At 42.6% G+C, this 118,257-nt stretch overlaps 7 protein-coding genes across 10 annotated transcripts; 3 read left to right on the top strand and 4 right to left on the bottom strand.

Moving 5' to 3' along the window:
* Nucleotides 1-991: 991 nt before the first annotated feature.
* On the bottom strand, nucleotides 992-3,396 carry dnajc22 (DnaJ (Hsp40) homolog, subfamily C, member 22). 2 transcript variants are annotated; one of them, XM_083975071.1, is made up of 4 exons: nucleotides 3,291-3,396; nucleotides 1,972-2,581; nucleotides 1,590-1,882; nucleotides 992-1,482 (listed from the first exon to the last, which is right to left on the bottom strand). In XM_083975071.1, exons 2-4 carry the CDS (start codon nucleotides 2,519-2,521, stop codon nucleotides 1,306-1,308), a joined length of 1,020 nt encoding a protein of 339 aa, XP_083831197.1. In that variant the 5' UTR covers nucleotides 2,522-2,581; nucleotides 3,291-3,396; the 3' UTR covers nucleotides 992-1,305. The 2 variants fall into 2 exon arrangements, with proteins under 2 accessions (XP_083831197.1, XP_083831196.1); XM_083975070.1 differs by having other exon boundaries at nucleotides 1,972-2,478; nucleotides 3,291-3,361.
* Nucleotides 3,397-4,579: 1,183 nt separating this feature from the next.
* lmbr1l (limb development membrane protein 1-like) lies at nucleotides 4,580-19,308 on the top strand. Its single transcript, XM_083976193.1, has 17 exons — nucleotides 4,580-4,782; nucleotides 9,885-9,969; nucleotides 11,685-11,718; nucleotides 12,060-12,199; nucleotides 12,661-12,764; nucleotides 12,865-12,988; nucleotides 13,079-13,147; nucleotides 13,235-13,299; nucleotides 14,198-14,270; nucleotides 14,383-14,469; nucleotides 14,592-14,668; nucleotides 14,771-14,848; nucleotides 14,941-15,014; nucleotides 15,416-15,506; nucleotides 15,623-15,689; nucleotides 16,438-16,599; nucleotides 17,165-19,308. Exons 1-17 carry the CDS (start codon nucleotides 4,720-4,722, stop codon nucleotides 17,248-17,250), a joined length of 1,479 nt encoding a protein of 492 aa, XP_083832319.1. The 5' UTR covers nucleotides 4,580-4,719; the 3' UTR covers nucleotides 17,251-19,308.
* A 3,830-nt stretch (nucleotides 19,309-23,138) lies between these two features.
* Nucleotides 23,139-28,375, top strand: dhh (desert hedgehog signaling molecule). The gene is made up of 3 exons (XM_083976194.1): nucleotides 23,139-24,251; nucleotides 26,961-27,222; nucleotides 27,364-28,375. The coding sequence occupies exons 1-3, from the start codon at nucleotides 23,943-23,945 to the stop codon at nucleotides 28,176-28,178; spliced, it is 1,386 nt and encodes a 461-aa protein (XP_083832320.1). The 5' UTR covers nucleotides 23,139-23,942; the 3' UTR covers nucleotides 28,179-28,375.
* A 3,770-nt stretch (nucleotides 28,376-32,145) lies between these two features.
* Nucleotides 32,146-63,080, top strand: kmt2d (lysine (K)-specific methyltransferase 2D). 3 transcript variants are annotated; one of them, XM_083975097.1, is made up of 55 exons: nucleotides 32,146-32,918; nucleotides 35,321-35,403; nucleotides 35,705-35,813; nucleotides 35,904-36,106; nucleotides 36,240-36,349; nucleotides 36,444-36,606; nucleotides 36,921-37,092; nucleotides 37,211-37,325; nucleotides 37,471-37,649; nucleotides 37,763-38,043; nucleotides 38,149-38,265; nucleotides 38,393-39,168; nucleotides 39,292-39,414; nucleotides 39,511-39,624; nucleotides 39,729-39,833; nucleotides 39,929-40,110; nucleotides 40,360-40,524; nucleotides 40,730-40,839; nucleotides 40,980-41,024; nucleotides 41,133-41,315; nucleotides 41,415-41,597; nucleotides 41,702-41,824; nucleotides 42,016-42,137; nucleotides 42,237-42,372; nucleotides 42,483-42,569; nucleotides 42,660-42,737; nucleotides 42,856-43,014; nucleotides 43,160-43,229; nucleotides 43,425-43,663; nucleotides 43,796-43,869; nucleotides 44,174-44,224; nucleotides 44,352-45,986; nucleotides 46,075-46,245; nucleotides 46,341-46,483; nucleotides 46,808-48,609; nucleotides 48,700-48,823; nucleotides 49,842-49,929; nucleotides 50,028-50,094; nucleotides 50,207-50,439; nucleotides 50,562-53,528; nucleotides 53,638-53,787; nucleotides 53,882-54,046; nucleotides 54,180-54,327; nucleotides 54,427-54,508; nucleotides 54,605-54,777; nucleotides 54,896-55,020; nucleotides 55,116-55,251; nucleotides 55,534-55,655; nucleotides 55,772-57,152; nucleotides 57,276-57,412; nucleotides 57,666-57,796; nucleotides 58,160-58,445; nucleotides 58,633-58,706; nucleotides 58,812-58,920; nucleotides 60,118-63,080. In XM_083975097.1, exons 2-55 carry the CDS (start codon nucleotides 35,355-35,357, stop codon nucleotides 60,208-60,210), a joined length of 15,165 nt encoding a protein of 5,054 aa, XP_083831223.1. In that variant the 5' UTR covers nucleotides 32,146-32,918; nucleotides 35,321-35,354; the 3' UTR covers nucleotides 60,211-63,080. The 3 variants fall into 3 exon arrangements, with proteins under 3 accessions (XP_083831223.1, XP_083831222.1, XP_083831224.1); XM_083975096.1 differs by having other exon boundaries at nucleotides 57,666-57,871; XM_083975098.1 differs by lacking the exon at nucleotides 32,146-32,918 and having other exon boundaries at nucleotides 35,325-35,403; nucleotides 40,983-41,024.
* Nucleotides 63,081-63,715: 635 nt separating this feature from the next.
* acvr1ba (activin A receptor type 1Ba) lies at nucleotides 63,716-78,588 on the bottom strand. Its single transcript, XM_083974756.1, has 9 exons — nucleotides 78,373-78,588; nucleotides 69,683-69,919; nucleotides 69,313-69,573; nucleotides 68,796-69,026; nucleotides 68,385-68,552; nucleotides 68,064-68,220; nucleotides 67,033-67,157; nucleotides 66,791-66,921; nucleotides 63,716-66,305 (listed from the first exon to the last, which is right to left on the bottom strand). The coding sequence occupies exons 1-9, from the start codon at nucleotides 78,434-78,436 to the stop codon at nucleotides 66,180-66,182; spliced, it is 1,500 nt and encodes a 499-aa protein (XP_083830882.1). The 5' UTR covers nucleotides 78,437-78,588; the 3' UTR covers nucleotides 63,716-66,179.
* Nucleotides 78,589-82,238: 3,650 nt separating this feature from the next.
* acvrl1 (activin A receptor like type 1) lies at nucleotides 82,239-92,161 on the bottom strand. The gene is made up of 10 exons (XM_083976358.1): nucleotides 91,588-92,161; nucleotides 87,432-87,501; nucleotides 86,301-86,537; nucleotides 85,696-85,904; nucleotides 85,516-85,615; nucleotides 85,285-85,431; nucleotides 84,891-85,166; nucleotides 84,559-84,756; nucleotides 83,525-83,655; nucleotides 82,239-82,884 (listed from the first exon to the last, which is right to left on the bottom strand). Exons 2-10 carry the CDS (start codon nucleotides 87,499-87,501, stop codon nucleotides 82,738-82,740), a joined length of 1,515 nt encoding a protein of 504 aa, XP_083832484.1. The 5' UTR covers nucleotides 91,588-92,161; the 3' UTR covers nucleotides 82,239-82,737.
* A 4,760-nt stretch (nucleotides 92,162-96,921) lies between these two features.
* Nucleotides 96,922-99,161, bottom strand: ankrd33aa (ankyrin repeat domain 33Aa; the record flags this gene model as incomplete). Its single annotated transcript, XM_083974610.1, has 4 exons — nucleotides 96,922-97,730; nucleotides 98,406-98,546; nucleotides 98,631-98,760; nucleotides 98,904-99,161. The coding sequence occupies 4 exons, from the start codon at nucleotides 99,159-99,161 to the stop codon at nucleotides 96,922-96,924; spliced, it is 1,338 nt and encodes a 445-aa protein (XP_083830736.1).
* Nucleotides 99,162-118,257: the final 19,096 nt, after the last annotated feature.

Genomic DNA, 118,257 nt, shown 5'->3' with positions numbered 1-118,257 from the left:
TGACAATCCTCTCCGCCCGACATGGGCGACTGTGCAGTAAAACATGGACATTTTCCGAATAACTACCATGCTTCCCCATACATCCGAGGGCTACTTGTTTAAGCTGCTCGGTGCATTTGGTCCGTTTTTGACAGCGGTCACATCATGAAGGGGCGAGACGGCGGCGAGACACAGCGGCAAAAATGTGTTGCAGGAGTTGTCACTGTCCAAATTGTCCGCATGAACGCAGCTGTCATCCAACATCGAGCACGTCAAACTGGCCTGGGCTGTACAATGTTTCTCTATGAGCCGTTGCTATGGCACCCGACCACACGACAAATGGCATTCACCCTACCAACTACTCAAAAACATGCCGTACTTCGAGATTAAAACCGATGGATGGGCTTACCGAGTGCCGCGGTGGAGTCCACAAGCCTCTTCCTTACCTGGCGACCGATCGGTGTTTTCCTTTTTAATTGTCTGGATAGCTGTTTGTTTTCCCAGGCGACGACAGCATCTCCGGGATTTTTTTCTTTACCTGGGAATCCAACTTCCGGGCCCATGCTGGGATACAGAGCTCTTGATTAAGTGATTGTCGAATGCATCGATGCGTGCCATCTCTGGCTGCAGGTGGCGAAAATGTGGTGAAATTCATGCCATCACAATAAAAGGAGCAACGGAAGACTTCAGACTCCTGCGTTACATTGAATATCTGTTTGGAAAAGTGCTCGTCTACAAGCTGCACGGTAAATTGGCTAGATAATAGTAAAAAAAAATATTTGGAAATTCAGAGACTTTTATTAATATTATTATTATTATGATTATTATTTGTATTATTATTATTATATAAGACTCTTCCGGAAATGCTAGTGGGTAATGAAGAGGGTGGGTTATTTCATAATTTGTCTTTCTGTTTGGTATCTGTCAGTATGCCTTTAATACATAATCATTACACTGTTAACCTCTTGGTTTTATTTTCCTTCATGGTGTGAAATAAAAAGATAGACTAATGTCCATGGCAGTGGCAGCTCAGCTTTTAATAGCAAACAAGCAGACGTAAAAACACAAGTAAAATTGTTGGGATTAATAGTTTATGGTGCTATTACACCCGTTGTACCACAAGGTGGCAGCAAACTCTGCTACCAATCTGACAGCTGTTAAAATGCTGTTTGACAAATGAGAGTATGGATGTATTTAACATGTAGGTAATGTCAGTACTCTGCCAGTCCCAAGTTGATTTATGTTCCATAAACAATGGAAAATGTTGACTGGAAAACAATACAAGTCTCTCATCCCTTTGCCTAGATTTCAGGCCTGTCAGCGCAGTTATTTGAATCGATCAGGTCTGTGCCGCCGCAGTAGGACCTCATAGGCGTCTTGGATCTTTATAAACATTGCCTCGGCATCCTTCCCGGGGTTGTGGTCTGGATGCCATGTCTTGGCCAGTTCCCTATAGCTTCGAGTTATGTCTTCAATCGAGGCCTCTGTTTCCAATGACAATACCTGCGATATAAGTAAATGCACAGGTTATAAACTATGCTTATTCCATAGCAGACTGATGACTGACTGACACCTCAAACTGTTCAATCATAACTAATGTGAATGCTTACCTTCAGCGCCTCTTTCTCTCTCTCACTGTACTCTCTGAGCAGAATTTCCAGCACTTTCCTCCAAGTCTCTTCATAGTACCCGCCCCCAGTGAGAGCACATAAGATTCGATATGGCATTAGAAGAATGTACTCCAACACATTTCTGAGCCAAGGTACAAACCAAAACATATCCAGAAGTGCTGCTACGCAGTCAGACAGGTAGTACAGTGTGGCTGTGGTGTTGTGGAAAATACAGTAACCCAGTGGAGCAGAGAAGGCCAACCAAGCTAGACCGAGCTTGTAAAGCCGTGGAGCTGGTCAAAGGGACAAGACAAGCAATGTTATTAATGTGGCGTAAAAAGGAAACATGGCAATATTATTGTCTTATTTATGAGATCATCACCTAGTTGCTGTTTGCTCTGAGGTATCCGTGGTTTGAACCTGCGGTGCTGTGCAGCAGTGACACTCGCAGCCAGGCTAATAGGAAGAAGTGACAAAGTGCTGCCATAGAATATTGGGGATGTTATGAGACAAGTAGTCATGGTTTTCTGGAGGTCAGAGGTCTGCTGTCCAACATTGGACACCAGATGTACCCCTGCGCCCACACATAAAGGCAGAACGATCAAGTAGAAGAAACTGAGGGAGTTCAGTCCTATCAGGGCCACGGTGCCAAAGTAGATCCCAACACATACCTGACCAGCAAATCTGACAGGGCTTGCAGGTGGAAGGACTGTGGTGGTGGGGGGTCTTTTTCTCTCATTCTCTGCATCCTGATTGGCCTCACCAACGTAAGCAGGGATACGTATGGCCTCTCTGGCCCAGCCGAACCCAAACCCTCCCAGGGTTAGCATCCATAGGAGAGCATGGCTGTCTCTTCCTAAATATAAGTGATGAAGGCCCCATGGTCCACCTATTACCCACAGGGCATAGGTTACCATTACACGTTTTACCATTTTATGGCCACAGTAGATTAGTCAATGTTTAGGTGAGTATTAGTCATCCTTGATGAGTACCTGCAATGGAGTAACACAAGACCTAAATGTTATAGTCAACTTTAAAGTACCGGTATACAGTAAATCCACAATTTTTCTGTATGTGAGCCAATGTTTCTAGATTATTGTGTCTGGTTAAAATTATGTAATACACGGTTTATATAATCAGTATCAGTTGTATGTTTCGTTAATGATCAATTGTATGTTCTTATTTAAACGAATAGAGACCATATACCCTTATCTTATTTGTTATGCTGAACTGATATACTGCAAATTTTAATACACCTTTGATCACGTCACACAATTTTCTCAGTATCTTTCTGATTTAGTACAAGGCTGTGTTACGGTTGCTCTATAATCTGTGTGCTACTGGTATCTTGGCCGGGACACTCGGGGGGATTTTTAATCTCTGTGATCCACTTCCCTGGTTAAATAATATATTATATAAGAGGGATTTATCTTAGCTCATGATGCACATTGTTTTTTTGTTTTTTGTTTTTAATCCAGACAACATACACTGATGAACTATAACATTAAAGCAGAGAACTGGGTTTAATGTTGTGGCTAACCAGTATATTACATGTTAGACCTGACTGAGGCGTTAGGCCCCAGCCTTCCTCTGTACCAATCCACACTTAACAAAGCTATATCAGCCTGACCTTTCAAGTATTTACTTGTTTATACATTTAAGACATGTTTGGTTTTGTTTAATAAAGACTAGATTACTTACCGAGCCCATATTTCAAATCCTTATCCCAACAAATCCTTTCCAGTGCTTTCCGTAGTTGAAGTTGCTGCATATTGTTGCAACAGTTGGACTTTGGATCATGATACTGAAATTAGGCTGTGGCTATAACACATGATGTGTCTCTAAACATCTAGGCCCATTGGCCGTCTCAACTGATAAGATGAGGAAAAGGACTGCAGATGGTGTATTTAACACTATGTGACATATGTGATGCAAATGACATGCAAATGAAGTGTAATAAATCAATTAATTCCAAGCCTGTTCCTGGAGAAAAAGTCATGAAAACCAGTGGTGGAAGATATAGTCTAGGTTCTTTATGTTGGAATAGTAAAAGCAGCAATGACCTCAGGAAATGTCTATAACAAATCAGTTATACCCACTGATGTGAGAATTTTAAATGAGGTCATGTAGACTCAGGGCTTTCTTTCTTCTGTCTCATAGTGGGAGTATGATAATGTAAGGTGTGGGCTTATGTATTATGAGTTGTTTTTTTATTGCATTGTATTTTATCCTTATGAGTTTCTTTTTCTTTTCTTTTTTAGAATTAGTGTCGAGGGCATCATTTTAGAAGTATTCAGTGTGCTCTAATGGATGTATGGTACGTTATATATTTTTCCAGAGAAACCAGCGGCAAATTTCAACATTGTGGGCCATTCATTTTTTTCTGCTCTGTTCTAATATAGAAAATGAATGAATGAATGAATGAATTAATGAATTAATTAATGTTCTAATCTACACAGTAGTGTATAAATATATCTTTGTTTGTGTCAAATCTCTGCTCAGAAAAAGATGACGATTGAAGATTTTAGTTGAAGTAACCTAAAAGTAGTAATTATTATACAGGCTTAAACATCACTAAGCTGAAGCTTTTGGTATGACTCTCACAGTCCTCTGACTTTAACTTCATTGAAAACCTGTATAGATTTTAAACCTGTCATGTACACAAGACAGAACAAAAAATATCTCAAGGCATGAATTAATCTGCGTAATCAAGAAGAGAAAAATTATAATTGGTGATCTGCCACAGTGTCTGACTGATATTAATACTAGTGACAATAACACTGACATCTAATATGGCTTTAATTGGCTTCAAATGAGTGTCAGTAGGTTCACAATGTTGGATATTAGATAACTATAAATTGAAGTGATGATGACTGACAGCAGCTACCTGTAGCTCTTCCTCCTGCTGCTGTAGCCCCGCCCCTGACGACCCCTCCTTGTTTGGTTTTTATCAGAGCAGAGAGTAGCAGCACCAGGCTAACACACTCAGCTCAGTTTGAATGCAGCGAGGGGCTAAGCCGCCGCGTACCCGCTGCACTTTTAACAAAGATGCCCCGTCTTTTGACTTTTTAAAAACTATCTCTACCCGCAGCGCTTTGAGCCTGAGAGGATACTGTAATGGTTTCGGAGGATGGAAACGGACGACGTGTCGGTTAGAGAGCAACTTTTCCACAACCGTGTCCGGGAGACCATAGTAAGTAAAGCACCACCGGTCGGTTAGCCTTATTTGCATCACAATGAGGGGTCGCCACAAACAATAGGACGGTAGCCACTTAATCAACACAAGAAAAAGCCACAATGTTTGCTCTTTTAAGTGTCTCACTGTTTCGCATGACTTATATAGTGATTGCACGACTGTGAAAGCCGTGAGTCGTGAAGGTCTCTCATGTCAGCACTGAACTACAGTAGCCTATCTGTTACAATAACTTTAACGTGAGTTTTTCTCGTAACGTCAACGTTTGAAATCAGTTAATGAATTACTGGACGGATGCAACTGGTCATTACAGACAGACAGACAGCGGTGTGGCACGGCGACATCCTGCTCAGCATCTGGAGCTCCTCACTTGTGTTAGCAGCGACGACTTAAGATCGCCTCCAAATCCCCCTCTGACCATTTGCTTCACATTATTCTCTTTCCTCAATATTCCCGGTTTAATACTGCATTTTACATTTGTTGCTGACCCCACTCTCTCAATGAGTTGACTCTGCGTTTTTATGCAACATCAGCCACACACTGTTGAACTTCAGACTTGCCAGAGAGAGATCAGTTGAGTTACAGCAAGACACACGAATACTGACCTTTAACCTTTTTAAAGTACAATCAGATCTCACAGGCAGTTCATTACCAGAGTTTGGAGATATTTCAGGCACACAGTGTATCATAAAAACAACAATCTTGCCACTTCATGTTTGGAATCAGTGGTTGACTCATCAATTTTTGGAAACGGATCAGAAAAAGTCTGAACCTAGATTTTTTTTGGTACTGCAAATGTGTATGAGCAAAACCCATACTGCTGTAGCCTATTGCTGCTATAGCTGTCCTTTATTATATATACCGTATTAAACATAAATGATATCATACAATACAGATATTGTATTGGCCATGTCATGGGACTTAGTTATTAGTGATGGTAGAATACATGTTTCATATTATGGCAATTTAAAATGACCTCTATGGAAAAGGTTTTTCGCAAATAATCAAATGCAATTTAAGATGTTTTTGAAACTGACTCAACTCTTAAGTTGAGATGTTTAAAGTTATTGGTTACTACTCAGTCTTTTCACATGAGGTATTTTGGGTAGAACCATAATGCCCTCTGGACAGTACAAAGTTTTTTTTCACAGTCTTCAGGAAGTCACATGAAAGAAAGCTGTTTTTTTTTAAGTTTAGAATTGACAACAAATGAATGTCCCATATTTTTTTCTAATGCCCTTGTTTTGACATTGTCCCTTTCACCTAAAGACCTAATGCTATTAGTCAACACCCCCTTCTTAAGCCACTGGCTCGCCTCAAGTCTGCAGCTTACCTCCTCTTCACAGTGCTGCTGTAGGCTGGTCAGCTGCCTCTGCATCTCTGCTTATTAATGGCTTGAAGCAAAGCTTATCATTGATCATCTAATTTTAAAATGATCAATATTTGGCAGTGGTGCTACCACAAATTATTAATGTACCAGAGCATCTCTAGTTGATGAAGGCTCGCTACATTGCAAGACCAGATATAGCCTACTGTAGATTAATATAAAGCAACAGTTATGTTTGTGCAGATGGTGCAAATAGACTAGACGCTAAAATTAAGCCTCTTGCACAATCATGGACAGGTTCCAAGATACGCCTAAAACATGTCTATAAATCAGGTGTATTAAAAATAAATTCTGTCACAATTGTGTACTGAATAACATTGAACGTCTCTGACCCACCCATCTTTAGAAACAAATCAATGATCTAAGCCCACAGCACACTTATAACTTTTTCAAACCCCTTCAGTGACTTCACATTTCACTATGCTGCAACCATTTGCTAGCATAAAAAATCAATCTGCACTCACAAAATTACAAAGTGAAGAGAGAATCTTAGAGATTTTGGCAATGGTAAAATTGAAAAGGCACATTGACGCAAGTATTCAGACCCTGTACTATGGCACTTGAAACAGCTCAAGTGCCTACTGTTTATTTTGATCATCTTTGTGATGTCGCTACCCCTTGATTGGACACACCTGTGGGAAATTAAGCTAATTGCACTTGTTTTGAAAAGGCACAAACGTGTATGTACGGTACACACATAAGGTCTCAAAGATGTCAATGTCAGAGCAAAAATCAAGCTATGAGGTTAAAGAAAATGTCTGAGATCTGGTTACAAAAAATCTGCTGCACTAAAGATTCCCAAGAACAACCATGGCCTCCACCAGAGAAAGTGGGAAAACTCTCTCTCTAGTAGTTGCTCGGCCAAACTGAATAATCTGAATTGGACGGTCTGAGCACTTTATGAATGCACTGTGTAAGCTGAGCATCTAGACACATAAAGTCATTTTAAAGCAGAAAGGCGTATAGGTGTATTTAGTAATGAGTTGACGTTCTTAAAACATGTGTTTCCTGCAACTCAGCCATTCTTTCCAAATCATAAAAAGATCAAACTGATATTGTTATTGTTTCCTTGTTTGAAGGAATAAATACCAAGGAATCATGTAGCGCAAAATTGACACATTGGCACACTGGTGTCCACCATTTGTTCTTGAGATGGATGATTAAGCACATTACCCATTTAATCAATCATAAAATTTGATTGCAGTCAGATGTCTGTCTTTTCTTGAGCACTGTATAAATTCTTAGATAAGAGGTGAACGTAACCAATATAGATAAAAAGAAAATTGCCTGCGCAAAATGATATAGAGCCAAAAGTGCACACCCCTAGGCCCGCACCCAGAGCCTGGAGGGATCAAGAAGGATCAATGTTTAGCAGAATAAAAGGTCACAGTCATATCGTTCTGGAGAGAACTGGGACACTCAACATTTCCTAATATTAAGATACTAAGCCACCATAAAAGAGTGCTATGTCATTTGTAAAAGATTTAAACATTTTAAAAGTGCACTACACATGTATTTTAGAGGATTTATATTCTGTAGGATTTTTCAAAGCATGTTGTCACGATGACATTTATTTTCTACTCTCAGAGAATCAATTATCTAACAGGAATCGGACTTGTTGCTGCCCCTGCTATTTTACATTACTAAGCTCTCAAACATTGGATGACACACAGTAGTGAATTGATGAAAACAACATACTGTAGCTGCCCACCTTGTTTTGGATTAAAATGGCATTGCCAAAGTTATTTCTGTCTGCTGAATAAATATTGAATAGATTCTACCCAATCTATCCTCTGTGCTTGTGTACCACTGCCAACCTCCTGTATGCTCCTGAATTTTTACAGGAACAACAAGGTTAGGCAAAATGTGAAAACGTTTAGGCAGCTTTGTTTTTTTTTGTTTTTTTTTGCTTGAAGCAGCACAAAAACTTTCAGGTTACACTGTGAATTTTAAAATGCTCAAAGTGAACTTGGAGCTCCAGGACTTTGTGCTCAACACAAAGATGTCAATCTGGATGCTGAACTCCTTACACTCATGCCAGTGGTCTGCTGTGTGCTGCCAATTCTTGACACCACCAATCAGCACGTGTCCCCACAAACGTGGCGGACTTAAAGGGTGTTATTTAGCCCCTCCACATACTTCCCACCCAATACCCATCCTTTGTTTCCTGCTTTTCCCTTTTTTTTTGGATTAGCTATAGCAAGCTCCTTGCCAAAGTATGCAGCATTATTGAACAATTTTGCACACTGAGCTGATTAGTTGTTACGCACAGTCCATTGTTTGCATGATGCAGAGTATTCTACCAAAGAACATTTAACAGTTAAGAGTGTTGTTGATTCAAATGTGTGGCCATTTTGGAGACTAGTTTGAATTTGCCACTCATCATATGACCATAAGTTTGACCTCTCCAAAACACTATGCAGGACTTGCTGTAACATTTGCTGCAAGACATACCTAAACACACACACACACTTTCTGCAGGTTTTGTGTACCCCATGTCCATACTCCAACCCTATTTGTACTATTTATTATGAATTTGGCTGAAGTTGGATTGGTATGAATTCTATTACAGCCCTCAAAGAATTAATCTTGATTACATGGTCCTTTTAGTTTTCTACCAGCACCACCAACAGGGAAAACCTAACATTTGTTCAAAGCTTTGGTTTATGACAGGATGCTTTGAAGTAGAAGCAGAAATCCCCCTTGCATACACTATGGATAGTCCAGTTGGGGAAAAATCCTAGAATAGTGAACATGTCTCTAATTTTCATTGATGAAACGAGCATGAAATAACCACACCAGCCCATCGGGCAGCACATGTAACTGTAGACCTTCAGTCTTGTTGAGTGAGAGCTGTCACACCTTAACACTCAGATTGTTATTTTTAATTAATTTCCCCTTGGCGCAGGAACCTTCACAGGGAATTTCTTTGTACTACCGCTTAGGTTTTGCATACTACACTCTTAAGTATTAATTGTATTCTGTCCTGGACATTTTTGCATTCTACAGGAAAGTGTTTGGGATGTTTCTGTTAAACTCATGTCTGAAAATTCAATTTGTTTGCTGTCACAAGACCTTTTTTTTTTCTTCTTCCAGACAGTTGAGACGTACTTATTAACTATGTGTTTAAGTGTGTGCTTGAGCACTGACTGGGTGTTTCAGAACATACAATCTATGAAGTTAATCAGAAAGATGCAGCCAGAAGCTGAGAGCTGTGCCAGACAGCAGATTGCTCAGTGAACATAGGTTTAACCTAAATTTGATGGTAGATTTAGTATAATGTATGTCAGACAGTATGGGGGCTCTCTGACTTTGGTATAAACCCTTCTTTTACTCCACTTAATCCTTCTTAGTTTCATCACTGTCACCCATTTAGCTCTCTTTTGGGGAATATGGTGGTAATCTTCAGACTCCATCTGTCTGGCTTGGCAATGGCTGAATTGGGAATGTTTGCATTTGTAGCAATACATAGCCTGTTTTGTTCATGCATTGCTGTTTTTGTCGACACAAAACATTGTCTTTGTGTTTTGGTACATTTGCCACCTATTCACCCCCACTTCTAAGACTTATCAAAATTGGGAAAAAAAAGGGTCAGAGCTTGTCAGCAACATGACAGTTTTTATTTTTATTTTTTTGCAAAGCTGTATTTTTCTTGTGTTACTGCTAGCTTAAAAACAAAACTAAACTCATGTGACATCTTTTGTTTTTTCTTCAGATCTGTGTGCTCCTGTTTACATGCCTTTACATTGTCTCCTACCTCATACTTACCCACTTCAGGAAGACTGCAGAGTTTGTCACAGGTGAGTTTTAAAGTCACTTGAATTTTAATAAGCGTCAGGCTTACAGGGAACTGCCGGGAGGGGAATTGAAGGTGTTGACAAGAACACTGATTACATTAGTGTTTTGGAATTTCTTTCCACAGAGTATGTGGGACACAGGTGTTCAGAAACTACACACTGTGTTGTGAATAATAGTCTCTCATTTGTCGTTTGTGGAAGCAATAGGATCTTTTTTTCTAGATTTTCTATAAGATGATTTCTCAAGTTAAATTTGCACACAAGCAATACAATTGCCTTTTCACAAACCTAAAATGAATTGGGTTTGTGAAAAAGGAAAGAAGACAACACCGTTTTCTTGATAGTTTCTAAAAAAAAATGTATCTGCAGATTTAAATATTAGCTATTTTCCATGTTTGATGTAAAGTACAGCACAAATTTACACAGTACCAGGACTGCACATTTTAACCCAAGTCTCTGGACCTGATCTGAAGCAGCCCAGAGGTGAAGTGTGCGTGTTACGTAACATGCAACCACCTCTTCGGGCGGTGTCCTTGTGGATCTGGATGGTGGAGGGGCGGCGAAGAATGTTGCTACAAGATAAACAGTGTTGTAAAAGAGCTCTTTTCAACAAACATGTACTATACAAACATCTGCTAAATTTGACTCTGCACAGAAAACACAGAATGTATTTTTTGGTCAACCCTGCATTGACACTTAACAACATCACAAATGTACAACTTACAAACAATCTTTTGCAAATGTGAAACATACCTCATGCAATTGGAACTGTGTTATTAAAAATTATGTTAAACGTTCGGCAGTGACTGGGCTGACGGTTACATAATAAATCCAATAACTTGCCACTATTGGAAGCAGATGTAGGATGTTTAACTAGCCAGGTCTCTGTTTTGCTGTGGCGGGGCTCGAATTGAACCTAGGAAATGGCTAGCTCATTTTCTCTTGTTGTTTTGAAGATCTGCTGTAGATATTGTTTTTGTATCAGCAGCAACACAACAGTTGTGCCTCAAGCTAAATGACAATTGTGCAATTCCACTTCACCGAGTTGTTTTTGACATCAAGGAGCCATCAACTGGTTTCTGTTCCTCAGGCCTTACCTCGTTAAACAGCTGTGCCAACAATATCACTGGAAGAAGTTATAGTATCGTTCAGGGTTTGGTGCATAATTTAAGTACAGAAATTGTCGCAGTATCGTTGGAGAAATCTTTGTGTTGCATACACACCAAATGACAACAATACACTTGTGGCTTTTTCTAAGGGTTTTGGGCATAAAGTAAGCTCCTCTGTGTATGTACTTCAGTTTTAACTTGGGAGGGTGGGCTCTGCTCGGACAGAATGTTCCTAACATGTTGTTCCCCCTCACTCCTACTCTGAGGCCACTGAGATGTTTGCTTTTTTTTCATCCTCATATGGATCTGGTCTGTTACAGCTTTCCCCTACATACCCATATACTGTGTATGCAGTACACAGATACTGTGTAAACAGGTTTTACTCTTTTTTCATGTTAACACAGACTGTTAGCTGTCAATCAACATTTCAACACCTCTTAACTGATTGCACTTGGATGGATTATTGTTTAAAGCTGTCCTCAGTTATTCAGCTGTCTGAGCTAACTTAATCTTGTTTAAACATAAATGTGAAAACCAGATTGATGTTTTTAATTAGCAAGTCAGTTTTGTAATAGATGTAATCCTATTTATTTCTCTGCTCTATTACAGATGACATTGAGGATGCAACAGTCAACAAAATTGCGTAAGTGAAAACCTGTAATGATTAACTGACCCACAGCAATCTGTTCTCACTCACTTTGATTAGTGTCAGCATCAGTGACTGAACTGATACCTTAGTCAACGTGACATGCAGTGTCCTGAGGCCATTTGGTTGTGGATTTATTGCCCTGTCTTGTGTGTTATTGTGGTTGTTGGTCTGGACCGGGGCACTTAGTCGTCACTGTGGCCTTTGTCCCTACACGCTGTCACAGTATTACCTTATCCCAGGACACCCTAGTCTTTTGTTCCGGTGGTGACGCTAGCCTGAGGCTAAACACAAACACACGTGTCTTTACTGATGGCCTGTCTTTTTTCTTCTTCCAGGCTGTGGTTGTGTACATTCACCTTGTCTGTTGCAGTGTGTGCTGTCCTCCTTCTCCCCATCTCCATTTTGTCCAATGAGGTGCTGCTCACCTTCCCACGGAGCTACTACATGCAGTGGCTCAATGGATCTCTTATTCACGGTACTGTCCTATTGTAACACCAAAACAACAGCTGATAACTGCAGAGGTTGTTCTTCATGATCATTGGCAATAAGCTCCAAATCAATACTTCGCAGGCCCATGTCCAAACAGAAGCAGATAATTATCATGGATAGAAGGGCTGTGACCTTACTGGGTGCTGCGATTGGAAAAAGTGGTCCAACTAGTTCAGTTGAGCAACTCCAATCAAATGACAATATCTTTATTTATCGTTATAGTGGCATTTAAGCCAGAGGTGTACCAGGCATGCACTGTTACTGGATATAATCTAATATATGAGAAATGCTCTGATGGTCGTCTTTCACATTATTTTATGTCATTAAAATTGCACAACTATGCCAGTTGGTGGTGAACTGCTAAAATGCTTCACTGCAGTTTTAACCATAACAAGTGTTTTGTACCAAAAAATAATATTAGGAAAATCTCTCCTCCTCTCTTCTCAGGTTTGTGGAACCTAGTTTTCCTTTTCTCCAATTTGTCCCTGGTCTTCCTCATGCCCTTTGCCTACTTCTTCACGGAGTCTGAGGGATTTGCAGGGTCCAAAAAGGTACAAATTTTGACACATAAACCAATTACAAAACAGTTAACTGGAAATTCACAATGCGTACATATCAACCTGTTGATAACAGAGTGTCTGTTCTGTGTAGGGGGTGATGGCACGGGTGTATGAAGCAGTTGTGCTGCTGTTGCTGCTGGCTCTGCTTGTACTGGGCATTGTGTGGGTGGCATCAGCCCTCCTCCATGACAACATAGCCAGGAAAAGCCTTTATGGTGAGTCACCCGCATCATACCTGAAGATCCCCCAGTGACCGTGGAATTTATTTAATATAGCTGTTTATACTGTCCATCTCTCACTTTTAGACTTGTGGGAATATTACCTTCCTTACCTGTACTCTGGGATCTCGCTGTTTGGAGTGTTGCTGCTTTTGTGTAAGTATATGTTTATCATAGTTACTTGAAACTGTACATTATGACACTCTGATGTCACCTTTAATATGTGTGTATTTCTCTCCTCAGTGTGCACTCCCTTTGGGCTGTCCAGGATGTTCAGTGTGACCGGCAGCCTTCTAGTTAAACCACGGGTGAGTGACTGACCTTATATCTGGAACAAAAATATGAGACCAAATGTCAGTAGTTATGCTAGCATCTCTGTGAGCCTGCAATAAAAGCTAAGATATCTTATACTGTGCTCTAAAAAGTTATACTACAGACAGTGGTTTTAAAGTTTTCTAAGCAGGTTTTAAATATAAATTGTGTTATACTCACAGAAGACAATATGCATACCAAATTGATGTGCACTATGCCTCCTCAGGGCATGAGCTATTCACAGCTAGAAAATTTTAAAGGAATTGTGGCTTAGGAAGTTATCATAAAGATAATTGAATGTTAGGAAAAACATTTTGATGACTCTTTGTGAAGTTTAAATAACCATACATTCCCAAAGTTTGATTGACTACCATTTATACTGTCAGCAAGTTATGCAACGTGTGACACTGGACGCATTTTCAACGTACTTGACTATTTTGCTGCCACAATTAGTGGTAGAGGCCAAGTGGCACTTTACATACTTTGGATGTTGGCTATTAGTTTTGCAAGTAGTCAAACCATAGTATTAGACAATTATGATAACTGAGCAGATGACGTTCAGGATAAGGGATCCCCAGGGTTACAACAGTACATCCTGTACTGTGTCATTGCAATCAGTCCAGTAATTGTTGAGACATCTCACTTAAAACCACCATTTCAATCCCATGGTGGTGCAAGAGAAAAGTCAGTGGTCACATTGATGTGTGCAGCATTTCATCTTCATCAATCTAGTAGCTTCTAACATATCTCAGCCTGGGTCGATGTGGTAGCCTGACGGACAGAAAGCCTCTACCTTAAAATATGACGGATTAAAAGGTGTTTTGTGTCTCTATATTGTAGTTTCTTAATTGAACTATTCAATTTATTTTGTCCTATTCATTGCATCATCTTTAGCTGCTGGAGGATGTAGAAGACACACTGAGCTGCACTGCATTTGAAGAAGACTCTCTTTCCAGGAAAATGAACTGTAAGAAGGACAACGTGAACACACTCCTCTGTCATTTTCAAATAGTTCACTTAAAAGCTGGCTCAGTGATGTTTCATCTCAATTACCGGTATCTGTTGTTGTCTGATTGAAGGTGACAGAACGTCGTGCTGGGTAAGGCTGAACATGGAGGCAATGAAAAAAGAGTACCAAACGGTCCGTAGCAAGCGAATCGCTCTGGGTAAGACCGACCAAACAGACTGCTCTCTGCTGCTCACACTGATTGCACTGTGTAGGCTGTATTGCTGTACACTTATTTGTTGTTGTTTTTTTTTGTCTTTTTTCCATTTTGTTTTCTCACAGAGATGCGTAGGAAAGCATCCCCTTGGCAGCGCAACCTGGGTTATCCACTGGCCATGCTTGTGCTCCTTGCACTGACGGTACACACTTATTTATCAATAGAATTGCTACATTCTGTTATAGCACTCATTTATTTCATTACCTCCAATGATTGTTTTCACTATAACATTGCTGCTCCTCAGGTGATGTGTGTGCTGATGGTCTGTTTTAATGTGCTGGAGTTACTTCTGGATGAGACGGCGATGCCCAGAGGAATGGAGGTGAGGATTTTGCAAGAACAAAATTGTGACCATTTCATGTTGCAGCAGCTAGTATGTGCAGATCTGTGATGGTTGTTGTTGTTATGTTTTAGGACCCTCACTTAGGAATGGCCTCCTTCTCTATGTTCGGCTCACTGGGTGCTGCAGTTCAAGTAGTCCTTATCCTGTATCCTTTCAACATACGAGTGTGTTAACTAGTCATGTCCATTTGGCTGTGACTCGGCCACCAATGCACTGTTTGACCAGTGTGTGTAATGTTGACTCATCCTGTTAAGTTTATTAAAAGTACATCATTGATGTACTGTCTGGATGTTAAAGCAGAAGTAAGCGATCCGGTCGTTTTGGCTAACTTCTTGTCAGCAGATGCAGTCGGCATGAAGTGCCGGTGTGCAGCCAAGGGATGCGCATGAATGTGGTGACGTAGGGACGAGGACCAATAGATCCATGACGAGGGCGGGGACTGCTAACTCCATCGGCTGACAAGAAGTTAGCCAAAACGACCGGATCGCTTACTTCTGCTTTAAGTATTACTTCTCTTCCCAGTATCTTCCTTAAATTGATTGTCAGCTACCTGATGGTCTCCTCAGTAGTAGGTTTCTATAGTTCCCCCCTCTTCACCAGCCTCCTGCCTCGTGCACAGGACACTAACCTCACACAGGTATTTCACAGTTAACCTTAAAGTGTATGTAATCTCACAGTGAGATATATCAAAAAATGATTAAAGTATGGCGTTTACACCTTTAAAAGTAACCCCTGAATTCTTTTTTTTCCCAGATAATTGCAAACTGTGTTTCGCTGCTCATCCTGAGCTCCGCTTTGCCAGTATTTTCACGCACACTTGGTAAGGACATGACAAAAATTAAACGAATGATAAATAAATGAAAAATACAACATTTCTAAGACCTAAATATGCATACATTTTGAGTTTGCTGTTCATGTAAAGTGTACACTGAGTAAGCTACACAGAGCTGCACAACATCAGACCAAATAGTGGATGTAGGTTAGACAGTTAAAAGATCATACAAAACATGAACACAAGACTTTTTGTAGAAATGGTCAACTCTGTCTTATGTTGTGTAAAACTCTTGCATATATTTTGGATTTTAAGGGTAAATAACTGCTATGTATTATGAAATAGGGTTAAGGGATCTAGTGTGTGTGTGTGTGTGTGTATATATATATATACACACACACACACATGGAGTGAATCAATAATTTTACTTGCAGTTTCAATATAATATATATAATATAATATATATATATATATATATATATATTATATTATATTATATATATATATATATATATATATATATATATATATATATATATATATATATATATATATATATATATATATATATATATATATATAATATTATATATTATATATATTATATTGAAACTGCAAGTAAAATTATTGATTCACTACATATTATATATATACCTGAATCAATAATTTTACTTGCAGTTTCAAAACCACCCACAAGAGGGCAGGTATAGGCCATGAGCTCTGAATCTGCAGGCGAAGCTCTACTTGACCAAGTGGTTCACATGTGGAATATTTTCTCTGGCCTCCATTGTTGTAGGGATCACCCGCTTTGATCTACTGGGAGACTATGGTCGGTATAACTGGCTCGGGAACTTCTACATTGTCTTCTTATACAACATGCTGTTTGCTGGACTCACCTCTGCCTCCCTGATCAAGACAGTCACGTGGGCAGTACAGAGAGAGCTCATCCGTGCCTTTGGTCAGTATACTCTAATTTTGAATTCATAAAACAAGATGACAAGTTCTTGATATCCATAATTTTCTCTGTCAGTGAGATTGTGTTAGGCTGAAATTTGCTGCACTTGGATAGCTGTGTCACAGATTTTCCCACCTTTGGACGCATTTCCCAATGGGCTGGTCTCTCTTCCTCAGATAGAAAGAATACAATTCTTTCAGGAAAGTGTAAAGGGACAAGAGGAGAGTCGGGTCCCCTTGGGGACCTTCAGGCACACCGCCCCAGACCCCTCACGGCACACACGCCCTCTAACCCTCCACCCAACACAAACAAGTGTGCAGAGCATGGACACGCCAAGTGTGCGCACACATGCGCTCACAACCCCTTCCTCACAGTACAGATAGCATCTCTGCACAGTGGCAGCTTTCTTCCACTTTCCCATTGCCTCCCAACTTACTTTTGTTCTGTGATTAATAGACTTTCATTTCACCTAAATCGCTATTTTTCTTTGCTTTGCGAGTTTTGCGCTCCACCTTATGATTGTGAGTGACGTTATGGTCCTTTTGTTGTTCCCTCTGTGTTTTTGCAGGTCTCCACAGGCTGCCTTTAACCGTGTCACGCTCCACCATCCCCTTCAGACTCCTCTTGACCAGTGGACTCTCTAAAATCCAGTGAATTCTCCTCCTTAACACTGCCTCTCCTAACTTTAAGAAACTGAGCCACTTCAAGTGTGCACCTACTGGATTATATGCACTTCCAGCTCAGTCTCCTTGCCACTTGGTTCATGGGTGAGGTCACCAAGTGTGAAGAGACTGGGGAAGGTGACGAGCATGTCCGCTTCTGTCCAGTGGGAGCTCTCCTTAAAGCTGCATTAAATGACCAGTTTATCAGGGTCCAGATTTGTGCAGTGGCTGACAAGCACAGGTACAAGTAGTTGTGTGGTTGTGGTCATGACTGGAACAAGGTGAAAAAGGATTACAGTCATACTGGAGGTCGTGCTGTAGTGGACAGTAACAGAGCAACCCCCGCTGAAAACCTGATGCCTTACGAAAAGAGGATTCATTAAGTAGCCGTTGCTCTGTTGACACATGTGAAACTCAGCAGAGTTGTTTTGAAATATTACATTGTCGTTGTGACATAATTTCCTCTTCCTGCTTCAGGTCGATCGAGTGCTCTCTCTTTCTCGCTGCTTCCCCACGCTTTCCTCTCCTGGGTTGTACCACTATTTTAAGATTGGGAATCTTACTTCCACTTGTTTAGTGGCCCGGTCTGCAACAGTGTTATGTTAGTAAATGAGAGGAAGTTGTTATTGGGCACAAATGGGACACGGAGTACCTTGTCTATCAGTTAATCCACAGGTTACACAGGGAATATATGAGACAGTAGTGGTCTCAGGGTTTTAATTTCTTGAAGGTGACAGTAAGCTTACTGAGTCTGAGGACTAGTCTACGATTTACAGAAATACACAAAAAAAAAGCTTTACTTTTACTCTTATGCAAGACCTTCAAATGCCATTTGACACTCACTGGGAGAAACTTCTGCCTTAGACCAATCAAACTGTGAATTGTTCAGAATTTGTGGGGAAGTGCAATATTTTATAAGTAAAAAGCACACTTTACCTTTACCAAAAGTAATTTCAAAATTTTCTGCATGCTCTTTTCCATAGTCTTTTTCATCTCATTCTGTGTGTTGGACTTTGAGAGGAAGCTTAGAATACTCGGAATATGTTCAAATAACAAATGTGATCCATGCAGTCGTTTATGGTGTCAGTTTTTATAAGTTTATGACCTAGATCCAGTTGTGTTTATCAGCTGTATCTCTTCATCGTCAGTGTGTTGGTGATCCAGTGTCACCGTTTGCCATTGCTGCTGTATCAGCAGGTAAAAAGCTGTTGGTTTGACCAGCAGGGGACAGTGTATCTCAAACCCAACATCAACCTCTGTTGTGAGGTTCCCTCTTTTTCTGGTTAGCTATGTTATGTATTATGTATGGAGCTCTCTGAGGTTTACTCATTTTTTTTCTGTGAATTTTCTTTTGGGTTTTGGGAACAAAGTTTATAATGTGCTGTTTTTTATTTTATTATTTATGGGCATTTTTGGATCCATACTTCACGTGTTGAGTCATTACCCTTGGGGTTTTTAACAGGCATTAAAAAAGTTGAATGTGATACAGTTAAGACAAGAAATTAAATTTCTCAAGGATTAAAAAAATGTTTACTGTTTACTTTCGAAAAGCTCTGATGGTTTAGATGTTCTTAAAGCTGAATTTTTAACCATCTGTGATGATTGAGCAAAAAGCAATAAAAAATGTCTGTATTTTTAACTTCTTTGTGTCCTCTTGGATCCACAACAAGGGAACTTTTACTGTAAACTGTGTCTTTGTTTCATTTTATGAAATGTAACTACATCATGAGTGATCTGACATGGTCTGTGGTGGGTGTGTGGAACTGGTGAGGATGTCTGTCTTCTACATCCCTCCACCCTTTTGTTGCACTTCTTTTAATCAGCAGAAGAAGAAAGCCTGTCTGTCAGTGGTGTCCAGCCGCGACGCCACTACAGCCGTTGCCCACGCTTTCCCGACTCTGATGCAAACGCCAGATTAAAAAACCCCAACAAATCAAGAGGAGAAGAGACGTTCAGTCACACTCCTTCACCTCACCACCCACCCACCTCCTTTCTTCCATCCCTTTTCCTTGCCTATTGTTCATTTCCTCATCTCATTTTTCTGAAGTCAGTACAAGAAAACCCCAGCTCTGATTAATTTCTCCCTCTTGATTTTTGTTTGCATTTCTTGTTTTGTTTTGTTGGATGTTTTAATTGAGCTTATTTGGTTTAGGGGTTTGTTTTGCAGTGCGTTTCCTTTGCTAAAAGGAAATGAACTCAAATGTCGCCGTAACATCACTTGCACATCTGGAGGCTGGTTACACTCTGAGGAAGTGACACATAAGCCACATGTAAGGTGTGTTTATGTGTGAGAGAGTTTTGTGCATTATCAGTCTTCATGTGTGAGAGAGGTTTGTGCATTATCAGTCTATCTTGAAAGAAAAGAGTTTGTTCACTGCCAGAAGTTTGAACAAACCCAGACTGATGCTGTCAGTTGCAGGGTTAAAAAGTGGTGATTCAGAGAGTAAAAAACAACTCAAATCAAATTTTCAGTTGTCACTTGCAGTTCTCCTTGGGATTACTGAGAAACAGAATACATAAGCATTGCCGAGGGATCCTTTATGAATATAAACCCTTCCTTTAATAAAATATAAAGACTTCTGTGCCATTTCGCTATCTCCTATCGCCCACTCCCTGAACTGAAATTCTCCTTGACTTTAAAGAAACAATGCCACAACTGTGCTACTGAAAATTCTTCTGGACACCACACTGTGTTACACTTTGAGGATAATATTGCTGTTTGTGACGGTGATATGCTCAGCTTTTTTGGCCTATTAGAGCGTCTCCAACAAACCAAGTGTAATAATTTTTCTCTACGAAGGCGTACAAACCATGGAGCAGTCTAACACATCAGCCTTAATGTTGGATTTTGTTGGGGAAACATTGATATAGCACCTCTCCCTGCAGCAAAATATTAAGGGTTGATAGTGCAATCAAAGTGTCCCAGCAGTCCCACTGGGTAACACACTCTATTGGACTGATTGTCAGGCGTATCGGGGACAAGGCAGGAGACGGGCAGCTTGTAATGGGATGAGATAGGCTATCTTTATTGTCAAAAGATAAGAATGAAGGGGGGAAAAAGACACAGATTAGCTTTCCTGACAGTCGGCTGTTTGAAGTTCATGCCAAAGTGCATTAGGGGCTGTTATTCCCTCGTTTTGTATGCTTACAAATACAGAACCACTCACAGGAAAAGGCGAGACTTGCTCGCTAATCAACTGATAATGGGTCATACTGTCGGTTTGCCATAGCTGCCCGCCATCCTGCCTGCACACTCACGGCACACTTGCCTCACACTGTTGACTGGCACAGGAATTAATTGGCTGCATGGGTCTGGCCCGAATGGTGCGATGTGGATTTTTAAGGGAGAAAACCTGTAATGTCATCATTTAATTTAATTACCGGATTCAAGTAGAGAGCTTTTTAAGAATACAGTGTGTGATCTATACAATGTAAATGATATTTTTTCACAAAACAAGGTATAGCATCGTGTCTGACCTCTGACCTGCTTGTCTGGGGCCAGGAAGTTCCACCCTTCTCGGCCTATTGTCCACTTCAATGCAGCATCGCCTCGACTTCAGCTCAGTGGTGCTCCTTTTTAAAAGACCATATTGAGGCTGAGTAAACCAACATAAACCTGGACTCAACATTTTTTTATGTGCGCTCTTCACATCACTTTTTGTAACAGACCTGAGATCCAACACACAACACCGCAGGGCACTGGGCGTAGTTGAAGCATGGCGCGTAACTTACAACACAGAGTTAAAATACATAGGCCAAGAATCATCCAGTGTGTGCAGCCACATCAGAATGCACCACCCTGCTTCTTCCTGCACTGATAACACGGTGAGAGACAGTGGAATGGGCGGTGCAGCGGTGGGCAAAGTGTGTGTGTGTGTGTGTGTGTGCTTGGGAGAGGGGAGGGAGGTGGTTAGGTGTCAGTTCCTTGACTTTCCTTTTCCCCCTCAACCCCTCTAATGGCCTCCATCTGAGGAAGTGGATCCTGCAGAGTGTCTATTCAGCTCCAACAGACAAGACAAACACTTGAGATGTCAAAGCCAGCATTGTTTCAGAACCTAATTTCTATTCTATGATAAATGTATCGTTAAAAAAAAAAGAGCTTGCGATCCTAATTCATTTTTGGCTGCACTTGTAATATGACCAGTACTTGCCAATTATGAGGTAGTTTTTAGTGTCTGTTTTTCACTAACAGCTCCACAGACAAAAGAAAACCTGACTTGCAGGTACATACTGTATTTGACCACCAGGTAGAAGCACGGGTGTCAATTTGGAAAGAATAAAGCAGGGTAGTGTAACCCAGGCAGGAAAGATCTCATTTTCTTTGCTGTGGCTTTGCAGGAAACCAAACCATTCATCCAGCCATGTACTCCCATCCTGAAATGGGGGAGTAAAATGCTAAGAGCCAGAAGGAGGCAGGGGGATAGGGGCACCAAAATAAAAACTAATAATAATGACTTTATTTCCATCTCCAACCCGCAGATGTTTGCTTCCTTCCTTTCCCTTTCATGTCAGATGGAAATCTCTTTTCTTGTACGGCTTTGAAAAGAAACACTGGTGTGGGTAATTGTAGATATGAAAGTGTTTGTTGCTTTTCTTTGATTGAGTCATTCCTTACATTTGACATGAAGGCTGAAATCTCTCATCTGTGTAGCCTGGGCCAGACATGATCCTTCTTCCATGTTTATCATGAGGACAGGAAGATGCAGCTTCGCCTTGCCACCCCTCCCTACAACATCCTGGGATCTTCTGGAAACTTCCCTAACAAGGCATGCCTTTCCATGGTCACTGTGGAGCTCAGTGACCTGTTCCCTGTGCCTTTATGTAAAAGAAAGATTTTGAAGAGCTGTTACGATAAGACACGCTATGAGAAATTCAAAGGTTAAGAGTTTGGCAAAGATTTTTTTTTCCTGTGTGACATCAAAAGTGATTAAGTCTGGGAGCATCTTCACGACAAACCATCAAAAACAATGCGGCACTGAGCAGCACTGTTCCGAGTGGGCTAAATACTTCTTTGAAACAATGTCACTGTGAAGGAACTGGCCATGATGCATCGAGTCCTGAAGTGTTCCAGGAAGCTAGAGATAGGATGGTGACACACTACGACCTTTAATCTCCCATTAATTTAAGCTTCCTTATGTGATTACACATGTCAGGCCAGTGAGACACAATGATTCCTTTCTTCTCCGCTCCCTCTTTGGCATTATCTGACACATTTTATGACTCTCCCAGCTATTGTTCTGAAATGGATAAAAATAATATGTTGCTGTGGCCTGGCGGGTGTTCCCAGTGAAGAGGTCTTGGGTGCACTGAGTTCAGGGGGGGTCGGGCTGGCTCCCCAAACACAGGAAGGTAGCACTGTAAGTCACAGTCAGGGGGTGTCAAGGCTGGACACTTGGGCTACCTCTTAAGACCCTCACCTTCAACTCTGTCTATTAATAAATTACACACACACACAGAGACACAAACACAATCATCTGCAGTTGACCTGTCCACTTTTGTGGGTGGGATGACTAAACATGTTGGTTCAGAGATATCCAACTGTCATCAGAGTTTGTTTTTTTATTTATGTTTTATGTTTTGTATGTCAGTGTGCGCGCTAAATATAACTCATAAAGTTGATATCTGAATTATTTAGAAGACACACTTTTAAATGAAGCTGATTTGACTTTTTTATTTAGCCTTAGATTTTTATTTTATTTTATTTTATTTTGTATGCATGGGGTGGTGGGGTGGGGGGGGGGGTGGTGAGAGGGGGGGGTCATTGTGTTAACATAAGTAGGCTAATCATATGTCCTTTGTAAGGTTGAATTGGAGGCGTGTGCTGTCGCAATGGGAGCGCACAGAGGAAGGGAGGGCAATCTTGTCCGGACGCTAATAAGACCCAATGGCTGGTGCAAGGTGGCCAGGAGCGCTGAAAGGCGGCAGAAGACGGTGGACGAAAGAGAGAAGAGGGAGAAGGAGAAGAGGAAGAAGAAGGAAGGGGAAAAACAACAACACTGATACTGAACAAGCCGCGTTTCTGGATGGACAAAGAGGATGAGAGCGCCACAGGAGCGTGCATAGGAATTGCAGGGAGCCGTCGGGGTTTAGGCGTGCGTCACTGTGAGTGTCTCGGCAGGGGAACTGCGTGAAGAGGAAAGCGGTAAGTGAGCAGAAACCCCACACACAAAAAAGAGAAAACAATAGAAAAACACCTGCGCCGAGACAGGTACCTGCGAAGGACGCGTGAAGATGACTTTCAGTTCACCAGAGACTTAGAGGCAGCTGATAGGCTACTTGCTGAAGCCTTTGGACAGAAACCTCAGAGAGCTGTTAATTTTTCCCTGTGAATAACTTGGTGCCAAACTTAAGAAGCGTCAGATTCAAGCCAATCAGAGCAGAGATTGAGCTTTTGTAGCTTTTGGGTCAGGTCAATCATTCAAAACAGTCAACTTGGAGTCAGAACAATCTATCTCTGTACTTTTAAGCCCTTTTTCTGATCACAGACTGACTATAAAGTAAAAGACGAACCAACATATCCCAACATTCAGTGAGTTTTTGTGATGAAAAAAGTAGCACTGATAACTCCATGATTTGGAATGGACCGAGATCTGATCCTCATTCACATGCTATCACACACCTGGACCTGGGCTATCGCTGTAGGCACTGTGAGCGACTAACCCCTGGGAGCCCCAACCCTCCCCAATGAAGCAGTCCTGGTGGGCCCGCCTGGCACAGCCCGGCCTGCTTGCTGCCTGGACGTGTATATGGCTGGTGCAGGGATGCGGACCGGGCCCCGGGTATGGCATCCGCCCCAGGCCCAGGAAACTTACAGCCATGCACTACAAGCAGTTTTTCCCCAACTTCTCAGAGAACAACCTCGGGGCCAGCGGGAAAGCAGAGGGCAAGATCACACGCAACTCTGAGCGCTTCAACGAACTCGTCTGCAACTACAACCCAGACATTGTCTTCAAAGATGAGGAGAACACCAACGCAGACCGCTTCATGACCAAGGTGAGACTGGTACTGCTTGTTGATAAGGTTCAGTTGTCTGGATGTTGTTGGATGGGACGATTCATGGGACCACCGTTGTCCTTTAACCCCAGAGATACCTGGTAACAGTTGTATAGGAAGTTCAGGAGCTGCAGATTGGTTTGAAGATGCTCTCACTGTCTCTCATCTTCTCTAGATGATCAACTAACCACATGTACCTGAAGGGACAGACACCAGTTTACTCTGAAAGCACAGCATTGCACCTTCAAAACAAAAGCTCTAACTTTGTTCATTGTTTGCTGTACTCTTCACAGCCTGCCCTTGCCCAACTCTTAACACACAAACAACACAAGAGTGTGTATGTTTTAACCAAACTCCCCCTCCCTTTTCTTGTGATAAGAAGATCAGGATGTAATTCAACACTACCCCTTAAGAGACCGAGTTCTCCTTCAGGAACACTTCCTTTCAATCTTTAACCAAAGTCTTTGTTATTGGAAATAAAACTATTCCCATGGCAAGTTCTCAGTGAGACTCCCAGAAGAAATACCCCGTGTATTTCTTCTGGGAGTTGTCTTCTTGAACTTGAATTTTATATTATTTACCTGCGATAAGAACTTTTTAAAATCATGCCTAGAAAAGACAATTGGTGGTCAAGAGGATTTTAAGATCAAGGCAGAGTGATGAACAACTTTTGGGCTCCATGACACTTGGCTGCCGCTCTGTTTTGGATGCTGCGGCTTTCTGTGATTGTTTTAGGATATGAATCTTCCCAAGTGATTCTTTTTTTTGTGTGTGTGATGGAAATCTCTGGTTGTATATGTGTGCCCTTCTGATGCCCAATGGGAGCGTGTGTATGTGTGCATGTGCCCCTCTTCTGCCCAGATGTGAAAGACGCTCTTTGTGCGTCATTTGGAGACACGGAGGGGTCGCCTATACAAAATTCCCGCCTGCTGAAGTAATGGCACCGTTGGAAAAGCGACTATTGTAGTTCTGACAATGAAACGCCTCTCTTCAATGGCATTGCGAGGAAAATGTACCCAGTTTGTTTTCTGTCTCTCTCGCTTTCTCACTCTTGGTGTCACATTCCCAAGTCCATGCCCATACATTCTTCCCCTCTGCCCTCTTGTCTTAAGTCGCAACCTCAACTCTCCGTTGCACTGCTCTCTTCTCACCCAACTGTTTTCCCTCTCTCCATCTCTCCCTCTCTCGCACTCCCATCACTTCTTCTCCCAGCCCTCCTTCTTTCAAAATTCAGCTGCAGGGTCAGCTTAATTCAGACAATAATAGGCCACAAAATCTGCAGCATCACAGGTCACAAGTGAATTCAGGAGATGGTGATGATGAGTGTCTCACTTCAGATGCTGACGTCATCATTTTTCCAGCCTGCTATTTTGCGACAATGCTGACACAGTCTGTGATATTACGGCCCACGGGAGTGTTAAGAGTCACTGTGCACATTTCTGATCAAATGTCTCAGGGGTGAAACAGAGAAACTCAAGCCTCGGAACAATCTGGAAAAAGGCAGAGAATGGCCTTGATTATTCTGTCACCCTGTTGAAAAGGCCAAGGAATGTGCCAAACTGGCTACAGTAGCTTTGTTCTTGTACCCTGATTGTTTGAGCAAGGTTGAGATGGACTTTAGCAGAGCAGAGGAGGAATTGTGCGACAATGCCAGCAAACAAACAATCCTAACCTGGGAGCCAGAGACAGTGCTTGAAGTACTGGGATCATTTTCTTTGGCTTGCACCAAAGCCTGCCTGTACACCGAGGTACAGAATAGAGTCACATACTACATACCTCTCGGCTTCTAGCCACCATTCCACCTGTTAATAAATGATTACAAGTGTCTGTCACCTAGCTTGAGTTTTGTTGAGACATGCCTCTCTGTTCATTGCACATGGTGCAGACAGAGTAACTAATAATATAATTGTTGCCTCTAGACCTTGAAATTATTTTTTCCTTATTCGTTCTTAATATTTCAAATCATATAAACTGCAAATAGTAACACTCCCTATACAGTATTTCTAGCACTGAGTATGGGCCTGCAACTCGCAACGGGCCACAACAATACAGTTAAAAGGCAAAACAATAGACAAAAGTCGGAATTACAATTAAAAAGGACAGTTGGAAATACACATTCATCCAAAGAATTGTACATCCTTATACATTTATTCATGACACTGAGACTGGGATTCAGTATTACTGACTCTAATTTCAGTATTGAATCTTCTTAATTGATATCTCTAAAATACCCTACTGATCTTGCTTCCAACTTAAAAAAAAAAAAAAGGAAAACAAAGTCAAGAATAAAAAGCTCAATTATTGAACAACTTTTCAGGTAAACTATATATTTAGTATTAAGGTTAATTGCTGAGTGGACATGCGCGTTTGCTTTTGATATTGAAAAAATAATCTGTTTGACTCTAATATAACGAACCGGTGTATTTTACCTATCAGGAACCAGTTATTAGATTTTAACTGCAAACACAAATGTTGTTTTCTTTAGAATAATGTTTTTCTACAGTCACACTGAATTTTTGAGTGTGAAATGAGATGGAAAATCAGATAGCAATTTGTTAGACTTTTCTAATGTTTTTTAACATAAATATAGCATCAACAGACATTTTAATGAAGATTGCTGAATATTTTAACTATGATTTAATATGTGTACAGGTTACTTTTTTTGTGCTGTTCCAAACTGAATACCTTCCTCTGTCACATTCGTTACAGAGATGCAAGGACTGTTTGAACAGGTTGGCTATCGCTGTGATGAACCAGTGGCCAGGGGTACACTTGCGTGTGACAGAGGCCTGGGATGAAGACGGCCACCACCCTCCTGGCTCTCTGCACTATGAAGGCCGGGCCGTGGATATAACCACTGATGACAGGGAAATGAAGAAGTATGGTCTCCTGGCCCAGCTGGCTGTGGAGGCTGGCTTCGACTGGGTCCACTACGAGTCCAAATATCATATCCACTGCTCAGTAAAAGCTGGTAAGTTTAAAGAGAGGGCTTTCATAGAAGGTCATGCTGTTAACTGTGTCAAATGTCATGGTGTATCAGTACATTTAAGACAAAAAAAGGAACATAATCTGCATTTAGTCATCTTGGCCTTTTCTGCTGACCTTCTTGCAGATCACTCTGTTGCAGTGGAAAAAGGTGGATGTTTCCCAGGCTGGGCCTGGGTGACTGTAGCTGGAGGGGGGCAGAAGAGCCTGTCATCACTGGCTCCTGGGGACAGAGTCATGGCCCTGTCTGGAACAGGCCAAGTCGTTTTTAGCCAAGTCATCTTGTTTCTGCACCGGGACCAAGAAAGCTGGTCTACTTTTCTGTCTCTGGAGACAGAGGACGGCCATAGATTGGCCCTCACCGCGCATCACTTGGTCTTTTTAGCCTCCGACTGCAAACTTGACAGCAGCGAGTACCAGGCTCAGTTTGCTAGCAGAGCCCAACCAGGATACTGTGTTCTCATCCACACGGCAGAGGGTCATGTACGTCCATCTCGAATCATCTCAGTCTCCACAGAGGAGAGTATGGGTGTGTACGCGCCCTTGACAGACGCTGGAACTTTGTTTGTTGATGGAGTGCTTGCATCCAGCTACGCACTGGTGGAAAACCAGAGACTTGCACACTGGGCATTTGGACCTCTGCGATTTCTCTACTCATTCAACCAGCTACTGTGGGGGGACGAAACAAAAGAGCAGACCACTGGTGAAACGGCTTGCACTAATACTCCATCCCAACATAGCACTTTGACCTCAAAGTATAAAGCAGGTCTATATGAGAACCACGGTCTTCTGTACAAACGAGACAATCTGAGTGAACCTCTGACGACGGAAATCAAAGAGAAGCACTCCTTGCAAAGACAGACATCAGATGTGCACTGGTATGCCAGATTACTGTACAGTTTTGGGTGCATCTTTTTAGACTCCAACTCCTTTCATCCTTAAAAGCCCAAACTATAGACCTAATAGATGTACTGCTGCTCTGATACATTTACACTAACGCTTCCTGTTCTTGTCTTCAATAAATTAAAAGCACTGGAATGACTTGTTTGTTTTTTCACCTTGCTGCTTCTTTGTATTATACTCTATCATAATGATATGCTAATACATCTATTCAGACACAAACTGTCTGGGCAGGTTGATGTAAAAATGGTAATATCAAAATGACTGTATCATGTCTATTTGTACATCAAGTTATTTCTCTTAATAATTTCAATTTTATATGTAAAACAAAATATCTATATATATAAAAATATATTATTCTATTGGGATAGTAATGCATTTTCCCATGACAATAGAATCTTTATTTTTGTACTTTCTGAATCATAATATATAAATGTTTCATTTTATTATAATTCCACTACATGTACTGTATGTCCTCACATGTTTCCATGTCATAAAACAAATTAAAATGTCATGTTATTAAGCATTCTGTTCCTTTTTCAGATCTGGAGTACATTTTGTTTCTCAAGATGATTTATCTCTTGCTCATTTTGGAATAAAAAAAACATAAAAGTTCATTTCCAGGACTTGTAGTTAAGTGTTACGTCTGCTACACTGTTAGCTCTCTCTGGGAGTCCAGTGGAAGTGACTCTGGTTAATAAAAAGCCCAGACATACTTAATATTCCCCACACTGTGCCACCACCTTGACTTATCACAGCCACACACTTAAACACACAGCTACTTCAAGGGCATTATCAGATATCTTACTGAGTTTTACAAGAGAGAGTTTCATTAGTATCTACGGACCAGTTCGGGTCACAAACACTGTATCTGCTAGTGGTGTAGGCTAATAATGTCTACAATTTTCTAATTTGTTACAGCCCAGGCTCCATACTTGAATCAGTTTATACCATATAATTTGACATGTAATTTATCAGTTGCTTGTAAACAGCTACTTTTATAAAGTTTTATGCAAAAGAATGTTTTCAAGATTCATAATAAGGCAGGGTGCAGGGTAATGCACAAGAAGTCCACGGTTATACACCCCCTAGTGGAGGAAGTCATATAAACTCTGTCAATTATCCATGCCATTTTCTAAATTTCTCTATACACATAATTACCACTCAAAGTTATAAACTGAAATCTTGCATGACTTAATTCACAATACTTTAAATAATTTGTAATTTGTCAATGAATCCATTTTACGGCGGTGACAATGCAGCAAATATTTGAATACAGCAGGCTGCACTCTTATCAAAATCATGGACAGAAAACACACTCCAGATAGACTAAATCACTGCCTATTTACATTTTAATTTATTTAACAGTAAGAAATGGCACATTGCATTTTCTTCTTCCGGTTTATGTTCTGTTGTAAACATCTGTGAAGGTATTCCAGGGGATTATCCTTTGAGATGCACGAGGCAGATGGGAAAGCACCCATTCTACCGACTGGCCAATGGGAGAGGCCTGGTGTCCTAATACCACCCTCGATCTACATGCATTGGCCAATCAGTCTCTGTCCTCCAACCAGTCTCAGCCTCCCAAAATCTAATCCAATCTTGCTAAAGCTGAATGGGGAGTTAACTAATCCTGTCAGAGGGACCAGTAATAATCTGTTTTCAAAATGAAAACCTGCACACCCCATATCCAGGCACGGAGCAACTCACACGTTACCTTGATGTAGAATTTTGCTATACAGCCCAGTATCACCAGGCTTGCACAACAATGAGAAAACTCTTCATTTTTAATACTGAATGAGATGCTCTCAAGTGGAAAGTTGCACCATTTTCCATGGCCTTGGAATGAAAAAAAAAACCAAACAACTAATAATTACTACACATATTACTACGCATATGAATTACCATAAGAATTTGGTCATATTCTATTTGGAAATCTTCAGTTGTCTTCTCATAGGGCTAACTTTTCAATAATTCACCTCTGCAATCAATTATTTATTGTCTATAATCTAGTGAACAACTATATGACCTAATGTATTATGACACCAGTTTTATTATTTTAATGCTAATAACCAAATGGTATTGCTAAATCAAAAAAATCGAACATAGCTTTCAAACATCTGGTCACAGATTTCTGTCAATTACTTTAGTTTAGTGACTTGTAATAATTATAAGAAGAAACTAAAACTTAAAACAAGATTCCATATTATTTGTGGTTTCAGTTTTAAATGTTATCACAACCACAACATTCATAATTTCAGGTCTAGACAATTACAGTTTTTAATTGCATGGAGCATTCAACCCTGCTCATCTGAGCCTGGGGTGCCCATTGTAGGCTATACAGATGCTTCTTCACATCTAGGCTACATTAATAGAAACAAACAGACATTTCAGAGCAGTAGATGATTGCTCATTTCCAAAAGAGCAGACAATATATTCCTCACAATATGTTAAGTATTTGTGAGAAATCACTCTCATTGTATTCACCTTTGAGATATTTAGCAGATGCTTGTTACTTAAAAGAGTTGAATTATAGCCTAAGTAAGCTACTTACCTAATACAGTTCAGTGTTTTTCTCTGGGCATAACAGGAGATGTACAGAAGCTGATGTGGATTAAACCTGTGACCTTCTCACAATGAGACAGACTGTCACCCAACCTAATTTTCTCTAAGTTCATAGGATCATTCCATTGACAGCCAAGCTTTACAGTGTGTAGTGCCTCGGGCCTTGGGTTCAGTGTGGCCCATGAGAGGGTGGAGTGGGAAGGCTGTTCTCTTGATTTACGAACTATAGCCTACATGTGCACGGATTTGCAAAAACGCCTTGTGCAGCTTTATATTCTAAAGCTTTTCATATTCATTCCTTTTAAAAAGTACCACACTTTATGAATAAATAAATAAAATATCTGAAACATGCATTTCTGTGAAGACTTTCTGTCCTTACCGCCATTACAACTGAGTCGTTGTGTTCACTATTGTGGTGTCACAATATTACAATTCTCAGAGCAGCTCTCTTGAACCCATCCTCCCTGGGTCATCTATATGCCACTCTGACTTTCCCACAATGATAAGGAAACCATATGAATGCCAACAACCCATCCCCACATATGCAGGATGTCCCTTATGTTTACCCACAGTTACATTGTGACTGCTTCTTACCCTTGGATGAGGATTTGAGCTTCCATTACAGGAACAAATGATGAATAATTAAGACAATGGAACATATCATTCACATGTTATCCAATGATTAATTGTAGGGGTCTCAAAGTGTAGCCTGCTTGTCTGCTGGATATGGCAGCAGGTGCTCTCAAGACAATATTATTGTTTAAGTCTGTCTCCATGTCGCGGTATAGATTTTTTTTTTTTTTTTTTTACAAGTAGGGCATTATGAATTATAAATAACACAAAACGACGTGGCCACAGATGTAGCTAGAAACATTTCAGAATGAACAACATTACGTGGATTTGTTTAATTTCGCTCATCATTGGTAAACCTGCTGCTCGAGGTTTTATTTCAGATTATGGACGACGATTAGCCTACGCTTCGTCCTCAATCATCCCCAGCCAAATGGGCGATGTATAGTAGTGGAGGAACAGAGACTGAATAACGAATTAGCAACCGTGATTTGCAACCAGACCCGTATTTGTTATGTTAATTACGAAATGAATGTGCACCACGACGAGATGTGAACCAATTCTTAACTCAACTACTTCACCTACATCACCGCTGATCACAGTAATCAAAAACATTTCTCACGATGCATTCATCTGCAGATATGCCATCGCTGCTTCGGTCTAACAATCATTACAATCTAATGAAAAATGGCTTCCCTGGATCCGAAAATCTAATGACCTAATATCTAATATCCACCATATTCCAGTGGCCCTCGCCCCCCCTGATTAAAATCTTGTGCTATGTGCTAAATGATCAACCTCGCACCACCAAACTACTGATGGCGGAACTCGAGCTGTTAGCACACTTCACCTGTACCTTGTTAATAATAAAACAGCATTGTTGCCCGTTCGTTTGCATGAATTAATTTTTTGACGTAGTTATTATTAGCTAGCACAGCTAGCACCGGCTAGTCACTTGGCGGCGGAACAACCGTGTGCGGACGGACGCAACGCAGTTCAGCGAAGTGAAGAGATGATGCTAGTGACCCAAACAAGGGTACCTATGCAAAGTTGAGCTGCAAAATTTTAGGTAACTTAGATGAGTGCCTGCAGTCGGCTGAAACTTAAAGAAAAAACACACTTCCCGGCGTGTCAACAAAGTTTAGGGGCTGTGGTTTCCGCCTATAGGTCTGTTTTGTGTAAAACTTGCAGCAGTTTATTAACGACCTCGCTAAGCTAACTGCTGTTAGCCTGTTAGCCTTCGAGCTACATCCACAGGCAGGGAACCAGGCTGACGGTTAGTGTTTGGATTCACTGCGCGGCGCTGGGGGACCTTTTTCGGGACTGGTTGAGGAAGACTTGTCTCGGTGCTTAGCTTGTTCCCCCGGCAGTGTTGTACGACCACTCGACACACAGCTCAAGTTGCTGGTTGGCTAGCTAACCATAGCATTATTATCCATCACAGTTGAAGAGCTAGCTGGTTAGCACCACCACCGCACAGCCTTTGCCTTCCGCCGACGACGTGCACTTCCCCCACTCTCCCTCCAGCCGGCTAGCCGCAGCAGCGTTAGTCCGGTACACAAAATGAAGCGACCATCAGCATTTTGGGAAGCTGTGTGGCTGTTTGGATTTTGCTGATGTATGAGGAGACGATACAGTTTTTGTGAGGTGAGCTCTTTTTTAATTATGTCCTCTTTTAACTTATTGCAACAGACATACCTAAAGACACACCAACCCTGACCTTAGACCGGGTAATGTTAGCCCTGCTATCGGAGTCGTTTAGCTGGTAGCCAAGACCAGATGGGACTGTCTACTTGCTGGAGAACTAGCTATGGCACCTGGATGCTAACTTCAGGTTGAGATATGTTTTACGTTGGTTGTGTACAAGTTACGGTCCACCGAGTAGCCGGTTGACATGTTAAAAAGTACATGTTTCTGCGCACAATATTGAATGTATTCCCCCCAGTTTTTACCTCTTCGGGACACTTTGCTGCTACGTCACCGTTGGCAGTTGTTAGCTTTTCCGTATCAGTGTGTCGCCAGTAACATGGACAAGGCTACTTACTGGACAAAATCAACCCTTTGAAGTCGGTGGTGTTTACATTGAGAAATAGTGCTTAGCGCTGCAATTATTCAACTGTAAAAATAAATAAAAATACAGTATCTTTTATTGTATCATTGCCGACAAATTATGGCGACTGTAAACTAACCTTACAACATAACAACACGATCACAATGAAAGTAAAAAATTGTAAACGTGAACACTTTTAAGGTTAACTTGGCTAGCCGGGGTGCTCAGACGTTAACTTAGCCATCATGCCATCACTTTGCTCTGCACATTGCCAACTTCATTTTAGATACAGAGCCCATTTCTAAAGACTATTGATTGTGATATAACGACATTTAGTTTTTATTTGTAGGACTCTGATTTGACGTTAGTTTGGTGTCGAGACGAGAGTCCGTCTCCAGTGTTTATGACGGGGATTTAACGTTAATAACGCCACATACATTTAGTCAATTTCAATTACATTAAGCTATTAACAACCTTTAATACCAAATGCTCGACGCAGTTGTATGTAGCATTGTACTGTGTTGTTGGTGAAGTGTGAGTACATTTTTCATTTTATTTTGGGTGTTTGTTTGGCTGTAACGTTTAATCTCCTAACTGGACAGCCATGGGAATAATAATAGTGTGTATGTGCGTGTGTGTACATAGAGACTGTGGCACTAGCTCAGTGTTATGCATTAGGCTACATGTTGATGTTAGATTGTGAAGTTTACTCCTTTTTTAAATAGTGACAATAGGACAGCACACACATCTACGGATTGCAACCTGCTTCCAGCTGCATTAGTGACAATGAATTTAGCATGTTTCGAAATGTGTATGTGGTAATCTTTGCTCAAAGGATGATTTTCATAGTATGATGGCACAATTCCTGTTGTGTAACTGATGAAACACTGCGAGATCCTTCGCCGGCTCCCCATGTCTAAACCTATCTAATTTATAGTCACAGACATTAGATCGGGGCAGAGACCATCGCATCCTCTCTCGATTGTCTGATGTTTTCTAACATCTGGAGATTCACAATCGTGTGATTAAATGCCGGCGAGTCTGCTGTGTACAAGTGAAGAATACATAGGAAATCCGAGCTGATCGGCGCCTTTTAAAGTATGTTTATTATGATTGCGCTTAAAAAACGAACATAATTGTTGAATTCTCATTAGTAGCTGTGTGTAAAAAAAAAAGAAGGAAATGAAATAACGTGAGTCTTTACATTCCTGCATTGTTTAGTTTTACAGTATTTTTGTTTACGGTGTGAATCTCATGGCGGAACTATGAAGCGAGCGACAATGGTTCTGCACGAAAAGAGCCCCGCTGCAACAGGAAGCTCTACATACGGAAGTTGTGTTTTCTTTGTGTATCCCGATTTATGGTTGTTTTATTTAGTAAAACACCATTTTAGTTGTAACATTTTGCGTTTTTTTTCTCTCGGAGCAATTCCACCGATTTGGATTATGCATTGCTGGGTAAATGTTATCTCAATTGCTAAAGCGGTTTCCGATTGAGCAGTGTACTGTAACAGTGGTGCTATTTTCATGAGTTTGCGAGCAAGCTCGTTGGCTGTAGTGCTAACGTTAGTCAGATTAACAGGAGGAAATCGTCAAAAGTGAGGCTACAACAGCCATATTTAATTGTTGATTATCGGTAGTTCTTTTTAGTTGGTGAGGAAGGCTCATGTGTAGCAAAGCGTGGCATAAAAAGATTGATTTTATTGAATCCGGTTTGATAATGGTAAACACATGTTGGCTAATGAATACAATTGTAAACTTATTTTGGTGAGTGGGCAATTGCATGCAACATAGCTGTTATCCCTTTTCTTTTTCATACATACACATTGATATATTGTTTTTCACCCATTATCACATCTGTTCTCTCAATTACTGACCTCATGTTGATTTACCAGATGAAATGCCTACAGATTGTTTGCCTGCAGTGTAAAACTTTATGAAACTATTCCTCTTTGTGCTAATCGTCAGAAATTGATGCCATTTATGTTTGGACATTTCAGATCTCTGTCAAGGAGGTCAAAATCGATACGGGGGATGGACGAGCAGAAATCAAACTGCGAAGAGAATGACTCTGAACCCACAGGTACTGTGTTCTTCCCATGTCCCAACCTGTACACTCCTCTCAGTGAAGATAACTATCACTGCAGTTGAAAAATACATGTTCTAAAACAAAAGGATTTTTCATTCCCCACAATAGAGGTTTGTATACAATAAGCAAAGATGACTATGGAGCACAATGAATTTGAATAGATTATTTCCCCATTGCATAATATTAAATGTGGGTTTCACAAGATATGTTTACTCATACTATTTCAAGCATTGTTTGCTTTAAAGTTAGAATTTCTTTCCCTTTCTATGAAGTGGTTTTTTTCTTTCTTTTCTAGCTGATGACAATGCCCCTTCAAAGGAGCCTGTCTCCTCTGAGGAGTCCAAAGCCCTCTCTGGTGCTGAGGATATGTCTGCTGCTACTGCAGCCTCTTCCAGCACACCTGTGTAAGTATCTCATTCACACCATATGGGTCCAGTGTTTATCCAAAGGTAGCACATTGTTGGTGACACCAAAAACTAAATTTTACTGCGCAGAGAGAACGTTCGAGCCTGTGTGCTTTGTAACTGTGTGGAGCGGAGCCTACACGGACAGCGGGAACTGAGACACTTCGGGCCATCTTCTGAGCGGCCGATCCTCAAGCCATCAGCTTCCCCACTGCCACAACCCGGGAACGATGACCTGTCTTCCATTGGATTTGCTGACTCCCCCTGCCTGGCGACACTTTTTGATGACTCAGGTTGAATTCAAAGCATTGTACAATTATACAATACAAATATTATCGTTTACTAATTAATCAAACAGTAGACATCTGATGTGGAATTGAAGTTTGATTCAGATATTTAACATATGTTGGGCTATATATTGAACAGGGGGCTGTTGGGTCCATCACTGGTGTGCCGTGTGGTCAGAGGGAGTGAAACGGATGGAGAATGAGGAGCTTGAGAATGTGGATAAGGCCGTTATCTCAGGGACACAGCGGGTAAGTGGCTGTCCATAGACTGGATTAGATGGCATCGGGTTAGAATATAATGATTTCACCAAGTCTTACTTTTTTTGCCCATGGTCTGTTTCAGCTTTGCGAATACTGCAAAAGGCTAGGTGCAACCATCCGATGCCATGCTGAGGGCTGCTCGCGGTTCTACCACTTCCCCTGCTCAGCAGCCAGTGGATCCTTCCAGTCCATGAAGCAGCTGGTTCTCCTCTGTCCGGATCATATAGACAAGGCTGAGGAATTGGGTAATGGAGCCAGCCACGGATTTCAAAACATGATATCTCTAACTGGGCCATGCTCACAATAGAAAGCTTGCACATATCACAAGGATGATATTTGGATACACAGCACTAAAATCCAAAGCAGTAATGCCTTCTCAAAATTCTCATTAAGACAGAGTGTGCTGCATACTGGTATCGGCTTATCAACTGTGAAGATTGATAAGCTTGTTACACCTTGAAACAAGAAAACATGAAACATAAAACTTGCTAATATAAGCATGTAGCAATTTTAAATACAATTTTTTTTTTAAATATTTTCTTTTCTTTTTTTTTTACAGCAGGTGAAGAGGCTTGGTGTGCAGTGTGTGACTCTGCTGGTGAGCTAATGGACTTGCTGTTTTGTACGGGTTGTGGCCAACATTACCATGCAGCTTGTCTTGAGATTGGTGCCACGCCAATCCAGCGAGCAGGGTGGCAGTGCCCCGAGTGTAAAGTGTGCCAGACTTGCAGGTGAGTTCACCTTTTGTGATTCAGACTGCACTCTGAACAAGAGATGCAGTTGTTGTGCTTGTCATTTTGCATGTTATTTACATTGTTTTGACAATATCTTGATTCTTCAATTCATTAGACAACCAGGAGAAGACTCCAAAATGTTGGTATGCGATGCCTGTGATAAGGGCTACCACACCTTTTGTCTCCAGCCAGCCATGGATTCTCTTCCCTCTGACCCATGGAAATGCAGAGTAAGCTACTTTTGTCATCACCTTTGCACAAACAGAATCTGTGACAAAATAGTTACTCACTTCTGAGAATAAATACTTCAGGCCTTTCTCGTGCATCTTTCATCATTTGGTCAACATTTACAATCCTTTGTCTTTATTTTGCCAGAGGTGTCGTGTATGCACCGAGTGTGGTGTCCGTGGACTGGTGCTGCCAGGTTCTGCCCAGTGGTTTGACAATTACGCCGTGTGTGAGGGCTGCCAGCGTCAACGCAGCTCTGTGTGTGGAGTGTGCAGCAAAGCTGCCAACCCACCTGTTGCTCTGCAGTGCTGCAGCATGTGCCACAGGTTAGTTTGATGCACAAGCATTAATAGTGTTTTTTTTTTAGAAGTAGCTGTCATGTGTGTATTTTGCTTTAACTCACTTACAATATTTCATCTTGATGAACTATTTGTCTAAGGTGGGTGCACAGTGAGTGTGCTTCACCGGCGGAGCTTCCAGAAGCCAAGTGCATTTGCCTGCTTTGCAAGGAGGGGGATCACCAGCCTGTCACTCAACCGCAGACAACAGAGGTAGAAACCAGAGAGCAGTCTGAGGAGACTGAAGGACATGTGGGTTTGGTGGAGATGACAATCCAAACGGATGCGGACATGGTGACAGAGGAGCAGGAGAAAGGCGTATCAGAGGTGACACCAGGACAGACTGAAGCCTCGACTAACAAAGAGACGCCCATGGAGCTGGGTAAGGCACAATTAAAAACAATGCTTGGAGACTTATAAGGAGTGATTTTTATTGGACTTGTAAAATGATGTGTCTTCAATTTATGTTTACCACTTGTGGCTTCAGGAGTGGAGGTTGCAGTTGTAGAGACGGCAGATGTTGAGGAGAGAACCAAGGAAGAGTCTGAGAAACCAACAAAAGGGTTAACATCTGAGACAGCCGCAGCTCCACTTGAGTCTACAGGTAAACTCAGTGTTTGAAAATGAATACAAAGCTTTGCTTTGTCGTTGGTACGGTGATTTGCTGTAACTAATGATAGGTTTATAAATGATAACACTTATAAACTTCAATTCCTTAATCTCAAATGCAGAATGTACAACAACAGAACAGGAGTCCTCTTGTCTTTCTGCCGAAGAAGAGAGAGCAGATGATGCAGTCAACCAGGTGACCGAAGACGCCCCCTCCCAGGATACCACAGCAGAGACACAGTCCAACGACCCCAAGAAAGAGCTAACACCATGTTCACAGCAGGACCCGGAAAATATGGAGGTGGAGGGGCAGGAGGCCCCAGCGTCAGTGGAACAAGAACTATCATCAGAATCAAAGCGTGGCTCTGATGCTTCTCTCGCAGAACCATCGAGTAAGGATCCGCTGAAGTTACCTGCTTCTCCTGGGGACAAAATGGAGCATTCACCCGTGGTTGATCAGCAAAAAAGGAGTCCATGCCCAGACTCCGAGTTTCCTTCTCTCCTTTCTTTATCAGTACAAAGACGAGAGGCCCTCTCTGCTGTGGACATGGACGGGAGGTTACTACCTCACTCTGAGGAGGAGGAGGAGGAAGAGGAATATGATGAGCAAATGAAAGAAGGACACGACGACGACATAAAACAGGAACTGCATGAGAGGGAGGTTAAGCCAGACTTGCTGCTAGATGAGACGTCTAATATGAGCCATGGAGACGAGAGCAGCAGTGGGTTTCTGGGGTCTCCAGGAGAACCCGATGCTCAGCTCTCCATGGAGCTTGGCCGCTCGCATGCAGATAACCTGCTCACTGAGACTGATGATTCGCTTCCTTTTGAGCCTCTCAGAACCGACAGGGAGAAAGCAAAACGCAGAGGGTCCCCAGGCCGCTCAAGGGTCAAACAGGTGAGGTCATCAAGTACAAGGTCCATTTTATTGAGTCCACTTAAACAGCTAACATTTAACCTTATGTTTCTGTTTTCACGATGTTACAATATAACTTGATGTTTACATGTTTTTTTTTCTTAGGGGCGAAGCAATAGTTTCCCTGGCAAGCGCAGACCTCGTGGTGGTGGTAGTGCTGGTGGTGGGAGAGGGCGTGGCGGGAGGTCACGCCTTAAAGCCATGGCCTCCTGTATTGATGCTTTCTTGGTGAGTTGTGCTTTATACACCATTCAGATGTTCTTTCACATTCTCACACTTTTGTCACTGAGTCATCACACACATTTTTTATCTCTTTGCCCTCAGTTAAGCATGACCGCAGACACTGGACCAAATAAGGATGAAGATGATGAGGAAGATGACACCATGCAGAACACTGTGGTTCTTTTCTCAAACACTGATAAATTTGTCCTGCTCCAGGTATAGACTTTCCTGTAGTTTGATGGTGTCATTGGAATTTTTCTGCCAAGAATCAAAAGTGATAATAGTTGTACTTACTCTTCTTACTCTCTCTCCTGCTTTAGGATATGTGTGTTGTGTGTGGCAGTTTTGGAAAAGGTATGGAGGGGCAGTTGTTGGCTTGTGCCCAGTGCGCCCAATGTTACCATCCTTACTGTGTGAACAGCAAAGTAAGTACAATTTAAACCTGTTTTTGTTTGTTTCAACAACATATTTTGTTAAATACAAATAGGTTAACCCAAGGTAAACCTTGTGTCTTCTCTAGATCACCAAGACGATGCTGCGCAAGGGCTGGCGCTGCTTGGAATGTATTGTATGTGAGATTTGTGGAAAAGCTTCGGACCCTTCCCGCCTGCTGCTGTGCGATGACTGTGATGTCAGCTATCACACCTATTGCTTGGACCCACCCTTGCACACTGTACCCAAGGGTGGTTGGAAGTGCAAATGGTAAAAAAAAAACTCAAACTCCTGGACCACAATGTCTCGTTCAGCCTTGTAGCTTTGAATGGGGTCAAATGGAAATTACTACATGTACATTTGCATATTATGTAAAACACTCAAGCTTTGGCCTTGCAATAGCAACTCAGAGGCCCATCCCTTTGTCTTTTTTGTTTCACCACTCACACTGGCATCTTTATTTGTATTTAAAGCTTACCTATTGGTTATATAACTGAGTGCTCCTCTACTGCTTTGCAGGTGTGTATGCTGTGTGCAGTGTGGTTCCAACTCACCAGGCTTCCACTGTGAGTGGCAGAACAACTACACCCACTGTGGCCCATGTGCCAGCCTCGTCTCATGTCCGGTATGCAGAGAGAACTTCATGGAGGAGGAGCTGTTGCTGCAGTGTCAGTACTGTGACCGGTGGGTACTGCTCATTAGAACTACACACGCACACACACAGACACCGAAACGGAGGTATTCATGAGACCACAGCTAATGAAGACAAGCGGGGAATGGATTATTCATGTACTTTTCATATCATGAATTATTCCATAACATCTTTGATTTGCGGTGTGATTGGTGATGAAAAGTATGCGTATCAATGTATTTCTGTGTGCCTGTGCAGATGGGTCCATGCTGTCTGTGAGAGTCTGTACACAGAGGATGAGGTGGAACAAGCTTCTGATGAGGGCTTTGCCTGCACATCCTGCACCCCATATGTTCCGAAACCCGTGGGTGAGTTTCGAAAATGACACCATGTTGAAAGTGAAGAAATTAAAATTGTGGTCTCAAAAATATTTGCAGCATATTCCTGTCTTTACTGATGACATGGTTTTTTTTTGTGTTTTCCATCTGCCTTTTGCCTTTGGTCACAGTAGTAGAGTCAGCCATCATGGCTTCAATAAAGATCAAAGAGCCAGGTCAGTGAATGCTGCTTATTCATGTTAATTATCACAAGCACATTCTGCACAGTTGACTTTTGTGTGTTTTATTGTGAGTCATTCAGATGAGCAATTTTCCTTTTGCAGAACCCCAGTTCTACTGGTTGGAGGGTGTGTGGCTGACGGAATCGGGTATGTCTCTGCTTCGCACCATCTCCATGTCTCCCCTGCACAAGAGAAGGCAACGTCGCTCCCGTCTTGGCACGCTGTGTTGTGATGGAGGCCCCGATGGATCTGGAGAGGTTGAAGGAGAGGGGGAAGATGGAAAAGGTTGGCACGCTGTCAGCTTATCTGTTGGTGTATGAACAATTTTGATGTTTTTGTTTTGTTCCTTTTTTAATGGGATGCTATTTTATCTTGTACACCAAGGGGAGCCCATGGAATGTGATTCCAAGATGGATAACCCTGGGAGCCCCGACAGAGACGGTGGTGCTGAGAGGGAAGCAGGTGCTGAGGGAGGCACTGATGGCATGGCTGACTGCGACGGTCTCAAAGGGGGCGCGGACGAGACAGAAGACAGCAAAAAAAGAAAGCGGAAACCTTATAGGCCTGGTGAGCAACGTCGACTTAATAAGTCAAAATAAATTGTAACTTCCATGTGGATGCCTGATCATACACAAAACATTTATAAATATTTAAATTATAAATTCTACCAGGAATTGGAGGCTTCATGGTGCGACAAAGGAAGTGTCACACGCGGATGAAGAAAGAATTTTTTGCCCAGCTGGCTGGAGAGACTATGTTGGATGGACATCCAATAGAAAGAACCATTGAGGACGGTTAGTGACAACAACGGACTGTTGAATTTCATTTCAACCAACTACTTAACCTTGTTTTTTATTGGTCAAGAATGCAAGGGTCATTAACCAAAAAAGGGTTGCTCCTTGCTTAACTTTTGCTTCAAAGCAATGCTGTATGTTCTGCCAAGATGTGAAAGTAATGCTTGTCTTTTGTGATTATGTATGCATAGGACCCCATCCTGACACGGATAACATAATGGATCCTAAACCAGTGGAGGGTGAAGAACAGGCCAAGAAACGTCGAGGCCGAAAAAAGAGTAAACTTGAGGACATGTTTCCAGCTTATCTCCAGGTTAACAATCTCTCTGTGCCCTATACTTTAAACAAATTTGAAGCTTTGTGTACTCAGTTATGTAATATTCACATTTTAAATGTTTGTATTTCACTGCAGGAGGCTTTCTTTGGGAAGACACTAATAGACTTGGGTAAGAAAGCTGTAATGATACCCCCAGGGCAGAGGCCAGGTGCATGTCCTGTCCGACCTTCATTACCAGCACCATCAGGGGTCAGAACTACTGCCCCAGAAAGTAAGAATGCTAACTTGACCCGTGACACAAGAAACTCTGCAAATTATTTGTAATGGTGGGTGTGGCAAAGGTCAGCACAGAGTATGAGACCTTTGTGCTTCTCTCCATAGTTGAGGCCAAGGATCGTGCGGTGGAAGATAATTTTCCTGTCAAGCAAGAGGGGAGTGAGGCCCCCCAAGCTCAGGGAGAATGTGCAGGTAAGTGTCTCTTTGGACTCTGAGGCTACTGGTTTATTTGTTAAGGTCATGAGGCAATTCCAACTTGATTCTAAAAATGAACACTTGTAGGAGTTTCTGCACCGTCGTCGTCGCTAAAGGACCAGACATCAACTGATCCTCATGACTCGGATGCAGAAAAAAGTGAAGGTAATCCCCTGAGAAGATATTATGGTATAGATATAATTTAAAAAAACAACTAACTTTGGGAAATATTCAATACCTTATGTGACATCCTGTCCTACATGTTCCTGTGCTTGTGTGACAGGTCTTCCTCAAGGGGTGGAAAGTCAGGACTCTGAGCAGTTCTTCAGAAAGGTTCTGGGAGTGTCAGATGGCTCCTCTTTAGGAGGCATGAAGCCCATCTTAGAGGGCAATAAGGGAGAACTCAATCGTAGCGCTCTGCCACAGAGAGCTCTCCTCTCAGGTGTGTACAAAGGGTAGCTGTAGATGATCATGTCACTCAAACCTTTTTGAAGTTCGAAACCATATCTTTTGTACAATTCAGAACTAACGACACAAATAAGGTTTAAGTGAGGCTTGGCTTGAGATTCATTGCAGATCTCTTGCAGGGTCCCTGCCCTCAGCTGGAATGATGGATGCCTTTCCTGGCCTCTCTCAGTCGCCGTTCTTTGACATGCGGTAGGACTTGACTGAATCGCCTAGTCCATTTTATTTTACAGCAGTCGGTTTTTAATTTAGCAGCGACTAGTGCAGTAGATGAATGTGTGAAAGATGCATATTTCTATTTCTTTCCATTTTGGAATAGACTTCTGTTCTTTTGTTGACACATCCAAGCCCTTCTAATAAAACATTACGCTCTTGTGTGGTGTACAGGGACAGAGGAGGGCTGTTCAGTCCAGATGGGGGTGAGGAGAGTCCCTGGGCCACTCCCTCTACCCCAGCAACCCCCTCCTCCCCACCAACCCCCACTGAGGCAGAGGGTGATGGGCTGTCTTACAACCAGCGCAGTCTTCAGCGCTGGGAGAAGGACGAGGAGCTAGGAGAACTCTCAACCATTTCACCTGTGCTTTATGCCAACACCAACTTTCTCACGCTCAAACAGGACTACCCAGGTGGGTGTGGAAGAAATACTACACGGCTATGACCAACCAATTATTTGGACTAACTGTCAAGCTTTTTTAAAAGTAAGGTATACATATATCACTGTTGGATTACGAGCAACTGTTATATTTCTCCTGTCACAGACTGGGCTAGTCGCTGTAAACAAATCATGAAGATCTGGAGGAAGGTGTCAGCTGCTGACAAGGCTCCATATCTGGTAGATTCTACATTTTTGTTTCTTATGGTTTTGTTTAAAAAATGATTTACATTTACACTTAACCATTGTACCCTGAGGGGCGGTTGTAACACAGCTTTCTAAAATGTAATAAATGGTATCAGATTCTTGTTACTCTGTAAGTCATATTTCATCTATTGGCTCGTGCACCTCTTACTCCTATGCAGGAAGTCTTCAGGGAAGATTCACCCAACACAGAAATACAGGAAACTGCTACTCTAATGTAAAATGTCTTTCACCATTATTTTGAGTGGTGCATATCTTAACATCTAGTTATTTTCTCTAGCAAAAGGCCAAAGATAACCGAGCAGCTCAGAGGATCAACAAGGCACAGAAGGTAAGTTCAGCGTCTGCATCCTTTTTTTTATTATCCTATTTTAGTGTCAGGATGAAAAAAATGTTTGGTATCCTACTTCAGAGTTGTAGAGCTAATTTATGTTTTTCTCTGTTTTCTCTTTGGTTAGCAGGCAGAGAGCCAGGTGTGCCGGCCAGTCAAGCAAGAGCCAGGGCGCGTGAAGTCCGAAAGGCCCAGTTTACACCTCCAGATCCCTCCACCCTCAGGCTCTGCATCTGTCTCTTCCCAGCCCAGCTCTGCAGAAAGCCCATTTCCCTTCCCTCCAGATTCAGGATCATCCTCTGTATTTTTCTCAGATGGACCTGTTAAGACCCCAGGGTCAGCTGAAATCCGGACAGATCCCCTGGCTAAGCTTCCTTCTCAGTCGCCCCATTCTCATTCTCACCCAACCACACCTTTCTCCCACGCTGGGGCCAGCCCTTTACAGGCCTCTTCCTCAGGTTATTCTACTTCCGGCCCACAGGGTCCTCCTCAGGGACGGCCAGCCAGTCTTGGCCCATTCGACATGCAACCAGGAACTCCTGGAACCCCCAGACGGGCTCAGCAGGTTGACCCCTACTTCAGATCACAGCTGCAGCAGCAGCAAGGTCATCTACCACAATCACAGCAAGGCTCTCAGGAATCCCTAGGACCTCCAGAAAGTCCTCATTCAAGAGGTGCTGGGCTTGGGGATTCACCCATCTTCTCGCCACCCCACAACACTCACTACGGTGATCCTTTTAGAACCCAGCAAGGAATGGGACGGCCAGAATATGGCTCTTCCCCGTCACCCTCTGCGGTGGCTTCCTCACCTGCAAGCACAGGGCAGTACAGGGCTGACATGAGTGCACCTTCTCCACGGTCCTCTGCGGTTGGAAGACCCGACCTATCCTCTGGCTCCCCTGCTGGGATGCTAGAGTCTGGGGACGGTTTATTCAAGGCCCCTATGACGCCAAGGATGCACCAAGGGGAAGGTGGCGCACTTCACCCTGGAGCTTCCCCCGGCCATCCCTCTGAGGGCTACAGGCAGTCTCCCTCCCATTCGTTCTCTGATTCCCACACTCAGCCACCACCAACTCCCAGACCACAGTCAGGTGACGGCTGTTCTCTCGGACCCCAGAGACATCCTGTTTCCCAACAGGAACTATGCCCTAGAGTGCCCTCAAGCCCACAGTCCCAGGGCAGCGCTCAGTCTCCCCACACTCCTGGTGGCCTGTCCAACGATGGTTACAGTGTCCAGTCTCCTGCTGCCCAACGTTTCCAGTCCCCAGACCCTTGTTCTCAGCCACCTTCAAGGCCCCAGTCTAGAGACCATTTTGCTACTATCCACAAACCACCTCGTCCGCCCTCTGTTGCCCCAGAGGGAAGCACATGTTACAAAAGCTCACCTCATCCCAACCAGGCACCTCCACCCCATCCCACCAACAGTTCCATGGGGGACCCTCTATCTGGCAAACCATCAGCAGCACCTAACTTCAGCCGTAGCCCCAGCACAGGAGGCCTCCAAATGCCCCAACAGCAGAGTCAGATGGTACAGGGGCAGCTACAGCAACCGCAGACACAAAGTCAACAGACCATGGGGGCAGACGGCTTCAACTCCAGAGTCCCACCTCCTTCTGGATCTCAAGAACTACCCGCTGTCCGCCCTCCAGACACACCTCATCAGCCACCAATGCCAGGCAGTCAAGAAATGCCTGACATGTCAACTGTGCAGGACCCTGCATTAGTAGGCCTTAGCCCATCTGAGCTGGAGAAGCACAGACAGGTATCATAATATTGACCCATGAATGATTATTCTAAGTTCTTCTTGAATGTTTTACTAATCTACTGTGTGTGTGTGTTGTTTTTTTTAGCGCCAGAGACTGAGGGAATTTTTGATCAGACAACAAATGCAAAGAAATTCTATGAGACAAGAGAAAGAGGCTGCTGCGGCTGGTAGTGTATCCCCTGGCTGGTCTGGAGGAGAGATTGGGGCCTTTCAACAAGACAATAAGGTCCATAGAGCACCACCACCTTATCCACAGGTACACACCTGAAGCAATATGACTGACTGAATGAAATTAATATAACAATAATGATACATTTACTTATTCATGCTGTTATTTCTTACTCACTCTAGGATCGTTCTGCTACTGCTGCTACTGCTGGAGCTCAGGCTTCTGTGGCGGGGAAGATGCCTATGCCCGTTGGAGGCATGGAGGACAAGCTCATTTGCCCACCACCTACAGGAACCACTGCTATTATGGATCCTAGTGCACTAAGGTAATCACTTAATTGAAATGGGTTAATATTAAGCCAGCAGCAAGGGAATTTTTACATATGAATCCAAGATATTTTACCGTCTTTTATCTGAGTTGGTTACAATTCTAGCATGCAAGTACCGGTAGCCATAAACTTAACAATATTTAAAAATATATACGTAAATTGTACTGATTTGTGAAATAATCATGAAATAATTACTTGGACTCAAAGAAATACTTTTAACACCTAAAAATAGTCCCAGCCCTCGCATCTTCAAAATTCTGTAATGCAACAAGCAGTGTTTAAATTAAAATGTATTTATTTTTGTGCATTTCTGTCTTCCAGGCCACCAGGGCCCATCAGACCTCAGGGCATGTTTGCCCGTCCACCATTCCCTCCACAGTGGCAGGGCCAAGCAGCAGCTCCAAGAAGGTTCCCCCAGCCTGGCATGGAGGCTATGGGCATAAGGCAAAATCTTAACCCTGCTGTCAACATCCAGGGTATGGAGAACATGGGCAACCCTCACACCATGATAACAGGACATGGAGGAGAGACGATGCAGCCGATGGGTCAAGGCCCCCCACCGCAGTTCATTGAACTGAGACACAACTCACAGAGGCTGGCCCTGCGGCCCCAGTTCATGCCCCGTGGACCCCAGCCCAGACCACGTCTCTTTCCACAGCAAGAGATGGCGGCCGCTTATGTTCAGCAACATCCCATAGCTCGAGTTGGTGGCATTCAAGCAGGAGGGGGTGGGGAGTCGCAGCTGGGGTTACAGCAGGGTGGACTGTCAGTTTTACTGCCTCAGCAGTCTGCAGGCCCGGTAACACAACAGACCCACCTGCAGTCTCAGGCGACTCCCAATCCCAACACTCCTAGCACTGACCAGCATCAGCTTCCACAGTCGAGCCTCGTCACAGAGCCCCAGACTGCCACGGTAGCAAGCAGCGAGGAGCTGCCAGAGCCTGATCTTGATGGGCTTGGGGATGCTCCAGGGGATGGAGGTGTGGAGGATGAGGATGATTTGGCTCTAGACTTGGACCCTGACAAAGGAGATGATGACTTGGGCAACCTGGATAACCTTGAAACCAATGATCCACATCTAGACGACTTGCTAAACAGTGATGAGTTTGATCTTCTGGCTTACACTGACCCTGAACTGGACCAAGGAGACCCGAAGGATGTCTTCTCAGACCAGCTGCGGTTGGTGGAAGCAGAAAGTGAAGCACCTTCATCTTCCTCTGGAGCTGCACATGTCAAAGTGGAAGGAAAAGCCAAAGTGGAGCCAGGGCAAAAGTCTCTCCCAACCGCCCCTGCCGCTGCCAGTGCAGGTGGTTCTGCTACGCAACTGCCACGCTCAACAGAAACTGTTGATATCTCCAAAGTAAAAATAGAAGACAGAGGTCTGACCCCCCAGCTTCAGCCTGGGCAGGTAGTGGTGAAAGATGAAATGGGTGAGGCAGTATCAATGCTCCTTGGTGGGACCACACAATCGACCAAGCCTGCACAAACAGAAAACCCGTCAGCTTCACTCAGCTCTGTTCGATTGGGGGGTCTTTCCTACCCCCTGCCAGGACAAGCTGACCCATTGACTTTTCCTCCCGCCGCTCCACATACAGATATTGGTGATGATCCATTGGGGCTCCCTGATGTAGGACACCACTCTCCTGCTGTAGATTTGGCAAAGGTAGAGAGCTCTTTAGATGGTGAACTGCCTCTTCTAATACAGGATCTGCTGGAGCACGAGAAGAAGGAGCAACAGAAGCAGCAGCAGCTGAGTTCCCTCCACCAGGGAGGCATGGCACCTCATTTTCCCGGTCTCCCAAATCAACAGCCAAATCCACAAGCACCTGGGCAGATAATGCTGCAGCACCATCATCGTCCACCTCCCCAAGGAATCATGGGTCAGCCAGGGATGGTACCTCGTCCTCCACACATGATGCAGCAGCAGCAAAGGCTCATGGGACCTGGAATGGCACCGCCACCTCACCTGCCCATGGCCCAGCAGCAGGCCATGATGAGGATGGTGCAGCCGGGGATCCAGTCAGGGATCCAGCCAGGGATCCATACAGGTCTTGGTCATCAACCACAGCCGCAGCCAGTGGTTAAACAGTCACCTCTGGCCAACAATTTCTTCCCAGATAAAGGTAAGAAATCTGAGTAGTTTATGGTTTTACTCTGTGTTATGATTATTTTCATATTATAACAGAAACAAATATTGTGTTCTTTGATTGCAGATTTAGAGAAATTTGCTACTGATGACATCATGGACCCGATTGCCAAGGCAAAGATGGTGGCACTTAAGGGTATCAAGAGAGTGTTGGCACAAGATCCAATGGGTGGTCCCCCTGGTATTAACAGGTACTTTTTAAACATAAGTTTGTTGTTGTTTTAATTTTACTAAAAAACTTAGATGAGAATGACAGTAATTTTGTATTTGGCATCTTCATCTGTAGACATACATCATCATACTGCTATCACCAAGCAGAGCATGCATCCAGCCCACAAGGCTGTCAAACAAGTAAATTACTGCTGTTTGGAGTATACACCAAAAAAAGAGATGAAAATACCACAACTGCTGACTTTGGTTTGAAACAGTAGTGAAATGTTACATGCATGCTATTTCCTGCTTATCCACTATTTTTATTGATTTAATTGATGGTATAATGCCTGCCAAGCACCAAACAGCAGATAGTGAGTCAGCAAGTGAATGTAATGGAGCAATAACCAGCTGAAGTGTCAGATAATACCACGAAGAGAGTGAATGTTTTACTTGCATGGCTACAAAAAAATTGCTACATGCATCTGCTGCCCCCAAGTGGGCAAACAGAGTTAGCTTTTCTACATTTGAAAGCATGTGCTTTGCTCTAGTATCACACATTCTTTACCAACAACTGAACATGCTGGAAACAAAATAAAACCCAATACATCACAGTCAGTTGTAAATTTAACAAAGCAATCAATCCAAGTTCGTGCTGGGTTACAGACAATGGTTTATATGACCAGCACATAGCTCTACCAAGGATCACACAATCATACAGGTCTGTGAGATACAGTATCTAAAACTGTATCAAATTATGCAAAGTCAAGTAAGCCTTAACTTGCACTGTTTTGGACAGTGATAATTATTTTCAAAAATGCTTGTCTTTATTTCTTTGATACCCTGAGTGATGACAGTAAAAATAAAAAACATTTTGTAGGACCATTAAACAAAACCTTCATCACAAATAAAGCATTTATTATTTACATTTCATTATCAGAGCATTTACAGTAATTATCAAATTCAACAGGTGAAGCATGTAGAAAAAGTGCACCCCTACAAACCATTGTTTATTATACTGCAGATATAGTCAAACATCTCCTGTTTTGCTCTCATCAGGCAACAAGTGTCTCTGCTTGCTCAGAGGCTTGCCTCAGAAGGGGCGCAGGGCACAGATCCAGGCCAACTTGCACCTGGGCCACCAAAGGTACGCTGTCCTGCCTTTCAGAAGTGATTTGTATTGGATGTGACTGGAGGTCCTATGTAGATGACTGACTTATTTGTATGATTTCTGTTTGTGTTCAGGAGGGAGAAACAAGTGATCCCACCCAGTCAAGACCTAACCCACCACAGTTTGTGCAAGGAATCATCAGTATGTTATTTGAATATTCGCTCTTGTTAGTCATGTGTTTAGTTAAATGGAAAAGTGCTATATTGTCCTCAAAATAATTTGTGGATGTAAAAGTAATTTTCTTCTATTATAGATGATGCAGAACAGCACCAATATGAAGAATGGCTTCTTCACACCCAGCAGCTACTTCAAATGCAGTTAAAATTTCTGGAGGAACAGATTGGAGTTCATCGCAAATCACGCAAGGCACTGTGTGCTAAGCAACGCACTGCTAAGAAAGCTGGCAGGGAGTTTGCTGAGGCGGATGCAGAGAAGCTCAAGTTAGTCACAGAAGAGCAGAGCAAAATTCAGAAACAACTTGACCAGGTATGTAGATTTTAAAGATTCCGTAAAAATCATTTATAAAAACACTACAAACTTGTCAGCACCAAAGACAGTGGGCATCTTGATTTGCAATTTCTGACCTCTTCATAATTATTCTGTTCTAGGTACGCAAGCAGCAGAAGGAGCACACCAATCTTATTGCAGAGTACAGGAGCAAACAACAGCAGCATCAGCAAGGCTCAGGTCTTCTTACGCCAGGTCATTCTGCTCAGGGCCCCCCTCCTCACATGTTCAACAAGATGCCTGCCCAGATGATGATGGGCCAACAGGGAGCACCAGTAATGGCTCAGCACCCTGGCATGATGCAGCAAGGGGGGATGCCCGTCAGAATGCCCCAGGGACATCCTGACAGGCAACCCTTTATTGGAGGAGCCCAACCTCAGCTGCCTGCAGCTCTGGGAGCCAGTGGTGTCAGGGCCCCAGGCCCCCCAGGGGCTCCAACAGGATTCTTTCCACAGGGGCCTGGGATGCAAGGTGCAGACCCCAGGCTTCTCCAAGAGAGACAGCTTCAACATAGGATGCAAATGGCAAAGCTCCAGCAACAGCAGCAGGTGACGATGGGCCAGCAATCCATGCCACACCCAAATCAGCAGCCTGGCTTGGTAGCTCACCCACAGTCTGCTATGATGGGGAACCCACTTATGGCACAACAACAAGCAGGCACTCAGGGGATGCTTGCCAACCAGGCCGGTCAGCAGAACATGGTGCAGGTTCCACAAGGAATGGTTGGAGGCCAGTCTGTAGCTCCACCGCCGCAGAACCTTGTAGGAGGCCAGCCCATTAACCACGCTCAAGCCATGATGGCAACTCAACCAGGAATTGTGGGAAACCAGGCAATTGCACCACCGCAGCAACAGAGGCCTCAGCTGATGATGGGTCAGCAAGGAATGGTTGGACCTCCAGGTCACGTGGGCCTCAGGGGTCCCCAAACCCAGTTGACTCCACAACAACAGAACCTTCTAGCACAACGGATGATTGCATCTCAGCAACAACAACAGCAGCAGCAGCAGCAGCAGAACCTTGCAAAAAATCTGGCCCACCTCCAGCAGCAGCAGCAGATGGCACAGCAAAGACAACCAACCCAATTGATCAATCAGTCTAGCCACGAACAAGGAGTGCTCTCCCAACCCTCTACCCCACAGATGGGTTCCTCACCTTCAGCAGGAAGTATCACACCGCAGCCACATGGAGCTACAGAGTGCCAAAACTCAGGTCCAAAAGAGGGTGGGATTCTGAGCCCTGATCCAAGAACACCACCACAGCAGAGTGGACCATCCACTCCCAATCAGATGACTCAGCTTGGCCCCGGGAATGATAATCAAACGGATTTTGCACGACAGCAGTTACAACAGCAGCAACAGCAAAACCAGGTGTATATGGCCCAGCAGCAACAATCCAATCCTCAGTCTGTACCTGAGCAACAACCAGGTTTAGTTGTAAACCAACAAACTGGTGTGCTTCAACAGCAGCTTCCACTGACCATCCAGCGGCAAGGCCCCCACAGTGCTGACAAGCCTGTTTTGATGACTGTTAAAGAAGAAGGCAAACCAGTCGAATTTCTATCTCAGCAACAACAGCAAACGGCTCAAAATGCCATGCAGCAGCCACAAGACCCCAGCATCCATCAGCAGATCATTGGCCAGCACCACCAGCCACAGCCTGTTGTGATGGGCCATAGTCAACAGCAGCAAGCGCTAATAGCCCAGCAGCAAAAACAACAGGCTATAATGGGCATGATGAGAGTCCAGCAACAAGGAATGATGGCACAAAGGCCAGGAGTTCCACCTGGACAAATCCGCACCCCTATCAATATCTCAGCTGCTATTGCCCAGAATCCTCAGCTCCGTAACCTCCCCCCAAACCAGCAGATACAGCATATACAGGCCATGATTGCCCAAAGGCAGCTCCAACAGGGACAGATGCTGCGAATGTCCATGGGTCAGGGACAGCAAGGCCAGTTGAGGCCTCACATGCCGCCAGGTCAGATTGGGCAGCAGATGCAAGGGATGGAAGGCCAACAGATACCATATGGAGCCATGGGGAAGCCCGGAGCAGTGGGTCCTCAACAACAGTTGGGCCAACAACCCGGTGTTGCTCCTCAGATACAGCACGGCATGATGGTCCCTGGGCAGCAGCAGCCACAAGTCGGGGAAATGATGCAGCAACATGTCATGAGAGGCCAGATACCAGTGCCGCGATCCCCGATGGACCAGGCTCGTATGATAAGACCAACATCTCCACGTCAGCCATTACCTAATTCTCCCGGGGACCCACAACGGCATGCATTTAATCAAGTTATGGGTATGCGTCCCCCCACCCCCAACCAGAACCAACAGCAAGCACTAATGGCGGCTGCTGCAAGTCGAATGCAGGGCTCTCCGTCTCACGCCTATTCTCCTCGAGGCCCCTTTGGAATGAGCCCAGCCCACCCAGCCTCACCCCATTCGTCCCATGTGTCGTCACCTTCTGTAGCTGACAACAGGGCTGGAAGGGGAAGTCCATACAACCAAGTCAGAGCATCCCCACTCAGGTCGCCTGGAGCCAAGAGTCCACTCAATTGTCCTGGACTGAAAGTGGAGAGTCAAACGTCAGGTAGTGAAACATCTCAGATGATGTCGGTCATCCCCAACGGGCCACAGAAGGGCATGAATGTTCAGCAACAGCCGCAGCAGGTTACAGAGAGCAATGTTCCCCACACACAGCACGGCTCTAGAGAAGGAGAGGTGTGCAAGATGACTCTACAGAACATCAAACAGGAGCCGAGGGAGGTTCAGTGTGACGGTGCAGCAGAGGCCCATCCTGGGGCTATAAAGCGAGAAGCGACAGGTGAGCTGGTTACACCTGTGAACAACACCAGCTTTAATGCCGGGAACATGGCTGGAGACCCTGGAACTCAAGGCCCCAGATCTGAGACTGGACAGCAACTACTACAGAAACTCCTGCGAACTAAGAACCTTCAGCTTGGTGCACAGAGACCTTCTGAAGGCATCCACAATGAGATCAATGGCCACATCAACAGTAAATTGGCAATGCTGGAGCAAAAACTTCAAGGGACTCCACGAAATATGGAGGTTTGTGTGTTTTTGTTTAAGTACATTCATCGTTTTTGTCCTAATTATACTGTTGTTTGTTGGGGGGGAAGAAAAAAAAACACTTTTTCATTTCCTCAATCTTTTACAGGATTTACAGTCTATAACAAAAAGGGCTCCTGTACAAAAACCAAAGCGCACTAATAAGGCAACTGGAGACAGAGGCCCTAACGCACGCAAGAAAAATAAGAAAGACGAAGTTGGAAAAAGTGCTGAGGCCTTGATAAAGCAACTCAAACAGGTAATAGAATGAAAAATATTGATTTCGGCAATATTCGCCATTATTGTATTGAGTTGTTCTTCATCATATGGACTAATGGATGTGTACCTTTCAGGGTCTCTCTCTGCTGCCCCTGATGGAGCCTTCCATTACTGCCAGTCTGGATCTGTTTGCGCCTTTTGGAAGCAGCCCGGCCAACGGCAAAGCCCAGCTCAAAGGATCCTTTGGAAACGCAGTGCTGGACAACATCCCAGACTACTATTCTCAGTTGCTCACTAAGGTATAACCAAGCTGTAATATGTACCACTGGTTAGCTGTGGCAGGTTGTGACAACATTTGGTTGTTGATAAATGCGTCTTCAAGAACGAACTCTTGTTTTACAATCATGTATTTTTTGTTTTGTGCCTTTACAGAGCAACCTCAGTAACCCACCAACACCCCCATCCTCCCTGCCGCCTACTCCTCCACCCTCAGTCCAACACAAGATGCTGAATGGAGTGACTCCTGGGGAGGAGCTATCTGAGGGTCAGAAAGACACAGAGCCAGCAGAAGAGCCTATGGGTAAACAATGAGAGATTTGGCATGAAATTATTGTGTTACATAAATATTTAATCTGCAGTTTTTCAGTAACTGGGTTCTCCTCTCTCATTTTCCCTGAAGAATCTGTTACAGAGGAGGTAAAGAGTGTAGACATTCTGGCAGCTCTCCCCACCCCACCACATAACCAGAATGAGGACATCAGGTACAATAGGGCGATTTGTTTTTCTTCGTCTACCAGAACACATTGATTTGTTGTTGCCGAGGCTATAAATGTAGGAAATGTCCTTGTATTCAACAGAATGGAGAGCGACGACGAGGATGCCCCTGAAAGCATCGTCCCAGCATCGTCCCCTGAGAGTAATGTAGGAGATGAGACACCACGTTTCCCTCACCTACGGGAGCCTAAAGAGGAGGAGACAGAAAGGGCAATATCCCCCATCATCCCCCTCATACCTCGCACTGCCATACCAGGTATTACACAACCTCCTAAATGCTAAATGTAACTCCCCTTCACAACAACAGGAGAGTTTTGCATTACATTTTAATGGTTGAGACTTTTACATAAAAATCCCATTTGCTTTTCTTGTAGCATTCCCAGAAAACAAACCATTTGAAGCGGCTGATAACAAGGTAGTTTCCACATCCAACCACTGGGACAAGGCCAAAAACAACGAGGTGTCTGTTACCTTCACATTGTCCTCTGCTGCAGCCAAGGTACTAAGCCCTGATATCATTGCACCCTGTTTAACCTTTCCTTATCTCCATGTATTGTTAACAAAAACTTGAACTGGCTCCCCCTCCCCCCCCAGAAACTGAATCACGTGATGATGGCTATGGCCCAGTTGCTTAACATCAGAATGCCAGGTTCTTATGAGGTCACTTTCCCTTCTCAAAACCCTGACATGCCTGCAGTGGATGGGCCTGGGAAAGGACCCAGCCAGTCAGGTATGCCTCTAGATTTTTTTTTTTTTTTATTTTTTTTTTTAGCTCATTTGGATCGTCTGGGTTTCGGTAGTTTAATCATACAGTGTCTTGACATCTATGTCAAGACATTTCTCATGTCAGCCTACGGCGAGTTGTGCAGTATATCTTCTTCCAAATTAAATTATCTGCTGAAGCTAACACGATGTCTTATCTTTTAATCCCTTTGGCCTCTTGCGATTCCCATCTCTGTAGCTCGAGCACGTGAGTTGAGATGTTTAATATTAAGTTGGTGATGTTTTGCAGGCACTCTTTGCACAAAGGATGGTGCTTCGCCCAGTCAGGATGAGTGGCTGCGACAGTTTGACGTGTCTCTGCCCGGCTGCACATTGAAGAAACAAGTGGACATCCTGGCACTTATTAAACAGGTCAGTTAGCTCTTGAGAAGTGTACAAAATGATGACTTTTTGAAAAAACTAAACAAATTCCTTGTACTGTATATTTCTTGAAAGTTGTAGACCTCACATGTGCATTTCTTTCCCAGGAATTCCCAGAAAAAGAGGACAAACCAGTCCAGCACTGTTATACAACCAATGTAAGTGACTTGGATGTGCGCCACCTTCCTGTCATACCAGTGGAGGAATCGCCACCTCCATCACCGTCTCCTCCACAACCTTCCCCATCTGTCCCAGCTCCAGCGAGTGAGGCTGAGCCTACCAAAAAATCAGCTTCTCCATCGCCCTCCCCCTCCAGCCCGGCCAGTGTCCAAATCAAGATTGAACCTGAGACGGATCCTGGTCCTCCCACCGATGCTGCTCAACCACCTGATGTCACAGAGCCTGAAGTTGCTGCTCCAGAACCACCAGTCACCGATCCACCGCCTGTCTCTGCAGTTTCTGATCCTGCTGCTCCTGCTGAAGACCAGCAGGATCTGAGTCCTACTATCAAGGAGGAGGACTCGGCTCCTGATCCAGAACAACCTCCTAAAGATTCTCCCAGCAATATGGAGTCCTCCCCGAAGGCTATCAAACAGCGCCGGCCCCTCTCCCCAGATGAGGAGGTGGTGCACCCCAAAGTGAAAAAATGGAAGGGGATTCGTTGGAAGCGTCTTCAGATTGTCATCTCGATACGTAAGGGCGGGTCTAAGAAAGAGAACAGCCGGGAAGTGTCTGAGCTGATGGAACGCTTGCGCATTACACTCAGGCCGGACAAGCTGCCTCGGGATAAACGCAAATGCTGTTTCTGCCACGAGGAAGGCGATGGAGCTACAGACGGCCCCGGCCGCTTGCTCAACATTGACGTGGACCTGTGGGTTCACCTCAACTGTGCCCTGTGGTCCACCGAAGTGTACGAGACGCAGGGGGGTGCCCTCATCAACGTGGAGGTAGCCCTGCGTCGCGGATTGCGGACTCTTTGCGCATACTGCCAGAAAACGGGCGCCACCAACAGCTGCAACAGACTGCGATGCCCGAATGTCTACCACTTTGCCTGTGCCATCCGGGCACGCTGCATGTTCTTCAAGGACAAGACCATGTTGTGCACACAGCATAAACTGAAGGGCCCCAGTGAAGACGAACTAAGCGCGTTTGCCGTCTTAAGGCGCGTCTACATCGAGCGCGACGAGGTGAAACAGATCGCCAGCATCTTACAGCGAGGGGACCGTATCCACCTGTTCCGCGTCGGCGGTCTCATCTTCCACGCTGTCGGCCAGTTGCTTCCCTCCCAAATGACCAACTTCCACTCGCCCACTGCCATCTTCCCAGTCGGCTACGAAGCCACACGCATCTACTGGAGCACACGCGTGCCCAACAAGCGCTGTCGCTACCGCTGCCGCATTAGCGAGGATGAGAGTCTTCCTCTGTTTGAGGTGCGTGTTCTGGAGCATGGCATGGAGGATTTGCAGTACCGCGACACAACTCCGGAGGGTAAGAGCACACACTGCACCCACTTCATTACATTGTATCCCGGAGTGTTGTACTTGTGCAATTAAAATTATTAATAAGCTACATTAATCACACTGAATTGAATTTGCCATTTTTGTCTCCCAGGAATCTGGGAACGGATAGTTCAGCAGGTGGCTAAACTCCGAGATGAATCGTCCTTGTTAAAGCTGTTTACTGAACATGTCAAAGGAGAGGAAATGTACGGCCTCACAGTTCATGCTGTCATGCGAATCACTGAGTCGGTAAGAGTTTGCCACAGAAAGGAACATTACTTTGTGTCCCATTTGTTTTGTGTCAATCTCCCAGGTGTAATCAAAGCCCTTTACTAAACAACATTTGATTTTGTCGGTGAAAATACATTATAGATTAAACTAAACATTGCAAGCATGTTATATGAAATGCTTAACCCTGTGAAAAGAGCCCTTTAGCCACTATACTAAGTCTACTCTACATGAAAGTGCATGTTTTAACACTCGTCACTTGGTCGTGTTGCAGTTGCCTGGAGTGGAGAACTGCCAGAACTATCAGTTCCGCTATGGTCGTCACCCTCTGATGGAGCTCCCTCTCATGATCAATCCCACTGGCTGCGCTCGCTCTGAGCCCAAGGTTCCCACACACTGCAAGAGGTACAGACAGCAGTGCTTAAGCCAGGAGCCACTTCACAGTAACGTCCAACATATTCCGATGGACACATTATCAAGGTCACAACCTGTAACATTTTAAACATGGCGTCTTGTTGGATACAATGTGATTGTTGTTGTTAATGCTTTTGTGCAGAATCAAATTGATTATGTCATTATAAATGCATTTCATTATTTTACCGTGTGGAAAAAGTTAGGTCATATGCAGCACCATGTTGGGGACTAAAGAACTAACTTGTTATTTGATGCAAAACTATTGACGATCTTGCCAAAGACTGTTGCACTTCTAAATGTTCCTCGCAAAACCTTGAGGTACCCGCTCACACTTTGTTTTCTTTTTGTCTCAAGGCCTCACACTCTAAATAGCACCAGCATGTCAAAAGCCTACCAGAGCACCTTTACTGGAGAGCTCAACACACCATACAGCAAGCAGTTTGTCCACTCCAAGTCCTCGCAGTATCGGCGCTTGAAGACGGAGTGGAAGAACAACGTGTATCTGGCACGATCCCGCATTCAGGGCCTGGGTCTGTACGCTGCCAAGGATCTGGAGAAGCACACCATGGTCATTGAGTACATTGGCACTGTCATTCGCAACGAGGTCGCCAATCGCCGTGAGAAGATCTACGAGGAACAGGTACATCGATAAATCAGTGGCACTTTTTAACTTGGCCAAACATTTATTTTGGTGGGGTAGGGTTAGCCCAAATTTATTCTAAAACTTGACACCACACTTTTAAACTGAAAAACAAAAACAAAAAAAAACTTGATAAACATTTGATTTATGTATGCATTAATCTTTTTGTGTCCTTTATCTAACTTAGAACCGTGGTATCTACATGTTCCGCATCAACAACGAGCAGGTGATTGATGCCACTCTGACAGGTGGCCCGGCTCGGTAAGTGATGATTTGTTACATTTTGTCTCATTGTCAAATCAGTTTAAACCTTTAAATCCAAGGTGTTGTTTTTTTTTTAAACTGGTCTCCTTTTCTTCTTCCCAGCTACGTCAACCATTCCTGTGCCCCCAACTGTGTTGCAGAGGTTGTAACGTTTGACAAGGAAGACAAGATCATCATCATTTCCAGCCGCAGGATCCCCAAGGGAGAAGAGGTGCAGTGCATTAGAAAACCTTCCACTGTTCTCACTTGTTACTGTCACTACAACATTTGTCATGTTTATTTTTGTAAAATTACACATTGTTATATGTGAGTGTATGATCTGTATTCATTAGACTGTTTTGGTAGCCTGACAAGCCAGACTATATCATTAAAATGTATAGTCTGGCAACGACCGGTAGACCTCGGCTCAATTCAGGGGGCGGGATGAAGGCTGTCTTTCAAACTGCCTCTGCACGCAATAGGGTAGCGCTACGACTAATCAGAGCAAAGAGCAGGATGACGTTAGCCTGACAAGCCAATTTAAATGTATGTCGTCATCGCGTTAAGCCCGCCCCCAGTTCCTATGGCTCGTTTCTAGACCCACCTACGGAGCAAATATATTTGCTGCCGCTAGGGTGCGTCTAGATTTCTAGGCTACTGTTTTGGTGCCTCACATGTACATGTAGCGTCTTGTGGTTCAATTTTAGTGTATTTTACTTGACTGGCTCCATCAGTCTGACTACATAGTACATACATTTTCATTAGGAAGCAGGTGCAGACAGACACTGAGCTTTTAGTACCTGTGGTTGCAGTATGAGGGCAATTCACTGCAGACAACTTAACAGTTGTTACCAAGTGAGCATGACTTCAACACACCTGCAATTAAACCACCCAAAAGACTGAGCCGTCTCTTATTTCCAGGGGGAGAACAAAATGTCACATGACTGTACCTATAAACAGAAAAACATCATATTGTCCAATCACCTTACTATTTTTTCCCACTAAACCTAATGGTATATGAGGAAAATACTGTCTTCAACAGCACGAATAGTACAATTTCACACTTAGTAAAATAATTCTCTGCGGTGAGTTTGAGGTCGCTGTGTGATGAGACACAGTCAGGGCACAGACAGACGAGACAGAGCAGCCATTGGGTCAAAGTGAAAAATAATCCCAGAGATTCAGTAACAAGTATTAAGGTTGTTTGCCTTAACAGAAATCATGACTGAAATCTAGGGGTGTTTTTCTACAATTGTATATTTTTGTTTAACATAATTAAACAAGAGGCTTAGAGCCTCTTTCATGAAGAAATAGGCAGTGATAGTGATAGAAATGTGATGGAGTTACCAACTGCAAGTTGATTAGTGAAAAATCTGGTTGGTAGTTTAGTTCGTTTAGTTTTTTAACTGTATCTGTTTCTGAATTGCAGCTGACTTACGACTACCAGTTTGATTTCGAGGACGATCAGCACAAGATCCCTTGCCATTGTGGAGCCTGGAATTGCCGCAAGTGGATGAACTAGGACGCAGAAAGAAAAACGGACGAACTTCCCTCTCACTGGTGCCAGAACACTCCTGCGCCAAAGCCTTTGAATCCTACATAGCCAGTGCATAAGCTGTTCTGAAAGACGTGGATGGAGGAAGACTGGCCTCCGCCATTGAAAGACTAAAGCGGTGACACCTGTAGCCAAAGGTTTGAAAAGCATTAATCAATAAAAGCAACCGAGCACCTCCGTCAGCAGCAGCTCGATGGTTGGGACTGACTTTCATGTTTGGACAAGTGAATCACCCTTTCCTCAGCCAAAACCCTTTTCCCCCCCTTCGACTGTTCTCAATAAGCTTACAGTGGCTGGAAAACAATCCTCAACATCTACCAAATGATTCTGACCCTCTGATATCAATACTCGTAGTGCAGAGCTCACCTGGAGCTTCAACAAAAAGCCATTTTAAAATACTAAGAATGAACTAATGATGCATTTCTATGTTTTAAGTCGGACCTATTTCCTGTCCCACCTAACCACACCTCCCCCTTACCTCCCAGAAAAGGCACTTTCCCATCAAGTCATCAATGAAGACAACACGGATATTGGCTAGCTAGACAATCTCGATGTGGCTCTGTGTAAGAACTACATATGATCGATGGAGAGAAGAAAAAAAAAAGAAGAAGATGTAAGTTAATATAAAATTGAGATGCTATTGATCTGTGTCCCCAGAGGCACCAGATGTTCTGACTGTGTGGAGTCCCAAGGTGGGTTAGTTTGGACTCAGTCTACCTCATTGATTTAGCGGGAAGTGACTGCTTTGTATGAAAACTGTTAACTGCTACTGTGGAACCGGGGGGAAAGGGGGGAATGTTTTTATGGGCTTAGCCTTCTCGGACAAGCAGGGAATCTTAAGCAGCAGGTTTGCTCTATCTACTCTATGCTGATGATGATTTACAAAAATGAGCCAACATAATTATTATTCATGAATTATTTATACAGAGGAAATATATGACAGTTTTGATAAGATATTGCATTAAAATCACAATCAGAAGCTTAGCAGGTGTCCTGTATGCCACCAAATCATCCTGGATATTGATGTAGCTTTTTTCTTTCTTTCTTTCTTTTTTTGTACTTTAATTATTTATGCATCTCAAAATCATGCTATTAGCTGTGTGAAAGCACAATAACATCCACCTTTATAAGTTGCTTCAAGAAAGTAATGGTGTGAGTGAATGAATGGCTTTAGGATCATGGGACACTCGGTCTTTGAAGAAGACCACGGAGTCCGAAATTAACCAAGTACACATTTGCTTGTCACTTCATACATTGAAGCTCCACTTGTTGAGAAACAGCCGGTGGATGCATGACTACTGTCCCATTTTATGCTTTTTTTTGTTTGTTTGTTTTTCTCCCCAGCAACACAAATCTCTTCACAACTCAACCTTAAACTTTGTATCATGCCTCTTCCTCTCTGTATTATTTAGTGGACTGTTGTTTAAAACTTTACTGTAGTAAGTCTTCCTCTGCCTGAGTACAGCCTGCAGTGTTTCTACTTCCCCTGTAGTGTGCTTTTCTAGTGCTGGTACTGTCCTCTCGAGGCTGGACTGATGGCAGGGAAAGACTTATTGGAAAAAAGGGCATTTGTTTTCATTTCTATGTAAGATGAATGAAAAAAGTCTTTAAAGGGAGCTTTACTGAAACTCCACCTTCCCATACTACTTTGTTTCCTCCTCCCCCTAACCTAAGACCTCACATGATTTAAAAATGCAAAGTTGTACAAACTGTATATATAGTATATGCATTAGGGGACAGCAACTCTTTATCCAGCCCCTTTGTAATCAATAAAGTCAAAAGTGTAGAGAAATAAAATTGAAAAAGAAAAAAAATCAACCACTGGATATCATTTTAACAAAGATAAAGCTGTATATAAATATAAATATATGTAAAATGGCAAACTAATATCTTTATGTATATGAACCAGAGTGTTTTGCATTTACCTGTTTTTCTATTAGTGTTTTTTGCTATAAGCTCTCAGAGACAAGTTTGTTAAAATAGGTATGAGAAAATGTCTGGTCTTCTCCAATCAAGTTGCAACGAGAAGCCGAAGTGATTAACTAAACTGTTTGGGGTTCATGTGGAGAGTCATTAAGACATGAAAATCACTTCTTGCATAAAGCAGTACAATGGTGCATAGCATTTGTATTTATGTAATATTGTTCATGTTTATTTTTCTTTTTATTTATGCTACTGCTTGTTGATTACCAAAACCTGTCCCTTAATCGGTTACAATTGGATTAATATACTCTTGAATGGAAAATCTTGAATTCTCTAGAATATTGTTAGTGTTTTGCTTTTTTATATCTTCCCTATAGAAGTGAATGTGTTGGTAAACCTTGTGAAATGGTTACTTGGCCTAATGTATGTTATGATGTAATACTCAAAGTTAATCCCATACTTAACCTGGTAATGAATTGCACTCTCATAGTATAATGGAGAACTTCTCTAAAGTGGTAGATATTGATCAAGTATCCGAAGCAGTGATATATATATATTTTTTGGTATGTTTCTATTTCAAGGGAAGACCATGACGAGACATTATGACGCTCACTGGATTTTAGCCTGAATAATTTTTAACTTCTCTGAATCTTAATTTAAGTTCTCTGCATATCTTATAATTTAATAAAGTTTGCTCAAATTGAAGGTTTTTTTTAACCTCACCTACTTTTTAAAAAGATGTTGCATCTGTACAGCAGAGATACTTTTAGGGAATATGAATAAATATAATGATCATTTTTATTGTATGTGGCATGTTTTGTATGGATATTATTTTGAATTGTACATATTTTTTTCAGGACGCCAGAGGTTGCATCTCTTTATATACAGCTTTCCCACTCCCTCTCCCCTTCATCTTATTTCTTTGTCTGCTTTTGTTTCTTGTAAAGGAAAATAAAATGCATTTTAAATATCTGCTTATTTTTCTTCTTGTTTTAAAGTCAAAATCCAAGAAGCCCTAATGCAAACTCAACAAAACCTCAACACAGGTTCCACTTAAGGTGATTAGACCAAATCTAATAAGTGGACCACGAGTTACGAATTATATGGAAAAACGTTCAAGCTTCCATGTTTAGACTAGAAACCATCTACCACACTCAGGACTCGGAGCAAACATTGACAAAATAATAAAGACACCCATTAAAAATGAGGCATTTTACATGAGTATGTAGAATGTGGTGCGTGTCCAGTGGCCTTGTGTAGTGCTACTATATGTGAGAAAAGTTGTATCCAGCTGTTTGTGGCTTCAGTGGAAGTTGTACTTTGGTTACAGTTACTGCTACTCAGATGACAAACCTGAATCTCAGACGGCTCCAAAATCGGGTTGCATTGTTGGTAATCCAAGAGAAAGGAGCAGATTAAAACATGTCAAGGTGAGCGGAAAATATGTAACCTTAATCATTTTCTTTTAATCTCTGTACATTTTAAAATTGCAACAGCTGTTGAAAACCAAAACACAGTGTAACATCTGGAATGAGCAGGACAGTTGAAGTCACAGATAAGAAAAAGGAATTTATTGTATATCATCTATATACACTTTTGAACTAATTCTGAAAAGATTTGCACAACATGATTTTTGAAATCTTGAAGTTATTACTCATGAACAGAATGTCTGATGGTCATATACCCATGGCAACAAACCAAACATGGACAGGAGTGTTTGGACAATTTTGGTTCAACTGACAGCAAGTCTCCCATACCCCCTCCCCCCCAACCGGCTCTACTTCTCTTCTGCCTGCTGAACTTCTACCCATGTTAACAGTAGCAGCTACATTTCTGGGGTACACAGCCAACAACCTGAACAAAAAGGAAAACAAAAAAGAGAAAACAACAGGAGCGAGGAGGGAGGTCGAGTTTTTTTTTTTTTTTTTTTTTTAAAGTTCATCTACCTCAGTGCAGGGGACCCAGTGTTTGAGACAGCATGCATAATGGATACAGACATGACACATGGATTCTGGATCAAGTGATGACGTAACTAACGTTAACTTAAGTCCGTGTGAACATAACAGTGCAGAGCCCGATGGTGACAGATGTCAGTGTAATACTTTCATAGTCATGTCTGCAGAAAACCCCTCGCAGCTGCAGGCGACAAAGTACAATGAAAACGTGCAGTTTCACTTCACAGCATGTCAGTCTCCGACATTAAACCTCTGAACTGCTTCTCACATCTGACTGTATGTTCCCTGTGTGTGAACTGTCAGCGGTTGTCTGCATTTCTGAAGAAAACAAAAATAAAGCCATTGGCAGAATCAGAATTCAAGGTTTACCATCATGCTCCTAAATATTCCAGTGTCAACGAGAAAGAGATGTCACCCCGGAGGACGTATGTAGAAACAGATTTGCTTCACCGAGCAACTCATACATTGAAAAAAATCAAAAACAAAAAAAAACAAACACAAACAAAAAAACAGAAGTTGCAGCAAAAAATATCTGGGATCAGTAGTACCACCAAATTGCCATGAGAGGGGCAAAAGAAAAACTAAATTCCAGCAGATGACACAGTCTATTTCCTGGCACAGTTAAAAAACCATGCAGAGAGATTCTGACTCCTGAAAGTACCGTACAAGCAAAAAAAACAAAAAACAAAATCACTGTTCAAATGTCACACTGGTGCTTGTGGCATAAAAGAGGGAGAAAAAAATGCACGTTTTATATACAAATCATATGTACCCATCAGTAGTGTCTAATGTCAAAGGAAAAGTAAAAGGAAAACACCCATCATGATGTCTTTACATAAAATATATATATATATATAATAAAAAAAAGGAGTATTTTTTGATTGCCATTTCATACGCCTCTTATTTGCTCAGTGTTCACGATGTCATTGCCTGTCACCACCGGGGTTATGGCTGCATTTAGATGAATCCAACAACCCCCCCTTCATCTCACATCTTTGACAGACTTGGAACCAAAACTACGACACGATTTAAATTTTCATACCAAGGCTCTGGCTTGTCACATCTCATCTCACAGTGTTCATCAACATGAAATAAAAATAATATCAACAAATAAATAAAAATGAAAAAAAAAACAACCATCCCAAACAGTATATCCCTGCCACGTTTCAAACTTAACACCAGGACTGGACCACATCCGCAACGCGATACCTGCAGATCTCACTCACATGCACACTCGTGATGAGGAAGCTACAGTTGAGTGCAACTCGTTTCTGTTTGTAGGATAAATTCAAGTGAGGGATTTAAAAAAAAAAAAAAAGCACATTCTGGCTGTTCATGCTTAATTAACCAAAAGTCCCATTAACTGATTTTGTCTAATGAACTACAGCCTCGACCAGAGGACATCTGAGTGTCTTAGAAACATGCTAGTAGTCCAGACACCTTTTATACACACACACAACTAGAAACAGTGCTTCAGCCTCTGCGCCCCCCCGACCCTAAACCCCCACCCACACTCACAGCGACAGAACGTGGTGTTGCATGGCCGACAGAATATGAAGTTAAGTGTTATTATTCTTAAAACTCAAAACCCACAACATGCTTGACTCTTCTGGACAAGGTTAGTCCGTCATGGGACGATTTCAGAGGTAAAAAGGATCAAACAAAAACAAAAACAAAAAATTCCCGTCACTGTACAATAGTAAGAATTCCTGCCATGGGAAATGAAAACAAAAACAAAAAGGTTGAGTGTGATGATATTAACAGTGGTAGTGCTGTAGTGTTGTGGCCCATGGAGAAGGAGGTTCAAAGTGAACAGGGAGGAGACACGAGGATCAGGGGGGAGGCGAGGGGGAGAGAAAAGTCAGAGGGGGGAAGGGGGTGATTCTCAGTAGTTTTGGCTAAAAAGGTGAGGTAGGCCTTGTCACAACTTGGAGTGTGGCTTTAAAACTGGCAGGGTTTTCATTTGCAGTCTTGTCTTTAGTGTTTTTTTGATTTTTTTTTCCTATGGGAGTGTGGTCTGGTTGTGCGTCTCCAGTGCGTCTCGTCGCCGCCTGGGGCTCACATTTTGACGTCCTCCTCCACGCTGAGCTGAGACAGAGTCTTCTTGATGCGCAGGGCTGTCAGTCGGGCGGCTCCGTTGGCGTACCAGCACTCCCTCATGATCTTCCCCATCACTCGCAGTGACTGCAAGAGACAAAAGACGCGACAAGATGACTTGGAGTCACACAACACTTTTGGAGCGGTTTATCTAATGTGGATGACCTCTGATGTGCTGGTGGATTATGATTTAGTTCATACCCATTGAAATATAAACTCAAATGCACATCGTGAATGTGTTTGTTAATCATTATGGAAATATTTTATCATAATTGTGTCTGATTAATTGTTATCAGTAAGTCCGCTTAAAATTATATCATATATATATTATATTCAACTGCTGTTGAAATATGTATCTGGAGTTTACGTGGGCAGCTAAGTAAAGTTTGTGAAAATAGTAATCATTACATTACGTGACTTATGTGCTTTAATAAGAAAACAAAAGAAGCCACTGGACCTTTTATACAACTGTCCAACATTATGAAATAACAAAAGCAGATACATTTGACAAATAAATATATTTTTAGTAAACGGCAGCTGTAGGTTTTGAGTGTTTAAGTGGTGTGAAATACCTCGTAGCTCTGCCACCAGTTGGGCACATTGGGCCTCAGTTTCTGGTCACACACCACCTTTCTCATCTCCTCTATGGAGGGGTCAGAGGGCACGAGGTCGTAGTAGGGCAGCTGGTACTCCTCGTGGATACCTGCAGTGCACAAAGGAGAAGCATGCTCAGTCTATGGCTTCAACTTCCTGTTCATTAGTTCAATTCATTCACATGAGGAACGTTGTTTTTGGCTGCCGTTTGCCGCCTCACCTCCTGCGTTGCAGCGACGCGCTATTTCCCAGTAAACCAGGCCCAGCGCGTAAATGTCAGCACACTTGAAGGAATCAAAGTGTTTCATGTTGATGGTTTCGTCCAGAACCTCTGGAGCCATATACCTGGGGTGGACACAAGGGGAAGGAATCAGTAATTGAAATGTTTAGGTATAAAAACATGGAAAATGTCTCATTAAGGGTCACAATATCAAAAGTGACTTATGTATTGACTGACTTTGAAGTATTTAAGAAATGAAAAAAGTTGCCATTAACTTATTTCAGAATACTACACGTTTTATTTTATTTTAATTAACAAGGATATAGTGTGTATATATATTTTTTTAACCGTTATCAAATTACATACACTTTCCAAATTTCCTCTCATTTATAGCATAGCACTCAGCCCCATAAAAATTATTTAAAAAAATAAAGACAGCAAAAACATAAATATACATTTTAGTGCAAAAACACCATTTCCCAAAACATCTGGCAATTTAATTTTTTAAGCAAATGTCTTTTTGTTGTTTCCAGCCTTCAGAACTTGCAGCAATCAGCCATGAGATTATAACCTGTGACTATCTGTTGTGTACTTTTGACTGAGTCAGGCCATGGCGCTGGAACAATTGAAACTACAAATTAAGTTTATATCGAATTACTAATGATTCAGAATGAACTCTTCAGGGTCCAAGAGTAAACACCAATCAGTCACAACAATAAAAACAGTGGCCTGCTTTAATTGCACAGGCTGATTACACTGTGACCATGCTCACTGTGATTAAGAAATGTCAAACAGTCCAGTCATTTGTCTCATTAATGAGCTCTTTACAGTTTTAAGACACCATGGAGGCCTGTAGCACAGAGCAAAAACACAACATATTTGTGCGTAGAATCTTTTGGCTGCTGTTTTCATTTTTTTTTCCACTGGGCTTTGCCGACAATCCCGAACCACTTAACCGTCCGAGACCTGCAGGATCCCCGACGTCTAACTACATTTGTGTACTTGTGATGAATGAGTATGGAAACATTTACCTCTTTGTGCCCACGCGCTGATTCGGTGCTATATCGATTGTGTCTGTGATGGACTCGTGGCGGACTGCCAGGCCGAGGTCAGCGATGGCACACATGCCGTTCTTCTTAACCAGGATATTTTTAGACTTGAGGTCACGGTGAGCGATGCCAGGCTTACCTGCAGGAGAGCACATTACACATTAATATATTTGGCCTCAAGGGCTCAGCAGAGACGGCACGTGCTAGCTAGCTGAATGTAAATATCTGTGCCGTCATGTATGTGCTGCGTCTGTTTGCTTATTCGTCGTTTCTGCTGCGTTTCAACAGGCACGTTCGTCTCACCCTGAGTGCCGAGGATCTCCATGTGCAGGTGTGCCAGGCCGCTGGCGGCTGACAGTGCGAGTTTGATCATGCCCTCGATGGTGACAGAGTAGCGGTTCAGGTAGTCGAAAAGAGAGCCGTGCTCGTGATAGTCTGACACAAGCCAGAGCTGAGTCCATGTGCCGTTGTCTGGCAGAGAGCAAAGGAAACAAAATAGTCAACAGAACGGTACCAAATGTTTCTCAATCAATGAATACGCTGCTAAAAACTAATAATGAATTCAAAGTAATAAAATAAAATAAAAACTCCACAGGACGAATATGGTTGCTCTACTGTTTTTGAGTCTAGGGACTCAACTCAACAATTCTGCTTTCATGCTATGTTTTGGATAAATGCCTTGAATGTTTATGTAAACAGTCCCAGACTTCATACCTTTATTATCTGCTGCTATGAATCCCAGGATGTTTTCATGTCGCAGCATGATTGTCTGGTAGATCTCAGCCTCTCTGAACCAGGAGCGTTCCTCTCTGGACGAGAAGATCTTCACCGCCACGTCTCCTCCTCTCCACTTCCCTCTCCACACTTCACCAAAGCGACCCTTCCCTATTATCTCCTGCAGCACGATGGTTCTGGCCACCGTCCGCTGCACGAACAGGGGCAGACCTGCAGGGGGCAGTGGCGAGACGAAAAAGATAAATAAATTAAAATTAGCCATTGTTCCCTGAAGACATGTTTTTGTATATGTGGGGTGGTGGAAGTACAGCATATTCTAGGTCAGGATCATTTCCACTAGTGTTGCAGCTGGGTAATCACTCATTTGTATATTTATAGAACGACATATGGAAGATTGTTTTGCTTCTGCTCTTGCTGACAAGAAAAAGACGACGAGGTATTAAAGAGGATGCCTTTCTAAATGCGTTTTACGGGGTTTTTTTCAGCGTGTACTGACCAGAGCCTGATCCGGAGGTGGACATGTCATAGATGAGGTCTTGCAGGGTTTTGTCCTTGGCCAAGTACAGATGGTCACAGGAGGGGTCCTCTACCTCCAGCCTCTGCCTGTGGCTGTAAGCCCTCTGGTGATACTGGAACAGGAACACGCCGACCATCAGCAGCACGCATAGCAGGAACACCGGCCCTGCGATGACGGCTACCAGCTCCACCGGCCCCCAGGGGCTTCCCGAGCCCGGCCAGGGACCCACCTTTGTTGGGACTGAGGACAGAAAATACAAAAAGATAGAGAGAGGGAAAAAGTGATTACTAAATTCAGTTCCGACAGTGTCAAACTGAACGAGGGCTTGATATTTACGAAGGAGCCTCACCTGGGACTTTCAGGTCAATACTGTTGCAGTAATCGACATAGCAGCAATGTGTGTTGAGCAGGCCCTCGGCGCTCAGACAGTAGAAAGGCTGTCCAGGGGGGACCAGGTTGTCCCTGTTGATGCAGATGCGGACGTGTTGCTCCTTCCCCTCGTTATAGTACGTGGAGGCCATGCAGGCGCCATCTGTCTCGCACTCGTAGCCCGTCTTTTCGCAGTTTGTGCAGTTACAACGCAGAGCTGTGGGGGGAAAAGACAACGAGAGTTGAGTCAAATAACAAGAGGCCTCAGGGTGAAGATGATCAATTTCACTTCTCCATAATGTCCAGGAGGGGGCAAGCTGACCCCACATGTTCAACACAGGATGTAAAGAGTGTAGTATCCCATTCTGCTCTGGGCATTTTGTGACATAAGGACACTGAGCGTTGAGTTCAGCAGCAGCAGCAGCCAGACAACCTCGACGGCCCTGAAATCAGATCCTTCACTGCAGATGAACCCAAACACACAGGGTGGAGATGGACCTGCCCAGTGGGACAGACAAAAGTGAAACCCAACAACAGGAGACGGCTCCTGCCAAATCCCCAATGCAGCACTCTGCTCCGTGCCTCTCCTCTGTCTTTCTCACACTGACACAGAGAGCTGCGACTGTTTAAGCTAATGAGACAGGAGTTTTTATTAAACACAGCACACTCTTGCGCAGGGACCTATTAAAGCTGACAGAATGGAGCTCCGGTCCTGCTACCGCTGTAATAACACTACACTGGTCCACCTACACACTCAAATGAGGTCAGTGCCAGAAAGTCTGCACTTATCTGCCACATCTAAAACCAAAACCAGCGTTTGCCAGGCAACACAGAGAACAAGGAAGTGCAAACTGATTAGATTTGGAGTGAAATGTGATTTTCAGTCACAGCACACATGCTTCTTATTTGGAGTAAGGTCAGCACAGAAGGCTTCTTCCAAGGTTTTCTGCTTCCAGAGTGGAAAGCGAGAGCAGGAGAGGTTAGATGGCTGTGGGACTGATTTTCACATGGGGTGGGGAGTGGGGGGGGGCAGGGTAGCAGCTAAGCCCCAACTTTACCTCAGACAGTGGTGAATGACAAACTAACAGACAACTGAGTGAGGCGTGACAGGCCAAGAGCCGATCCTTGGTCCAAAACAAGGGCCGGACCACTCAGGGCTAATAGCTGTGGACTTAGCGAAGACAAGACCCTCGCACCGTCAACAACAGAGGAGGAGACACAAAAGCAGAGAGGAATTTCAATCCTTGTTCTCCTACAAAAAAAAAAAGAGGCTCAGCATCAGTTGGACGACTGACAATGTCTGGCCCAGAGGAAAGAAAAGATTTGAAGAGTGGCGAGCTTCCACTAATCCCCCTGTGTCTTATCCTGAGGGTTTCTTTGACCAGATGAGCTCACTGATCTTCCCTGTTTGTACCAAGTCTCAAAAAGGTGTCAGCAGATTCTAATGCATTCTTGATCCCAGCGAGTCACCATGATGATTAGACTCTTGTTTAACACAGCTCAGTTAAAAAAAAAAGTTTTTTTTTTTTTTACATATGACTTATACACTGATTGTGCCATCAGCATGTATCGTCCAAGTGGACAAAACCACAAACCGGTGTCATAGGAGTGGCTTCCATTGAACGTGAACTGTGGGAGGTTCAATCTGTGTGGGAGGATTTTTTTGCATGTAGCGTGCGTGCTGATGTGTTCATGCTTGTCGGCTGAGAAGTAACTGGAAATGTGGAACATTTGAAGGAGGATTTCAGTAATATTTCTCATCTGTTTGGTGTTTGCGTGTGTGTGTGTCTAGCTCTCCAGGAGGCGAGCGGGAAAGTGGCAGGAACTCTTGCCGGAGTGTGTCCAAATTCACTGAAGTTCGCATGCAGATGGAATTTCCTGCAGATTACACGGAGGTGAAGCAAGCTGGGGGTGATAAAAAAAGGGGAAAAAAACAAGCTCTGTGCCACATCACGCTAATGTGCAGCATTAATGGAGCAAATATTTTAGCTAAATAGAACAGATGACATGAGTAACAGCTGTAGGTTAAAAAGCGGGACAACGCTCGATATCCATTAAATTCAGACGACTTGAAAACCCTCCTTCCATCCAGCTCCTCCGTTTTGTAGGCCTGCTGTTATCCAATCCTCACTGAAGTAAATCAAGTCTTACTTGATCAATCTATCCTCAAAGCAAGAGTGACATTTCAGAAAACAACATATGTTTATACGCCAGAGCTCCTCTGTGGCACGCTCCCATTACAACTGTTGTGAACTAAACTTTATCCTTCATTTGTTTCTCTCAAGAATCAAACTGAGGACTATAAAAGAGTCCTCACAACATCCATATTGCACCACTATACAGCCATAAAATTAACAACAGCAAGCTGGTATATGAACAGAGAGAGATGAAAATGAACAGGCATCCATCCTGGATGCGCCTCTGTGTGTGGCAGGACAGATGGTCCACAGACAGACAGACAGAAGCTCAGGAAGGAAACCAAACATGGCTGAAAACACACACACACGTTCCGTTCTCCAGTCTGCAACGGATGGTTTGTGGTCTAACCAAGAGTTTGTTTTGCGGCCAGCCTTCCCTTCCCTTCCCTTAAAGGCTACCTTGTGACTATACCATATGTAGGCTGCCTTCACACTAACAAGCCACGGCACTGTGGGACCGCTACGGAGCAAATCCATGACAGAATATGTAATTTTCTACCATGACAGAGAGAGAAACCACTGATTGGTTAAAAAAAAAAATGACACATCACATTGAAGCAAACATCATATAAACCAAACACTGTCACAAAACTGTGGTTTTCATTAAGTTGCAACATTTCCCATTATAATACAACTACAGATATTAAAAAGGGATAGTGCGAGTGAAAAATCTATACCGCCATAATGTGAAACCATGGTCTCATAAATTGGAGGTATGACTAAATTAAAACAGTGTCCAACTAAGAAGTCCTGGCCCACAAGCATTTACCCAAATGCCATGTTGTTTGCCCTGCATATCTAACAGCAGAAGTGTTACGAAGCTGGGCTCGGAACAATATCAAGCCTAAATATACACGGTCCTGAGTAGTGGCTGGGTGTGTGTGGTTTGAGTGAACTCTGCTCTTGTATCCACATAATTGGTGGTCTTTACACTGGTCCTTTGTGTGGAGATTAAGACGACATGAGGAGGGATTGGACTGGCCCTGCACGAACAAAGAGCAGACTGGAGTGGGGGAGCGCACTTCTGCGTCAGGCAGCGATGGGGGGATGGGTGGCGTGCAGGGGACAGCCCAGGGTGAGCGGTAACAACCCCCGATGTTTGGGGGTGGGGGGGAGGGCTGCTCGGGGGGCCAGACAGGATGGGGGGCTGGTCCCAAATTGGGCAGGACAATACAGACAGGAGGGGGCAGAAAGGGTAACGAGCGGGACTCACAGAGCCCCCCAGCTGCGATAGAGGTCTACCCAAGTGACCAGCTGCGTCCGTCATTAAAACCCAGTCTAGACTTTGACTTGTGGGGGTGGGTCGAGGGGGGGTAGGGGGGTAAATGGCAGGAAAAAGGGATCAGTAGAGGAAAAAAGGGGAGAGCACAGTAAACAGTTACTCCTTTGAGCTGCAAGTGTGTGAAGTTCCTACCATTCCGTTCGTGTTGAGACAGGAAATGGCAGACATGGTGAGGAAGGGATTAATAAAACATTGTTGTCATAACCAGTGTCGTCTTAACGTGGACACGACTTGAAAACCACAGTATAGTCCCATTCCAAACAGCTTCACATCGCATTTAACCTTGATCATAATGTTTTCCTGCGTGCGAGCGTTGACGTGTTGTCCGGACTTACTCGTGCGGAGCAAACCCTGTCAAAACAAGAGGTGAACTTTCAAGTATGTTAAGTTGATAAAGTCTGGGGGGGGGGAGAACACACTGAGCGTGGTCAGTGCGGGACAGCGAGGTTACACAAACACAGTGGGTTTTCTGGGGGCGAAAGTGACGCAGACATAGACGGTCGGTGCGTGTGTGTGTGTGTGTGTCTGTGTGTGTACGGGGGAGCAGAGTGCCATTACCAAAATGCACTGGCTGAAATTAGATCCATACAGATACCAGACTGAGAGCTGATCAAGACAAGCAGACGCCACCAGACAGCGCGAGTGCAACACACACATACGGGCGCGTGCACACACACACACCCCACAACTGTGTCCTAATCAATGCTAGGGGAAGGAGGAAAGTCATTACCTTTGTCTGCATCTGAGGGTCAGATTACTGATCTGATTCTAAAGTAAGGTCTCTGGGGCTGAGGCTGCTTCTACTATCTCTACCAACCACCACCCTGCAGGCTGCATCCCATCCTGTCTGACTACGTGTGTGTGTGTGTGTCTGCCACCCTAATGAGTTCAAAAGCCACACAAGTGTGAGCATCTAGGCTCACCTCAGACATGCTGCTGCTGATGCTGGTGCTCAGATTCCCAAACTGGTCAATGCTGCCTCTTTAATGACCTCGTACATTGCACTACAGTAAGCCAATGCATTAGCCATGTGACCTGAGCTTAAAAACTCTTCTGAGTATTAGCTGACCAGAGACTTCACAATTACTCTGTCCGTCTCCCTACAACTGTTGTTTAGGTTTTACTCTAGCTACAACACCAAACACTGTCTTTATTAATAAAAAAAATATAACACAAAATGAAGCGTATTTTGACTAACCGACTGGTTTTTTCTTCTTTTTAAAAAAAAATTGTTGATAATGATGCCATGTTGTCATTATTAGAAAGTAAAATCTGAAAACAGTGATTAACTATAATTATTTCGCATACAGTGGTTAAACTAGATGAACTCCGACACCAAAACAGCTTCCTCAGTTTAGCACCATGAAGAAGTCCACCCTGACACTATGTGTTGGAAACACACAGGGACTTTCACAGATGGTTCTGCCATACTAATACGGACATTATACCATTTTAATAAAATTATATTCGCCACTCAAAATAGAGCAACTTTTCACATTAGAGTTTGTTGCAAGGAAGGTTGCTTTACTGCCCTGTGAAGCAACACTTGGGCTCATTTTAAGGTGATATGGTGCAAGTTTTCATTGTATTCCAAGAACTAGTTTGATAATATACACTCAAACTAAAAGAAAAGTCTCACCAACCTCAAAAATCAAAGCAAATCATTTGTCAGGGGAGAAAACTTGACAAGTAGTCTGCACACCTTCCAGCAGAAAATTGGAGGCAGAGCAGGTCTCATCTGCATTCCAGCAGCAGCCAAAAACAAATCAAACACCTCTACAAAGAGACATGCGCTGCAGGACGGGTGTCAGGTTTAGCCCTATAGACATGAACTCGCATAGCTACAGAGTCTGTCTGGGTGTACTGTGACAATAACAACTCTCTTGTCACCAGGAACATTTTAGGGTGTACCACAACAAGCACGTGTGGTTGTGCCACCAACACATATCCTACAATAACCCTTTAAACAAAGACAGAGTGCAACTTGATGGCAGAGAGAAGTGTGCTCTCTGTGTGGTGGTATAGTAATAATCCCTTGTGGTCCAACATCAGTAATGGCGGAGCTGGGTCAGTCAGAGGCTATGCTGTCTGCTGTAGCAATTAGGGCTCTGTGCCTTTGGGCCAACGGAGGTCATTAACAACACTGGTCATTATGGAGGGAAAACTAGACCACCCCGGACCCAGCCTGACCCTTTCTGGCTCAGCGCCACGCTATAGAAACTGTTGGTAAACACAAATTGCAAAAGAAGATGTTCTGGGGCAAAGAAGTAATGTGATATTTTAAACAGGGGGCCTGCAGGTTCGTGTGACTGTGATTTTGCAGCATGGATCCAGCAGCTTTAACATCAATCTGTCTACACCACCACCACCATCACCAACTGCTGCACCATTAGCAAAAAAACAAACCGACTTTCTCCCTGAAGACAGCTGGAAATACTACCCCCACTCCCGATCAAACTCTCTTCTCTTTAAATGCACACACCTTTGGACCCAATAAGTTTCAACCTTTCTCCGCACATTCCCTTGGCTCTGATCTAATGGGCAGGTGCACACATGTTCCCATCTGACACGCTCATACTTTCTCCACCTGAACTCCTTCACATCAAATTTGACATTAAACAGCACCTGTACCGTGGACAAGTTGAGAAGAAGGGACTTTTCTGTTTCCAACTGCCCTGCATTTGACTTAAATACAGATGCACATGAGGGTACGACAGGACGCTGGCACAGGGCCGCTGATAATGTGTGAGCCTGGGTGCAGAGTTCAAGAGTAGGCAGGAGCTCATGTTGAAAAAGGCTCATTTAACCTTGGAAAAAAAATATACCACTGGGTGTTTTTAAGTTTTCTTCCGCTGCCTGTGGCGGCAGTGAGTAAGTGAAAGCATAAGTGGGACCACAAATGACAAAGTACAGATTAAATCCTGATAAAGCACCAGGCCTTTTATATGAGAGAAAGATTGGAGAGGGCGGGAAGAAAAGAGAAACAGAGGGACGCGCCCTACCTCGCGGCAGTGTGGTTGACAGTGCCCATATCACATTGCCACTGTGCTCAATGCACTCAGGAAGACTGCGTCACGCAGGCATGTAATGCCCATAACACTACCGACTCCTAATCCTTATGAAGTCAACAACACGTGATGGGTTCATCAAACCTGTGTGAGTAAAAGCGTATTCTCACAATATACAAACCTCGCTACAGGCCCCGAGGCTCTGGCACAGCTACTTTCAGGTTTGTCTGGTTTCAGCCTGTGCATGGTGTAATCCATTATATGGTGTGAAACCATGGCTCCAGACAAACTTGTGGGCCCCTTTACATGACAGACCCCGCCAGCTGGACAAACCCATCATCACCACCACCCCCACACACCTCCCTCTGCTCCAGCCACACACCCACCCACCCCCCACTTTCCCCTCACTCACACACCACTGTTAATGTTGGAGTAACCCAGTCAAACAAACTTGCCACTCAGGTGCGATAGTTTTCCCAGCATGCCTCACATGATATGATCAGACCTGATGTACTAACTGCACCCTTATCTAAACTACACGGGGGAGGCAGATTTTCACGATTCTTGGAAGGATGACTCAAGTGTTTAATGTGGAACACACACACTCACACACTTCAACAAATGATAATGAAGTCATGATATTCATTTAGTACAACTGTTGTCTTTTTTATCTCTTAGTTTATTGGCTACGTGACAAGCTGCTTCAGGGTTTAACAGCCTCAACATTTAAAGAGAACAGGAACAGAAAAAATAATAATAATTGGGGTTTGCGCAACACGAGATGTGCAAATGGCCGGAATGAAGATCTATTAAAGAAGTTGGGCGTTTGGCACAAAGTCAAAGATAGAGAGTAAAAGGCAAACACACAAGACTTTTAACACAACATCTGTTTGTTTGAGAGAGAGTGGTGTGGTGTGTGGAGCTGGGGGTATCAGCTGCTCCAGCTAAACGATTCAGACCGAAGCAGCGGCCCCATAACTGGCGCCTCAAAAGACCCCACTTGCCACATTTCCATCACAATGAACCCAGACTTCAACTTTGACTTCTGTCTGGGATAGCTGAATGCACGGCTGTTGTCACCCTATGCCAGCATTCACTTTCTGCTGGAGGCCACTGAGGAGCCTTTTCACTCCTTACAAATGGACACCAATGGAGGAGCTGCCAGTATTTACTCTCAAAAAAACACATTTCATGCACAAAGTAGGTTAGGCCTTCATTCAGATATTATTATGACCAAACTCTAAGTGACCACATTCAGGTCAGGTCACTTTATCAATACCCATGGGTAGATTTGTTTTGCAGTAGGAGAAAACAAAAGGACACTTTAACAACACAGGACAAAGACATGGACAGAAATCAAGCTCACTGATTGTGGTTCAAAATAAGAAAATACTCCATAAAATACTAAATGCTCCATAAAAATGCCAGAGTAACATAACTCTAATATACGTTACTATATATATTTAAAACTGCATTGCACATATTAAAGCAGCCGGCTATCATCACACGGTGTTGTATCTATCCCAGCAGCCAGTGCAGTGATAACCGGACACACACAAGCCAGCAGCAGCAGATTGTTTGGTAAATATCTTAGCATAACAACCAGCACACAGATACACACAGAGGGAGAGATAACTTTAACGTCAACACTGGACTGTGAATCATTTCCAGCCACCTGACGTGTCCCTGCGAGATAATAACATTTATATTTCAGCCGTATATACACAACAGAAGAAGCGCAATTATCGTCAATAATCAACTTTAGTCAGTTAAATATTATTATCCAGTAAGCTAGCAAACGTTAGCAGCCCCAACCACCACTACCACCACCACCATGTTGTTGTTGTTGTGGTTGAAGCTACTTGCTCCGTGTTCAATAGCGACCATTATTAACACGTCGGAGGAGGAATAATAATAATAAATAAATAAATAAATAAGAAAAGGCACAATGAAGAACAAACTAACGAGCAGCGTGACTTTTTGTTTCAGACAGAGAGAGCCACAGCTTTGGGAGGTTTTGAGGTCGACGCTAAGCTAAGCGCGGTTAGCCAAATCCCCGATACTCAGCCAGCGCCATGAACGATGAGCGACAACAGGCGATGCCCAGTCCAGGAAAACACCATCGAGACAAAAGCCGGGGAGAGGTGCTCGGATGGGAAAGAGAAGAGAAAAAAAAACTTACCATTACCGACGGCCACCAGCCCGCACAGGGCCAGCAGCGACAGGGCGATTTGATTCAGAGCCATTTCTTCTGAATTCCCATCTCTCCGCGATGAAATGCGTCCTAAGTGTGTCGTTATCAACACGACCAGCCCTGAAACACAACCACAGTCCGACCGCACACACACACACACATATACACACTCGCTCTCTCACACACACACACCACACCGCCAGATACTCGCCAGCCAGCAGCCAGCCAGGAGAGTGACGTATTTAAAGGGGTGTGTGCGCCTGCGTTTAAAGGGGAGGGAGGCGGCTGCTGCTGCTGCTGCTGCTGCTGCTGCTGCTGCTGCATGTCCTCGCCTGGCACCGAGGTCAGGCCAGTGCTAAAAAATTATAAAAGTTATGGTTAGAATTTCAATATTAGCTACAGCCCCACATTATCAATAGACAAATATACTATAGGCTATGTGTTCAGTAACTGTGCAGATGCGGAAGGCGTCAAAGAGGGGTAACAGAGGATGCTTTCAAAATACAGGGAAACACATTCTTATCATAAAAATAAATAAATAAATAAATAAACTGGATAAGATCTATTACCAAATTAACCAAACGCAATCAGAACAGTTAGCCCAGTGGGCCATCGAAGCTCCAGGTTGACCACATTTAAACTCACAATAAACAAAACAGTGAAACAATGCAATGTTTTTACAATAACTCAATGTGACTATGCAGGTTATGCTCATTTAACATAGGCCTAATGTGCTTTGGTATTGGCATGATGATATTTCCTGCAATTTATAGGACAAATTATATCTTGGTGCTCTTTACATAATCTGAGTTTTTATTACATTAGTAAGGATAGCTCAATGATCAAGTGCTAACTCACAGATGAAGGCTCCTCCACTCTCCGTCTTGTAAAACCAGTAGGAATTGTGGCAAAATCTGGTTTTTAGATCAGCATGGCTGGGTTTTTACAAAAACTGTGATTTACATATTCACTTTTATCATCACTCTGTGTCTACTTCCGCTGATAATCAACTGATTTGTCAATGCATTTAGAAAATAAAATAAATAAAAACTGCCATTATTATTCCCCAAAGCACATGCTAATTTATTCAGATTACTGTTGTTGTCAGAACAACATTAAAAAACATTGTTCACGTTTTGGGAAATCATGTGACAATGTGTGTGTGTGTGTGTGTGTGTGTGTGTGTGTGTGTGTGTGTGTGTGTGTGTGTGTGTGTGTGTGTGTGTGTGTGTGTGTGTGTGTGTTTAAGATTGTGTCATTCTAAACCTTTTGGATATATTTAGTTTTGATTTGCTTATTCCATTTGAGGTTGTTACTAAACACTGCACAGTTTGTAAATGATGGAGCGACTGGAAACAAAGATGTATTCAGGGAACAAACCGAGTCTAACTGGCTTCCTCCTCCAAATCATAAAATGTCTCTTTTTATGAAATAAACAAGTTACACTTAATTGTTACAAAAGGTTGAAGAAGTGCAACTAATCTGATCACACGTCTGTTGTAAATAAGTTCGGTTCAGGTCCCCAGCCCCATGTTTTTATTGGTTTCATGGAATGAATAGCATCCATACAGTTTCCATCCTGTATTATGTTATTAGTATAGATTATAGAGTATAAGATTTTACCTTTGTTGACTGGTCTATTAGAGACAAGAACGTATACGAGAACAACCAGTCCCCTTCCACTAGCATTATTATTTAACAAAAAAATGTTAGGTGTCTTTCATGACTTTAAACATTTTCACAAAGATGATTTAAAAACACGTTAATAGTGAAAATATTTTGAGGACCTGTAACACTTGTTTGGGAAGTCAATCTCCAAACTCTTGATTGTAATTTAAACAAGGCTATACCTTCATTCAAAGTAGACATTTAAAGTCATTTTAAGTCAGGCATCACGATGCAAATAGAGCAGGAACCCACTGTGACTTTGACAAATGACTTGTTCCACTTTTTATGGCTGTTTGTTGGGAAGCAGCAGGGAAGGAGATTTAAATGACAGGCCGTATATGCACAGTGGGTGACTCTAGGCCTTTCTGCATTTGCACAGTTAGGTTGGTCAGACTGTGACAAATATGTCTATAAATCCATAGTCAGTGACTGATTAATTATCAATCAACTTACTTATTGACAGGCCATTGATAGCAGGCCAGCAGTCCCATGATGCAAATCTGTGGCCAAATTAGCCCGAGTCTTCATAAAAAGGAACCTTCTACATTTGATCCCTTATTGTTCTAATCATTTCTTCCAACTCAGCTGCTTATATGCAGTTTTAGTGAAAAGGTATAAAATAATTATGGACCCAACGCTCACAAAAGGTTTTCATGGCCTGGCAACATTCAGGTTTTTCTTTCTCAGCTTCAGTACCCAGTCTGTCTACACTCCACTAACACATCCCAGCTGCCACCAATTGAGAGTGTAGCTCAGGGTTAGGTGAGTCAGGCTGTAACCAGGTACATTTGGGACTTCATCTGTGTCTGCTTTTATCACCTGTCCTCTTGCAAGCACTCTTACTGATCCGTCCTTAGGCCTAATTGTGTCTGCATATTCTCCGCTTGTGGCTTTATATCTGTCCATTATCAGCCCTATCCAATTTATCTTCACATTTCTTCAGAGCAAGTTGTCTGCTGAACAAATCCCTCTGTCTCTACCGAGCCATTTGGGGTGATCCCACTGTGAAAAAGAATGCACAGAGGAGGAAAACAGAGGGAGAAGTGAGATGGGCTTCGGCACTCACAGACAGGGGGTTTGGCCTCTCTGATACTTCAACAACCCCCCCTGCAGTGTTAAAAATAACCAGCTCTTCATCTGACTGACCAGACAGATTGGGGCTTTGAGGGAGTATTATCTCTCTGGAGTTTGTTCAACAACCAGGCAGACAGACAACACACACACATACTGTGTATATATATATAAACACATGCACAAAGACATAAAGAGGTACAAGCACGACCTTCTTTGACCATTTTTTTTTTTTACCAGATCAATGGTATAGCTTGGATTGGATTTGAAGTGTCTGTACATTGAGATTATTCTTGACACCTTATCATACACAATAAATTGCTAAAACTGATCGTGGTTAGATTTATAACTTAACTCAAAAGCAAACAAAATTTATATTTATATATTGTTTTGTAAATCTGTCAAATTTAAAAAGTACCAGTTTACAATGTTTATAACATTTTGCATGAATAGCTAAACATAATGCAGTGAAATTAATGTATCAACTATTTTTTCAAGTATGAACATAATCCTGCTACTGATTGCCAACTATACTTCAGTGCCATGACGACATACTGTGCTTAACTTGTTTGTCTAGCAACTTTAAGATGATGTAATGCAAACGAAAACATTCTTGCAAAACACCATAAATTTCCCAAGGCAGCCTGCATTACTGTAAGAGCATGGATCACTGTTATCTCATGACCTCTACTGGACAGTGAAAGAACTGCACACATCAGTGGAATAAATCAGTATTTTACAGTACACGTTTGAAAAATACAATCCTTTATTCAACATATACAATATTACATGTCTGTTTGTGAAATCCTTTACTGACCATAGTGGTGGTGACGGTACATGTGGGACTACAGAGATGTAAAAAATAATAATAATTTGAAAATGTTGTGTTGTACAAAAGGATATAAAGTTGTGTCCAATTTTTGATAATAGAAAATAATACCCCCATATATTTACAATGAACCACAGAGTGATACAAGACCACAGCCTCAAGGTTTTTTATTTTTCATTTCTGTAGAATATGTACAACTAAATAGCTCAGTGTGACTATGTGCAGATAATAAATGCTCATTTAATATAAGTTAAATAAGTAATGTGCTTTTGTATGAGCATGATGATATTTCCTGTAATTCATAATAATCAAAGACAGCCAAGGCCTGTGTGCTCTCTGTGGCTTTAGTCATTATGGAAAACCATTACATATCTTTTTTTTTTACTGATTATCAGAGCATTTTTTCTTGATGATGAGGATGAGTAATTGTGCTATGTAAGACTTTCCACTGAGTCTGGATGAAAAATAACTTGATAGAAATCTTGAGCCTTTACAGTTTTATTTTGGGGGGGCTCTTTGTTTAAGGCACCAGATATTTAAAAGATGAAATTAGGCTTTGCTAGGAACCACCCCTCACTCCCCCACCAAAAAAATACCCCCCCAAAAAAAACATAGCCTTGGGGTGAGACAGTCTAGACACTACTGTTCAAAGTCATATGGTTTTAATGTAATGCAGTGGCTGTGTGAGTCATTAGCTCAAAATATGATAATGATATGCACCTTGTGCTGCACAGAATGTGGTGCATTTTCAATCTTGTGTCCCTGTTTCATCCTGGTGCTCTGATCTACACGTCCTGCTTGAGTTTCTCGATGCTGAAGTCACTGTCATGGTCCAGTTTGGAGAGCGTCTTCTTTATCCGCAGGGCCGTGAGGCGGGCTGGTGGGCTCTGATACCAACACTCCTTCATGATCTTCACAAGGGCTGAGAGGATCTGGGGACGCACACACAAATGTACAAATGTATATGACCTGGTTGGAGTGTAAGATGTGTACATCTTGTTTTTGTTTTAAACACCATAAGGCACTGTTGTTCTCTTGTTTTATAGACCAATTTATCTGTATTTACAAGTATGCGAGTGTGTATGTGTGTTTGCTTGCATTGACATTTATCAGGCATTACAGCAGTGTTTTTCAACCTTGGGGTCTGGACCCCACATGGGGTCGCCTGAAATGTGTTGCAATTGATAAAAAAATAAATAAAAACGTACTGATAAAGATATATTTTTTTAAATTAATTATTATTCTTTTAAAAATTTGATTAAAAACACCACAAACAATCTTAAACAACTGTATTCTATACTTTCACTTTTTCGAATATAAATCGAATTCAAACTAAATGCAGCATATAAAAATATCTGAGCTGGCAGATCGTGATCGTGGGGTCGCCAGTAATTTGTGATGTCAAAATGGGGTCACAAGCCAAAAAAGGTTGGGAACCACTGCATTACAATGTCAATATGAGAACATGTGGCTGTTAAAGGTTAGAAGAGGTGATAACCCGAACTGAGATTTCCACAACCCTGGAAAATATAATTGCTCATGTGTGTGTTTGTGTGTCATCAAATAGCCTACTGGGTGGGAATGGAGCCTGTTGTGCAGACTGGGCCTCTGCTGGTCCACACACACCACCTTCTTCATCTCCTCAAAACTGGGATCCGAGGGCACCAGATCAAAGAAGGGAGGTCGATACTCTTCCACAATCCCTAAAACAAAACGAAAGAAACAAAAAAAACATTCAGGGTGTTTTCCGTGAGCTGAAAAACAGCGACCAAAGTATCGCAACTGTCTAAGTTGTGGGATCAAGTGGGATAGGTACGTGAGAAATATGCAGGCTGTAATGTTAAACGTTGTACGAAAACTCGCTATCAACGTTATGAGTAGATAACCGTTAAACCTCTTTGGGTTTTTATCTCCTCATACATTTCCAGGACATACATTTGTCTTCATATAAAGCCTGAAATAGCACACTTGGAGAATGAGATAGGCTGTAGTAGGAGTTGTAAAGTTTGTTTGACTAAACAAGAGCCTAGAAAAAGATATCAGTTCCCTGGTGACTACACAGGGATGGAGATCTGCAAAGCCCTGCTGAGCGTGGCCATGTGTGTGTGTGTGTGTGTGTGGTGGTCTTCCTGAGAACACACACACACATACAAAGCTGGACTAAGTGCATTTTTGTCCAATTTCGTGCATGTGGATGTGTACTTGCATCTACAAATTGTGTTCACGGACATCTGGACTATGTACAAGTGAGTGCTGACACCAGATAAGACTGTTTATAATTACTGCAGCGCTAATCATGAGAGAGGATAGTAGAGACAGACACAGTCTAGGAAAACACTGGAGTGCTGAGAGACATGAGACTAACTGCCTCGTATGTACACACTACAAGAGTCAGACAGACATGACAGAGAAAACACATTTTCAGCACCCTGTGTGGATGGGTAATACATCAATTTATAAAAGATCCACTGACACATACACATAGATTCTCTGTGTACCATTTTCTTCTTGACAATTAAATGGGACAAAACTAAAATAAAAAGATAAAAATGTCTTTACAAATGACAGTAAAAGCCTGACGTTCCTATAGCCTGTTTTCTTTTTACCATTAACGATGGTCCTGCGGGAAATTTCCCAGAAGACCAGACCCAGGGCCCAGATGTCGGTTTGCTTGTAAGACTCAAAGATGTCCACACGAATGGTCTCATCCAACACCTCAGGGGCCATGTAGCGTTTGGTCCCCACACGAGGGTTGTTGCCCACATCGAGGTAGTCATGGGACTGAGAGTGTATCACAGCCAAACCTGAGGAAGTAGTACACAGTACACAGAGGCAACTTTTTAATTTACTGTGCATTACTGACTCAGCCGTTTCGTTATTCATAACTATCAGATGCAGCCAGGCGTCTGGTGGTTAGATTTTCTCACACAGCACTCACCTAGATCAGCAATGCAGCACTGTCCATTCCGCTTTACCAGGATGTTTCGGCTTTTCAGGTCTCGGTGGGCGATAGCTGGCTTCTCCTGGGCGCTGACGATCTCAGTGTGGAGGTGGACCAGGCCACAGGCCACAGACAGGCACATCCTCAGACAGCTCTCTGGCTCCAAGCTGCTGTACTGAAGGAAGTCGTAGAGTGAACCTAACTCATGAAAGTGAGTGACGAGCCACAGCTGGGTGCTGGAGTTCTTGGATGTCATATCAGAAGCTATGAAACCTAAAAGCCAGAATAGAAGATGGTTATTTCAGTGCCCATCTTTGTGGCTGATGCTTTTTCAAATGACACTGCGCCCTGCTATACACAGAAAAGGCATCACAAGAATCGTCTGCCATACCCAGTATGTTGTCATGTCGCAGCTGTACAGTATTGTAAATCTCTGTCTCTCTGAACCAAGACTGCTCGTCCCTGGAGGAGAAGATCTTGACAGCCACCCGTTCCCCCATCCAAGTTCCCCTCCACACCTCGCCATACCTGCCTTTACCTGAAAACAAAGCGACACAATTACACAAGGTAATGAACAAACCAGGGAAAAGAAGTGCAGCAGAGGTGAGGAAGGGACACTAACCAACACACTCGACAAGTGAGATTTGTCTGGCCATGGTCCTTTGGACCAGATAAGGCAGCCCTGTCCCGCTCCCGGATGTACAAAACTCATTAAAGATATCCTGTAGAAAGATATTCCACATGTGAGACCTCAGGAATGCCAAAATGTTTTGATCATATTCTGACATCAAGCATCTCTTACGCCATATGTGGGGTCTTCTCCATTAGGGACCTTGAGCATGGTGACATCATTGTCTTCAGTATTTTTCGGTCTGAAGCGTGTACGTTGGAAGCGCAGGTACAAGAGGAGGCCGCACGCGCCGGCAACGACGATCACCAGCAGTAAGGACACAGTGATCCACAGCTCCGGACGAGGATATTCTGGAGGATGTGGTGTTGTTACTGCTCCGTCTGTGTAAACATAAGCATTTAGACACACACACACACACACACATTTTAGAAAAGCAGCTGGCCACATTTCAGAACACTGATGAAAATATGTATTACTTTGTTATTATTTTTGATTTAATTCTGCTTGTAATATGACATTCTGTGCATCACCATCTCAGTGGAGAAAAGCAACACAATCTTAATTTGCTGAAACTAACCACAAGGGGGAGTCGCTTTCTACAGAGGGAACCTTTGAATCATAATGGTACAAAGTAATGCAGCATGTCTCCTGAACGACAGGACACGTGCTTCAAGGACTGATCTGACTGAAATGATCACATGGATCAATATCAAGCTGGTTCTTAAAGTTTCATACGTGTGATGTTATGTTGTAAAGCTGAAGCAGTGGGTACTGACTAATGTTCGGTGGTGCCGTGGTGAGGGCGTTGCAATGGTTCGCTTGGCAGCAGTGGATATAGAAGCCCTCAAAGCTGGTGAGGCACTGCTCCCTCCGGTTCTTTTCCTCGAAGCATCCTCTCTCCTCGCGGCCATGCACCCAGGAGTAGAAACAGTGGTCTCCTATACATGTTCCATTTAAGCACGTCCCTTTTTTATTTTCACACGTGCACAGCAGCTTCCCATCATCTTCACTGCCTGGAGCACAGCAGAGGATATAAAGACAGTGTTGACAAACAGTGGAGTGCACACAGACACAAAAGAAATCTGTATGCATGCTTGTGTACATAGAATCACACCTTCTCTTATCAATCAATAATATATTAAGACACCTACCAAATACGATTGGTCTGTGAAGCTTAGAATAAAGGAAAGGCCAAACACACTTAAAAAATCTTAAAAACTTAGTGTATCACAGTAGTAAAGTGATTGTGGCTTAAAGTCACAGTATAAAGTGAAAGTGGATTCCCCTCAACGAAGCCAAGGTCTCTTGGAAATTGAAATGGTGATAGAAGGAAATTACATTTCCTGTGCACTGAGATGATGGTCTGTGGTATAGGAAACATTTTGTTGTGTTTTACTGAGATATAATTGGGGTGATTTGATGCCAAATGTATGTTAAGGACAAGTCATTTTGCAAACTCTGAACCTAAGGGCTGCATGTCACATAAATAGCCTAAGAATGAAGAAGAAATGAGTGCAGAAAGAACTGTAGCTAAAAGATGTTGTCATATACAAATTATTGTCTGAAACAAATTCAGATATAAACTTGCTTTAGGAACATTCAACCAACACATAAGTGAAAGAACTAAAACCTGTCCACCTTAGATATCAACAGACAACAGATTCCATTATGCAACTTTGACCAGTAGGAGGGAGAAAGACAAATGCAGCTCTAATTTTCCTGAGCATTTAGTTTTGGTTTGGAGAACCAAAACAAAGAACTAAAGCCACATTGGCAGTCGGCTTATACATCTTCACATTTAAGTTATAAGGTCAATTGTACCCTTTAATGGAGCTTTAACTGAGTAGAGCAAAGTCAAATGACTTTTTACAGCAGTGAACATTTTCTGTATCCATCCAGTAACTCACCTGCGGGGATGGCAGAGATCCACAGAATCGCTCCAGCTAGCACCACCGTGAGCAGAGCAGAGCCTCCCATCTCTGTGAAACAGGAGCAAAACAATTGTATAATGAAATGATGATACACACAATTAGTGTTGTCTCTTGGGAACTGCCATGACGAGAAATCAGAAAATTTGATTTACAACAAACGGAAAAATAAGGCCACCTCTCTGACAGTTTAACTGCTACATGATTGAAATGTGCAGACTGTAACTTAATAGTGGTGTCTATGAGGAGCAGAGCAGTGGTCAAAGCCGGGACTCTTTGGCAGAGGAAGCCATGAGGTCAAAAACAACAGTCCGAGGGCCCAGCCTGTCTGCCTGTGTTGTAATTGCATTGGGTGGGAAAAGGGGGCTTAGGGGAAGGAGGCTGTAACAGCACTCCAGAGTGTTGTGTGTGTATGTGCGCTGAGACTGTGTGTGGCGCTGTGCTACCCAGGCTCCAGGCCTGTCGACTCCTCCACTGCCCTGCTTGCAGAGTAAATATTGATGGCTGTGCTTCCTGCCATTGAGTGGCCCCACCCGGCTGGCTGGCGAGACTCAGGTCTGCTCATTGTTTAGGGCCGTACTTCTGAGGGTCACGCAAGCAGGAGGAGCTCCCTCTCTCACTGCTGAAACACTCTCTAGCCTGTAACGTGACACCCAGGTGAGCTTAGACACATTGCATTTAATTAAAAATACTAAAGTGCCTAAACGTTGTTTACATCCTTCACCATCAGTTTAGACAAATTTGTGAAAATTCTTCTGCTCTACATTTGACCGAACTAAAAGAGGGAACAGCATTTGCTATGATCGGATTCTGCATTGACCAGTATTGGCCACTTCTCTAATCATCAGAGTGCAATGAGAAAATGACCTGCTCACAGCACCCAAGGCCTTTCTTGTAATGTACATGGCAGTTAACCTACATAAAATCTCAAAACTTGGATGGATGCCAAAGGTGGCTATGGACAAGTGTGAATTCAGATAAAGGATATGGCATGGTTTCTTGATTTCCCAGCAGTTATTTCCTTCTGTGACTATCCACAGAACTATATTCCATAAAATGACGGAAAACCTATTGGTTTACTATGTAAAAGTAGGCATTTTAGTTAAAGCAGAAGTAAGTGATCTGGTCGTTTTGGCTAACTTTCTGTCAGTAGAAGGAGTTAGCAGTCCCCACCCTCGTCCCTACGTCACCACATGCACGCGCATCCCTTGGCTGCACACACAGAGAGGACCGCCCCTTTATGCCGTTCTCTCTCCTCATTGGATAAAGGTTGTAGGATACAAGGAAAGTTTTCTCCTCGGCTTACAGCAGAGCAGAGTGACTGACAGACCTGTGTTTCGGACCAAACACTCTATATAAGTGATTGCTGTCAAAAGATATAACTATTTAAGACTTATATTCACACAAACATTCCGCTTACTTCTGCTTTAATCCAATAGGGAAATTTCCACTTTGTGAGAAAATGAGCTAGAGCCTTAAACTTGATGCAGGCGATACAAAAGGCTTGGTTAAGTTCAAGGCAATGGAGATGTTCATCATTCTCTCATTGTTAAATGGATCTATAATTGCATTGTTGTGGTAAAAGAGATTAATGCATCACTCTGGCCTTAAACAATACTGTCCAGTTACCAAATAAAAGCATAATTTATGAATCTAATAGAAAAGCACTTGAATTGAAACAGTTAAGTCAGTATATAGAAATGGAAAAAACTCACGAAAGTCACACTATATTGGTCATTGCTTCCTGTTAAGTGAAAAGCTTTATCCTACCTTGTGTCTCTCACAGTAAACAGCCCTTGAACTGCACACATGTGGCAGCTGAACTTGAACATGTCAGCAAAAAACAAAAAAAAACAAAAACGGAAATCCTCCTTTAGTTTTGATGCAGCTAGCTTGATATATTTAAGTACAAACTACAGGAAGCCATCACACTATCTTAGTCAATCAAGTTTTCCCAGTTTCTTTTCAATGCATGTATTTCAAGAACACAAAATCCTGCTGTCTTGAAAGGGAGGACATGTGGTGAATGGAATTTTCTTTGTGTATCAAAGTGTTATCAATCTCTGCTAAACTGAGTTCCATTTAGTTCTTTGAAATCTGATAGAAACATTTGACGAAGACTATCTTTAGACTCGACTCCTATGTGGGCAAACTGTGTGACTCCAAGGCTAATTACTATTTTAATGTTTGCATTGTTTTCTTACCATTGCTTTTTTAAATATATATATCTATTCTATTTTTTATTATTGATGTTGTATTAACTCTGTACCCACCTATGTGCAGCACTTTGGTCGACTGCTGTCGTTTTAAATGTGCTCCAGAAATAAATCCTGACTTGATTTAACCAATGAGAACCCGCTGCACTTGTCTCTAGCTCTCTAAAACCACAAGCTGTATCTTAACAAACAGTGAAAGAGCACTTCCTGTATCGTGCAGAATATGTCAGTGCAGTTCATCTATGGGTCTAGTGGAAAAAAAAAAAAAAATTAAACATAACTCCACCCACAGAATTAACTTATTCTCAGTGGGGGAGAGCGACTGTGTCTCATTTCTCTTGCTATCATTTCATCATCCACAGGGCCCTGACATCGGAGGGAGCAGTAATCACATCCTCCATCATGGCAGTCTGACTTTAGACTCCAGCTTACTTCCTCTCTAAGCTCCTGTTTGTCTCTATTTTGTACAAAACCAGTGTGACCTCAGGGGAAAAGATCTATTGTCATCTCTTCCTCTCATCTACAGAGCGTTAACTCAAAGGGGCAGATCTCTCATTCCATCTGGATGACTCTGTGGTTATGTGGAAGATGGTGGGGGCATGGCACAACATAGCAGCCTGTAGCTGCCCCTAAACTGAGCCTAATCGCATGAAAAAGGCCTTCTATCGTGTGGTTTGAAGAGGAAAACTTAAATCTTGAACCTGAAATCTCTCATTTCATCTTTCATCTCTCAGTGTTAGGTTCTGCTCATTACAGCGACAGACTGATTTCATTCCATTATGCAGACAAAACTGAGCTTGGCAAGCTTTGAGACTCATTCGTCCTCTGCATACTCTCATATAACCAACAGTGCAGGCACATACTATTTAAAATGAATCCATGTCAGGGGAGGAAAGGGATTAAGAGAGATCTCAGATATACTGTGCACCCAAGAACAAGAAATAAAGAGGTATACATGATGGAGGTTTGGGTATGAGTATGAATTACTGATGTCATGGACCTACACCTGGAGACAGTCTGTAAGATTTCCACCATGACATGTAGAAGAGGTACAATTTAAATGTGATGAAGCTTAAATATATCCAGGATTTAAGGTTTATGAGAAACTATTTCCAGCCAACTCTGTACATTTCAAGAGGTATGAACTTCTCACCCCAGCAGAATACAGACCACTGGTGAGGGACAATAACAATGTAAAAAATACTACATTACAAGTAAAAGTTCTGCACTATTTTGACTATTGGCACTGATATAGCCTACTGCTATGATTGTTTTTCTGGTCAAAGTTACCACAGGATCAATCAATAGGCTATATGATCAGATGCAAAAGATGAATAGTTTTTGTTGGAAAATGGTCAGCATATCACTAAAATTGATTATTTCAGGTAATACAACAACAATAAACTGATATCTAACAATTTATCTATTCATTTATTTATCAGTCTAGTTATAGCCTGCTTTTCACTACAGCTGTAAGACAAATGTAATGGAGCAAAAGAAGATAGCCTACTTCAAAACTTGCCCCTTAAGATGTAGAATAGGGAAGGAATAAAGCAACACAAAGTGAAAAATAATCCAGCAAAGAAAAGATGCTAACTCACCAAGTTCACTTATGTAATATAATATGGCTGCCAACGAGGAATATCATTAAAAAGGACAACAGAAATGACTTCAGCAACAAGTCAAGCAAGTTTACCATAGGGTAGCCTACTAAAACTGCTAAAACTCTGTTTAATGCTGTTGATTTGTCTTAGGGTCAGGTAGGCCACTGACACCTGTCACATCTGGTAACACGTGGAGTGTGTGAGGCTGGCTGTGGCAAAGGTGATGAGTTCACTATCACAGGCACAGCTATTTTCAAGACTTTGAGGCCATTCACTTTCAATATGTAGTATGCTATCGTACATTGTGGCTGACACCTACCTGTGCTGCTCGCCTCTTAACTTGACAGATGTGAACGCCTCTTCACGTCTCCCATATCAAAGTTTCAAGTCCCTCCGTGGTCGACGTATTTCAAACACAAAGGAGTCAGAAGACACGTTTAAAATACAAGTGGCTCCATTGCAACAGTGGAGGAAACACTGAGTTATTTTCGTTGTTAAGACGGCTCAGCTGCAGATGTTTTATCCACAGAGACCTCACATCCTTTGACGACCCAACCCTCCGTTTCTGGGAAACACCGTCCTCCGCTGGTTTTCCTCTGTAGTCGTGAGAGCAAGTTTAAAACTGTTTAGCTGACTCATTTAGCAACAAGTGCCCTGTAAAAAGGAAAAAAAGAAAAGTGACATGAGCTGGCTGCTCTGTCCTGGCCGGACGACAAGCAGCGAGCGGCGGCAGCAGCCTATTATCTCATCTCGGTCCAAATCGTTCAGATAAACCGACAACACGAACCATCGCCGTCGGTCTGGAACAAGTCTCGGCTCCGGGCAAGTCCTGTCCCATTAAGTTAGAAACTTCTTTGTTGTTGTCTGGATTCCTGATCCACAGTGGAGATTAGGCTACAGATTTTTTTTTTTTTTTTTTTTTAAATAAGTATTCAGTTTTGTCCCACCCCTTATTGTCCTGTACGGGGTCTGCTCTGCCTGGAATGTGTTCTCATAGCGGTTTTCCTGTTGCTTGCTAGCTCTCATTTTCCTTTTCCCCTGTGGACTGGTGTCTGCACTGCACTGACAGGAATGTGCTTCAAAGACCCCTCTGTGATACAATAACATTTCTTAGGGGCCTACTTGGTCTTTTTTTATTTTTATTTTTTATTTAATCTGTTATCAAACCATAATCCCATTTTCTTTAGCCTAGATGTTCTTTGATCAGGGCCACACGTTTTAGCAGCAGAGATGAATTTAATTGAATTATTGTCACTGTAGCCTACAACAATTCAAAGTGCAACGACTTTGCCATTGCCATCATTGAAATAAAATGCAAAATCCCAGTTTTAATCCTTGGTCCACATATAAATTGTTGTCTGTTGGTTTTAAGTTATTACCTGAGTAGGATAGCTTTTTTTTTTTTTTTTACTGATGTATCTATTTCAGACATGTTTATCTTGCACTAGAGGGCGTTCCTAATTTTGCGTCCAATTAAAATTGTTTCTTGAATTTTTAGGCCCCTCCCCTGAAATATTGTCAATCACCGTCCGTCACAACATCCGGGTCTGTAACAAGCTAGCTAGTTTATCAGCCTGCATGGTCTCAGCCCAAAACTGAATTTTATAGTTTTCTCCTCATCCCCGCATTATCTCATCAGAGACGTCCACAGGTGTGTGTGAATTGGGTGAAAGAGAGAAGTCCTCCTAGCAGCCAGCCAGACAATCCCACAGGTAGGACAGTAGGCTCATTAGCTAGTTACCAATCAATATCCATGCCCTCTCAAATTTCTTCTTTTTACTGGAAACACGCATGCGGGACCGGGCCACCCCAGAACATTTTAAATATTTTTTTTTTAAGAAATATGAAAATGATTTGCTTGGGTGTAAAAGTTACCAAACATTTTTTAAGTGGGCTAGGTCTTTGTACATCTGCTCTGAAGTCTCTGTGATTGACTGGCTTCTTGTCTTTAGGGCATTGGAGCTACAGTGAGTCGCTATCGGAAAACAATGATGACCAGAGCTAGCTGGTGAGCATGCTAACTTCAGTAGAAGAAATGCGACAGAGACAAGAGTTCATGTTGCTGTTGGTTTCCTCCATGGAGACAACTCTTGGTGAGTAAAAGAATTTAGTTTGGTGTTGAACTTGCAACAGTTATTCAAGACTTGTTGGTTTACAGCTGTGGATGCTAACGCCAACCACTGTTGATGCTAACACTGATTATTACATTGTCAGTTAAAGAGGAACTATGCAGGACTTTTAGCTTAACTATGCTACATATTAACCTTTACTTAACAGCCTGGAGTGATTGTGATGGTTAAATAAATGACTTGTTACGAGGGAGAATGGAGGCTCTCTGCCTTCTACGTAGCGTCTCTTGGCCGAAAACCAACCTTGCAAGATCAGTGCCGCTGCCCCGGTGTCCCAACTCTCGTGTCTGCGGAACCACAACATAGACGCTCCCGGTACCCTCTGATCTCTTGTGTATGACAGTTAAGACTACACAAATAACATCATATATGATAAATAACGTTATCCACCACTCCAAACTGGCTTCATTAAAAACGAATGCACATGGCCGGGAGGAGGGTTGACAAAACAGCGGAAAAGCGACCGGACTTGCATAGTTCCCCTTTAAACCTCAAATTACTGATTTGTCTGTCTGTCTAGTAGCAGTGGAGCCTAGTTTTTTTTAACCACAACACTGACAGGCTTTCAGTCCCTTTAAAATTGATATGATGAAATTACATTACACATTCAGCCATCATGGGGCAACTTCACTGGCAGTCATTTATTTTGTTGAAGTCAAATATTTATTCTTTTAGCTCAGTTTTTTAAGTGTCTCTATCATCTCCAGAGAGAATTATCTGGCTGTTTATGGCTGTTTATCTCCTCTATGTTCAAGAGTCAGTCACTCACTGTCTGGAAGCAAACAGCTGGAGCCTGTTGCCCAAGACAGTGCTAGTTATATGAGTCTGAGGAATGAACCAAGCAGTAAAGTTGTGAACTACAAAGCAAAAAAACTATGTGAAACTTGTAGTCAGGTATTGTTTTCACCACAAGCTTTCTCGTTAACATTGTCATCTGATTTTAAATAGCCATTTCATGCATTTGCTTCATAAAAAATAATTTAGTATAGCTACTTAAACTGCTGGACCATTCACTTCTTTGATAGTTCCTCAAACTGCTTGTGATATCATTATAGGCTACCATGCTCATTCACACACACCTTCAACATACGCAATGGTGCTTCAGTAACTTTCTGTCATGGCAGACAAAGTGTGTCTAAGGGGCAAATACAGAGTTATCTCTAAGATGCCAGAGAGACTCTGCGTGAAAACATTTACTGTAATTCAGCAAAGCCTCAGAGAGATGTCTCATGTCTGTAATATAAATTCCCCTCCTTGTTCTCAGGCTCTGTAATCTCTCTGTTTTTGGCTTATGGCTGCAGACACAGCTGGAAGCTCTCACATCAGCTGTCATGTTGGAAACAGAGGAAATTGTTGTTCATTTCTAACAGCCTATATTTCTCTCTCCTCCTAATCTATGTGATACAGAGAGCCCTATACCCTCAAGACCTTTCTAATAAGCCTTTGTTTTCTATCATCTACTAAAGGAGAGGGAATTATTTAATTTTGTAGTGTTTCAAAGGCAAATATCTGATGATAAACAAAGGACCCAGTGTTATTTCTTATCCACTTTCATACTATTGAATGGTCAATTTCTCAGCTGTGGACAACAATACACAGCACATGTCAAAATGTAGCCTAATGTTTACCTTATATTCACATTCCACAGTGTAATGCCTCACTCTCAGAAGTCAAACATCTGGTATTACATGCATGCAACCTGTTTACAGTCTGAGTTGTCACAGAGCTGGTTTAAGTACATTTAGTTAAGTATTGATGTGTTCCTCCACTGAACATTAGATAGGTATCTATTTTAGCGTTGACCTTAAGAACCCCCTCTGTGAAGAGGAAGTGAGCCACAAAACTGAAAATGTATACTTGCGGTGTTGCAACGTGTGACCTTAACAGATGAGCATAATAATTCTACCCAGGCCAATGTCAAACATATGTCACTTTAAAGAAAAAAAAAACATAAATTGATAATAAATAATTTGTATTTAACTCATACACAATACTTTTAGGTACCAAGAGTTTTCTGAGGAAAACCAAACTCACTTGCAAAGGTCAGTAATTTTATTCCGTGCTTGCAGACAAACATATTTTCATATGTCTCAAACTTCATAAAGATGTAGGAGATCTTAATTCTCTCTCATACGGTCACTTTAAAATAACCCTTGAAAGAATACTTGTATGTTTCATTGGAACAAGCTTCTAAATTAATTACTTTTGAGGTCACACATGTTATAGTAGCTATTGCGTGTACCAATTACCAAGTTTATTGACTCAATGTAAACCTCACAGTAGATGTATTGCTTTGATCAGTGGTTAATATGTAAAACCTAACAAAAGATTCCCTGAGTAACATCATGTGTAAATTGTTTTTAACTTGGTAGATGTGAGGTATGGCATGGTTTCTGTAAAATATTAGCAGCAGTCTGGTGGCTATCATCGTTCACAGTCAAAGCCAAAAACAGTCTTACAAATGTTGTCATAAAGATACGATAAAGGCATCTGGTAGATGCTACATCCTGAATAGCTATGAATACAGTGAAGACTGGATGGGCTTTAAAAAAGTGTTTGAAGATGGTGACTTTGCCCTGGTCTTGGCATTTAAGGGACTGCAGGAAATGAGCACGCAAATATACTGATGACTTGTCCACTGACTGGGCAGTTATGATCAAAATGAGACAATGTGTTACATGAATTCACTTCCTGTTTTTGAATATTTGCTGAACACTTTGAAGTATCACAACCTTGCAGAAACAAATCATGTCACAGGTGTTGCATGTGACAAAACAGGAAGGTTGGATCAGCATTGTATACTGAAGTCAAATATGTTCAAACTGAAATGGACCAGCTTATATTCTCAGGTCCTATGTAACATTGTTAAACACTGAAAAAAAGAGAGATCTTGACATTGAACTAAAAACAGGACTTCAACCTGCATCTTTGACTTTTGTATCATTATTTCACCAGTAAAGATCAAATTAGGTGAGTTTACATTCAGCCGTTTGTGGCACAAGGGAGATTGTACACCTGCTTTCTCTTATACCTCCGTGAATGTGCTGATTTTGAGAACAGTCGATCAGTTTGATGGCAAATTTGCTGAAGGCCTTTTGCTCACATACAGTATACATACAGTACAGTGCTATTGCCTTGGTATCTTGCATAAATACTGTGATGGCATGCTACTTTGAGATCCACCACAATACACAGACTGATAAAGCACTCACAAATATGTAAATGTACCAGTATCCAAAACAATATAATGACACAAGTTTTTAGTTATAGGCTTGCATCTCCATGAGACTCCATCTGAAAATGACATAATATCTAGCAAATTCAAGTGTCTCCAGTTTTCTCCTGTTCTTCCCAAGAAAAAAGTTTAAATCCATCATCAGTCTCCTTTCCAAAGCTGCTCTGCAGTTCCTTTATGCTCTGTTAAAATTGTCTTCAGAGTCACTGTAATCACATGCTCATCTCTTGTGAATGACAGTAAAATTTTGCGATTTTCCATGGTAAAGAAAATACCACCTATTTTTTATTTTGATGAACGTCTCGACCCCTTTGATTTTTTCTCGTTTTCTTTTTCCTTTTCCTGTTGCTTCTTCTCTCTCTTTTTCTCCTCCCTGGCTTCCTTGTACTTCCAGACAGGAGGCTCCAGGTAGCCCTTCTGCTTTTTATTCTTTTTCTCCTTCTTCGGAGTGGGTTCCCCAGATTTTGTCACTTCAATCTTAGGGATACAGCCCGAGGGGAATATGCTGTTCCTGTGTGCCATGCTTCGGGGAATGAAGCTTCTCACGCCACCTGACACCATGCTTTGTGAGTCCTGGCAGCAGGAGGTCAGCGATACAGAGGCGGCTGAGACAGTACTGGGAGAAGCTGAGGTTATGGAGCCATTACTGTGGGACACTGTGCTCTCCTCTAACTCCTTGCTGCTGTGCTTTTCAAGCAGTTCAGGAACAGCAAACCGTCGCTTGCCAATCTCCGGGGGGCTGCTGGGACAGAGCGGACGGCAGCCAGTGGCTATCAGGGGGCTGTGGATGCTCGTGGTCATTCGCACCATATGGTCCATGACACCATTGTCTTGGGGGTCCTGTGGAAAGCTGAAAGTAAGGCTGTCTTTTAAACGCTGCCTCAGCTTCTGAGAGGCTGTTTTGGTGGCTGTGGCCTTTGCCACTAGTTGCTCCAGCTCAGGCCACTCAGGAATGTAGCTTTCACAGAACTGCTGAGCGATGGGAAGAGCCTGCAGGCGGCGTAGTCTCTTTAGAGTCTCAAAGCCTCCTGTCTTAATGACCCAGTCCTTTAGGCCTCTCCCTTGGACCATATCCATTGCATTCATATCTGCTCCTGTACATGAAAAAGACAGAAAATAGATAAGTGAAAACATATGATGAGCAACCTGAAATCATCAATTGCTACTTGAAATATGTAAAATTACTCCACCATGTGGCTGCTTTTGGACTGCATTATGCAGATGTGTAACAAGACACGACCAAAAACAAACCAGGCCATTTCACAACATACGTGTTGAAACAAATAGAAACTGCAATTAAATGACAAACTATATCCTACATTTAGTCTGAGATTTGCTCAATTGCTATCTCTGTGTTATAATTCAGTTCAGCCCTTTACAGGGGAATTCACTTAGCCGTGATTATGACAGTCCCCTTAGTCATTAATCAAGGCTTGAAAGTCCAAGAACACCAGACATGTGTTTATTTTCCCCATCTGGTTTGCCCATGAATACAACTAGATCATGGATTGAAGTTGTCAATCTGTCTCTGACATAATTTAACTTTGAATAGAACAAAGTTTTTTTAGTACTTGTGCAGTTTATACAGGACTAATCCCTACAGTTCAGAACATAACCAGATTAGTTTACAGATCAGATGTCCCCTTTTACCTTAAGGTATATAACGTTAGCAGTCTTTATGTCCCACAGGTGTGAGAATACAGGATGATATTGTCCTTGTGTGCTCACAAGATACTCCTCCTGTCTTTATTTATTTTCACATCCCTTACCATGCATTAGCAGGGCAGACACACACTCTTCTCTGCCCTGTAGGCCTGCCTTGATGAGGGCAGTGAAGCCACGGGGATCCCTGACCTCAGTGTCCACACCAGGGAAGTAGTTGATGATGAAGTTCAGAATGGTGATGAAGCCTGGATTGAAAATGAAATATAGCATTATGTTAACAGGCTGGGTTGAATTAATACCAGCACCATACAGTATGTATTTAAACAAACCTGCTTGGGCAGCAATCATGACGGCAGTATTGCCATCATTGTCTTGGTGGTTGATGTCTATCAATGGACATACATGCAGCATGGTGACAATGTCGACGAAACCCTTACCCACAGCCAACATCAATCCATTCTGATGGGAACAAGATAGAAATACATTTACGCTCCATAAACTGTTGGTTTTCTTGTGTATATAGCTTTTTTTTGGTAGAAATTTTGTGTTGTGTCATAGTCACTTTCCTTGACTGATTAAATGGAAAATGAATCCTTTATCACCTTGCCGTTTATGTCCAGCTCCATGGCCTCCTCTTTAGTGACCCCTCTCTCCAGGATCCTACCCAGGGATGCGGGGTCGTTCTTGGCACAGGCCTCGTACAGTGTCTTAGCTGGCTCTGCCTCATCGTCATCCCTCTCATAGTCAGGGAGCACAGAGTCGTCGGAAAGCACACTCCCCGATTCAGAATCGTCCTGGAGGATCTCAGAGTCCTCAGACGGGCCTGCGCCCAGGTGGGGGTCCTCATTTGCAGTGGCCATCAGACCAGCCCCCTGCTGTGTCTGGGATCACACCTGGGTTTCAGGTCTGCTGTGCAACACTCACATCTTAAAGAAGAAAAATATCAAGTGTTATCATGGACTCAAAATATTTCATTTTCTTCTTTTTTTTGTCTTCCACCTCAGAGCTCAGACTGAGCAATCAGAGAGTAATGTAGTGTAGGGCATGGTAGGGAACATACACTATTTGAACATATTAACATAACACCATCAAACATTTTGTATTTTTAGCTACATTAATGAAGACAAACCATGCATAACAGCCACAAGCACATTGCAAGGAGAGCTTATTTTCAGTTGAGATAGCTGTATGAGCCTTAATGTGCTCGGTGGCCACTTCCTGCTGATTTACATAGATGATGATTCATTTTCAGTAATATGTCTTGTCTTCTTAGTAATGTGGAAGGTGTTTGGAGTTACACTACAAAGGATATGTCATCGCTACTGCATTTTGTTTAGTGCCGTTTAGTTCAAAGCATGACTACACATCTTATACTTGTTCACGTGTAACTGCGAGTCTGACAACAATACACTGGCAGCCTTTAAAGTTAGCGTGTTAAATAGATCTGGTGACCTGGGAAGACCTTCTACATAAGGCATGGTGTGCAAAGAGGATGAGGAGCCTCACCTCACTTCAGCCCTCCTGTCACAGCAGCTGATCCGTGATTTACAAAATAGATAAGCTGCCTACACATTACATGCTTTTCCCCCCCAGTGTTTGTTCATTGGCTCAGTCTACTATTGGACTAGAAGAAATTATGGCCAAGAGTGAACAGATGTATATTTAAGACATTTAAATAACAAACAGCTGACAAATGTTTAAAAAATACACAAGAAAGATGTGTGTGCATATTTACAGTGGGTACAGGAGTTCTCAATAAACACTTAACATCTGCAGAGGCTCAGGCTGTGACAGTAATGTTAATGTAGGCATAATAGGAGGAGTGTAGTGGGTTGAGAAAGGCCATATGGTGCCTGAAGCAATGGGAGGCCAAGCTTGTGACAGCATCTGTCATGGTGTCTTAACAGTGTCACACTGCCCTCCAGTTCCGGTACACTGGAGTATCCAGTGATCTACAGTTTGTGCTTTTCAGTGTTAAAACAAACAAACTATAAAAACACTTTGTGTGGAGTATATTATGAAGGCAGCTATGGCTTATGACGGGACAGATTCAATTATTTCTAATGTTTTGAGGATGCTGTAGAGATGATGGTGAGAAAGAATGTTTCTGAGCATTAGTGATAAATTGGAAAACACCATCAGGCCTTCCCAGTGAGGGAGTGATAGTTTCCATTTCTCAAGCTGCCTTGAACCTTTGCACATTAATTCAATCAAATCCACAACAGGCACAAGATGATTGTTTTCACAGAATTATTTGCACCTGGTGACAATTATGTTTTAATGTTAAGTAATTATTAAGTGAGTAATGGCATCGTTGAGTTAAGCTCTGGTGTTAAATGCCAGACAGAACTCCTTTAATCTCATGAGCATGTGTTTCTGTTTCTGCATTGTGTATTGTGCAAAAGTGGAGATTGTGATCACACAAACCTTTTCTCTCTCTTCCTCCTTCTGCACAAACATAGAGAACTCTTAGCATGTGGCCTGCACTTCCTGCTGAGCAGCAGCCTGCAACAGTCAACCTTCTGAACCAATGCACATCTTAGAAACAAATAGTAAAAGTCAGGGTCTCACCCTAAAGCAATCCAGTGATTGTTGGTCCTCTTCTCTTTTTTCCTCTCTCTGTTTGAACTTGCTCTCGGTGGTTAGACCATCCCCGTATGTTGGACGTCCACTCCTTCTGTTGGCTCTAGCTAGGAGCTGGTAAAGTTTGAGTTTCCCCAAACTGTCTCCAGCTCTTGTCTTCCCCCTCCCTCCATCTCTCCCACTGGCCAGTTAGGTTGCCTCATCAGCCAGCAATCCATCGAGGTCCCAACATAGACTCTGCTGTCCTAAGTCAGGCAACATGCTCTCTCCCTCTCATCCTGATTACAGAAGATTTAAGGATTAAGAGAAAGACACAGACAGCAGCCAACCTTGCTCCCCTTACAGTCTGTTGAGTTAGTCCTCTCTCTCTCTCGTTCTCCTCTCTCTCACTTGTCTCAGTCCGCTCTCTCAAGGATCTGTCCATCCACAGCTCTCTGCGGCCCGTCTGTTGTGTCAGAGCAAACCTCTCTAACTGTCCAAATAAGTGCTGTGACTGAATCGTCGAAACTGAGGCTCCCAAATCTGCTGCTCTGCTGAGGACCCCCTGTCTGAGTAATTTCAGTGTGTCTGTGTGATGGGAGACAATGTCTTGGGTCTGTTTTCCCATGGAAATCCATTTGCTGGGACAACAATCAATCCCTGCTGTTACTCTAAGCCAGGGGGGCCTCTGTGGTAATTATTCCCATGACAGCGATGACACACAGACATGCTCCAAACACAAAACACAGTGCATACACATACACAACTCATTGTGTACACACAAAAATGCCCAAAACACAAAGTAGATTTTGGAAAGTTTTTCTCACTAACTATAGTAGGTTAAATGTGCAGAAGGGGGGTCAAACATGTTTTATGTTTCACAAATTAGTCTCATCTTAATCGTCTTTATAACCTGGTTACGAAAGTTAAATCATTGTCAATAAAAATGTCACACGTCTGATAATTAATCTTCTATCCCAGTTTTTCTTTTTTTCTTTTTTTTAAATAACAATTTTTACATTGGTTTAAGCAACAGTTTGCAACTGCCACCATAACACTTTTGTTTTGAGGCCTGAATCCAGCATGTGAACAGGAATATCATGTTAAAAGGTTTATTCATAGCGTCAGGGACTCAACCACGTGGCATCAAAGGTGCATGTAAACAGATTAACCCTAATATTGAATTTGAGTTGGGCCAATTGGTGACTTTGTGCCTCTGAATGCAGCCTGGGTTATGCAACAGTCCCTTCTTTGTTGAAGCAATGGCGACTGCCCCCTTCTGATCAAACTGGGATTTGCAATGCAATGGATGTGAGGCTGGTTAATGTGGCGTAGCTGAACATGATATTCAGACAGCTCGTGTTTAAAATAGCCATAACATTAATCCTCCCTGTAGGTTACAGCTGTTGTCTGCATTACCTCCAAATATATCTACACGTATAACAAGGCACATCTTGTTTACAATAGTTGTTAGTAACATTTCACTAATGATTGTGATATCAGATGAGTATCACAAATGACAAATTGGACTCTCATTCAAAAACACCCCCAAAAAATTGACAACTACAGCTGCTGATGGGTCTAAAGAGTTAACCAATATGCAGTTGACTGCAGCCATCTGAAGCTGAAACACCTCCAACAACACAATCCCACTTAATCCCATCAAATGCCTGAGCCAATTCCTTATTAGATGCTGCCTCCATGGCCCTGAAGCATCAGATCAGACCTACGGCATTACACTAACCTGACCCATTACTCAAAAGGTGCTATGTTTAGACTCAAGAGCTTGACTCCATGCTGATATGAAACGCAGGAAGCGGGAAATGAGGGCCGTGCTTGGGGGCAAAACTTTTTAGTTTGTGTAGCGAAAACAGAAATTGAAGCTGATAAGAAAAGGAAGTCTGTTTGGCACAACAGGGCAGATTTGTGGTGCGTGTAGATGCACAAGAATGATCTCTCTCTTGCCAGACGAGGGCAGCAAAGCACACACAGTCTGTACTTTTAACATTTTTTCCCCTCATTTCAGAGTTGGCTTCTCTGAAATCAGATTTGACAAATGATTATCAGTATGGTGTATGAGTGAAAGAACATTTTGTTCTGAGTCCCACCTCATGGTAGTACTCACACTTTCCTTTTAGGGTCACATTTATTTTCCTGCTATTCTGCAAATTCCTCACAGAGTCATTCACTCATCACTGCAAAAGGCCATCCAACTTTTCCCCAGACGCCGCAGTACCCAGCAGAGGTCAGTGGTAGAGCACAAGAACTTGGAAAGAGGCTTGGGAAGCAATGAACTAAGTTTAGCCAGCTTAGTGACTGACTCTGAAGTCAGCCATGTGCTCAGCTAATATTAGCCTGTTGGCAGTATGTCCGGGGCCGGTCTTAACAGCACCCTCTCTGCTCAGACTCTGAGTATTTACTTTAATATTTCTGGCTATGTGGCTAAAAATCACAAACCCTCCTCTGCTACTTGTTCTAAAGCATCTAAAAGCCTCCAGGAATCAGGTGAATGAGAGGAAGCAGCAAGGAAACAGCTGAAGTTGTTATGCAAAGCAAGGAGGAGATTTTGGATGATTTGGGGAAAGTTATTACAATGGGAAATGGAGATTTGTGGTGTTTGTGCTTCGGCTCATAGGGTGGGTGAATAAGACGTGAATAACAAATACTGCACACCATGGAGATGAATTGTTCGGTGCCGGAGACCTGAAACATTTCTGTGAAAACAAAACTTGCTACGGGTAGAGTTAGGGTCAGGTTAGGACAAGAAAACAAAGAGGTACATTTATGTAGCACTCTTGATTAAAAAAGACATTTTATTTCATTGTCTCACCAGATAAAGCAACTCCTCCAGATATTAAGAATCTTTGAAAGCCCCCAACCCCCTCAACCTTATAGGGACATCAAAGTTTGGCTTTTTTTTTTTTTGGCTTCTTTTCTAAATCACATTTGCAATATTTACTATCAGTGAAAAATCTTCACAAGATTTCTAAAGATAACTACAGGTGTAGAAGCAGATTTGGTGACGAAGAAACCTCTGACAGCCAGAAGTTGCTATGATGTCATCTGTAAACTTTCCATCTGAGCTTCTCTGCATACTGCAGAAGCTTTCACTGCAAAGTGTTAATTGTGTAATTTACTGTATGATAGTCTGTCATCAAATTAACAGTCATAACAGGCCCGTAGGCTCCACTTTCGGCAGCTCACGTGTCTGGTCTTAATGGATGGTGTTGGTGATATGGAACCTTTGTATGAACTCAAAGCAATCTTGGCCTCTTCCAACTTCGAGCTTAATTTTTCCTTATGCTCTTATGTCTTTACTCCACCTCTGTCAGTAATTTCTCCGAGGTCTTCACTGTTGCCGGTGACTAATTGTACTAAGCCCTGATAAAGTTGTACTTTTTAATTCTTCCTCTGCAGTCGTTCCATTGCTCTTCTTCCTGAGATAACGTGGAATCTAGACACCGGTCGTGGCTCAGTGAAAATTCAAAAGCCGAGAGGAGAGAAAGTAGCAGGGAGGAATGTAAATGGAGTCACATAAACGTAAGTCATTCATGACAGTTTTAAAGAGATTTATAGTCTGGTTGCTAAAAAGTAAGTAGAGTTACAATCCAAGGACTTAATTTTACAATAAATTCATTGGTTAGGTCCGACCTTAAAGTCTGTTCTGAATTCAAAAGTTTTAAATCATTTGCTCTGACTAAATATACATAGTCCTTGTATTCAGTGTACATATATAATGCCTTCACTTCTTGTTATGATCCCAGGGTAATATAACGCTAACCCTTTCTGGTGTCTGAAATTTTACTTTCACATTTAAACATGCGGCGGTCCTGTCACTTGAACTGCTTTCAATGCGACAAAAACATCATATAGTGTATATACACTTGTCTCATCTGCAAATAATACATGTTAGAGGCCTCAGAGAAAGAAATGGAGTCATCAGCATACCAGATGTGAGACTGAGCCTTTTTTTTATGATGCAAAACATTTTGGAATAAGACACCTTTATTAGCTTTTGATTATTGTGGATAATATGCAGAAGAATATTGGAAAACTCACACATGATTTTCATATTTTTTAATTAGTATTTTTAATTATTATTATGGAAATCACACATACATAATGTTTAGTTTCTTCCAGAAACCTCAAGCTGATTCGAGCTTATGTTTCTCTCAACTCTAAAGCAATGATTCTGGCTCCACTGCAGGATACATTTTCCTGCCAAACAGTGATGTTACTATATGCGTGAAAGGTTATCGATAAAAGTGCTTGTGATAAAATCAGTTCCAGCAAAACCGCTACTAGAAGCCTCAAACAACACATTAGTGGACATGATTGTTGTGTGCTTGGTTTCGAGAATGCAGATAAAATAGTGAAAGAAAGGCTGTGTGTTATATCCTTAATACATTTGTATTTATTTTGCTTCATATTCTCCATTGGATTTGAAATACTTGAAATCAAACAAACAGGTTTATAGTTTTCAAGTTGCAAATCAACAATAGACTGCTCCTGCTCTTCCAGCGGGAGGTTGTGAAAGCTCACGTGGGTCTATGCAATAGAGCAATATGTGTTTATGTTTAAAAAAAACACCATGAAATGGGGGGATTGGGGTGCAGACAGTTCATACAGGAGTAAAATGCAGTTGCTGGTGTGGCAACATTACAGCTGGCAGGCATGAGATTCTCATGGAAGGAGCTGGATCACCCTTGGCCTAGACTCCATATGACCAAAACAGGACAGCATACGGATCTCTGGCTGCACTTAGGCTCAGTTGAGGTATAAAACTCTCAGGCATCTAAGATTTTTCTAAAGATTTTTTTTTTTTTACTTTATTTTAGATTACATTTGGGGTTAAAGTTGATATGAGGAACAGAAGCTACGTTCAGTCCTTTTTTTTTTTAAATCAAAATGAGTTGTTTCTATCTTTATAGCTTTCATCAATTATATTTAATCTTCAAGAAGTGTAGAGCAATCAAACACTCAGTGTCAGCACAAGAGACTTCAAAAATGTTTTAAAAGATAAAAATGTGACTAGTGTTTTGAACCGTAAAGAAAATGTTGACATTAAAATGATTAAATGATTTACAGCGAAGATGAAAACACCAGCTTAGATTGTGCCATTTTTCTGGGCAAGTTGCCTTCGGTTTGAAGAAGTGTCTGTAAAAGGCCGGGATGTTTTGGGTTTGAGCTCTAACGGGATTAGGCCCAATGAAAACACTGATTTAAAATGGGTCTACATTTAATAGTGCTAAATTACTTTCAATAACGGTCATTTAATCTTGATGGCTGGTTTAAATCTTTCTGTTTATGGACAGGTAGGTTCAGAATCACTGAACTGTTTCCCTGTTGCCTCAGAACAATTGGTTACTTATCAATTTGAGCCCAGTTTATTTTAACGATATGTAGGGTGGCTACAGAAATAGTGATACTGATCAACACTTACATGCAACATGGTGGCATCTTGAATGGCAGTCGGTTTGGAAACCCAGTTTGGTCTCATGCTGAAATTGGAACAAAACCAGATCTACAAACATGAACATTCAGTACTTGTCAGTATTTGTCAGTACTATCTGGGTTCTTCGGCTTCCTCCCACAGTACAGAGACATGCGCGTTAGTTTAACTGCCCATAGATGTGACTGTGTTGTTTTTCTGGCGACATGTCTAGTGTAACCCCCTCCCCCAGCAAACCCATTAATCTAGACTCACAATTAAACATTTAATAATGAGTCCAGATCAGTCTCTCATCTATTACATTTAAAAATGAAGCCACGTGTTGTCATTTATTTCACTTTGCGGCGTAATTGTGGTTCCTCTTCTCTCTTCCTTTGTTGTCTTGTTTCTGTCGCTCATAACTGCAGTTACTTTGATATCAATAACATTTGCAGTCAAGTTACAGTCACATTTTACTCACATTAGTGAATTTATTGACACAGTCAATACCTATAAGTTCAAACTTTATCTTTGAACAGAGTAATGCCATAGCTTCTAGAAAATAAAGAGCTGGCCTGGTTGGTGGAGTGATTTATGTGAAAACTTTATTGCTGCAGTTAATTGTTTGAATAACTCAAATGGTCATAGAGGAAATAACATTAGGACAATGCTATGTTATTGGGCTATTTATTGTCTGTAGTCTAGTTATTTTTGTCCTCTCTTGATATTCTTTCTTTGGGTCTTGTACTGTTTTTATCCTGTCTCCCACTTGCATTGTTGTTGTATCTGCACCCCATTGATTAATGTTGCTGTAATGTTTATTTGTTCTATTTGAAAATACCAACAAAAGATGGTGGAAAAAAAGAAAAGAACATTAGGATCACGTAATCGTTAGTTATTTATTACTCCAGACGTTGTAGGGTGACGGGTATATTTTAGACAATAACAGGTGATTCCACAAGTTGCTGTAAGGCGTGAATGAAGTTTGCTCTCTCTCTCTCTCTCTCCCTCACACACACACACACACACACACACACACACACACACACACACACACACACACACACACACACACACACACACACACACACACACACACACACACACACTCTGCAGGGTCAATCTGACAGTAAACAATTTTGTAAGTCCTCTGCCTTTTTACAGCCAACAACCCTCTTTCGAGTAGCCGTAAACAAACAATGCTGGTGTGATTACTTGGGCAGCTCAAGAAGTTGTGTAACGTGTGTACAATCTGTGACAGTCTTAAATAGTTGAGCTTCATGGGCCGTGTGTTCATACCTTATTTGGGGCTGCCCCGCTGCTCAGGAGTTCACACAATCCATGTGTCACTGCCTGAGACTTGGGCAAAGATGAAGAGGGAGTGTAGGGTGCCAGGACAGTGAAAAGTATAAGAGCAGAAGAGATATGGGACAGGTTGAGATAAGTTTGAGATAAAGGGTGCGGGGGAGGGGGGGGATCCAGGTAATGAAGACAAAGAGCAAGAAATGAAAGAAGACGAAGAATGATGGAAGGAGGAGAGGTTTTGGGGAGGGGGTGGTGATCCTCTATAGCCAATGAAGAACAAGAAAGGAGGATTTCAGGGAGGGTGAAGCCCTGAAGTCACAGCTCACTGTTTGAGCAGTCAGAGGGGAGGACAGGAGAGGACCCATCTCACAGAGAAACACATGGATGACACAGGAAGATGACACCGCTCAAGTTGGCCGGAGAAAATCTTCTATCTGTGTTTCTAGGGGAGGCTTATTCTGAGGACACAAGGTGGACAGGACACATTCACTAGACTAAGACAGACTTAAGAGACTCTGCCTTGCTGCCAACTCACCTGTGTGCACTGGAAGAGGGGAAAAGCTTGGACGCTCGAGTGTGTGTTCCCAGGTTCCACACAGACACATGCCCTCCTCTTCCGGGATCAATTATTCATATGCGTGAGGTTTCCTGTGTGTCAGGGCAGAACGAGACGGGCTGCGGTGGCTCAGGTCCAAACTGTGGCACAGTTTACTGAGAGACAAGAGCTGAAGGAGTGGAAAAAAAGGGGACAGGAGAGACAGAGGACACAGACACAGACCGAGAAGAGGTCGTGATAGAAGCGGAGATAAAAGGCCACAACAGCAAAGGAGGATAATTTGAGTTTTTGCTTGGCGTTGAGAAGAATGAAGGCTCTACAGAAGAGTCAGGGACGCACTGACCAGATGTTGGGAGCCATGGCTGATGTGCTTACTTCCGTGGCTATGCCCAATCAACAGTGGGTGAGTTGTAAAGCTGTGTTTGTGTATTTACCGTGTGTTTACGTGAAAGCATAATGCCACAAATTCAAGAGGAAATCAACAGATACATGTGGAGGCATTTTTCGAGGGATTGCAGAGCATGACGTCGAGCTTGTCTCTGGTTCACATCATCACACAGCAAGTTTATTTTGTGCCATTTGTACAACTTGGTCCTTGGTCATGAACCTAAAATGGTCAAGCTGAAGAAGCAAAGGGAGGAGAGAGAGAGAGAGGGGAAAAAGAGATGCAAGTGTTGCTAGTCTCTGGTCAGTGCTCGGGTGGAATCTTGGCTGTTTCCGAAGAGGAAGCAGAGTAGTGGTGATTAAACCGTCTGACCATAAACAAAGTCATGCAGGTTCAACACCTCATTGCAATCCTGCAAATTCATTCTCCTCCTTTTCCTTCCTTGACGCTCGCTCTCTCTCTCTTGCACGCTCTATGATTGTGTGTGTGTATATATATACTGTATATTCTCCTCTTTTTACATGACATAGAAGAAAAACTAACGGGTGCCATTACAGCAGACGATCCCTGACATTACGCTCATCTGCTGAAATATTGATAATCCATAAACATAGACCAACTTTCAATCTCAAATTCTCACAAAATGACCATGAAGACTATCATAACAAAAACATTTCCGAATTGCATTTGATAATCTTGACAGAGGCAGGTTCTGGACATAACATCTGGAAATGTAAACAGGGATCAGAGTGTACCAAAAGGTCCAAATGGTTTTCATCTTTGAAACTCTGCTTTCTCTTTGAAAATGTTTATCTTGATAAATAATTTCCTCCCTGGCAGATAGTGGTACAACCCATAACAGTAATTACAATTTCCCCCCATCTCCACAGAGGAGTGATAACTATAACTCCACTTGCCCTTTCTAACCTCTGTGGTGCGGGTGGACTTTAAATACAGATTGAAACTGCTGTCTGAGAAGCAGTCCTGATTTAAGCTCTGTGGCAAAAGTTGGACCTCAGTGATTTCCATCACATTCTTATTCAGTGTGTAATGGAGAAAAAGGATGAAAAAGATGCAGGGAATTGTGGGGAAAAGCAGCCACTGGTATAATGTTTTGTGGTTGTGTGACCAAAAGTACTCAAAGTACAATCTTACCATCACTTCCTCCTTGAGAGCAGGGCTCCACCACTGACAAAGGCATCTCTGTGTGTAGCTCTCAGAAGGGGGCGAGGCGGACCTCCCATCGAGTGAGGATGAAAGGACGTCTGTCCAGGGCCAGTGGGAGCCAGAGGGGCTGGAGTGGGAGCAGCAGGCCACTGCTACAGAAAACCCAGAGCCGACAGAAAGAACAGGTAAGACCTGAAAGAGATGCACTGAGCGTGACGGACCATTTTGTGACCCAAAACCCACAATGCCTAGTCCAAACACTGGCCCCTAACCAAACCAGTCAGAGCTTAGAGACTCACCGAAACACAAACTTCCAGACGCGGCTTTGATTCTTTGTGTGAAACGTCTCAGATTTCTGTGCAGTGACATCTAAAACAGCCTGTTCAGCCACTCGATCATGTTGATGAAGAACTCCCGTTGCAGTTGTAATGTAAACAGTGATTTCTTCAGTCAAGATTCATGACGTAAACTAATAATCTTGAGTTTGTAAGGGTGTACGTGCCACATGAGCTCCTGTGGTTTCAGCTCGGTCCGTTCTTGCATGTCAGCCATATGTGAACCAACACAGGGCCTGAGTCCCATCTGCCATATCTGATAGTGGTCATTAGGTAGTAATAACCTTGGAGAAAGAATCAGATGTGAATCACCTGAGTGTTGGTGGTTTACACTCATTAAACTCCACCCTCTGTATCCTCTATTAGCCCTGATAGCAGTAAATTGCTTTGCTGTAATGTACCATACATAAGTACGTGAGAGAGAGAGAGAGAGTTCTTGTGTTGTACACATGCAACACTTTCCAGATGGGGTGAGAAAACATGTTCAGCGGCCTCCCTTCCCTTTCTGCTCCATCAGTGTTGGTTGCACTTATTCTGATTTTGCTGTGACAGGGTTGCGTGCGTTGCCATTTTCCTTGAGTGGAATAGAACAAAAGCTGCTTTGTAGCTGGATCTGGGTTTGGGTTAGGGGGAGAGTGTGTGTGTATATATGTGAGGTTTGGTGGTGTGTACCATGTGGCCGCACCACTAAGTGTTGTGCAGAACAGTACATGGCGTACAGAAGGGGTGTGAGGGAGGCCAGAGGAAGCTGTCAGCGATGCTTATCTGTAATGGTCTTACTAGGATGGGGTGTGCTGCTGAGGTTAATGCTGCCAAATATTATCTTAGCTCACAGTTCTGGGCTCGGAAAAAAAGTTAAATGAGAAAGTAAAAAAAAAAAAAAAAAAGTAAAAATGTATTATTCGGGGCCATATGCAGGGATGACGACCAACAGGGAGATTGTTTATTTCAGTCCCAGACAAGCTTCTATGGTCAATTGTTTTTGCATAGCCCAATTTCCTCTGGATGGAAAATTGGATGGAAAATCAATGAAACACAAGGCAGAAAAACATCTGAACCACAACAACAAGATACTGACTACGGCGTATCACAGAGTGAGGCTGGGCACAGAAGAAGTTGGCTCTCCATTTTAGAAAACCATTTTAGAAAATTCCTAGCATGAAATACTACATCATGGTTCATAGGTAATATGTAAATTAGCAATTTAGATTGGATCGGTCTGTGTGTTATGTTCAATACTCTAGTAAAGTGAGTTGTGTAGTTTTTGCCAACAAAGGCATTGGGGGAAAAAAGAGAACATTTTGTGAATGAGGAAAATTGTAGTGGATGTATTTTATCACCATTTGTGTTGCGTTGTTACTCTGTCAGTGTCAGTATCATATAGCCCCTAGAGGTGGCATGAAATCTAGATTTGATTTCACTGTCTTACTATAGATTTATTTAAGACAGTTAATTAGCTTGGTGGAAAACTAGAACTTAATATCAAACTTATCAAAAAGTCAGTGAGTGGGTGTTATTATACAGCCACCAGGGAGAGATAAAATGGTTGCCATGGTTTGACTGGCAGAGGTCAAAGTGTTTCCATCTCATGCTGTGTAAGTGGAAGAGATTTAAAAAAAAAATTGTAGTTCATAGGGCCATAAGGCCATCTGTTCTGTGTTAGAAACAAGATGCCTTCTAGTGGCTTCCCAGGAATCACAGGACAGTGCCCGCCTCCACCAATTCACATCTTTTCTTCCACTTCTTCTTCTTCACCAACCCCAGTTAACCTTGCTCTTCTTCCTGCCGTCTGAGCGATACATTTACCACAAATTGACTTTGTCTTTTCCTCTGATCAGTTTCTTTTTCCCAATTCTCTCACTTCTTTTCTTTCCCAGCCCTTATGTATTATCTTGCCTCAAAGCAGTGTTTTCAGCAGTGGTATTTTCAACCTGGCCTCCTCCAAGTACACAGAGCTGCTGATCATATTTCTCACAAATCTCATTAGTTTTTTTTTCTCTTGGCTCTTTAGACTTCCAGCTATAGTATATCCTTCATACTCCCACTCCCCCCCAGACAATATGTGTCTGCAGTGTCTGTTTCGTAACACTGATCAGTGATGGATGACCATGTGTATAGACACATGGCATGCTGTATGAGGTTGTCTTCCTCAAGGTAAAATGCATCAAGCCACACAAACAGGAAACTGCACTGAACCAGTAACAATAACAGCGCTCCAATCGACCCACAGCTGCATTCATACACTGCTCATGTGTACACAACACACACACACACACACACACACACACACAATGCTTGTCTTATATATGAAACTTAAAACACATGGTTATTATCAGTGTAGAAAAACAGTTATGCCAATTTATTTTGGTACCTATAGGACACATGTGTTGGCCATATAGTAATCATTAAGTAATCATGAACATTTATGAGAACAGTAAGAAAACACTTCTCCGTTCTGCTCTTCAGTTGTCGCACAAAATAAGTACTTTTACAGAATTATTTGATAGTTTTCTATTAATAAATTGTGAACTAATTAAAGGATCAAAGATTAAAACAAAAGACAAGGGGAAACTGAAATACCTACTCTATGAAAGCACAGTTATGTTTGGACGGACTATGTACACGGTTTGTTACTCACCACCTCATTAAAATCTAAATTAAATAACAACAGTCACTATTCATGAGAAGTTTTGGGGTAAAACTATGCAGAAAATTCATGGCCTTGTCCATATTGGGGTTTGTGAGAGGCTGAGAGTGTGCCATCCAAGGAGAAGTGCTGATCTCTGAGGACGCTGAGACTGAACTGTGTGTGTGTGACCTTAAATGGGCAGAGATTGACCTGAAGTCGCATCGTATTTATCATAAGGACCAGAGTTCACACATCTTTACATCACAGAGGTGGATGGTGAAATTATGTGTTACTGTATATATATCTACACACATATAATCACTCGCCCATCTGTTATATTGCACCTTGAATTACATCATGCATCATGAAATAGATCATGTAATTAATTTAGTACCACCTATGCATATCGCATATGTTTATTTTATGCACAAAGAACTACAATTTAGATGGGACCATATTGTCAGTATTGTTGTAAATATTACAAAAGCTCAGTACTCAGCTCTGTGCGCCTATATGCGATGGCAAGATGGTTTGATTTTCCTTATCTGTCCTCTCTCCAGTTGCCTTTGTAAACAAACCAACATCTGTCTTGATTGTGTTATCTGCACCTTTGCCCTATAGATCAGAAAAAAAGTCTTGCAGTGAAATAGGGGAGCATTAACCTGGAGTTTTTATGGACTTGTAACCACATGGATTATTTATTTATTATTGTGATTGTGGACATAACACTGTCATCATCTTTTTAATTTATAGAGTGAACTCGCTCCCAACAAGCTACTTATTCACACATCAGTTGCTGTCATTCATTTTGTGAGGTATCTCTGACCATCACATGAAAGTCCAGTATTCATCTGCACTACTGAGGGAAAGATCTGTTTCTTTAACTACCAAATGCTCCACTAGTACAGGAGCAGGTAGTGTGCAGAGGGTTTTTATAGCTCTCTAAAGCTGTAAACCAGACACCAGACAGCTAAACAATGAGCTGACACTAGCTATAAAGCTCCATAAAGGTGCATAATCAGTTCATATTTCTCTTTTCTCTCTTGAAGAATGGAGCATCACAGGTCTATGGAAATCAAAAGCCTCCAGAGTATCTGTCAGTCTCACTAAAAATTGCCCATTTAAAACAATTTTATTTGTTTTAAGGCAGAGCTCATCAGTTGTTGATATTACGTTTTTTCCATGTGGATATGCCTTGTTGCTTTACCTTCCTCTGTAATTTAGCTACTCCAGATGTGTTGTAATAGATTCAAGTCAGGTGACTTGACCTGGTCGTAGTTTTCACCCTTGTTTTTTCTTATTTGTGTGGATTCATTGTCAGCTGGAAAACCTTTTGAGACTGGGACTCATTCAATATTTTGGTATATAAAGTTGCATTCATAGTGCCAACTATAAATGTCATTTCCTTTCACCTTTTCCTCTCAAGCAGCCCTGTAGCAACACACTGTCACTCTCACCAAGAAACACATAATGTTTCTTGGTCGGCACTGTGCAGTCAATGTTGCTGTCCTTGCCAGATCCACAGCAGACATGCTGGACCCCATCTGACCCAAACAAATTTGTTTAGCCTTCATTTGAAGAATGTGCTGCCAGCATTCATCAAGCCTATTTTCATTTTATTTGGCAAAGTTTATACTCAATGATTGATTGATTTTCCTCTTGGACTCTGCCTGTAGTGGTCGGCTTGATGCAGTGTCAGTCACAGTGTCAGATCAATCACTGAAACACCAGTTTCCATAAATAAGCCAGAAGCTCTTATTCCTCTGTTTTTTAAAGGAAAAAATAGCAAATTCTGTTTAGCATCATTTTTTGAGGATTTCCACTATTGCTTTTTCCTATTCATTCTATTCTTTGCTTCAGCTCATGTTCGGCTGATGCTCTCATATCCTCTTCCATCTCCGATGAAGCTGCGGATTTTGATTACTCGTCCAGGCAGTTGTTTACATCGTTGGGCCATTAGACACACCACAGGCCAAAACTGAGAAAGCTGTGGTTCACAGCTTGTTTTACAACCTTGTTCATTGTAATTAGTGTGAACTGGAAATCATAGTTGTACACACTTTTGTTCCATTGAGGTCATAGCTTGGGGACCTGTATTTTCAGTGAAGTCTAAATGTGCTATAGTTGTTAATCATACATGAGATCAAATATGTGACACTCCAAATAAAAAAAAAAACTACTGCTATTACTGTAAGACGACACAATTTGGAATCATCTTACATTGTAGAAATACTACGCAGGGATGTATTCAGTTTCATTGTGTGGGGTAAACTGATAGTATACATGTGTGGAGAAAGAGATGATGTACATGAATGATTAGTGTTACTTATGTGTTTGTGGAGTTCAATTGCAGAAGCTCATGTTGTGTTTTGTTGAAGTGGGTCAGGCAGAGCGAGCCGGGAGCCGGGAGGCGCGTCAGCCAGGTCACTGAGACACCTCACAGGTCACTGCTCAGCACTGCTGGCATTTAGTCCACAATCTGACCTGGAAGGGAGAAGGCAGATGGACACAGTCAAAGAGGCTCATGTGCACACAAACATGCCACAACATACACTCACCAGAAAAATCAGGAAGTAGCCTACTAATTTGTGTTCTTATTAGTTTTATCAGCTAATTTTGTTGAACAGTCTCCTTTTCTGTCAGAGAAAGCCCCTTCCCTTGACACCCAAACCGATAATTAATCAAAGATAAAGCAGTGTCTCTCCATGTGTGGTCCCTGGGTTTGCTTTTGTTTAATTAACATTTTCTCCTTTGGGTGGCGTTTTCGCTCAGGCTTAAGCCTTGAACAAAGTCAGCAGTCCCAGAGTCTCAGAGCTAGAACGCTGATTCTGGAGCAAGATTCAAGAGAGATAATGAGAGGGGGCTGTCCGTTAAAAGTAAACTGATATTAGAGCAGTAGGATTGGGATGAGATAAATGCCTCATAAGGTGGATGTGTTTGTGTGAATGCTTTGTGTGTACACCGTGTGTGTGTGTGTGTACGCTTCTAACTGTGGGTGGTGCTTGAGTCTTGTGGATGTTTTGAGAAACAAGTCTCCACAGGTGGTGTAGTTCCCCTCTGTGTAGTGCAGGGCTCCTGCTGCCTGGGAGCTGCACTGCATGGTAAGGCTCAGCAGTGGGAGGTACTGAGTGGTACCAGTGATGCGAAGTGTACACAGACACACACACACACATGCACACGTACAGAACAACACGCCCATCTACCTCCCTGCTGTCGACTGGCAGTGTAGTTTAGTCTAATTGGACAAAAACAGCAGCTCTCTGCAGACCTGCAGGACAGAAGAGAAGAGAACGAGACAGTTACTCTGTGACTCCTGCTCCGTGATGGGATGTCAGCCAAAGGAGCAAAAAAAAAAAAAAACTCCCCCTCACATTGGCTTGTTCAAAATGCCAGTTTGCCTTAATTGGCGCTCATCTTAGAGATGAAGGGATGAAGAAAGACAAAAGAGAGGACTAGAACTAAAGGAGAAAAAGCAAGGGAGAGAGAGAGAGGGAGGAAAATGAAATCTAAGGGAGCATATTTTGGCAGGATTTCAGCTGGCTGATGGGGTGAGGTGAGACTAATGTCAGTGGGGGGTTGGGGGAACACACTGCGAATAAGCAATTGCATATCCGCTGATCTGAGACTTGCTGTAGCTATTAGTATGCACGCTTATGCCATACGAGTTCTGTGTATTTGCTGGTTCCCTGCAGAGTCTGAGTGCGTGTACATTATGAATGAGTGTACTCCAGCAGTTTGTATTGTGTTTATAATATCACAGTCACTACAAATGAACACTGGGAAATTGTGTTCTGCATGAGTTAGATTACATTCATAAATCATTCTTGAGATTCCTCTGTGAACACGCCTCCTGCCCAAAATGTGACAGACCATCTCCCACACAGAGTGGAAAGACGATACACTCCCCCTGGTTTTTTTTGTTTTGTTTTTGTTTTCCCTCGCTCGGCTTTAGATGAAAAACACACCCATTCGTCTGTGAGTGTGCAAATCTACAGACGAGCCTTTAAATCCTTAATGTGGTTGTATAGATTTTACTCAGCCGTCCAGCGCTCTCTTCCTCCGCACCTGCACAAGCGCACATGTGCAGATGAATCATCTTTAGTGTGTGCATGCAACTCCTCGGAGATGGAGAGAGAGAGCGAGAGGGGTAGGGGTGGAGGAGTGAAGGAGAGAGATAAAAGGAGAGAGATGAATGGGTGTTAATGCACGCCTCACCTCACATCCCCTGCTCCTCCCTTTGAGCTACAGGAGGAATGTTTTCTGTTTTTCTGTTGGCAGTCAGGGCTGCGTACATGTCTCCTGAGTCAGTATCACACCTCATTTTTTCCAAATGTTTCTTTCCATGTTGATAAAGATAACGTACGTATTGAATAGCATACAAATAAATCATAAAAATCAGCATTAAACACATGAGAATGAGCAATGTCAGCCTCACAGTGATGTAGGATACATTTTCATTCATACCTGCGTTGACTTAAGAGCAGCACCACTGACTGAATAAGCCAAATCACTCTTGTGCAACAAGTACAAAAGCCCCCCTACTTGGTGTCGTGGTAGAAACACACTGTGGCATATTTTAACTTAAGAGCACATGAAAAGATTCCCCTGAATTCACTTCATGAATTTTTGAATGCTTCTCAGGAGCAACGCAGTCTTCACAATCTCTCCCATGTGTTTGCGCACACAATGATCGCGCAGGCAGCGTTTTGCTCACTTTGCGGTGCCTTGTCCTTGGATTCTTTATCTCGTTGTCTTCGTTTCATCTCCTTTCTTGTAAGCTTTCTGTTCTGCTGTCAAATCCATTGTTTCTCAACCCACTCTGAATTGTGCTCCCTGTGCTTAGACAGTCGTATCAGCGTCAGACAAGTGGAGACGTTCAGCAGCACTGTTCAATATTCCCCCTGCTTGAATTGCCCCTTCAATCACAGTCGCTTTAAAGCATCCATTATAAGCGAAGAAATGGAGAGATGGGGGAAGGCCTGGAGGGAGAGGAAGGTGTATGTGTGTGTGTGTGTGTGTGTGTGTGTGTGTTTTGATCTATTTGTATGTGTGCAGATTGTAAGTGTTGCATGTGACAAATCAACCTGAGAAAAGATGTTCTATCTGTCACTGTGGGGTTTCTCTCACTGCTACACAACTGTCGACTGTAACATGTCGGAGTGGTTTTAGTTTTCTCTGCATCTTTGTGAATGAGAAAAAAGAAACAGAGAGATGGTGACAGTTGGGTCTAATGTAACTGTGTATGTGTGCGTGCGTGTTCGTGTGTGTGTACTCTACTTGTGTAGCTAATGGGTGAGGCAGCCAGTCTTCTGTTTGCTCTGCCTGTCTCCCATAGACGACATAAAAATCCTGACAGCAGTCTGCCACCACCCTGTCACTGTGGACAGATGGATGCTGAAGAGACGGGCCAGCCAACCACTGAAGTACTTGACGGTGCACCTCGGGGATGCACGTGCACGTGTGAACGCGCGCTGATGGTTTCCGCGCCAGCCGCCGATACTTGTTGGTCTCCTCTTGTTTCCGTCGATGCCCTCGAAGAGCAACCTGAGTGGGCGCTGTGACGCTGCTCATCTTTGTTGCCGTAAT

The sequence above is a fragment of the Trachurus trachurus genome, assembly GCF_905171665.1.
Source record: "Trachurus trachurus genome assembly, chromosome: 7".
Taxonomy (NCBI): Eukaryota; Metazoa; Chordata; class Actinopteri; order Carangiformes; family Carangidae; genus Trachurus; species Trachurus trachurus.
The sequence above is the reverse complement of the archived record's forward strand: the minus strand, read 5'-3'. Positions and strand labels throughout refer to the sequence as shown.

Coding starts and splice junctions, on each gene's coding strand:
- dnajc22 (XM_083975070.1), bottom strand. CDS start 3,360: ATGCAGCAACTTCAACTACGGAAAGCACTGGAAAGGATTTGTTGGGAT. Junction 2,479..3,290: donor GGATTTGAAATATGGGCTCG/GTAAGTAATCTA, acceptor TGTGGGTAATAG/GTGGACCATGGGGCCTTCAT. Junction 1,883..1,971: donor TCAGAGCAAACAGCAACTAG/GTGATGATCTCA, acceptor CCCTTTGACCAG/CTCCACGGCTTTACAAGCTC.
- lmbr1l (XM_083976193.1), top strand. CDS start 4,720: ATGGAAACGGACGACGTGTCGGTTAGAGAGCAACTTTTCCACAACCGT. Junction 11,719..12,059: donor GCAACAGTCAACAAAATTGC/GTAAGTGAAAAC, acceptor TTCTTCTTCCAG/GCTGTGGTTGTGTACATTCA. Junction 16,600..17,164: donor AGAGCTCATCCGTGCCTTTG/GTCAGTATACTC, acceptor GTGTTTTTGCAG/GTCTCCACAGGCTGCCTTTA.
- dhh (XM_083976194.1), top strand. CDS start 23,943: ATGAAGCAGTCCTGGTGGGCCCGCCTGGCACAGCCCGGCCTGCTTGCT. Junction 24,252..26,960: donor CAGACCGCTTCATGACCAAG/GTGAGACTGGTA, acceptor CATTCGTTACAG/AGATGCAAGGACTGTTTGAA. Junction 27,223..27,363: donor CCACTGCTCAGTAAAAGCTG/GTAAGTTTAAAG, acceptor ACCTTCTTGCAG/ATCACTCTGTTGCAGTGGAA.
- kmt2d (XM_083975096.1), top strand. CDS start 35,355: ATGGACGAGCAGAAATCAAACTGCGAAGAGAATGACTCTGAACCCACA. Junction 36,350..36,443: donor TTATCTCAGGGACACAGCGG/GTAAGTGGCTGT, acceptor GGTCTGTTTCAG/CTTTGCGAATACTGCAAAAG. Junction 50,440..50,561: donor TTCAGAAACAACTTGACCAG/GTATGTAGATTT, acceptor ATTCTGTTCTAG/GTACGCAAGCAGCAGAAGGA.
- acvr1ba (XM_083974756.1), bottom strand. CDS start 78,436: ATGGCTCTGAATCAAATCGCCCTGTCGCTGCTGGCCCTGTGCGGGCTG. Junction 68,553..68,795: donor CATAGCAGCAGATAATAAAG/GTATGAAGTCTG, acceptor GCTCTCTGCCAG/ACAACGGCACATGGACTCAG. Junction 68,221..68,384: donor GGAGATCCTCGGCACTCAGG/GTGAGACGAACG, acceptor GCTCTCCTGCAG/GTAAGCCTGGCATCGCTCAC.
- acvrl1 (XM_083976358.1), bottom strand. CDS start 87,501: ATGGGAGGCTCTGCTCTGCTCACGGTGGTGCTAGCTGGAGCGATTCTG. Junction 85,616..85,695: donor GAGAAGACCCCACATATGGC/GTAAGAGATGCT, acceptor ATCTTTCTACAG/GATATCTTTAATGAGTTTTG. Junction 85,167..85,284: donor GCGACATGACAACATACTGG/GTATGGCAGACG, acceptor TCTGGCTTTTAG/GTTTCATAGCTTCTGATATG.